This window comes from Mizuhopecten yessoensis, unplaced genomic scaffold, assembly GCF_002113885.1.
Source record: "Mizuhopecten yessoensis strain PY_sf001 unplaced genomic scaffold, ASM211388v2 scaffold29, whole genome shotgun sequence".
Taxonomy (NCBI): domain Eukaryota; kingdom Metazoa; phylum Mollusca; class Bivalvia; order Pectinida; family Pectinidae; genus Mizuhopecten; species Mizuhopecten yessoensis.
In genome coordinates, this window is record NW_018403342.1 from 427,215 (window position 1) to 552,412 (window position 125,198).

The 125,198-nt window shown below is 34.7% G+C and overlaps 2 protein-coding genes across 3 annotated transcripts; one reads left to right on the forward strand and one right to left on the reverse strand.

Annotated features, from left to right (window-relative positions):
- Positions 1-11,874: 11,874 nt before the first annotated feature.
- Positions 11,875-14,429, reverse strand: LOC110456419 (filaggrin-like). Its single transcript, XM_021507563.1, has 3 exons — positions 14,414-14,429; positions 12,913-13,414; positions 11,875-12,688 (listed from the first exon to the last, which is right to left on the reverse strand). Exons 1-3 carry the CDS (start codon positions 14,427-14,429, stop codon positions 11,875-11,877), a joined length of 1,332 nt encoding a protein of 443 aa, XP_021363238.1.
- A 13,947-nt stretch (positions 14,430-28,376) lies between these two features.
- On the forward strand, positions 28,377-121,338 carry LOC110443254. Of its 2 annotated transcripts, XM_021487767.1 has the most exons (84): positions 28,377-29,254; positions 39,546-39,834; positions 43,065-43,177; positions 46,295-46,362; positions 47,463-47,695; positions 49,439-49,636; positions 49,979-66,412; positions 68,718-68,867; positions 69,397-69,558; positions 70,255-70,416; positions 70,965-71,126; positions 71,715-71,876; positions 72,719-72,880; positions 73,367-73,528; positions 74,274-74,429; positions 74,869-75,030; positions 75,831-75,989; positions 76,638-76,799; positions 77,627-77,788; positions 78,073-78,234; positions 78,980-79,138; positions 79,408-79,572; positions 79,817-79,978; positions 80,282-80,443; positions 80,897-81,052; positions 81,731-81,895; positions 82,445-82,603; positions 82,975-83,136; positions 84,316-84,477; positions 84,888-85,043; positions 85,968-86,129; positions 86,476-86,637; positions 86,907-87,068; positions 87,213-87,377; positions 87,928-88,089; positions 88,663-88,824; positions 89,739-89,894; positions 90,256-90,417; positions 91,868-92,029; positions 93,039-93,200; positions 93,412-93,573; positions 94,083-94,244; positions 94,516-94,677; positions 95,211-95,372; positions 95,708-95,869; positions 96,453-96,614; positions 97,365-97,526; positions 97,906-98,067; positions 98,331-98,492; positions 98,804-98,965; positions 99,395-99,556; positions 99,938-100,096; positions 100,786-100,947; positions 101,164-101,325; positions 101,905-102,066; positions 102,552-102,713; positions 103,124-103,285; positions 103,453-103,614; positions 103,877-104,038; positions 104,262-104,423; positions 105,210-105,371; positions 106,104-106,265; positions 106,900-107,058; positions 107,699-107,860; positions 108,913-109,074; positions 109,761-109,919; positions 110,216-110,374; positions 110,904-111,065; positions 111,292-111,453; positions 111,953-112,114; positions 112,635-112,796; positions 112,995-113,156; positions 113,548-113,709; positions 114,212-114,373; positions 114,867-115,025; positions 115,438-115,599; positions 116,250-116,411; positions 116,692-116,853; positions 117,208-117,369; positions 118,303-118,338; positions 118,766-119,074; positions 119,215-119,529; positions 119,908-120,072; positions 120,612-121,338. In XM_021487767.1, the coding sequence occupies exons 1-84, from the start codon at positions 28,424-28,426 to the stop codon at positions 120,809-120,811; spliced, it is 30,804 nt and encodes a 10,267-aa protein (XP_021343442.1). In that variant the 5' UTR covers positions 28,377-28,423; the 3' UTR covers positions 120,812-121,338. The 2 variants fall into 2 exon arrangements, with proteins under 2 accessions (XP_021343442.1, XP_021344187.1); XM_021488512.1 differs by lacking the exons at positions 49,439-49,636; positions 49,979-66,412.
- Positions 121,339-125,198: the final 3,860 nt, after the last annotated feature.

Sequence of the window (125,198 nt, forward strand, 5' to 3'; positions counted from 1 at the left end):
AGAAATATACACGTTCATGCCCACTGATGAAGGAAGGGAGAATCCACGCTCGATATGATCAATTTGGTGCAAAACCCCCCAGCAAAGCCTCGAGTTTTATCTTTAGTGGAGTGTCCTTCTCCTAAACCTCAGGGCATAAAAGTGGCTTACATTATTATTATTATATAGTATTTTGTGTTCTTGAATAAGTGTTTTGGAAAATTTGATTTCAATTATTGCCCCTGATTTGATTTTTTTTTTAAATACAGAAAATACCACAATAACTATTCGTTCAGGTTATCTATTATACACCTGGATGATATCATATCAAAGTTGTTACCTTTCCATCTTTTGGTAAATGCAAACCCTCATATTTATTAAGAAAGTACAACACGATACTACATAGAAGGTGTTAACACACCATAATCAGAACTCGAGTTCTATAAACTAGGAAAATGTGAATGAAACAAATACACGGAGGCCATTAAAAAAGAACAAAAAAAACATAAGACCATGTGTACGGCAAGGGTTAGCGTCTTCTGCTTCACAAACAACACCCAACATGTAGAGTTATAGTCAAATTGAAGTAATATCACGTCCGTACTTCGAAAACCGGGTGGTGACAACCAAACCATAAGGCTCACCAACTGAGCTTAATAAAAAGAATGATTCAAATTTGATTCAAAATAAGTACAGAAGCATGGGTCAAAACTCGCCTGAGAAGAATTGAATTCAAAATACTTTTCGCAACAGTTTTTGAACAGTACCTGCTATCAGCGTTAACATGAAGGGGTGGCATTTAGTGTGTTTGGCCATTTTTTCTTTTCTTGCTGATGCAGAAATATACACTGTAGTACTATGGTTTGTTTAAAATATTACATTCTCTCAGCAGCTAATGATATATCATAACCAGAAATACGAAGACAGGAAGCACCTCTCAATTGTTTGTTTGTATATGCAGAAAGCTTAACATATTGATCATTTTACTGTGCCATATGTATCTCATCCATTAAGAACTAACCAGTGCTAATAACGGCCAAAAGAATGAGCAATCCTACATGTAGTACACGTTCTTCAGAATCATATTACAAGGTTCCTAAACAACCGTTTATATTTTGTCTACAAGAGAGATTTATATAGTATGAAAAGGCAAAGCCTTAAAAGAGCGAAGCTTTTGTTGATCTCTGATATATACTGATTCAGAATGAGATAAAACTGCTTTCAGAATGAGGCAAGATACAATTTGTTTAAAGTCGGCTAGTCGAGGCATATCATAAAACATAAACCCTAATGAGATTAAGACTGACATAACAATAGGGGAGATCGGGGCAAATTCTACAAATTTTAATTAAAGTCCGTTCTGGGAAGTATGGCAGCACGTCCGTTTTTGATCATTATTGAATTTTCCCCGTCGGATGATCTGATGGCCGAACAGTGCCCGCAATAATATAAGTCCGGACAGGCACTCTGGTAGGTTCGGCTTAATTGGAATTAGCTTAATTATACCGTTATAAAGCATGCAATGTCAGATTTTACCGCCAATTTTACGTCTTTTTATGTGTTACAAATGGCCGAACTTGCGACGGTATCATTGGCCGAAACTGTCCATGCCCAAATTGATATTTTAATAAATTCTCATTGACAGCAATATGGTAGTTAGTGTTTGGCTTTGCTTTTATGTATATCATTTGAATTTTTCAGTTTGTTACACGTTTGATCGTAAAAAATAGCAATTCTGTTTACAGAAAGTTCGCATAACTAGAAGCGAGATCATGATTTTCTTTTACCTTCTCAAAAGTAATTTCTCCTGTTTAGTAATTTTACATTAGAGTTTTCCTCGACTTTTTTCGTGTGAATGCCAAGGCAACTAAGCTACTAAGCATATTTATATCTTTAAAGTTGTAAATATTAGGTTAAAAAACAAAAATATCAGGGGTGGCCGAACTTGCCCCGGTCTCCCGTATGTAGATTTTTTGTATCGTTGATGATTGGTAAAAATGTAGTCACAATATGATTTTTGCATTAATGACGCCATTTTTAAAGCTAAAGTAGATATTTGTTCTTGTGCGTAACGTATATGATGGGTCGGGTGGCGCAATGGACAGCGCGCTCGTCTTCACCAAGATGGCCGGATTCAATCCCGGTTATATGACCGACCACGCGGGGTTTCTCCGGATACTCCGGCTTCCTCCCAAACTAAGAATTAAATACTATGCGTGCTTTCGTCAGGTCACAAATAGTATGATTGAAATACTGTGGGGGAAAAAACTGTTTGGTAATTGCTATAGAATAAAGTGCATATTACATATTTGACGATAAGTCTATAAAAGATAATGTATAGAGATGTTAGTAAAAAAAAAAATGAAGTTAAAAAAAGAAAACATTGTAATACTTTGATGTAACTGAGATTGTCGTTATATCGATATTTAGAATTCCTGTTCCATCCTTAAACACCGAATTGGGTTTCAAATTTTGTAACTGTCACTGAGGTTAGACAGGTAATGATGCCAAATAAAATTAAACAGTTTCTGTTTGTAACTAGTTATAAATCGGCATGCGTTGTGAAAAAGTAATACGTTGCTGAAAAAGGGCGTTGAACTCGGGTTCGTTGTCTGGACAATTATTGCTGATTTCGACATAAATCAAGAATCCATTGTTTCTTTTATGAGTGGTGATGTATACATAAATTATGTAAAGACTATAACAAGACTTTCAAAAATGTTAATTATTTCGTTCATATTCTCAACAAAGGGAAATCAAAAGCTGATGAAATTTCAGACGATGAAAAATAAATGTACACGTTAACCTATTGGTTTAACGCGGCTCTTTTTGAAAATATCTCCCGGTAGAAATATTAACAGATCCTGGCTGATGACAAAAAGAATCTTCAGAAAACATCCACGTTTTTACTTTTTGTATCTGTGGCAAAAACTGAAACTTAAAAGTCATGAAGCACCGACAAATAGATAAATGCAACAGCCATCAATTCTAAGATTTTCCTGTTATTTTTCATCCTTCCGGAAACAACCGATGAAGGCCGATGGAGTGTGATGTGCTTGTGATGTCATAGAATAAATAATATCTAAACGACGTTTCATGCCGGCTTGTATCAAAATTTATGTGATAGATTGTTGTTCACTCAGAATGTACATTAGTTTTTATCTAAATAAACAAGTAATAAAACATGAGTATTGATTTCACTATATAAAGATGTTCATGCATGAGATAAAACACAATTGTCTTTGATTCAAGGATAGACTTCCGGTTTCCCCACTGGACGTCTACTTCCGGACGAAAAAAAATGAAGGCAAGGTGTAGAAAGGGAAAGCAACTCTATTTACGCACGCATGTGTTACCATTAAAGAGCTTCGCTCGGGCGCCGAAGGCGCCCGAGAGCTACGCTCTTATAAACTAGTATTTCATGTTAGAAAAATCAAAAGAAAAAAGTGTAACGCCAACAGATGATGGTTCAATGCAATGACTGCCTTAACAGAAACGTCCTACATTTGTAGCTTGGATACTGAAGTTCGACGTTCAATTCAATTACGATGTACTAGTATCACGCTTACCAGTTTGTAATGCCGCCCAATTGATGCGAATCATCAAGGTGAGTGATACATACACCAACGTAAAGGACCTCTGTTTGACTCGGCAAGGGACATAACTTATAGCTCTCCTCGAGTGTGGGGACAGTCAACACCAATGCCGACGTTGAGGTATTGGCAAGTAAGGCTATAGAAACTGATAAAGTAGTGAGAAGGAAAAGAAATAAAAGGATTCGAAGTGTTGTTATGGGTGTAGACAAATATGTTGGTCTTTTTCGACTTCTCAGGTAAAGGGCAAAAATATCAAAAGCCAATAAAATGTTTGAAATTGAAGAGAGTTTAAGAAATAGCCAGAAAAAAATGGGCAATTGTGATTGGAAGCTTGTCTGGGTGCATTGTGTTTGCAAACGATTGATATATATAGCTACATTGTAGTACGTATATACTGTAGGTAGGTGTTGATGGTGCCTCCTTGGAGAGGTTTATATATGTATATAAATGTGATAGTGCCTCCTAACAGAGGTTCATATGTACTGATAGAGCCTCTTGGTGGCGCTCTATTTTCTGTTTAGTATTAACAATAGTGGGGTTTATTATATTAAGTGACATAGATAGATGACAATATCTTTTACATCTCACCATGCTTTCATTTTAAACTGTTGACTTTTACAGTAGTCTATTTAGTAAAGGACTATATTTATCAATGTTTATCAATGGGCATACATCAGTAAATAGCAGCATAGATTCTTGCAACAGCCTGAACGTATGACTTGCGCCGTTTTTTCGCACACAATTTAGACACAATACAAGTTTTAATTCCCGTGTATTAATCTGATTAACAATAATGAAAACGCATGATGAGAGGAACCAATCACGTGAAGGAAATGGCACGTTATCTATAAGGTATCCCCAATGGCATTAATGACAATGGGATGCAATGTATAGACGGAAATCTTTACTCATGAAGTTCTTTGAAAAGGAGTATGAATATTACTTTCTCACACAAATCTTGCGTGGTCATCTTATTCTTATTGACCGTGAAAACCTTAAATATGGTAACTGTATACAAGGTTTTTTTTACATCTTATTTGATACAGTAATATTCTATATATAACTAAAATGGCGTTTTTATTATGTGAACACGTCTACGAACGCGTCCACTAATTAAGAACACGTTATTGTTCATGTGTCGTGAAATTACTATGGGAATCTACCAATTAATTTCAGACAAAGTTAAACGTGGTCAGTGATAAAATACCTGATACTTAATACCCCTGCTTATATTATTCATGTCTCTCAAGGCAACATCTACATAACACTCTAATTAAGCTCAGGAATCCTATACCATACCATGGTCTACGTCTCGGTGAAAGTTAAGGTATCCGGTGTTAACAATCGAACGAACCGATCGTCGGCGATAGTGAGCATGGTTATCTAGGTACAAAGGTTAGTTGCCTACAGCGCAGTAACATTCTTTCTATATTTTTTATTTTAGTAAAACCTCATTATACTGCCGGCCCGCTGTCTAGAAAATATGGCGATATAAAGGGGTTCAGCAATATAATGATAGTAACATAATTATATAGTAGTTCTTAAGAAAAGGAGAAAACGGGACCTTTCTAAATGATTGCGGTAAATGAGATAGCAAATGAAGGAGTGGCATTATACCGATGTTTTGCTGTGTTTGTATTCTACTACAGGAAATGGACATCGTGTTGTCTTACTAAAAGGCGCGTGCTGAATGACGAACTCTACTTTCACCAAAAACCGCCAAGGTTCGATTCCCGATCGAATATGAAAACGTATTGGGCCACAATGATTTCATAGGATAAATATTTATGTATTGATCAACAAGAGTGATCCATTCGAGATGAAAAAATCTAGTTTCAAAATTATTTATTTCATTTATTTGTTTTATTAATTTATTTATTTTAGCTGTTATTTATTATAAGATGATTACAGATTAAAGAAGAAAATGTATCATGATCAGCTGTTCATGATACATTTTCTTGTTTAATCTGTATTATGTAATATGTTGTACAATGTATATTGTGTATGATGTTTGATTTGGATTCTACAGGTATTTTGTTTTTTAAAATAACGTTACCTAGACAACCTGCGTTGTGTATTGTTGTTTATCTGTGCGGTTCCTGTTCACAAGATAGCCGTACTATCGGAATGTGAATATGTGTAAATATATAAGCTAATTAAGACGCAATATTAAATTGATGACCAGTAAGACAATGAGCTGTACTGTATAAGTAATCGAACTAGAGTTTTACAATCGATCATTTACCTTGTACTGTTCTTGCACCGTCTTTATACGCTCTACAATACAGAGCACCATGTAATCGTTACACGGCTAGTGAAATGAAATTGGGATTTGTGATACAATTATTTGAACATCAAACGAATTCAGAATCGAGTTAGGTATGTCTATGGTACAACCGCATCTAAGCCGTATCGACACTCTATCGCCTGCACACACTTCATACTCTTGAACTGCACCCAAATACTTTACGTCAAGATAATAACTTTTTAAAAATTGAAAAACCAATTTCACGTATATTGTTTTTAATATACAAGGAGGAAGCAACCTTGCAGCTATAACTCACGTAAAAGTGTTATCAGGGACTCGCGCGAGAAAATCCAATCCGGCAGATTTAATCATGGCCGCCACATGGGAGAAAGAGAGCTCCATCTTGCTTTACCCGATGCACTCATGTCACCTAACGATATGACAGACTGACAGTTTCTCAATTCGTTATCCCCAAGACATATCGTCATGTCATCGAGGTAAGTATGTGATTACAGTCCAACGCTATTCATTTCCATGGTAGAAGTACACGACCACCGACATGGGAAACTTACATCGGTAATCTATTGGATGGAGCCAATGTCTCCACGGATTGTATTTACTGCGGATTTACTCCTTTACAGACAGGACCGCAGAGTAAAGTTACTTGATAATATCGAATGGGTTCAACGTATCATGTACCATTATAAACTTGATGTGAACCCTATGTGAACTCATTTAAGTTGTTTGTGTTTATGTTATATGAAATTCCATTAAGAATTCATGGATAATTTGAAATGTCGAACAGGTACATCGTTTGTAAATTGCATACCGTCATTAGCTACTTAAGGGCACGAGATGATATTATAAAGCCCTTGAGGTTCTGTCACTAATTATACCTAAATAAGAATTTATATATTATAGGGAACTGCTACTTAACCTCCATCCATACTGATTAACATTCCTTATTACAAGCCACTCCTGTATGGCTGAGTACAGTGTATATAAAAAGCAAGCATTCACACTAGTAAACATGTAAACGGAACTAAAATTGAGCTGTCAAACTGCCCAGAAAACAGAATCTCATTCAGGGTTTTTTTTTTTTTCCACACCTGCTGAGTATTAACATATTTAATGCGACGAACAGTTAAGGTCATTGACTCATAAACAAAGCAGTACGGTGCAAGAACACGACGAGTAGTAACCAGGAAAATGGTTGCCATGCTTTTCGGAAATTCTTGTAATTTCACGAATTACTGAAATGAAAATTACAGTTCATACATTAACAAATTTATATCAAAGCGAATGAATAAGCAATAAATTTGAGAAATGAAAGTTATACATGGATATATATACATGTAGTTAAAAATCATGAAAAGGTGTTTCATTCCGGAGCAAACAATTATAAACCAAGTCGACGATTAGATCCAGCCCTGTTAGTGTGAGGAAACCGAAGAAGCCTGCTGTATGTCACTCTGATAGTAAGAGACGACTACCTAACATTTGAAGCTATTGGGTATCCTGACAAGAACGATAAAAGAACCGTGATCAGGTTATGGGTCTCTTATTTCTTAACCCTTAATTCTACTTCCTCAATGTACAATGTATCTAGCTCTAGGGCCGGGTCCGTTTTTGTTTATAGTGATACAAACAGTTGAACCGGTTAGACCAGAGTTGTTCGTTTATGAAATAAGGTCGTAACCAGTAATGTGATGCTGCTTTCAGGCGAGCCTGGACTAAGCCTGGACTAAGCCTTGCAAGGCTTACACAAACGTTTGCAGGTCCTCCAGGATTTACATGTATACCCGAAAATTCAACATTTATAAACGGACGTACCGGTTGTTCCGCATACACGATCAGGCCCCATGTTTCTAACAGTGACCATCACATAAGATTGAACGAATATATTAAAAAGAACATCATGCCAGAATGTCCAAGGTCTTTGCTATTAACATCCTATGTAATACACGGGTACGGTATAACTTGTTCCAGTTTTTACTATTCCTATGCGATTTTGATGATAAGTGAATAATACAGACACTTATGTGTATTTTATTAATTCGATATCTGCGTTCATGTTTTTTTTATGGTCACGGAAAGTGAAAACATTTAAGCCGTACGCCTCACGCTGGTGTTATTTCGTTCGCAAGACATTTCAACTATATAATGCATAACAAAAAACCGGTTAAAGGGAAATAAATCCTACACTGGTATGACATTCAGACAAGTTAAAAACGAACGGATCACGCGGAGGGAGAATCCATTTTGGGTGTAAAAGGAGTTTTCCAAAAGAAATATTATCAATCTTTCAAACAGTACTAAGTATTCTTTTGTCCATCAGCTAGAAATGCGTTTTTTGATGCAAGAAAATTAGATGGATCGGTGTTCGACTTCTAGAGCTTTCCTCCATTGTCGCATATACTATTATCAGGGTGGTATTATTAACCGAAACTTGATCCGAACCCCTGGAAGGTGTACCTTAGTTCAGGTCCAAATATAACTATAACAAATACGCAGGTCCCTGTGGAACACATATCCATAACGCTATGTAAAACATCAGAAAGTTAAAGTATGTTTGTGTATGTTATTCAAATTGAACTCTCCTTAAATGCGTTTTCAACGTACAAAAACAAATATATCGGAACATTTAAGAAGAATTCATCTTTTGAAACTAGGTGAGTATAACATGCATATGTACAATGTATAACGTTATAATCTAGATTACAACGTGTTTGATCCATTGGAATTTTTTGAAAGTCGCCGATACATTGGTAAAGTGTCGAGCTATTTTACACAACATACGTAGAGTATGTCTCGAGGATGCATTTTCGTATATTTTCGTAAAAACAACAACATATTAGTTGCTCAATCCTAGGGATAAGTTTTGGTTGTCTACCCAGGACCCTGGTTAGACATAAAAAAACAACTCACCAGTCGATTGCTCTGTCACATCCTCAAGATGGGAATTAAATATATAAGTAAGATTAAAGAGAGATAACTCCAATGTGTCCCAAGTCAACAGATACTATAAGTCATGCAGGCATTAAATCATGTGTACTGTACCTTGTACGGTGTGAAATGTGCTCGGAATTACGAGACAGTCAATAACTAAATCAAAAACTTGAACAAACCACTTCTCAGTTAATGTATACGTCAGGAATGTAATTTGAACGTGGCCAAGGAAACAAGACGTCTCTGTTTAATTAGAGAATGGTAAATGTCGCAGGAAAGTTTTGTAATCATTGTTGAAGAAAAAGGTCAAGGTCATGGGAAAATTCCTGTTATACTATTTATAGAGAACGGTCAAGGTCATATTGATATTCCAGTAAACCCTCATACTATTTTTTTCTGTATGCATACGCATAAAGAACGGAGAAGGAAAATATCGTATTTCATATATGTCATTGTCATTTCGTCTGTGTGATATATGACAAAAAGGAAAAGTTCACGAAATTCTTCTTTGCCATCATTTTAGAAGACGAAAAAAATAACGATGTTGGAGCCCCCGTGTTATTCGCCTCCTTGCTCTGGTTGTGATGCACTAAAATAACTGGTCAGAATTATACAATCTGTATCAAATCACGACGCACGTTTTATACACGTCAAAATCCGAATCAAGCAGTTTAAAGTGTGATACGCTGTTTTTGTGTATTTTTTTGCGCATCTATTTTCAAATCCAATGGTCGCCTGTAATTGCGTTGTTTCGACATTTACATTAAAAAAAACCAACACACACACACACACACACACACACAATTATATGTTTACCTGCTCCGTCCAGGTAAATAAGTATATAGTCATACTAGTGCAAATAAATACAGGTATATGATACCAGACCCGAGCTATGTCTGAAACTATTAATTTCATTATTATAGCATTCTCTAAAGAATTTTCCATAAATGGTGATATCTACTGAATTTGAGTTTTTCTTTGTTTATAGTAAAACATCTGCAACGGATTATACGTTTCAAATGATAAAATATTATTAAAAATAGTCGGAAGTAATATATTGTAGCTTCATACTAATGCACATACACTTTTATTTACACTGTAATTAGTTTCATCCCCTTGATATATGCTCACAGTGACTTTTATACCATATTAACTAATTTTTAAACATTACAGTAGTAGGAAACGAACGTTCGTAAACACTATATTAACAGCTTCTCAAGGATCCGTTTTGGCATTAACGACTTTACATGCAATTAGCTTGTGTCGTGTTGGTTTTTTATTGTTATTTTAGGCCAGATGTCCGCCCTTACTGATGATACTTTTCCTTTCCGTTGTAAACATTAATCAAAGAGAGTTGTGGTAATACATGTAGTAACAGGGCGACATGATATTACCAAGTTAGTATATTTCCACATCGATCTAAAACTGAAAACGATAATAGCTTTGCTCTCTTACCTATGAAACATGTACTTCGTTGTTGTAAGTAGGATAATATTAATCATGAGACACCTTCACTACATTGCTCTGTACACAGACAAGCTTTTTAGGGGCTCCGTGCACAACGAAAGACTAGCTTATATTGGTTGAAATAATAATCATGCAAAAAATATACCAAATGTTTCCTTCATGTACCTCATCAACATACAACAAAACACAACCTGACCTACAAGTTCACACAAGACGTCGGTTAGAACTGGTGCGACATCAAACCGAAAAGCATCCCCGATATCCAGGGGTTACGTTCATTTCACTCCCTACACCCCTGGTATATGTCATAGCAAAGTTGAAGGCAAGCGGCTAGCTATTTGATTGGTCCCAGGTAAAAACAACAACCTGACCAATCACTAGGTTGATACATGTCCTTCGCAGATTACAGAGAAGCGATGTCCGACTTCAAAGCCAGTAAGTTTGACCATTACGCGACCGCAAGTTTATTTTGAAGTACATCAAAGGATCAAACTAGTCCTCTTGTCTCATCCACAAGGAGACGCACACTGAGCCTATACCTTTGCTATGACATATTCCAGGGGTACAGATAGCGAAAGTGAACGTAACCCCTGGATATCGAGGATGACCGAAAAGATAAATATATTGAACCCAATTACAATCCAGAAGGAAACTAGATACTCTGGGTAAGCGTTTCCTGTACCTCACATGCCACACCTCAAGTTATCTTACGACAAATCATAAGGCTTAGAATGCGTAAACATTATGGTAGACATTTAAATTATTAATCGGCGTAATATGGACCCATTCGGGCAGAATTCGGGTGGCTAAGAAGCTTATTGGTCTACAGTACGCATGCATCGAAAATATCCTTATAATTAGAATAAGTTGATGAGCAATTATGATATGTAAACTCCATAAGCCTCGAAGGTTCAAGTATACGTTTTCAATTTGTGTGTCTCAGAATTTCTCGAACGTACTCAACAAAAAAAAAAATATGAGCCGTTAAGTCTTTGAAACGTTTTTTACATATGTCCTTTTACTAGCCAGTACAACTGTTTAAGCTTAACAGAAAGATAAAGCTTGAATGTTTATTACATTGTTAATACGTAGCGGAAATCATAAAGTCGAAAGATTTCAACGTCAAAGTGATTTTTAAAACATTTATTAAATATGAGTTTTAAAATTTCTAAAAACCTGCCAACAGAAATATCTGCGTTAATTTGTCATAATTTTAACAAGACTGGTTACAACCGTGTCTTTGTAATTAATAGAATTCTGCTGCTTGCACACGCTCCCCAGGTGTTCTGTGGTGTCATGAAGAGGTACAATGTAATATTAATAAGTGCTTGTCAACCACAGTGTTATCCACCTGGTAGACTGTCGAGACATTAACGCTACACTTCACAACGTAGGTCTGGGCATGCCATACGATATTACAGGATCTGTGTCGACACCATCCCTGTCTGCTGACGCTGTGTTCGTCCCTGTCTGTTGACGCTGTGTTCGTCCCTGTGTGCTGACGCTGTGTTCGTCCCTGTGTGCTGACGCTGTGTTCGTCCCTGTCTGCTGACGCTGTGTTCGTCCCTGTCTCCTGACGCTGTGATCGTCTCCTGACGCTGTGTTCGTCCCTGTCTGTTGACGCTGTGTTCGTCCCTATCTGCTGACGCTGTGTTCGTCCCTGTCTGCTGACGCTGTGTTCGTTCCTGTCTGTTGACGCTGTGTTCGTCCCTGTCTGCTGACGCTGTGTTCGTCACTGTCTGCTGACGCTGTGTCCGTCAATGTCTGCTGACGCTGTGTCCGTTCCTGTCTGCTGACGCTATGTTCGTCCCTGTCTGCTGACGCTATGCTCGCCCCTGTCTGCTGACGCTGTGTTCGTCTCTGTCTGCTGACCCTGTGTTCGTCACTGTCTGCTGACGCTGTGTCCGTCCAGGTCTGTTGACGCTGTGCCTGTCCCTGTCTGCTGACGCTGTTTCCGTCCAGGTCTGTTGACGCTGTGTCCGTCTCTGTCTTCTGACGCTGTGTCCGTCCCTGTCTGCTGACGCTGTGTTCGTCACTGTATGCTGACGCTGTGTCTGTCCCTGTCTGTTGACGCTGTGGCCGTCCCTGTCTGCTGACGCTGTGTTCGTCTCTGTCTGCTGACGCTGTATTCGTCCCTGTCTGCTGACGCTGTGTTCGTCCCTGTCTGCTGACGCTGTGTTCGTCACTGTCTGCTGACGCTGTGCCCGCTGCTGACGCTATGTTCGTCCCTCGTCCCTGTCTGTTGACGCTGTGTTCGTCACTCTGTCTGCTAACGCTGATTCCATCCTGTCTGCCGACGCTATGATCGTCACTGTCTGCTAACGCTGTGCCCGTCCCTGTCTGCTGACGCTGTGTTCGTCCCTGTCTGCTGACGCTATGTTCGTCCCTGTCTGCTGACGCTATGTTCGTCCCTGTCTGCTGACGCTGTGTTCGTCTCTGTCTGCTGACGCTGTGTTCGTCAATGTCTGCTTACGCTGTGTTCGTCCCTGTCTGCTGACGCTGTGTCCGTCCAGGTCTGTTGACGCTGTGCCCGTCCCTGTCTGCTGACGCTGTTTCCGTCCCTGTCTGTTGACGCTGTGTCCGTCTCTGTCTTCTGACGCTGTGTTCGTCCCTATCTGCTGACGCTATGTTCGTCCCTGTCTGCTGACGCTGTGTGCGTCTCTGTCTGCTGACGCTGTGTTCGTCATTGTCTGCTGACGCTGTGCTCGTCCCTGTCTGCTGACGCTGTGTCCGTCCAGGTCTGTTGACGCTGTGCCCGTCCCTGTCTGCTGACGCTGTTTCCGTCCAGGTCTGTTGACGCTGTGTCCGTCTCTGTCTGCTGACGCTGTGTTCGTCTCTGTCTGCTGACGCTGTGTTCGTACCTGTCTGCTGACGCTGTGTTCGTCACTGTCTGCTGACGCTGTGCCCGTCTCTGTCTGCTGACGCTGTGTCCGTTCCTGTCTGTTGACGCTGTGTTCGTCACTCTGTCTGCTAACGCTGAGTCCATCCTGTCTGCCGACGCTATGATCGTCACTGTCTGCTGACGCTGTGCCCGTCCCTGTGTGCTGACGTTGTGTTCGTCCCTGTTTGCTGACGCTGTGTTCGTTCCTGTCTGCTGACGCTATGTTCGTCTCTGGCTGCTGACTCTGTGTTCGTCCCTGTCTGTTGACGCTGTGTTCGTCCCTGTCTGCTGACGCTGTGTTCGTCAATGTCTGCTGACGCTGTGTTCGTCACTGTCTGCTGACGCTGAGTCCTTTCTGTCTGCTGACGCTGTATCCGTCCCCGTCTGCTGACGCTGTGCCCGTCCCTGTCTGCTGACTCTGTGTTCGTCACTTTCTGCTGACGCTGAGTCTGTCCCTGTCTGCTGACGCTGTATCCGTCCCTGTCTGCTGACGCTGTGCCCGTCCCTGTCTGCTGACGATGTGTTCGTCCCTGTCTGCTGACGCTGTGTCCGTCCCTGTCTGCTGACGCTGTGATATGTTTTCTTTAACGTTTTATCAAATATAAACTATCTCATTTGCTTCTCGTTTAATGTCTTTATTCATTTGTCAAATTTATAAATCTATAAATCGTTCTTAGTCCGCAAGGATTTACTATTGTTACATGTATAATATATACAATGAAGATATAAATTTATCTTATCTTACATGTTTGAGATTTTTAATTCACCCACACCTGCCGGTGAGGGGAAAGAACATGTCTGCTGTTTTCCACTGCAATTTGTTAAAGGTGACTAATATAAGGCCCCTGCAGATTTGGTGTCTTTAATCTTTGTCTTCTGCTGAGGCGACATTGAGGAGACCAAAGTTGATCTGCTGCCCCCCATTGCAACATTTAGGATCTTTATATTATATCTCTATTTCCTAAAGGCTTTTTGTTTCCTAATGCCTTCCTTGACAAAATCTCACGTTTGGCCTTAGCGGTGATTGAGGCAATGTTTAAAGGCAGCAATGGATGAAGTCATTGCGCTCTGTCTCCTGGCCGGGACATACCAATGTCCTTAAGAATGGTAGATGCTATTCCTTGCGTAACGCTCAGCATTAAGGGTGATCGCAATGACTGGTTCACCCGTTGTCAGTATAATGTACCAGGTGGAATACTATGCTGAGAACCTTCGGCATAGTATTTCAGTGAGGTTGAACTACAAAGCCGGCATCAGATCTGCGCTATTACAAGGAGACATACACCAACATACCCTGCTCCCAAAACATACTGTCACATGCATGCACACTTTACACAATAGAGGCACGTCCTTAAATGACCTTGGCTGTTTATAAGACGTGCAATCTTAAAACATGAAACCAAATCTACTTAATCACTGAAAGAAATGATAAATAAAACCATGCAGGTCCTGTTCACTACATTTACTAGTGCACGTGACCTGCATGTTTATTATCCCTGATACAGTAGTTTCCTTTGTAGCATAGTGTTGTCATCGTTTGTTTGCGTCGTGGCCTATTGTTGTTTTTCTTGTGTGTTTGCATCTCTGTTTATTGTTTTTGTTGTGCGTTGACACTGTGGTAATGCATAACTACTTTGTCATAGTGTTAACGTTTTGGTGTTTTCCATTAATGAATATGTTTGTTTATATTATGTCGTTAGATTTGTTTCTGTTATATATAAATATTGTTAAGCTAAATAAATTAAGTGCGTATCTCGTTTTACTTATTTGTGTTTTCCATTAAAACAAGCTCGTGGGGTTGCTACGTGTGGTGCAGGGAACACACTGTCTTCTAGAGCACCAGGTTTATTTACCTCCTGGTCAGCTGATATCAGGGTAGGAACGCCTGGTCAGCTGATATCGGAGTTCATTACATACTTACTAATAAATACAGCTCTGACCCATATCAGCCCCCGCCATATCACACTAAAAAAACGTATCAGCCCTCTCTATATCAGCCCCCAAAACCCGTATCAGCCCTCTATATATCCGCCCCAAAAACCCGTAAAACACCCCTTTTGGAACACTCTAATTTTTCACATCTTTCAAAAGAAAAATAGATCATAAGGCCCTCGGGCTGATATTGGAGTCACGGGTTGATACTGGGTGTGATTGTGAAAAAAGCATGTAATATTCTCTATATAAACCTCTGGTCAGCAGTTGTCGGAAGAAACCATTTAGAATTTAGTATGTCAAAGCAGATTAAACATCTCCTCTACCATATGACCATTTTTCCATATAGGTCGAACAAAACGTACCACAATGTTGCAACTTCATATCTAAGGCGTCCGAAATAACCTTAAATACATTAAATGTTTAACTAAAGCTAATATTTTGAGCCAATTACATGCATATATCTTTGAACTGTTGACCCATTGTGTTTAAGTTATATATATATATTCTCACGATATCTGCCCTTACGATGTGAAGATTGTATGCAGTAATGAGTGTACACCGTTGGCACGTTTGTGACACAACTGCGGTTTGGATATCAACCTGACAATATACAGGCGTGGTGCAGACTCGCTGTTTTGTACTCTGAACTATGAACAACTTGGTTGATGTCACAGTAATATATCAGCACGATAAATAGGCGTGGCTCATACATGTAGCACGTCTCCAGGTAGACATACGTAATCATCTGTGCAGTGAGTGTGATAATTACATTATAATGCCCTTAAAGTGATCGCGTGGTTAAACAATATGCTATATTATATTTTCTCTCAGGTTTCTGTGTGTCCCTCCTGTTTACTGCGACTGACTTTGACGACAAACTTTGTCCCTCTGGTTTGATAATACGAACCCTTTTTTTCGTCATACGTAGAAATACATTTACATCATATTGAAAGCTTATTAAACGAGATAGGAGCAAGTCAGCTGGCAATATATTATGATATTGGTTATGTGATTAATAAAATGTCAGGAAACACAATTTTCTTTACAAAGAAGACGTATTCATTATGAATAATATTCATTTATCGATTTTCAACATTATTTTAATTCAACTGGATTTCATAAATTGTTAATGTTCTTTGAAGCTTTCAAATGTATTTTTTAAAATCCGTATTTTTGTTTACGCATCTCTTTATAAGTTATAAGGACATAATTGTTTTTTGTTTTATTTTAAGTATATCATGTCAAGCGAACTAAGGAAAAGTTTAATGAAGCATCATATAGGTTGTTATACTGAATATCGCCGTACAACATAGCATCGATTTTGACGTCATAATAGTAACACTCGCGGGATACCATGCGGATGGAAGTTTAAAGCAACAATATTTGAAGCCAAAATGGAACAAAAATATATCGATTTATAACATTTATAAAGTTTAAATTCATAAGGAGTTTTTTTTAAATTGTAAGTGTTTGTGATACTTTTTTATCTTTCTTTTATCATTCATGAGGTCATAACAATATTGGCTTTCTGGACATATTCCATGAATCGCGCTAGCGATTTATTTTAAATATATCCAGAAATCCAATGCTGTTACATGTATTACCTCATAAATGTTGAAAAAATAAATTTATATTTTTAAGCGCTTTAAATATTCGAATGCAAACAAAAATCCTAGCAACAGCATGATAACAAAACAAACAAATTATAGTTACTTTTTCCTTTAATTTGCAGAATTTAAACAAGTTGTTTATTATCATCGTATTCTTTACACACATTATTTAAGCATTAAAATCATGTTTGACATTAATTCATATTAGCATACCAAAACTACATCGAGAGCTGTTCCACGGCGGACGTCAACCAAATACGTCATGTGCTTTGTCATTTTAGTATATAAATACGTAGTGATGAGGTCACACGTGATATGCAAAAATATTTACATATCTCCCTTCTTCAGTTTAGTAAACTCTTACTGCGTATACATTAGTGTTTACGCAATGACAAAGGCTCGGTGGATTGATATCTGTTTTTATGATGGCGCCGTTCACGCTTCAGTGCGATAACTGTTCGATGACAGCCATTGTTTGGTTCCTATTTGAGATCCATTATGTTTGATTATGCAACAAAGGGGTGCTGGCAAACTTCTTATTCCATGGCTGACATTACAAATTCTTTGACGCTTAAGCAAACAATGGTCGCTTCCTTTAACGACGTTCGACCGCGTCACTATCAGAACAATGTGCCAATGGGTGTACATATCGACCGTTATAGATGAATAAATATGTTCGAAGTGCTACTAACATTACTTAATTAATCATTCACCAGCGATGAAAAGAAGAAAATAGTGTTATTCAATGCGTATTTTTCAAATTTACCAATATATCGATGTAGATTTACTAGAACTATATATATATTATCCTAGCAACGACGGCTAACGTAGTTACCATTGTAGCAACCCGCTTCGTATTTTTTTCTTTGTATAGCACTTAAACATTATTTATGGTTTAAATATAAGGATTGACCTGTAATTTGACGGCTAACGCGCACCATAGAATATGTTCGTTGCCAACTTAGTTCATACTACCGTATACGTACACGCCGTCAAAATGCAGATCAATCCTTAAATGAATGTCATTTGCGTCAATGGGTCAACCCATACAGAATGTAATAATTAGATTTTGAACAGATATTTGTTGAATAAAACGTGACTTCAGTCATATCGCCCACTGCTTTAATGTTCGAGAATTTAGAGCGAATTGTAAGAATAATGTTATGTCACAAAAAAAACCACTAGGCAGACAGTGTAGTAATCTTCTTATCATTCTTACTTTCAAGCAAAGGGTACATACCGTATACGTATCAGACTAATTTGCATACTTTTTCGAAAATTATATTGGAGGTTGTTACCTCACTTTGATCAAGATCTATTGGTAAAACATTGGTATTCCCATTATACTAGTATAGGAAAAGTTGATGTTGCCACTTTTAACAAACGTTATAAATGTATTACTTAGTTTGCCATCAAATGTGAATTTATACAAACAAAACTGAATTTTGTTTTCTTTATTATCTTACTCATACCATTGTTTTTAGTACTTTTATTATAACTCATATCATTTTTTTCGCTACTATGATTATCTTACTCTTATAATGTTTTCGATACTTTTATTATCTAACGCCTATCATTTTTTCGCCACTGTAATGATCTTAGTCATATATTCAGTACTTTAAACATCTTGCATATATCATTGTTGAATTCTAATTATAACATAGTTAGACGTGAATGCAGTTAGTATAAACCATATTTTATTTCGTAAATTTGCAATTACAATATATAGGACATTTAATTATTACAAACATGAAATAGGATCCAGAAACAACTTATTAAACTTATATCAATCTGTTTCCTTAGCAGAAATAATAATGGATAACAGAGACTTGGAGTAGAAGAAAGAGGAGAATAAATAGGAAGAGAAGAAAGAACAGCATTTACCAATGAACAAAACGTTAACCTATGTAAATGTCACTGATGTCATAACGGATATATAAGAGTGGAATGATGTTCAGTAAAAATACTGAAAAACATGCTGTACACAACTGAAAATTCATTGTTGTACATTAAGCATAATCTGCAATGCAAATAAGTCAAAGGAGATGACGGTAAATGCACATTATATTTTGTTCATAGCTCATTGCTGAGTCAGCGCTCAGTTTTCATAGCCGTTACATGTCTGCTGTCGTGATGACGTAGACAGTTTACGATGACGTGTATATTATATTCATAATCACACATGATTTGTGCGTTTCTATGGTGACAGATGTTATCTATGTACATCTCTATAACATTCAAATGGGCATTAAGATGTCTGTAAATGATTAATGTTAGCATAATTTATGTCTGTTGAATATAAAGCATTATAATATTATTAGATAGTATGGCTGATACAATCTTAAGGGTTACTGTCCAACTGCCGTCAAAATAAATTCTTTTCTAGCATATAAATCCCTAACAAATCGTCGTAAAGAAATATTTGTTATTCTTAATATTATGTGATTATCTTTATCGCTTTAACAAGCTTTAACAAAACAGTTGTTAAAAAAGTGATTAACAAAAGAATTTTCTAACTAAATAGTTGTATAATTTTAATTAGTTATGGTTGATCATTTGTGATTCGATGGAGTGTATATATTTTGTTTATACAGCAAATGTTGCACTAAATCTATGCCACGTACTACTGTAAAATAATAAGTGTATGCTATCAGTTTATTTGGTACATACGATGATAGTCTAGGCATTTGGCAGTCGACCTAATATTTGCGATAGTTTATGGTCGTGTATCGGTAGTGGGTGGAAGCAGGTTATACCTTCTTTATTTTTGATTTACCTATCCTCAGTTTCTGTTCTCTATTCTTGTAAGCTTTAAAATCGTTATTTTCATGGTGAATTAATGAAGATTTTTTTTACGTTCAATATTACCTTTGACATTAATTCAGAAAGTCTTTAATAAAAACGAGGTGAACATGACTAGGAATAAACCCTGAAAGGTTTATACACGCGGACAATGTAACCAATCATTATCTGGACGCAATAACACAACAAAAGCTGAGGTGATATTAAAACAGTTGATCAGTGGTGTTTACACAACATATGACACCCGTCTTGAGAGCTCCTGTCAAGGCATGTCACAGTTTCCGACAATCTAATGTATCTGTAGTTATGATGTACAATCGGCTCCAGTGTTAAATGATAAATGAGTTAGGCTGGTGTTTGTGGAACATCTTCAGCGTTGAAGAATGCTTTTATTACAGAAAGAAGCCGCAGAGTAAATGTATAATTTGTTCAAATGGAGGTGATCCTCTTGCAGAAGAATACCCATAGAATGTACATGTACCTGCTGTAATCAAAGGCAATGTATGTAAGAGGCGACTAATGAGTGAACCTCAAACAGAATAGGGGGTTTGCTTTTGTGCCCTCTTCTTCGGCACACTTGAGCGACCAAAATAGATCTGCTGTACCCATGGCGATATTTTGGATCTTGATATTCCTCTCTGCTTCTAACTACGTTTTATTGCCTTGTATCTTGCTTGACAATACCTAATGTTTGGCTTCTGTGTTGAACAAAATTGGTTCTGTCCCATGCCGGGACATAGCAAAGTCGTTAAAATGGTAGTTGTTATTCCCTGCTTAACGTTCAGCAACAACGGTAATGACAACAAGTGGTTCACTCGTTGTCAGTAGAGTGTCTAATTGGGCGGATGGAAAGCTGTGCTGAGTGCTTTCGGCATGGTATTTCAGTTAGATAGCACTATACATTCGGCATCAGATCCGCGCTCTCACAAGGAGGCAAATACACAAGCATACCATGACTCCGCATGCATGCATCATAATTCACACTGACGCACGTGCTGAGATGACCTTATATGTTGATAGGACTTATACATATTTGTATGTATATTTTCCTAGAACTTCTACTCTACCATTGCATGTTAACCTCACCTCCAATACTTACATAAAGATAAGAGAAGCGTGAACTTTAGGCCTGTTCTTGTTAAACTGTTTGTGCTTTGGAGTTTGACATGTGTGGGACATGCAAACATTTATTTTTCATGTACGTTTTTTGGAGCTGATTGTTTCATTTCGCTGCTGACATTAAAAGTGCATAGTCACTCGTTTTGGAAGTATAATTTTCTGATAAAGTGAAAGTGAACGAAACATCATCATATCGTTAATACACAAGGACCGCAGTAATCATAAGCAATATACTATTCCCTCTTATAGTCTTAAGTATATATTGTTTTTTTAAAAAGTATTTATAAAATAAGAAGTGTCAATATTAATTCCTGGCATACTATTAAAATGGGAATAACCGTGTTTAACATGGAGAGGCCCCCCAAAAAAGAGTAAGAACAATCTGCAATTTGTGTTTTTGTTTTTCATTCCATACGTGAATGCAAGAATAGTCTGCTGGTATGAATACGGCATGTACCCTTTACTTGAATATGTAAATAACACAAGGATATGTCATTATGTTGTGTAGGATTGTCCTCGGATTCAACCGTTCGTATTGAACACAACTAACAACTCAGTAATGGCCGCTTCACATATCGTTTATTCACTAGTGCACATGCTCAATACATATAAGTGATATTACGTCACAGATCAATATGCACAGGGGCTTGATGTAATTATATAACAATAATAAAACACTACATGTTGCACCCGTCTTGATCATGCTAATTATAATAGTAATAAAGCCGTTCTTCTTCGGAATACAGCCTTTTCAGGATCTTCAGGATAATTTAGTTGGAATATAGCGATTTGATTGTTTTTATTACAAATTCATTTCGAAAAATGTGGTGAATTTTAAGTATGGCCAGTTTCTAAACTTGGTGTAGAATTAAGTGTGTCACTTCTGATGAAATTTCCTTTGTAAAATTGCAAGAAACTAAGTCACGTTTTACATTTAGAAAGAAAAGGTACGGAGACTACGTCCTTGTTATATTAAAAAACAATAATATATATCCTTGCTATATATTACTGATATGGTGCAAGGAATTCTTTGTATCCAATATAAGGGTCTGGTGCTCTACTTGAGTGTATCGACGATGAAGTATTTATTTCTTCTCAATTTCGTGTGTAGGTAAATATTAAAATGTATTAGCACACAATTACCGAAAATGATTGTAACACAAACTTTACCTATAGGATAACGTGTGTCAAGGTTTCACAATGGAAGTGAAAATGAAAGTAATCCAATTGCTTATCATTCACATCGTTATATATATATTTGTTGTTTGCTTGCAATTTTATACCAAACTTGAAGTATACAGAACTGAACCAAACATATCATTGAAGTGAACACAAAACCTTATTTTAAACTTAGATTCGATGAAATAGTACAAAATGCAAACAAAGGAAAGATTAATATACAGACACGTGAAAATAACAATGAAAAAAGGACCAGGTGTTCTGAAAGTGAAATAACCCTTTACCGGAACAACTTGATACATTTACAGTTATAAAGATTAAGACTAATTACCGTCCTAGTATACAATGATGTGAAATCTCCAAATGAAGGTTACATGTTGCTTTATGTAGACATTTCTTCTTTGTTTAGTCTTATTACATGCACGTGCAATATTATGATAATCACAACTATTTTTACTGCGTGATAGTTTTTTAATGTCGCCCATGTCATGCAAATAGCAATAGCATTACGTAAATCCAGGGTGTTGCCTCGTAGTTCACGTGACAGAAGTGTATACGTCATCGTCTGATTGACAGTATGCAAATATATAGCAGTAACCACTGTCAAAAAGATGTGTTACTTACATTTGTTTTACGTTCATTAATAAAATCTATTTAATCATAAAACTACTATATTGATATATATACTAATCTGTTTGGATACATATGTATTGTAAAAAGTCCACTCATTTTCCAGAAGACTAGCGTATAAGGTACGTTATGGTTGGTGAAATTAAGTGGCAGTTATAAACATCATCTTGGTGTTTTTTTTCTTTCCGTGACAAATTTGGCTTCTAAAATATAATATTCCTGATCATATTAACAACAACACACCAAACATCACATACTTTCTGTCATACTTATATAAATGTACGAATGCAATGTAATGTAATAAGAAAACAATCAATAATTGTTTTAAACACATACAGATACATTGTATATACGGTACTCATTAAACTTGCAGTATACATCTTTTCGTATATTTACACATATAGGTTATTGATGTTTCTTTTATAACAAAGTTTTACTGAATTTACATTCTACCTTCACATGAAGTTAAAAGAAATGATTTAATAACGAATATAATTTAATTCTCTTTCACAACGCTGTCATCTACTCCGCAACCAACACACATTGACTGAACCTTACTGAAGCAACATTCTATGTAGATATATTAACCTCCCCTACCGAATTGATTTAATGTACATTAACACACGTACATTGTAGTTCACTTCTCTAATCATAAATGCTTATTAACATACCGGTGTCTACCGTAACCGCACTGCTGTCATGTAGGTAAGAATAAAGTGTTAGTTTTGTATAATTTATACTGTCACTTTGGTGCAAAGTCGTTAAAAATACCCTCATTAGTATAATACACTTAACATGAAGTTATTACTGACAATGCGTAAATAAATTTATTATCATCTGATCCCACAAATTAATATCTATTTTGCGTTTGGATATATTTCCCAGGTGATTTAGCCCGAGAGAAATACATCTACTCGCTAAACATACGAGTGCAAACTAAGACACCTGATAAACGCATAAAAGGATTGACGCTCATTTTGCTGGCATATGCTGTAGAACGATACCTCGATTCAAAGAAACTTGAAATTTCACTTGTTGCTACAGCTGTATCCAACAATTCCGGCAGGCCACACATATCTCCGCTGCCGCTTATTAGTGATCGCGTGACAAATGATACTACCAAAAATGTGGAAAAGAATGAAATACGTAAATCATGTACTATAAATAACCTTGCTTGCCTAAAATAATATTTATAAACTAAAATTTCTGTTTTAATATCTAAACTTGTATTTAATTGATGGTTTAGCAGGCTCATGTAAATACCGTTCTGATATCAATCATTTCTAACCTTCAGATATCATATATGTACATTGTATGCATATGTGACATTCACTTTCTCTATGATTGATATAGTATCAAAAACATATGTAACGTTTTAATATTCTCCACGTTTTATGTTTATATTTCACTTCTTAATCGCTAGCATTCGTGACTGGAATAACAACCACAAACTATAAATTTTACATTGAATCATATAATATAGCCATTTTATGTTTTTGCCCAATCAAAGAGTGTTAAACATATGTGTTTTTTTAACAGAAAATATATCATCATGTTGAGACACTGACAGTAAAGTAGACATGTATCGCAGCATCAACAAACGTAGATGAAACCATCACTCAAAGTTGATAAGATAAAACAAAAAATGGAGAAAGCGTCAACACAAAGACATGACAAACCCCACAGACCATTTAAATTATACCGTATACATGTGCAATAGGTGTCAGAATGACGTTAACCTGACATGTTCATCATTCAATATTTCATATCTGTACTTTCAGAAACCATTTCGGTTTTCTATCCATTTTTTACAGCTGGAAACACGCCTATTAATTGCCATCGATACTTCAAATAATTACCGCATTGATGACTGAATACTTGTTTTGTTTACATTTATTATGTAGGTCTTTCAGTTTTTTTCTGTTTTATGAAGATGAATTAAAGCAAAAAGTCAGAATTGTTATTCGGATTTTGTTTACAAGGAGAGGCAATGACAGATATCATTTTGATATTGTTATTGGAAATTTAATCTATGATCGATCTAGTTGTTTCTACAACAAGTGCTACATGTAGTGTGTGTTATACTTAATAAAGTGTTTGATGGATCTTGAGGAGGAATGGGGATAGACTGCCCTATATAAATGTCGTAAATAATGTTTACATCATAATTACCCAATTCATCATTTTCAGAATAAGATCAGGAAACGAATTCTTTATTTTTTAAAAAAACTAGCTATGGTTGTCTACCATCAGGCCTTGTTTTTGCGACTTTGTACCTTTTATAATTACCTGTTGCAACAACCATTTTTGTGACTAGATGCTGCTGTTGCTGCACCATGTGTATATAATATAAGTATATATAAGTAAATTCATTGCTGTCTCATAGCATAATGAATAATTGTATTGATCAATCAAAGCGACCTGCTTTTATGTCAGAACACGAGTCCTACATACAAAGAAGACAAAACTGTACCCACACATCAGGTTAAAGTAACAAAAATAATGCAAAAAACCGTACATGAGGTATTACGATTTTTCGACAATTAACAACAGAAAGTTGGGAGGGGAGGGGGTTTAGATTATCAACACATTACTTTAATACATAGGGCTATTCCCATTTGAACCATTGCTTAATCCGACAAAATAGACAAGTTAAAATGTGATGAAAAGGTGAAATAAACAATACTAATATATCTGGTGATACTATAACATTTTTCTATCTATTTTCACCTTTAATTGAATATCGTTACAGGTTTGCAAAAATATCTCAAACATTTATTTAATTTCATAATTCCTGCATTGTTGTTTCATTGGCACGAAAACGATTCTCGCTTTACGGACGTGGCATCACTTTGGTTGGACCTAAATTTGCATGTTTGGTCAATAAACCAGGAGATACTTACCCTTCCTGAACACCAGGTTCTGTTTACTTTTAGTTGTTTACAGCCTTCGTCATATGTGTATTTGTCATAACTCTATCGACTTTGAGGTATTCTTTTGAGTTTATTTACATGATGCAAATCTATACCAGGTAACTTTAAAATCCAGCAAAAACAATAGCGGGAGCCCAAATCACAAGGAAAACACATTTTGAGCCTCTACAAAATACTGGCGGCAATCAAATGTGTTTCTGAGAATCAAAAGATTCCTGCGCCACACATGCCATGATGCATTCGTCATTACAAGGAAAGGAAGCAAACAAAATAAACTCGAACACCCATGGTACTCATTTTCTGTTTACAAAGAACGAATATGTTTTATAAACTTATATACTTCAATCCTACAGGCCGGGGACCAAGACAAGATTACACCTACTGTTTACCCGCTGCATGTACATGTTTCGTTAGAGGCGACGAACACGCTGCATAATTTGGGATTTGCTTTTTCGCCCTCTTCTTTGGCATACAAAAGCAACCATAAATGAATATCTCTATAGTTCTCTCTTCTTCTAACTGCTTATTCGCAAAGGCGAGGAAGACAAAATATCCTGTCCCCTTACCAGGAATACCTTAGTAGTTATAAATGGTAACTGTTATTTCCATGCTAACGACTGGTTCACCCGTTGCCAGTATAATGTGACCTGGCGGAATGCTGTGCTGGGTGCCTTTTGGCATGATATTCCAGTGAGATAGCACTATTAAGTCGGCATCAGATCCGCGCTATCGCAATGAGGTAAACACACCAACATACCCTGTTTCTGGCACACATACACACATGCACGCATATGCAAGACACATCGAGGCACGTCCTTTAATGACCTTATCTGTTAATAGGACGTTAATTCCTATTAAATCAATCCAGTTACACTTACTTACGTTCTCTGCTACCCTCAAATCGAAGGCAAGCAGTGAGAGATTTAATTCGTTTAAGCTAAACAAATCTGTCTAATCAATGGGCTTATATCTATCCTTTGAAGATTACAGGTTAGCGACGTCCGACTTCAAAGTCAAAACATTTTACAGAAACATTCCCGCGTTATCAAATTAGTCTACTTGTATCAACCACAGATAGTGCGTACAAGGCTTTCAGTGTTTTCATGACATATTCCTGGGGTGAAGAGGATGTAAGTGAGCATAATCACTGGAGTATCGAGGAATGTTTATGTATTTGTTTGTTAAGTGGTTTGTGTCATCACAACATGATCCAGTTGTTCAATGGGTGATTTGTTTCACCAAACTCTAATTATTTAGTCAATATTCTCGGTCAAAACTCGTTATTTTTACATGCATCTTTTAATTAAAGGATTTGCTATCTGGTAAGTTCAAACTTAGTTAATGATTGTATTAACTGGGCCCTGGTTACGAAGAACCTATCAACAACCGATAGACACACTAAGTAACTACTTCCTATTGCCATCTCACTGAAATGTTAGAACATTGACGCGGTAGTGTGATATTCCTTCCGGCCTCATTACAGGAGTGTCTACAGAGAAACGTCTTGAAAAAGACTATGTATTAGAGATAAAAGATGACAGAGATCTGACATGTCAAAGTAGGGGAAGCAAATCAAAACCTGTCTCTTAGGTGTCCAATAAGACAAAGCCAAAACGACAGAGAACCCGAGATTAATTACCTCTCGCAATCATATAAAGGAGTACAGCAGGCACATTCTTTTCAACGTTGATTGTCCTTGTGTCGTATGCTCAGTTGAGATAATGATTGTCTCATCAATAGACATTTTAACGTCGTCGACTGGAATCAATCATATAATAGCGTAGGAGGATTGGAGGATTAGCCATGCCCTTAAATCGACTATAAATAACATTTTATGTTTGACAAGAATACTGAAAGACGATTTTGAGTCTCTGTTATCTTATACTTTATTCACTTTAAATGTCATACTTCATTCTGTATTTTTTTATTTTCAAAATAAGTTTATATAAAGGGTTGATATGTGTATGTATCAGTTATATAAACACATTCCTACTGATATGAATTGAAATTAATCAGTAGTCTAAAACTTGAAGATCGTAAATGCAGAGATTTTACGCACCTGCCCCTCTGTTTCTACAGTAGTTAAAACAATTCAGATTTCCAACAGTTTTGCCCCTAGCATTACCGATTAGCCCTAATGGACGAAACAGCTGTATGATTCAGTGTTATTCAATTTTTGGCATACTGTATATATTACCAAATTACATAGGTACATCACGTGTATATGTAACGTTCATCTGTCCAGCTTTAATCGTTATTGACCTACATATTTCCTATGTTTGACAGATAAGTTAATGGTGACCCAGTTACAGTAGCACATTAGCTGCATATACTTACTTTTCTACTGGACTGAGATTTTGTGTAAGGGTTTTGTGAATCGTTTCTTCAGTTTTGAAGTCTTCATAGTTCCTGGCGTTTTTATAATGACTTTTTCTTAGTAGACCCTATATATATATAACCATGAAGCCTTCATCAAGTCACAGAGTACACTTTTAGTGGTCACACTTAAGTATATAATACTACAGGACGAATACATTAACATAGACATGTTATTATTCAAATTCATATGTTTGTTTACGTCAATCAAACTATCCCCTCATTCTCGACCTCGTGGAGGTATTTCAGTGGTACAAATAAATAAAATGGAAAATGTTGACATCGCAGTTGATGAATAACACCACATTTTTTTTATTAACGAATATGCATATTTGGAAGAAGTGCCGTTACGAACCAGGCCTGGGTATTGTATACATCTGTTACTTGTCTGCTGTTTAGTCGTGTCTTTAAAAGATTCATTCTGAAGTAAAATTCAAGTTTTATTATTCATGGTTTGCAATAAATTTATTTCTGAATCTTCGTTATAGAACACAGTCAGCCGGGCTCACCAAATTTTGTAGATATTATACTTATATTCACCTGTAGCCAGATATAGTTTCTCAAGCGTGACTGTTTAGGCACAGCCTAGTCAAATTCGTCCAGGCGTAGCGTAAGCTCAAACTTCAACCAAGAACTAAATACGGACATATGAGCTTACGTTAGGAAACAAAATGCAGTGCAGATAGTCAGTTCCGGAGTTTTGTGTTTTCGTTGTAGAGATGGGTGATCAAAAGAAACAACCCTTCAAAGTTTTCGGCACTGGTCAAGAAAAGGAGTTTAAGGAAAATTGGAGGAATTGGATAAATCGAAAAATTTCGTCGGAAAAAAGTGACACAACAAAACCCAAATGGATTAAAATGTTAATGTCGCACAATGAGGACGAAAGTAAACGTAAAAAAAGTGAAACGGAAGAAAACCTTGAAATAGAGGAGGAATTCCAAAAACCCGAGGAAGTCGGTGCATCTAATTTTCCTATAACGCCAGCTGGACTAGAAATTGAGCAACCTGTTGTCGCAGAGATCCATCATCACACGGATCAGCCTCCAGAACCATATATACCCGAGGAGGAAGAAAACAATGACTCACTTGACAATGATTATTTTAATCTTTATTATCCTTACCCGCCAAAACATCCGAACAAAGGATCAAATGACTTTGACAACAATGCCTTTATGCCGGACGATGAGGACGTGAAATCCATTAATAACTCTATTCCAGGATCACTTATCGAAGGCAATCCTTTGAGTGACAACATCGATGATAGTAGGAGGTCATCCTGGAGTGAACAGAACTTCGAGGATAATGCACACCCGGAGAAACATCAATGGACAAAAGTGCTTGATCTGCGAATGTTGGAGCATTATGATGATGGAGATACGAAATCCAATGTGGAGTCTTCGACACCAAATAATAAAAACTGGACCAAACAGTTGGAATTAAAGGATGTTGTCTCAGCGTTAGCACAGGACCAGGAGTTCGATTTCGATGATGGAAAGGAATATCCACCTTTCGGAAACAAGAACGATTCGTTCAATAAGGATTTTTTCAAGGTTGGTACATGTAGATACAGATCAATTAAAATCTGTCTATAAACGTGTTAAATGTTCATCAAATAAGATTATCTAAAATTCTCTCATTTTCAAGAGAAACATAGATTACCTCAGTAAATATCATTTCCATAACTTTATAGAATATAAGGGTATAGATCCGTTATTTTTTGTATTTCATAGTATTGATGAAGTAATTGAAGTAATTGAAGAGATATTATCAGAGCTATAATTATAATCGATTATCTAACGCAGTTATGTTTTTTCACGTATTCATATATTTATTCAAAATTTTAGATACGAATCAATTAAAATCATCATAATTTTGTTGTTAAATAATAGTATTATTATTACTAAAATCACTACGTATCATCACTTGAAAATGAAATATTAAAACTTAAATTTTTATGAATAATTCCTAGTGTCAGTTGCCAGTTGTAAACTGAAAACCCTGTGACATTTCACACCTGAAAATACATAATTTAGATTATATTAGGTGCTTGCAATAAACAAATTATTCTATTGCTTAAAACAGGTCTAACGGATTAATTGAGCTACACAAAATATACCATGTCAAAAAAACCATTTGAATGTCTCCTGTGTGACCATAAACACCAAACGAAAGACCCCCACTTACAAATAAGTCTTATAATTGTTTATAATGTGTCGCGTTGTGTAATACAATGTCACCATTAATGGCGTTTTAATTGTATTTATATATGCTAGTTATTACCACTTGATTTCCTTAAATGCTTTACCAGTGTACCATCGTAAAATTAATGTCATTGTACGCACGTTGGACAGGTCACTGCTATAGAGTAGTGTAGCAATCAAATCAACGCAATCGTGATTACTGTAAGATAACATTTTAAGTTACATTTCATTGTAATCTGTTCAAAAGCCCAATGATATTAATTTACGAGCTTTTCTCAAATAGATATATCATTTGCATCATCTACTACAAAGGGAGAAATACATTAACATATTTGGTTCGTCACAGCTCAGTCGAACATTTCTTATGATGAACTAGATGAATGATTTTTTTTTTTTATTTAAGATGAGTTTTATCATTTTGCTAACTTTAAGTTCAATTAGTCACGAAGCTGCATATTAATCAAACACGTATTACTTTAAATACGCATATATTACTTTGAAATTTACATTTTCATGGCATTGCCACTGTATAGTCTATTTGGAAGCTGTGTCGTTGATGGGACTTTAAATACCATGCTCCACGAGACATAGTGCTTAGCAAAAACAACACCGACCTGAAGGCATATTTGTATTTCAAACATTTGTAACGAACCCCTATGCTCTGTCGCAAGATCACACGCTTCAAACGCTATCAGTATCATGCGTCTATCAGTCACGGTTTCCTCAGTTTCTGACAACATGTTAAATAACGAGGTTGTTTTAGAATCTGCCGACTGTAGTCAGGTTCCCATACAATCAACAAACTAATTCACGCCTGGATTCTTCACAAATTCGAATTTTTCTCTCTGCTCATTCAATTTCCAACAATAACTCCCTCGCGGAGGGCAAGGTCAGATTAGGCTGTTCACTGTATTTATCCTAACCATATAGACATATCATACGCAATTGTATTGTGTTTGTTAACATTTCAAAGTACTTCTTTGTTTGCCAATCAGCACGTGACAACACGCTGTTACAACTATTGAACAAATTGGTGTGGACTGTCGATAAGGCGGGAATGTTAAATTTTAAATATATCTTTTAAGTTAAGAACGAACATAAAAGGCAGAGAAAACGAAAATATAAGTATTAAACTGTTTTTGTAGGGTATGTATGATGTTTGCTTGCAACGCTGTGTCATTCAAATAGATCATGAATACCATACAAAAATAGTTCAATGCTTAAATAGATCTTATTGATATTACTTCATGCATATTATAAATAAATAACAACCCTATTGCTAATAATATTGATATTTGTGTCTTGTAAACATGCAAGGTTCTTCTTCGTATTCTTTTTCTTCTTCTTTTACTGCTACTTATTATACTCCTTCTGCCACTACTACTTCTTCTTCTACTATTACTACTTTTTATATAGCTACTAATACTACTACTACTTTTACTTCTGTTACTTCTACTACTACTACTTTTACGACTACCACCAAAATCTTCTTCGTCTTCTTCTTTTTGGTATAATTCGAATAAGTGTTCCTTCGCAACGGTACATGTTGATTAATGTTTGGAAACTCATATCATAATCGATTATATGTTTGTTTGTTTTTTGGGGGTTTTTTTTTTCAAATATTTTATTTCCCCCCGCCAAATATTATATTCATATATAATACTGATAAGTTTATACAGATATATATAAATAAATTGATACGAACTGCCAGGGTTGGGGAGCCCTGGAGTCAGTCCCCTAAACAATATGGTGTCCTCACACAGGAGAGCTCTCATTCATTTTTCTCTGTTAATTTTATCTAAATTCAAATATTTCGATTTCATAACATTTTTTCATCAATATAACATTCAGAAATTTGATTGGGAAATAAAACATTTGTACATTTCACACACAGCACACACATCCAGACGTGTTTACATATACATCAGTATCATAATCACTAAAGATAAACAAAACACTTATACACACACATATACATACGTACATAACATACACTCCTACGACCTACAAACGTACATACATACATGCATACACATGCACGTACATACACACTAACATCAGCAAGTCTGCATGCACTAACATACGTACACATGCATGTAAATATAAACATACATGCCCATTATTGCATGTATCCATATAAGCACCAGAAAACATGCACTCTACTGACCCGTATTGTATTTGATTTTGGAGAGAGAAATATCAATCAACAAAAAGACAAATTGTAGTAAACAAAAGAATCCCAAATAAATCCTTCCATTCCATCCATCTTTGATCAAATGTTTCATTGTATAATTTTTTTTACTGATAAAGCTTTCTCAATATTATATCTGAATGCAAGAAACTCATTCAAACCATTTAAACTTAACTTCTGGGGTTTTTCTGGAAACAGTATATATATAATAGTTTGTATACAAAATAATATAGTTAATGGGCATAGGAGCATTTTCAGTAATTCCAAAAAGTATTGTTTCCAACTTAAAATCAATGATTTTCCTTATTCTGATTAATAATCTCTCTTTTAAATCTTGCCATAGCTTTAAGGACTGTGGACATTCCCAGAAAAGATGTTCTGTAGTTTCTATTTGTATTTTACACATATTACAGATATTGTCATTTGACATCCCAATAGTATTTAACTAGTTTTTAATTGGTAGGATACAATTTTGTAATCTGTATTGAAACCATTGCAGTGTTGTGTTTTTTGTAGCTTTAAAGACAATACTATATGAACTTTTCCAATCTATATTTCTGAAAATTCTTTCAATAACCATTTTCTTTCAGCTGTATTTACTAATTTAATTTTACTATTTAATATGTCATTCATGTCTTTACAACCTTTTTTTTCTTTATGATAATATAAATATGACTTGGTATGAAGGGCCTCTCCAAAGTTGTTTCAGCAGTTAAGTTATCATTTAATTGTTTACAACATTGCCTAATAGACTGGCATATACTATGATAAATCAAGAAATTTCTAGTTTCTATAGTTTATATTGTATTCCAGTTTAAAATTTATAATAGTTAAAAAAACATTGTTTTGCTCTAATAGATCACGAACATTTTTAACACCCCGATCAAACCATTTTCGGACAACAAAATATGTTTGCCCATACCAAAAAGTAGGTTATACCAGATTGGGAGTTAAGAACTGCTTAATAGATTTTATTTGTGTTATTTCTGAAACATTTACCGATGCCTATTTGTTCGTTGTAAACAACATTCGGCTTTATGTTTTCACACTTGATGACCTCGACATACTTACTCGTCGTGAACATGTTAATTATTATAATACTACGGGCTAATTATGTATTCTTTTTTTGTATACGACTGAGTCATAATCGCCTGTTTCCGTGTTAGAATGTTTGATTTCGTTTCTTGAAAAGATGTTCTTAAAAATTTGAATGGAAGCTTAATAAGTATCCATTCTCAGCTGAATGCAGAATTTATCAATATATATATCTATAAAATAAATGCCTGTTTGATAATAAAAATAAAATTTGCAGTCAAATTAGTCTATGAATAAACGTAAGTCCTGTTAAAGTGAAATCGAAAAAATTAGAACGAATCCAACAAAATACTGTTGGCGAAAAAAACCCGGAGTTTCCAACAACATTGATTTCTTTCACTACATGTGGAACTCATCTTCCAGTTACTGTTTGATGTATTATCATAGCAGTATACTCCCCTTCCATCAAGAGTTTGATATATCACGTGCAATCGGTTTTTCTCGTCTTAGGGCAACACCTAACCAAGTAAAATGCCCCGATGAACGTTCATTTAATATTCAGATGTCCGTTTTATAAATAAATAAACATGTGCCAGCTTTCAAGAACCTTAACTACTGAAGATGTCATACTGTTAAGTTTGATTATATATTTGCTAGACACCATTCCTTATATTGTCTTGCCATATCGAACACAGGAGTATTTTAAAGAGTAATGGCGGGCATTATTTTAGCGATTTGGATCAGAGTGCCATGACTACAATTAGCTGTGTGTTTCTAATAACAAATATACTACCTGACAGCGACGCGCATATCTAGTGGGTACTCCCTGTAGGAGATTAGTAGACTCTAGAAGCTTACCTAAAATATAAAGTTACAGAGCTGTTTTTGCGTTTGAACTATTCGAATATTACAATAAATTATAGAAGTATCTTTACATTCAAACCACAGAATTCATAAGATTTGATCATCTCCTATTTTCTGACAATAGAAATTAAGAAGCAGACAAAGTTTTCAAAAGAAAGCTTATATGAGCAGTTCATTAGCATTTCATGTCCTTTCATGAATGGAATAATTTTGAATTAGTCTAAATAAATTATGAATGTATTAAAATGCTTTCACACTTAAACAATGTCTAGGATTGTCTACAACACAAAGAATGTGAACGGTATCCTTTAATATAACCTTCAGTAAACATACATACATGTATATGTGTATTAAGCTAGGAAAATCTACTCTTGTTTTAATAATTAAGTGAGTTGCATATACACCTCAACAAGTTTCTGAAAAATGAGATTATTTTTGTAGTAGCACATTCTAAATAATTCAAATAAACATAATCAGACTGAATGAAAACTACTAATGAAGCATCTCTGTTGAAATATTCTGCATTCAAATTTAACTTATGAAGAGCATCTAAGCGAATTATTGTTTATCATAATTGCAAATTATATATTCACTTTCAAGGTTGTATTAAATCTATAAAATTGCATCATCAACACGTGTACTAAGAACGATACAGGTGCATCAGTGCTGTTGGCGGGTTTATATGTCATATGGGTTATAGGCAAACATGTAACGATTCAATATTTTATCGCGATGATAACGTTTAAAACACTACATCAAAAGAGGACACTTACTGATTTATCACAGTAAATATGATCTGCCATCAGAAAGCATTTTACATTTTCATCTATATACCCTAGAAGTTAACACTAAATAAAATTATGTAATTTTATTTGAAAACAAACAGCAGTTGTATTGCTAATGTTAATGCCGTGAAAATATACCCTTTTTTAAACGTCCTCAAAATCGGACTCTCACATTCCAACCATCATAACTGGGGGTTTATAAGGTGTACCAGCCTATTGGTTCAAATGTATTAAGCATGATCCATGACTTTCAAAAAAAACAACTATATAGCTATGAGCATAAATAGATATGGTATTTGCAATCGTAAGTTATTGTTGTTATAATATTATTAAATGAAAGCAATATCGTCACTATAAAAAGGCAAACAGTCATGGTTTACAATATTAATCTTATTATAAAAACGGTAAGCTATGCCAAAGATAATACTAGGAAGGTAATACGATGTAGAACGAGTAATATAACGTTACAGGTGCTAGCCTTTCTCTTTATGTATCAGTGTTATGTTTTCTATGTTTTATGTAAAAATGACTAAATGACAGCTGATCCAGCTTTTGTAGCTAGGTTTGATTTGTTTCTATTTTATTGCATATATTTTTTCACTATATATTTGTTTTATAAATCCAAGAAGGTAATACATGTATATTGAATAATGACCATGTACATTATCTTAATTCAAATATAAAGATAATAACGATGTAAACTTTTCATTGTTCACAGAATCACCATGTGACCAAAGTATATGGAAAATTGTGTTGACATATTAATGTTTAATTGAAATCAGAAAAAGCTGTAATTGAATATTATTCCTAGCACAACATGTACATGTGTATGCGTTTTATTTTTTAAAATTAAATATGCACTTGATAAATTGTATTTTTCAATGAACATGAAGTCCCCTAGTGTAGTTACTACATTAAGTAACTGTGATATTTAATTCTAGTTCTCGTGTTGTGGTTTCTCCCGGTAAGTACAATGGTATTTAATTCAGGTGGGACAGTTAATGTATTCAGTATTAGCTACAAAATTAAATAAATGTCAAAGGGACTGTCAGAAATATGATGAAGAAAGCGGGCCTCTCTAGTGTAGTGTTAAAGGTTAGGTCATCCTATACTCTTCAATGGAGTAGCTTTGTACTGTATGAAAGCACATAAATATTTGTACTCTTGTACATCAAATAAATACTAGCTTGTACTTGGATTATTTCTAAGCGCTATTACCATTATCTTCATATTAATATTCAAACCTACCGAAGCCTGTCCAAAGTCGGACTACATGTTTGCGGAAACATCCAAATGTATGATTAACGTAAGTCAAACACACGTGATTTATTATTATTTATTTATTTATCAAATATGGAGGTTGATATTTGTCATGCAAATTAATTGATGTCATCGCTTAATTGTATTAAAGTATTTGATACCTTAATCAAGAATACAATTTGTACATGCAACAAACGAAGTTGTGTTCCATTACAAAATCGTAAAATGCAACAACTAACATTAAGATGGCCTCTGGTTAAAAGAAAGGTTTCTTAATGTTACATTTCAGTGACATTTAATGACATTTTGCAGGACTGTCCTTGGCCTCCCATCTACTCTTCCTTCCCCTTCTGTCTCTCTCTTGTCACTGCCTGAAAGGGACCTACTGTAATCGGGTGAAATGCTCTACCGTATACGTATGACATTTCAGTGTGCCAGCAGTGAATCTCTTTCTTAAGTTGCCCCATCATCAGCGGATTTCGTTGTCTATAAAACTATTGATGACATAAAGACCTCAAAAAGGGTGTCATAAAAATCATATATTGAAATCATCCGTTCAGACAGGTTTATATTAACCAGAAACAAAATATCCCGCGTCCTCCTAGAAATGTCAACATAATATGAATTATATTAACTCTGATAAAAGGATGGACTATGGTATCCAACCATAATGTGTGGTATTAAGCGGAATAAATTACTATACTGTCAACGTGCGATGCAATAAATTACATATCAGCCTATTAATATTTTAATTTTCGCATCATGTAGATGCATTTGTAAACTATTTACGACATATATTGTCCCATATTTCTTTGAACGGTAAGTCACCTGTTAATTGTTATGGTTTATCCAGATGATTTAGTATATGCTGAATAATGTTAAACATTTACACTTTTACTTACTAGGTAGAACATTCTATCATTTATACAACCGTTTTTGTCATTACTTTGATTAGACTTAAGATATCACGTGATTAGGCACAATGATACTTCGCAATCGCTCGACTTGGGCATTTTTTTGTGGTTGAAGGTGGTGGGGGTTATGTAATGGCGCCTAATGCCGATCAAACAATTAGTCTGTTCATCAAAATTACAGAGACAATATCGAAAAGGAGTATTAAAATGATAATACTTCATGTAAGGTAGGAACTTTTTCATCAAAAGTTTTGGTAATGTACTGATATAATTATATTTTGCTGGTATTGCATTGACTAAAGTGAGTGATTTTGAATATCCCCAATACCTTCCAACTTTATAATTCACAGCTTCAGTATTTAACAACAATAAAAATCACGGCTTCTGTTCTTTGTTGTTTTCCTAACGAAGGGTTACTACATGTACCTAATTGCATGTGTATATGTCCTACGGTTTCCATACACAGCGTCTGACTCCAGCTGTGTAGCTGTTTCCTCAATATTTTCAATTTGAGACTTTCTACATATCACTTTTATATGTTTGTTATTTTCTACTTTCGGATTTGTTCTAATCCTCGATTTTGTTCTGGATATATGCGTCATATGTATAATGTATTAATAACGTATGGTATTCTACTTAAGCTGCTTCATTCTCGTTGCAGTTTATTTTCAGGGTTGTCATGTAATCTTGAAAACCATAGTATTTATTTCTATATTTATTGTTTTGGTTGTTTGGTTGCTTGTTACCAACGTACTTTTCTTGATTTTATAGTAGATATGGCGGGTGCCAAATGTAGTCTAGAATATGCTAATGTCCCGGAACATCTGGTTACGTTTCCCGCCTTTTGTGTGGATGGAGTTATGATTTTATTTTTTCCGTTTTGGTGTCTTATCTATTGCACATAATTACACATAATTACAAGTTGCTGAAACTAAGGATATTTTGCATTCATGACGTGTTGCATTAAAATATCAACATATCACATTTATCATTTAACGTCGTCACATTTGACACATTTTACAGATAAATATCTTGTTTATACCTGTTACAATTATACGATATTGTTTTAATTCTGACATTAATTTGTCAAACGCTGTGCCAATCAAATTTATGTCCATTGAAACAGACTACATGCTACACAAGATATAATTAATGTCTGTAAAAGGCAATGGCCAAATCTGTATCTGCCACAGTAACGCCCGGGGACGTGATGGTGTGTGCTGTAGAGACTTGCAATACGCGTGCATCACAGATTATATTATATAAATACTGACATCATGATAAATATTTAATTAATGAATAAAGTGTTATTGTTGATTTATTGTGCGAGAAATTGCAGTTTTACAAAAGAGTCATGACGCGATTTGCACAAACATCTAAACAATTTTCTTTTGTATCCTTTGAATCCTCAAACACTCAGTAGATTTACAAATGTGGCCCTGGCAAATTAACTTGATTATTGCAGTCATGGTTGTTTTTACCTGAAGTATTTTTAATTGAGATTATGATTCCCTACGTCTTATTGCATTCTTCTAAACACACATTCAACTGTTGTTAAAGATTTACAAAACAGGTGGAGACACAACTCGTAATAACTGTCATTAACAAATTACTGATCGGTTATATTCACGATTTCACAATAAAAGCAGTCAATCTTTGTTTTTTGCTTTAATATGAAAAGTTACAATGCAAATACATTGAGCTTGATGGTAACACAAACTTAGAATAGTCTGTCTAAACGCCAAGTAATGCGTCATTGATGAAAAATTATCTAGTACTGTTTTTGCCCATTATACAACTGCACTATTTTTTGTTTATAGCAAGCTCAGATTCCCTTTCAAAGCCTGATTTTTAAGAACAATCCTATGATTAACAAGTAATTCTGTGTTGTAAGATTTAAATCACTATAACATAACTTCAATTTAAGGGGAGATATTGTATGGTGATCAAGGAAAAATATAATTGAAATAAACAAGGCAAAATGTTGCTTTCACTGAATATTTTTCACATTCTAAATTCGATTTGTGTTGAAATACATTAGCGCATATCATATTATTTAAAATGGTTCCAATAAGTAACAACATACATATATAGTTCAAATATGTAAACGTAAATTACATTTTTGATTTAATGACATCATGATGGGTAAAGACGTTATCAAGACAGGAGATGTATTCTCTCCTATTCATAGCATAAGCAAAAATGTAACCTATATTATTCAATATGAACTATACATGGTGGGCTACAATAATTTGATCAAATTTTAGATATTCTGCACCTTGAAAAATTGCAAAAGTATATATTGCATTCATATTTATATCACGGGCATTATGAGTAGAAACGGAATAACTTAGTCATTATCAGTAAATTTTGAGCTATCGGTTAAACATTACTTACCATTAGATGCTCTGTGGTTGACATTTGTAATCACGTGTTCTACATGTAGTTACATTGTACACATAGTGTATAACTTATAGAAACTATGAATTTAATACAATACGGATAGTTCTTATTCTGCATAAACGCAAATTCGGCGCCGTATGGAATTACAAATTCCGGTTTGAATAACCTTTTTTTATTTTTTATTACAGCCTGCACTAAGGAACACTTACATACCGACATGGGGGAAAGGTTATGGAATGGGACTTATGGGTGTGTTTGAGGAGGATTTGTCAAAATCTTCTGACAAGGATAAAACTGATTGGGACTCAAGTGGTAGTTACGGAAAGCGTTCCTCCTTTGGATCAACTGCATCGACCAAGTCGGTGGACAAAACCTTGCGAAGGAGGAACACTATTGTGGTGATATTGATGGGAATCGCTGTATTAGCTGCGCTGTCTGTCATTGTTGGGATCGCCCTGTACTTCGCCTATCACAAAGGTACTTTGTCTCATTGTATTATATTCTGTATTTAGATATTAAACTTACCTAGTATTTTTCACCATAGGGTGGTATAAAGCATGTAATATGGGTTACCTAGAGACGTTTCCTTCTGTCCTCTGCTAAACAATAATAGGTCTACGTCAACCCATCACCATCACTATTTATTCCCCCTCCCTTTCTACCATTACGATATTAGCGTTGTGTGCCACGTGTCCCTGTATATATAATTAAGATCAATCTTTAAGATGAAACAGATCAATACATTTAATTTAATTTAAAAGCTTTTAACCATATGGGAGTAATTGTCGTAATTGTTTTGTCGATTTATCAAAATTAAATTGAAATAACCTCTACTAAATCATTAAGAAAATCATGAACTCTTAAGAATAATTTTCTAACCTCAAAAAATATACAAAATTACGAAAACCAAAATTTAAGTGGTACATTTGACCAGTTTACACCCAACCCCCTGGGATGTATGAACATACGTCACCTACCATCTCTTAACCTACTGATCCTTTTATTTACCTACCACTTGGTCCTTTATAGCCTTATTATCATACGACAAAACATTTTGAACGGTTTACTACTTAAGCTGTGTGTGGTTTCATTGTAAATTATACCAGCATGTCGTTCTAAATTCCTTCACATCCAGGTGTCTGCGGTATCTATGACCTTAGTCTGCATGCCTTATGTCACATTTGCAAATTTGAAATTACTGCAGGTGGCATCATCCTCATAAGAACATTTCAAAACTATAAACTATGTTCTCCCAAGTTCTGTCGACTATACATTTGCAAAAGGCCTCCGCTTTGTAAAATGACATACAAACGGGTTTTTAAAGGTATATGTTACAGCAAGGCATATCCTATACGCTTATGTAACATCGGCATGTGCAAGGGAAACGATTGATCCTATTTCAACTCCAACGACCCAAGTGGAGTATAAAATGGTTCGGGGGGTAAATGTACATGTAACGGTATCTTTGCTATATTATTCAAGTGAGGTGGAACTATAAATGATAACCCTGGAAGCACGGTCCCACTACAAACAAAACACAATACATCTCTAGCACACACTCAGACATACACACACTGGGACATATTAGCCATGTGGCATAGTACTAGTGGTTAGCGCCTGATATGACAGATCCTGCGAATACCTAAAAAATGTATTGATTCATATATATGTTTATTGTTATGATTGTATGAATATAATAATTGACCTTTATTAATGAAAATCCGCTTAGAATCTTTGGCCTTCCATATCATCGCAGATAATTTATTGGAAACGAATGTATTTTTGTGTATTAGGTAACAGCAGAAAATAATAACTCAAAGTTATGAATTATGTTCACACTATTCTGATACAGATACCTTACGTTAATATTTGTCATTCACACTAGTCTGACTTCATTTTAAAATAATTAGTAAATACACAGGTAAAGCGAATCCCTGTGAAAATGTGGTCAAACTAAAGCTTTGTGCAAGTCATAGAGACTAGGTTTCAGGCTGAGATGAAAGTTATGTCCCCAAAACCTGGGAAACAGTAAAGTTGTTTTGTGATTTACCGCAGTACAGTTACTTAGTGCATGCTCTCTCGTGAATGTAGAAGTACTATTGATAAGAGCAAATCCGAAATGTCTATAGGTAATTTAACAAATGCAAGTTTACATTCGAAATGACATTGTGGATACGTGTTGGTAGTCATTTTAACCAAAGAACTGTAAAAATGAGCACATTCTATCCCCAAATCTTAAGAGACAGACGAAACAATCATCAGCATCTACCACCTTTGTTGCGTGAACATATCTATGGTAAGTTTTGTTTGGTTAATGATATTAACCTTATTAAACTATTATACTATTGCTGTCTCATCGATAGACTGAGAGACAAACCTGCAGTGTTCGTACAAATTACAACGGATAGTATGCATACTCATAACACGATTTCTCACCCGGGTGAAATTTTGTGCAGGGGTGAAAAAACGTGTTGCAAACGCAGCAATTTTAGCACGAGTTCTCACTCAAGGAAGAGGTCGTTTCGGGGTTAGAAATCGTGGCGAAGCAAATCTGTCCTACCAGCTTAACTGTTTGAACCAGTCCAATAGTCCAGACCTCACGACTGACAGGTCCAGGTTCGGTCGCCAAACATTATCTTAACTGCCAAGCCATATTGAGTTATTTTAGATGCTCCTTAATTTCCGAGAAACCCAGAGAAAAAAACAAGATGATTTTAACTTTCAATGTGACGATGTGATACATAAATTAGCTATCTATTTGAGTTCGTTTCTAAACTATTTTTAATAAAATAGGTTAGGTTAGGTGTATTCATTAAGGCAAAAATAAGATGTCAGCTGTCTGATAACGCGCACGTACCGCGTTAGGGCTTTGTGATCCTTCTTTACCTATGTGTTTTGTATGTCACAGTCCCGTCACATACAGTTATATTCCCATGTCAGGTTCACCAATCTTAATCATCAGTTCTGGAGCCACAGCTGAGGTGGCCAGCTCAAGCTATGTTTAGGTTACGTCTTAAACGAGAAAAAGACATCTTAGAATTTACATAATCGTTTGGTGTCACTTGCGGTGAAAAATGTTTGCTTTCATTTTACATAAATGACAAGAATCACAGCCATGAATGTCGTGATATTATATAAATGACCATTTAGAATTTTTGCTGGAAATGTGACTAATACCTTCGTATATTCTAGATTTTTTTTTCATTTTTTTGCCTGTCGATTTTCTGATAACTAGGAACTGCATGATACAACACGTTTTTAGTTCATTTATTAACACGTACACATGTTAATTTAATGCAATAATCAGTATGAAATTCATATAAATCTCAGTATTGTCATTTATATTCTTTTATTTGGATATATAACAGTCTCTTTATAAAAATACCATTTGATGCCCTGATTATAAAATGATCATGTCATGATTATTCTTACAAATCCATGCAAACCGGGACTATCCATCCTTCTGTTTAGTTTGTTAATTTCTTTTGTAATTTGATATTGTCATATATTGTTTTTTATATTTTAAGCTTACTTTTGTATACTGCTATACGCTATGTTACAGATACAGGCCTAAATCAAGAGTTAAAAGTTACATATGTCGGTAACACTAATTTATTTTTGTTTTGTTTATATACTACAAACGTTATCATAACTCTTACTTTCGTGAATATAGGTTATTTTTGTACTTAAATTTGTTTATTTTTTAGCAATCCTACGAGCCCATATCACCCTCACAATCGACAATCGAAATTTCACAAGTCTGATGAAGGACAGGAAAACCGAAGAGTTTGCGTCCATTGGTGAACCAATGTGCGATGAGGTGATTATATTGTATATGTACATTTCTACAGGGATCGTATTTAGTAGATTAATGCAACATGACGAATGTTAAACACTTCAGGAAAGTCTGAAACTATTTTTCATATGTAAACTTAGTTTACGATTGCGTTAAATTTAAGATCTTTGATGTTCTCGTATTGTATGTATAAAGTGGGCAGATTAATTACTACTACGAACATTTCTCAGCTAACCTGCACCGCAAAAGCAGTCAATGTTGTGGTACGTTTGTACGTATGCTTCACCTTTACTTGACAAAATACTTTTATAATGGTATAAAGGGAATACTTATACGTTAATTGATAACAAATTTGGTTCTACTGGACGTTACCTATGTGAAGAAGTAGACACGTCTTTTTCTCTTAGGTTTGATGTTAAGTATACAAGGATGTCGCCAAAGGGGACGTGTGGTACTTTTACGTCTCTCGATTAAATTACAATGTGTTTTATGGGCCAACGGCTCAGATAAAATACCTATGTATAGTAATGCTAAAACAGTGAGTTTCAGAACCAAAACGTGTGTGTGTTAATACATTATATTTTAGCACTGAACCAGCATAAATGTGTTATGTTAATGGCATATGTCGGCATTTAATATAATTTGACACATGTACATATATAAGTCGTCTGTTTTGTATACACTTAATATTGTGAAACAATACACTCGATGTATCATAAGAATGCTCTGCTAACTATCCAGGATTTTTTCTTTATACAATATATTTATCCTAAACAACCCGCTGTAATGTACACTGTAAAACATTTGACGAGGCAGCACACGCGGTTCAGGAAACTACCATGCATCCGGAGAGCATAGTCGTTGATTGGGGTTCAAGATAGATATCGTTTTTGTCCTGCGTCTTTGATATCAGAAATGTCCTTGTGGATTGCCACTTGCAGACATTTGTATATCTTATTATCTATTATTTTTTTATTTGATTCAAGTCTGACCCTTACCTCACAATTAGAGTTTCAGGTTACAATAGTTAAAATATTATCACTACTTCACAAATCAAGATCCGACCACCGATCTTATAACGTATAGTTTGATTTCTTGCCTCATTTTATTCGACTTGATGTCTACCTTACAAAAACGGATGTTTACCCGTTTCATCATGATATTGAGTCTGTCACCCTCATAAAATACTGTCGGTTCCCCTATTCTACAAAACAAAGTCTGATCCCTCCCAAGTCAATGTCTGACCCCTGCCTCACAATATGAGCTCTGGTATACTACCCTGAAACGAACTCTGACTCCCATCTATCTAAAATATTAGGATGATCTATTTTCCTAACTACAACGGCCGGACATTTTACTCGATACAATTCAGTCTGACACTCTATCATGTAAAATGTACTTTGGCCTAAAAGATCAAAACCCACTTGCGGATGACTTACAACACCTGGATTGACCTCCTACCTCACAATCAAGATGAAAATACATAAGATATATACAACAATATGGTCAGATCCCCAACCTAAACAATCACACACTGACCCGCTACATTAACATTACAAAACATGGTTTGACATTAGTCTCACAAAATACAATCTCTGACCCTACCTCGTAAAACAAGTTTGACATCAAACATCATATAAACTTATCAGAAACCCTTTCGGACTAAGTAATGTCTAACGGGACACTGTCCTCATGGCCTAATCTATTGCGTTTCCTCTGTTGTGGTTGGACCACCTCGACACATTTCATTATTATGTACATGCCTTTGGCCTTATATCAGTTACCGAAAATAATTACCATAGTAATGGTTTATTTAAAATTACAATTTGTGAATTATTTTGTTATTAAAGGGCAGAGGTCAAGTTGACAGGTCACCCGTTTAACATACATATCAACATTATATGATTGATAGTGGATCTACTAGGTCAGATAGTATTTATTGTTGACAAGGCTTTCAAATGCTAGGTTAATTATTTGTAATTTGTCCCATTGTCAAACAATGATGAATAGAGAAAGGGTCATTACTTCAATGTAATAAAGACTTGAGAACCATGTACACAGTTCCCTTTTCAGTTCATTAATTGCCGTAGTGTTCTTTGTATTTTTCTCTGTGCCTTTTGTTATGGCAGATATACATGTATTACTGGTGTAATCAACCAAAAGTGATAGCTTATAATGTCTGTAGAATACTAATTGGTCATTTATGAAACCTAATCGTTTGGTGTTATAAAATAAGGCCTACATGATTATATTCATTTCTGAACTTTTGCAACAAATAATTCCATCTTTTACATAAGATAACAATATCATCATTTTACAAATATAATAAACTGTGCAGACAAATTCGTTATATGTTTCTTTAACTTACAAATCTAGCAACATGTTTACTTGTTTGGTAATATGTACTATCCCACCAGTACACATGAACAACATATATATCACAGGGTCAGTATAAAATTACAAAATATACCACAGTGTCAAAACAATGGGAAAAAATATATATCACAGTGAAAACACATAAGTACAGTGTATATTCCAAGGGGTCAACACTCTGAACTCGTGGTAAAAGGCGATGCATCCTTTATTCAAAATGATATCAACATTTGTACTCTCAACAATACACACACACACATACACTGTAGTTGCTCATCGTTTGCGTAATTATTCTTTAAACGTACAGGTGCAGACGAATTTAAATATCAGGTGAAGAATTATCTTTAATTTACATTTACACTGTGACAAATATCGAAAGTGATATTTGCACAGTGTGACAATAACACTTGTTGGCAAGCGTGACTTCATTAGAATATGGCGCTAGTTATCACGCTTCTGATTCCCGCCCTTTTTTAGTGGATTACTTTTTCATGTTTTATGCATTAAAATGTAACTAATAGAAAATTAAATGGTGTCTTCAGTAATTGCAAATATATTTCACGAGTGTGGCTAATATTTTGATATTTTTCTCTCGTGTGAATATCAAAATATTAGCAACACTCGTGAAATGTATTTGTTATTACTGAAGACACCATTAAATATCTTCTATATATATGTGGAGAGTTAATATCTGAGAAAGTGAATATGCATTGATATAATAAAAATATGTAAATGTAGTTAAATCACCCTCTCTGATTTATTTTTCAGATGGAGAATTATTTTCTGTACAGTGAATTTTCCCATTTCTACTTGACATGTCATATCATCAAAATGAGGTAAGAATTATATTAACTATGAATCATCTGTAAATTATCATATATAGTCAATCGATGTTTAATCAATCAAATTCATGTCAGTTAAAATAAAAGAGTTTCTCTATTACAAATACAATTTATACTGCTAATAAAAAAAGTTTTTAACTTTTTTAACTTTACATATCATACACGTACCTTTGTCTAGTAAACATTCACTGTGGTTTAAGTTTTTAAAATGAGTTATTTATGAATCGGGGTTTATATTTATTTTGATTAGTTTATTATACATACAAATACAATATACCTGCTTCTTTAACGAAATGATAATCTCCAAAATAGCTCGTTTGAAGTGCCAGTATCATTGTATTCGGTAAAACTTTGAAATAAATATAATTAAGCTTTGCATCTTCATTTGTACCTATTGGTATTTTTTTTACTTTGCAAACGTTTGCAGTGTGGATATATTTGCGTTGTCAAAGATATTTCAATTTATACAATGTGTTTATTGTAAATCAATAAATTACCAATTGCATCCTATGATGATTTAATAAGATAGAAATAAGTGAAACTCAATTTTTACAGTATTTTCTAAAAAAAAAGTTATCAAAGCGGGAATAACTAGAGTCTATAAGATCAACGCAATAAGCAGAGACATTGTTTTCCTGTATAATCAATGATGTTTTAAGTTTTAACCTATTTTTAACTTTGCTATTTATTAGATTTACGTATTCTTACGCAAAAGTTTCCTTTTTTCAATTGTTTGTATTATCTGATGCCATGAAATCGCTTTGGCTTTAGTTTGATTATGTTTAACACTTTAAAGTTTAGCAGTTTAAATCATTTCCGTGCTCAACTGAATTTATCATGTCATAATTTGACCGATTTGGAAATTTACTTCTTGAGTATTTGAATCTAATATTAATTTGACATAGCTGCTGTCACATTTTGGAGCATAACTTCCACAAATATACAACATATTATTTGCTATGGCAAAATTCTTTGAAAAGGTGTTTATATGATATTAAACTGTTCACTAACAAACTCGAATTAATTCCCGGATAAGTTACAGATAACCCATATCGACATTTTAATGAAAAATCATCAATTAAATTATCTTTTAGCGATGATTCCGGAAAGGTTGGATTATATTTCACATTGGATTTTGTGGATAATACCCACACCCGTGACCCTAAACATATTGAGGATCTAATACTAAGAAAGGCTGATCGCTTAGTGCGGGAATCAAAACTGTTTCTCGTTATTCGTGATTTCCTCGTGTACGTTAAAAGTATGGATATATGGGTAGAAACCATACCGGTAACTGGCGATATCAATCACCCGAAACGTCCTAAAGGTAAGTTCTATACCGTTTCATCTTTTCTCAGCACTGCTATATATATATGAACTGCATATTCATGCATTGCACATCGTTTGTATTATGTACGGGTCGTTACCAACCCTAAATTGTGAATTAACACAACATTGAAAAAACTGTATATTCCGCTGAATCACTATATTAGACCAGTATTATTCCACATCCTGATGTTAATTGCTTTTAGTCATAGTAACATTAGAACTTCTTATAATTACATTTAGAATATCCATAACTTAACAACTTAATAAAATTCATTGTATGTACCAAATTGCTTTGTTCGAATGAATTAACAAAATCCAATATAGTTATTTCTTGTTGTGAATTTGTGTAAGGTCGCGTTATATACGTATGTTGGTTTTGAGCTTGAATAAAAAATAACGTTTTGACACATGGATTTGTATTAACTATAATGCAAACGTCCTTTTACTAAAACATTTCGCAGCAACTGCATCAACACACAACCTTAATACCGCACTTACCGTTCAATGTTAATTTGTACATGTTTCACAAAAGCGTTATTTGACGGGAAAATATTTGTGACGCTTCCGCTTATAGAACAAGTGTTTTTGATAATTGTCCTTATTTGTTCACTATATGTATACTAAAATTGTTTTTGTTACTTTGTATTAATAAATTTGCAACGTCACTTCCTCTTCAGAGGAGAGGAAAATTGTGGTGGAAAGTGCTAAAAATAAGGGTTCTTCGTTGGAACTGTACCCGTCTATGTCTATGTCTGATTCGTCAATTCGTTCACGTGATGTTCTACGTCATACGTCGTATCCTATGGTTCACAGTGTATCGCGCTTGCTCACAGAGCTTTCTGTCAGCACCCCACGATTGAACAGCGGCCTGCACACACGTCTCATCACGCCCACCAGCTCCAAACTCTTCCTGATTACAACTACGGCTGCGTTTGTAGGCTCTACGATGTCGTCACGAGGCTTTAAGGTAGATCCTACTTCAGCCGAGGCATTTTCCCGGTCCACAGTTGATGATAATACTTTGCAACGGGAGGCCACAACCACAATCAAACCTTTTGAAAGACTAAATACTTCACCGGTCAATAAGATCACTCCAAAACCATTTTTTGATGACTGGGCTTGGCTCCTGAACAAACTGGCCACAAAGCTTAACAAAAAGTCTATTGAACAGTCTTTGGATGAAGAATCTTCTCTAGGTATGCTGCCCTCCTGTGCGCAATTAGATGTGTTCAGGAATTAGAAATAGAACTATGCACTTAGAAGAGTTATTGCTAATATAATTGTTCACTTAGAATTAGTTAAAATGTAGATTTTATTTCAAGAGCACCATGTACATGTACCAATATAATTACATGAAAATGCATGTTTAAAGCATGCCAGCATTTGTATTGATTAACATTATTTGTTTTTCACAATCTAACATCTGTACTTTTAATTATTGGTTGTTGTTCACAACTTACGGCGACTGATTTAGGAAATCATTTGGGAACATATATCTGGATACAGGAAGGTGTTTTGATATTTTGTTTAGTTTGAGACCAGATAGAATGCAAAAAGCAGGTTCAAGTATTTAATATAGTGGAATGCGAAATAATACCTTGTTCATGGTATGAAAACTCCTAGTGCATCTGCTCTGCATGAAAGGTTAACATATACGTAACTGATTTGAATGCCCTAAGTCAGCCACCGTGTTTTACAGTTAAACGACGTTGAACATCTGACTAATTTTTCTTTTTCACAGATTCATCATGGACAAAATCAAATATAATCGACATAACACCAACACCTACTCTTTACAAAACTAATGTTGAAACTGCAAAGCAATCTAACTCACTGTACACTGACAAAGTTGACGTGATTGGTCACGCATCTCTGTATGTAGGCGCACAACAAAATATCCCTTTACTTCAGTCTGGTACTAATAATCCGAATACAAAAGGTAGGTATTGCTTTACAAGGTTAGTTGAACTAACATCGCACCTTAAAACTTAATTAGACAACAAAACATCTATTACGATATTGAATATGCTTGATCACATACTGTTTGAATAATGGAAATAAAGTTGAATACGTGTTACACAGCATTGGGGAAATCCCTACAATGTCTTTTAAAACAAATATTCCCACATTCAATGTTGATAACGGAAAAAAATGATGAACATCTTAACAGCGATTCCATAAATGCAATAACAGTCTTACAGCACTATTACTACGTGTTCATTTCCTTACAGTGATTCATGTTGAAACTGTCATTAAACAATGCATTACGTCCTATTGACAGAACGAAACAACGCAAAGGTAAGGGCATATAAAACTGATAACAAACATCAAGGAAATCAGCAGGTCATCAATGATGGCGACACATTTGACAATAATCCGTCCAGTGGAAGCACTGATGTTTTGGATGCATTTAAACTTTGGAATGGACAAGATTTTTCGGGATATGCTGAACACAAATCTATACATCACAATTCGAAGAATTATTCTCATATTTCTGGAAAGGACATTAGAAATGATTCTCACAAAGATTCGTCAGTTTTGGATGTTGACAGTTTGAAATCAGTAGAGATTTCTCAATCAGTAACGGCCGTTGATTACGGGAAAGGGAACAGAGTAACGGACACTCATACACGGACTTCACAATCAAAATATGACATTATTATCCCATCAAAATCACTGATCATTAGTTCCGTTAACCAGGATAATAACTTTGGCTTCAAGTCTGTAACGTCAGTTCTTCCAGATCCATCCCCTAGTGTCACTGTCTCGAAGGATACATTATTTTCATCCGGGGATTCATATCATTTGAATCTTAAGTCATCACTCTCACATTTTGTGTCACTGAAACCTTCAACTTCTCCTGGAAATACCCAGCCACTGCCGCCGCCACCAGCATTCAAAGATACTTCAATGCCATCACTACGTATTGAACGAGTTCATACATTTGACATTCATATTTTACCATCGCAACTAATAACTGGACGACCAATCGACAGCACTTTGGAGCAAATAGACGGTGGTCCAATAAACAACATACATGGTCGTGTTGTGAACAACCAAGACAATGACAGAGACAGCGCTTGGTCAGAAGCGCATCATCAGAATCGCGATGAAACCAATACTAATTATAATGATGTTTCAAAGCACTTAAACGACAATGCAACTGACAGATATAACAATAACAGTACAACTACGAGAAATAAAGAGGGACGGGATTCAGATGGAGCTACGAATATTTCGGGTAAATTTGAGGTCTCTCATGATGACAGTAAAATAAATGATACTGACACTGAACACTTTAATTCGAATCCAGATCGATTAATAAATACTTCCTCTTCAGATAGGCAGGCAAGTGGATTTGTAATTTCAAATAAAAGAGCAGGTGGTTCCAACGCTAGTCATTCAAATGTGCTAGATAGCGTGTCACATCCAAACGGTTTAGAAGGTAGTTTAAATATTTCACATGAAGTAACAGGCGATTCTAACAGTTCATATGGACTAGCAAATAGTTTCAAACATTCAAATGTAGGTGGTAGCTCTAACCATTCAGATGGTTCGTATGGATTAACAGATATTCCAGAGCAAAGAAACAGTTCAGATGGTCAAGAACGTACTTCCAAACACTCAGCAAAACTAGCTGGTAAATCTAACCATCCAGATGTTTCAGATAGTCGCGTAAGTGGTTTGAGCAGCTCGGACAGACGTGAAGGTAGTTCTAAACATGTTGGTGGATCATCGGCAGATTCCAGCAATTTAAGTCGATCAAATGGATTTACACTAAACGCTAAGAATTCAGATGCTGCAAATAGAATATCTGATAGTACTTACCATCCAAATAGTTTAGATGGACAAGCACATACTTCCAATCACGCAGACGGAATAACGGGTAATTCTAACCATTTAGATGAACCGGCTGTAAAATCAAATCCAGATATTTCAGATGGAAAAGATGGTAGTTTTAACCATACTGATGGACTAGCTGGTAGATCGTCTTATTTACACGGACCTGTTGGTAATTCCGACTATTCAAGTGGTCTAGGTGGCAGACTTCATCATTCAAATGGTTCTGGAGAACAAGATATCAGTTCTAAACATATAGATGGCTTAACTGGTAGGTCTTATCACTCAGCTGGTCTAGGCGGTAGTACTGACCACCCATATGGTTCTGATGCAATATCAGGAAGCTCAGACAAATCAGCTGGACAAACTGGTAGTTCCAAGCTTTCAGATGAACTTGCAAGTAGTTCTTATCTCTCTGATGAGCTAAATGTCAAATCTAGCAATTCCGATAGACAAAATATTAGTGTTATCAATCCCAACCGGACAGATGGTAGTTCTGTCCATCCAGATAATCCAGACGGACAAGGAAATATTGCTAACAAATCAGATGGACAAGTTGGTAATCTCAAACATTCACATAGACTATCGGGATTTTCCAACTCGGATGGCTCTGAAGGACTAGCTAGCCAAACTAAACATCTGGATGGTGCAGATAGACTACCTGGCAGCATAAACAAAACAGATGGTTTAGATATAATGGCTAGAAGAACTAAAACTCAAGATGGTTCAGATGGAATAGAAGGTAGTTTTAACCACTCTGATGGACAAGCTGGTATTTTTGACAAATCCAATGGGCTGGAAAGTACTTCAAATGGTGCAAATAAACAAACAGACAGTTTTAAACATTCTGCATTACTTGCAGGAGGTTATAAACAACCAGATGGACCAGCGAGTAGTTCTTACCATTCTGATAGACCAAGTCATTTTGGTCATTTAAACGATTCTGATGGGCTAGCAAGTAGTTATAACCACTCCGATAGACTAGCTGGTAGTTCTTCAAATGCAGATATACTTACAAGAAGTTCTACGTATCTTGATAGTTCAAACAGACCACCAGATGACCCTTCTCATGCTGATGGTTCAGCTGGTCTAGGAGGCAGTTCCAACACTCCGGACGCTATAAATAGGACAGCAGGTCGTTCTGAGCATCATTCAGATGGTTTGAATGTACGAACAAGTGGTGTAAACAATTTCGATAAATCAAATCATTCAGGTGAACTAGCTGGTACAGATCACTCTCCAGCAATCTCGGAAATAACAGGTAGCACAAACTATTCAAATGGTTTAAGTGGCGGAGGGGATAGTTCTAATCATTCAGATGTACTAGAAGGTAGTTATAAACTTTCAGGTGATTTTGATGGGCAATATGGTAAGCCAAATTATTCAGATAGATTAAAAGGACGTGGTAGTAGTTTTACTCATTCAGATGGTATAACTAATAGTTATAATCATTCAAAGGCAACCAGGGCAGGAGTGGGTAGTTTGAATCATTCAGATGTACAAGAGGGTGGACATAAAGCTTTAAAAGATTCAGATTGGCTACCTAGTGACTCCAATTATTCCGATGGATCAAATGGTCGTGTGAGTAGTTTTAATCTTTTAGACGGACAAGCAGATGGTTATAAAATTTCAGAGGACTCAAAGGGAGTTGCCGGTAGCTCAAACAATTCGCGTGTCTCAGATGAACATGCAAGTAGTTCCGATCATAAAATTGGTTTAGATCGGCTAGCGGATAGTTTCAATGATTCAAACGGACAAGCAGTCACATCTGAATACCTAGATCGTTCCAATGAACATGGAAGTAATTCCACGCATTCTGGTGATTTAGATATACAAGCAAACAGTTCTACTTTCCCAGGTGGCTCAGGTGGACCAACAGGTAGTTTCAGCAACCCGATTGATTCAGACGGACTTACTGGTAGTTCCGACAAAATAAATGGTTCAATTGGATTTGCAAGTAATTTAAATCTCCCAGATAACTCAGATAGAAGAGCTGATAGTTCCAAGCATTTAGCTGGCGATTCAGTTAATTTAGATGGACTAGTTAATAATTTCAAATATTCTGATGCTCAAGCTGGAAGTTCTCCCTATAGAGATGGAGGTACAGGAAAAGCTGCACATTCTGATGGTTCAGAAAGTCCGAAGCATTCCGATTTGTTAACAACCAGTTCTAAGCTGCCTGATAGTTCAAATAGATCAGATGGTACATTAATTCAATTAGGTAGTTCTGATGGACGAGCAGGTAGTTCTGTACCTCGACATGGATTAACAGGAATCGCTATGCCGTCTGATGACTCATATGGACACGCTGGTAAATCAAACCTCTCCGTTTACTCGCATGGACCAAAGGATAGTATAACACTACCAGATGGAGTAGGCTCTACTAATGCTGATAGTACAGATAGACAAGAAATAAGTTCTAAGAATCAAGATGGTGAAGCAGCTAGTTCAAACCATCCAGATATTTCAGATGGACTTGCAGCTCGTTCTAATTATTCTTACGGTTTAGATGGACAAGCAGTTAGTTCTAATCATTCAGATAACCCAAAACGACTAATAAATAGTTCGGAACAATCAGATGGTATAGCAGATAGCTTTATACATACAGACGGTAACAACGAAACTGATGGAATCATCCATGGAAATAGTAGGAGGAAACCTATTCCGCGGGCGTCTGAACATGGGCCCGCTGATGCTGTTGATCCTTTTCTGAACAGCTCAATTAATGACATTTTTAACAGCACAATTGCTGGCAATGACACACAACAAAACATCATGCAAAATAGTGGTAACAGAGTGGAAACAAATGCAAATGAAACCAGCAAAGATGCTGTAATAGACGTGTCAAATAATAATAGTTCACCGTTTTCTGATGGTGAATTCAGAAATAGTTCCAAGCAGTTAAATATAACTGAAAACGACAAACGTCGGGATGGCAAAGACGGCCACAACTATAATCCAGATGGTAGCAGACATGGCACTCTAGTCGATGGTTTTGAACAAGCATTTAATGGAAATGTGTTAGCCAATGTTCAGAGAAACAAAAATGGGAGTTTACATCAGCAACTTGCAGCAAATTACATCGAAAGAATGTCCAATGTATCAACGGATACTCCTCCAGAGATTTTTTATGATAAAGGGAAGAATAAAGAAAATGATGAAACTTCGTTGCTAAACGACTCTTTGACCACAATGACAACCACCAGTGGATTGGATGATGACAGTTTTCTTACAAAAGGTGGTTATTTGAAAAATGTTGGAGATGACATCGGAAGAGATGAGAGTAAAATTGATCCTGGTGGGAATATTAAGGGTGATGTGACGAATGTAACTGAAAATGATTATAACGTTCATAACGGTACAAATCAACAAAAGACAGATAATGTAAAACGTTTAGAACTTCATAAGAAAAATTATGATTTTCAAGTGGGTGGTGATAGTGCAATAAATATAAGAAATGCCACAAATTCGACTGATCAAACATTCAGTGAAACCAGCGATGAACTTGGTAAAATAACAAAATATTCAAATGGAACAATCAGATACAATGGTTCAACTGCCGGGGAATTCGATATAAATGATGTTCAAACGTCATCTGCTGAATACACAGGGGACCGAAAATCAATCGCGGAGAAAACATTTCACAACACCAACATAACGTTAGGTATTAGTGAGAATGAACAATCTAATACATATAATGGGTCAAATGGTGGTTCTGACGCTGCAAAGTATAACCAGACAGCTGATGCAACTAACACTGAAAATAGACACGAAAGCACTACACAATTATCACACATAAACCATGGTTTTGGTACCAAAGAAACAAGGAGTGAATTGAATGGGTCAGGAAAGACGTCTGATAATGTAAATGAAAGCCTGCTTAATAACGGAACTATCTTTGGAAACAATAATAGCACATCAAGTGATGATATGAACAGTAATCAACAAAAAACAAATGAAACTACAAGCAGCGTGGCCTCAAACGATAAACATGCTGGGAAAGGAGGAACAGGCTACTCAGGAAATCAGAACAACACATTTGCTCATAAAAAAGGTCTAGGAAAAGAAGGCGTCAATGTCAACATCACAATAAATGAATCTGACAGACACAGTAGTATTGGCCCAGGTGCAAATGACAAAATGAATGATACATCTATATTAGATAATAAAACAAATAATAAGAAATTTGGAAATGACAGCGATATGGTAACTGGTAATGTATATTCATTAGATGGTGTCAGTGGAGCCAACTCTGATACTAAAATATCAGGCAATGCTGATGTTAGTGAAAGTTACAATGCTGGTGATAATCGTAAAGATCAAACGATAAACAGTGGAATGTTTAATGAAGATACAAGAAATACATCCTCAGATGGAATGTCTACGAAATTAAATGATGAAATTTACAAAAATGTGGAAATGCCTAAATCAATAGGCAGTAATGAAACAAATATTGAAACATCCGGGGACAAGAGAAAAGATAATCTAAAGGACGACAGTAATACGCTAACCGACAGCACATCAGTGTCAAAAAAAGTGTTTACTGCAAGTGATGTTATGCATGGAACTGATAGAACTAAGAGTGGTGGACTGGGTTCGTCTAATACATCAAGCTCACCATCAGAAAACGAAACGAATAACAAGCAACCTCCTTATGACTCTACTTCAAAGAATAGCTATGGAAGGACCGATGCCACTGTAAACGGACTTAGAAATGTTAGCACGGGAATGAGACCCGCTAGTCTAAATGAGTTTGGGCTCCATAACACTGACGCTTTACATTATAATGGCTCATCAACAAGAGGGCAAACAACATCAGACAGTGAGCAGTTCCGTCAAGATCAGAAATTAGGTACGGATAGGAAACAAAACAGAACAATGACTGGACAAGATGTTTCAAATCCTAACAGAACTAATAGCATAACTAGCGATAGTACCATTCTAGAAACTAATTTGCAAAATGGTGATTTTCAAGGAGCTGGTGATAGAGCAAGCAATTCCAGAAATGACACACAATTTTCCGATCAATCATTTAGTGTAATCAGCGAAGAACTTGGTAAAAAAACAAAATATCCAAATGGAACAGTAGGATACAATGGTTCAACTACCGGAGAACTCGATATAAACGGTGGTCTAACGTCATCTGCTGGATACACAGGGGACCCTAAATCAAACGCGGACAAAACATTCCACAACACCAACATAACGTTAGGTACTAGTGAGTATGAACAATCTAATACATATAATGGGTCAAATGGTGGTTCTGACGCTGCAAAGTATAACCAGACAGCTGATGCAACTAACACTGAAAATAGACACGAAAGCACTACACAATTATCACACATAAACCATGGTTTTGGTACCAAAGAAACAAGGAGTGAATTGAATGGGTCAGGAAAGACGTCTGATAATGTAAATGAAAGCCTGCTTAATAACGGAACTACCTTTCGAAATAATGATAACACATCAAGTGATGATATGAACAGAAATCAACAAAAAACAAATGAAACTAAAAGCAGAGTGGCCTCAAACGATAAACTTGCTGGGAAAGGAGGGACAGGCTACTCAGGAAATCAGAACAACACATTTGCTCATAAAAAAGGTCTAGGAAAAGAAGGCGTCAATGTCAACATCACAATAAATGAATCTGACAGACACAGTAGTATTGGCCCAGGTGCAAATGACAAAATGAACGATACATCTATATTAGATGATAAAACAAATAATAAGAAATTTGGAAATGACAGCGATATGGTAACTGGTAATGTATATTCATTAGATGGTGTCAGTGGAGCCAACACTGATACTAAAATATCAGGCAATGCTGATGTTAGTGAACGTTACAATGCTGGTGGTAATCGTAAAGACCAAACGATAAACAGTGGTATGTTTAATGAAGATACAAGAAATACATCCTCAGGTGGAATGTCAACGAAATTAGATGACGAACCTCATCAAAATGTGGAAATGCCTAAATCAATACGCAGTAATGAAACAAATATTGAAATATCCAGGGACAACAGAAAAGGTCTTCTGACGGACGACAGTAATACGCTAACCGACAGAACATCAGTGTCAAAAAAAGAGTTCACTTCAAGCGATGTTATGCATGGAACTGATAGAACTAAGAGTGGTGGACTGGGTTCGTCCGATACATCGAGCCCACAATCAGAAAACGAAACGAATAACAAGCAACCTCCTTATGACTCTACTTCAAAGAATAGCTATGGAAGGACCGATGACACTGTAAACGGACTAAGAAATGTTAGCACGGGAATGAGAAACGCTAGTCTAAATGAGTTTGGGCTACACAACACTGATGCTTTACATTATAATGACTCATCAACAAGGAAGCAAACAACATCAGACAATGAGCAGTTCCGTCAGGATAAGAGATTAGTTACGGGTCGGAAACAAAACAGACCAATGACTAGACAAAATGGTTCAGATTCTAATACTAACAAAACTCGTGACAGTACAATTGCATCTTTTGCTGCTGAAAATGAAAACGCAGGAAACGGGTCAGATAGAACATACAACAAAAATGCATTGAATCCTGAACAAACTGACAAAACTGATAAACTAAACCAAGTTGAACAATACAAATCAACTGATGAGTCTGGTAGATCAGGTTTGCAGGAAACAGTGAGTACGTCTACAGAATCAACTAACGAAATAACCAGTGCCGAGGAGGAGAACAAGTATACAGAAAATACACAAAACGACACTAGCTTTTCATTAACAGACACTGACAGATTTGTTGGCGGACGTGAAAACATGACAAATGTAAGAAGTGGCGACGGCTTTGGACGCACTGCTGATGATAATTCGCGGGGAAATGCTGCTTTTGATAAGGCGAGTGGTAAAGACAAGAAAACCTTAAGAAACAAAAAAGAGCAGTTCAATAATTTAATTACTGATCAGACGAGTGTTTCTAAGACGAACATTACAAAAACATTAGAATCTCAAAGAGTTGATGGTCGACCAGGCAATATAGGGAATGATACTAATTCTACCAATCAAAAACAAGGTGATGATGGTAACACTGGTAACCGCGCATTTTACCCAAATGGAAGTTTGGAACACAATTCCACCACTACCGGGCGGTTCGATACAAAGGGTAACCATGGAAACGAAAATATCGGTGGCGCATTGGAGCAGGTATTTGCTAACAGCACTGATTTGAAAATGGATTCGAACACAGACTATACAGGAGGACTCGATTCAAATACAAACGATGGATTTATCAAAAGTGGTACTGGTGGACCCGACAATGCAACTGATGGTTCAGATTCGAATGGTAAAAACATCGGTGTCATCGATAACACATTGGGTAACAATGAACAATATCAGAATGGGACGGTTCGGTACAATAATACCAGCATTATTGATGTGGTTCACGCAAACCATGACCAGAACAAAACTAAAGGACACAATGATTTCAGAAATAAAGAAAGCCCATTAAATAACCTAAACCTAACCTTTGATAATAGTGAGTATGCAGAATCATTTACACAATCATTAATTAATCCTAATGCTTCAACTGGTGGTAGTACAGTTAGGGACAATAACATGACAGCTGACGTCACTAACATCAAACATAATGATGAAAACATTATAGCTTCATCAGTTTCTAGTAATGGACTCAATGATAACCAGATTTTTTCAGAAAGTAGTTCCATTGATTCAAAGAGTAACCTTACAAAAAACGCGACTGGTTACACAGAAATGATGAATATAATAGTTGGGAGTAAGGGTGAATTTGAGACTGATCGAAAAGCGGTAGGTTCAGATGACAAACTGCCTACTAAATGGTCATCATTATCAGATATTGAATTGAATAGTAACAAAAATTGGAATGACACTAATTTGAGAAAAGTTGATGGCAATACCGTCAATGATATAAATAAATTAAGCAACGGCTCCAAGGGAGTAGATAGTGGTCAATTAAGCGAGGTCCGACTTGATAATAATAGTACAAAAAGACAATTTAAACCATCCATGGGCAATGTCCTGTCAATAGGAGTTACACAAATAGATGAAGTTCGTATCCCTAACGGAACAACACCAACTAAATCAGATTCTAACAACTCAAAGTTTGGAGGAATCGACAGTGAAAAAGTATTATCGCTTAACCAATCTGATACTGGGTATGTAACTGATAGTAATGTTTCTCAGAAAGATAATTCCGGTTTGCAAGGAATGTTTAATTCGATCGAAGATGCATACGAAATAAAGGACGTCGGAAGAAAGAAGAAGAAAGAAGAAGAGAGTATGTTGTTCAAAGCGACAAATGATACCTCGGTTAACACTGGCGAATATGCTGACGTAATGCTGCCTAGAATTGATAATAGGTCAAACGCTGCACGTGACATCGGCCTTATTAACACTGGTTTTCCTTCTGGTGAAAATGCATATGGTGATATGGAAAGAGATATAGAAAAAGAACATATCAGTAATGTTATAGATCATATACAAACTAACGATACTGAGCTGATCATGAATTCGAACAAAGACCATGAATATGGATCGGACACAAATGGAAACAAAAGATATATGTATAAGGTAAGTGGAGGACCTGACATTACGACTGACCCTTCACATTCGATAGGTCATCATATTGCTGTTACAACGACAATTGGCAATAATGAACCATATCAGAATGGTACAGTTCGATACAATGGTAGCGTAAACATGGGTGTGTTTCATACAAAAGATGATCAAGACCAATCTTATGTACGTAATGATTTCAGAAATAAAGACAGCTCTTTTCAAATCCTAAATTTAACGTCTGATAAAAGTGAGTATGACCATTTATATACGCGTAATGCTTCAAGAGGTGAAAGTGATGCATGGAACGGTAGCATGACAGCAGACGTCAATAAAACAATAGATGGTTATGAAAATAATAGAGATTCATCACATGCAAAAAAAGACAACAAACATTTAAAACAGATTATTTCAGATAGTAGTTCAAATGATTTGCAAAACATACCCAACGAAAAAGCAACTGCCATTATGACCAAGGGCAAATACATGTTTGGAACTAAGAGTAAGTTGAAATTCAAACAATCCGGTGTCGACTCGTCCAGTAAAGAAAATGGTTCAGACACCGATGCAAAAGATGCAAGTAGTTCTAAATATTGGAAAGGAAAAAACACTGGCGGATTCCTTGCTGAACATGACACAACAGAAGACATACTCTTCAGTAAATATGAATTGAGCAATGGAAATGGCTCTCTACCAGAAAACATCAACCCATCAACTGATGACCAAAAAGGGTCATTGGAAACATATCAAGGACATTCGAACACAACTGGCGAAAACGACATGCCAAATAGCACACTTGATAGATTGGATGTGTATGGGTCGAAGAATAACACATCAAGTAATGTATCGATGATTTATCATAACAACGCGGATAACACCGGTTTAATATCCGATCTGAGTCATCAGCAAGGTGTACATGCTACTCCTTTAAGGAATGGTAAGGGAGACTCAGTGGATACTGTAAGTAGTGCTGACGATCACACTACAGGATTAGCGAGCGAAGATACCCAGATTGGAATCACCGGGGTTAATGCAGATAGGGATGCTAAAAGAGGTCATGCGAGGGGGAACGATCACCAAAACATCGAATACACGATGAACGATGTTGATAGTGTAAGCACAAAGTCTTCAACGAATAATTCGAATAGATTTAACGCAAGTGCAACTCATGGAGGTCTTCATGGAGCTGACGATGAACTAGTCAGTGTATTAATTGGCACAAAGGTAATCCAACAAATCCCCGGTAATGTCAGAGGCACATCTGATAAAAGTGAATTACATCCAAATGAACCGTTAAGATATGATGATACCAGTCATACAAATAAGAGCATAAAAGGATCTGCAGCCGTCATAAACAGTGCTATTTCTGACAACAGCAATACGGGACTAGCTAGCAATAATATCAACAATGACACATCTAATCAAACCGGAGTGACATCAATCACTACAAACAAAACAGACACATATGATCAAACCGGTGAGACATCAATCAATATTGATCAAACCGGAGTGACATCAATCAGTAAAAACAAAACAGAGTCATCGGATCAAACCGGAGTGACATCAGTCAATACAAACAAAACAGACACATCTGATCAAACCGGAGTGACATCAATAAATAAAAACAAAACAGACATATCTGATCAAACCGGAGTGACATCAATCAATACAAACAAAACAGAGTCATCGGATAAAACCGGAGTGACATCAGTCAATACAAACAAAACAGACACATCTGATCAAACCGGAGTGACATCATCTGATAAAACCGGTGTGACATTAATCAATACAAACAAAACAGAAACATTTGATCAAATCGGAATGACATCAGTCAATACAAACAAAGCAGACAAATCTGATCAAACCGGAGTGCCATCAGTCAATACAAACAAAACAGACACATCTGCTCAAACCGGAGTGCCATCAATCAATACAAACAAAACAGACACATCTGATCAAATCGGTATGACATCAGTCAATACAAACAAACTAGACACATCTCATCAAACCGTAATGCCATCAATCAATGAAAACAAAACAGGCACATCTGAACAAACCGGAGTGCAATCAATCAATACAAACAAAACAGACACATCTGAACAAACCGGAGTGTCATCAATCAATACAAACAAAACAGATACATCTGATCAAAACGGAGTGCCATCAATCAATGAAAACAAAACAGACACATCTGATCAAACAAGAGTGTCATCAATCAATGCAGATAAAACAAACACATCTGACCAAACCGGAGTGACATCAATCATTACAAACAAAACAGACAGAGCTGACCAAACCGGTGTGACATCAATCAATACAAACAAAACAGACACATCTTACCAAACCGGAGTGACATCAATCAATACAAACAAAAAGGATAGATCTGATCGAACCAGAGTGACATCATCTGATCAATTCGGTATGACATCAGTCAATACAAACAAAACAGACACATCTGATCAAACCGGCATGACATCAATCAATACAAACAAAACAGACACATCTGACCAAACCGGTGTGACATCAATCAATACAAACAAAACAGATACATCTGATCAAACCAAATTGACATCAATCAATACAAATAAAACGGAAAGATCTGATCGAACCAGAATGACACCATCTGATCAAACAGGTATGACATCAGTCTATACAAACAAAACAGAGTCATTTGATCAAACCGGAATGACATCAATCAGTAAAAACAAAACAGACACATCTGATCAAACCGGAGTGTCATCAATCAATGCAAACGAAACAGAGTCATTTGATCAAACCGGAGTGACATCAATCAATGCTGATAAAACAGACACATCTGAACAAACCGGAGTGGCATCAATCAATACAAACAAAACAGACACATCTGATCAAACCGGAGGGCCATCAATCAATGCAAACGAAACAGAGTCATTTGATCAAACCGGAATGACATCAATCAATGCTGATAAAACAGACACATCTGAACAAACCGGAGTGGCATCAATCAATACAAACAAAACAGACACATATGATCAAACCGGAGGGCCATCAGTCAATACAAACAAAACAGACACATATGTTAAAACCGGAGTGCCATCAATCATAGCAAACAAAACAGAGTCATCTGATCAAACCGCAGTGACATCAATCAATATTGATCAAACCGGAGTGCCATCAATCAAATCAAACAAAACAGACACATCTGATCAAACCAGAGTGCCATCAATCAATACAAACAAAACAGACACATCTGATCAAACCAGTGTGCCATCATTCAATGCAAACAAAACAGAGTCATCTGATCAAACCGCAGTGACATCAATCAATATTGATCAAACCAGAGTGCCATCAATCAATGCAAACAAAACAGACACATCTGAACAAACCGGAGTGGCATCAATCAATACAAACAAAACAGACAAATCTGATCAAACCGGAGTGCCAGCAATCAATGTAAACAAAACAGACACATCTGATCAAACCAGAGTGACATCAATCAATACAAACAAAACAGACAAATTTGTTAAAACCGGTATTATATCAATCAATACAAACAAAACAGACACATCTGATAAAACCGGAGTGCCATCAATCAATACAAACAAAACAGACACAAATGATCAAACCGGGGTGACATCAATCAGTAAAAACGAAACAGAGTCATCTGATCAAAACGAAGTGCCATCAATCAATACAAACAAAACAGACAGATCTGATCAAACCGGAGTGCCATCAGTCAATACAAACAACACAGAGTCATCTGATCAAACCAGAGGGACATCAATCAATACAAACAAAACAGACACATCTGATCAAACCGGAGTGACATCAATCAATAAAAACAAAACAGACAGATCTGATCAAACCGGAGTGTCATCAATCAATACAAACAAAACAGACACATTTGATCAAACGAGAGAGACATCAATCAATGCAAACAAAACAGAGTCATCTGATCAAACCGGAGTGACATCAATTTATACAAACAAAACAGAGTCATCTAATCAAACCGTAGTGCCATTAGTCAATACAAACAAAACAGACAAATCTGATCAAACCGGAGCTACATCAATCAATGCAAACAAAGAAGATGCATTTGATCAAATCGGTATTACATCAGTCAATACAAACAAAACTGGCACATCTGATCAAACCGGAGTGACATCAATCAATACAAACAAAACGGACAGATATGATCGAACTAGAGTGACATCATTTGATCAAACCGGCATGCCATCAGCCAATACAATCAAAACGGACACATCTGATAAAACCGGTGTGATGTCAAACAGTACTAACAAAACAGAGATATATGATCAAACCGGTGTGACATCAATCAATACAGACAAAACTGACACATCCGATCAAACTGGTATGACATCAAACAATACCAACAACACTGGCACATCTGAAAAAACAGTTGTGACACCAATAAACACAAGCGAGGACTATAAACCCGAGCATCAAAACAAACTACCGTATTATCAGCACGAAACAACTAATATTATTAATGAAACTTACAATATTAAAGGTTTCGGTAAAAGTATCAAATATAAATTAAATGAGCTAACTTCAGCAAGTAATGCTCCGGAAGTCACGACATATGTTAACAAAACTAAAATCACCAGTAACAAAAATGATTCAAAGCCATTAACTGTTAAGGAATCTGAGGTTGATAATGCTGTATCAACAACGGACACTTTTGTATCGAGAACAGCATTTAGACAAAACGACCAGCCAAAAGAACACGATGGTGTCAATGCGACAAGAACACGAAAACATGGATCAGAGCAATTGTCAAGTCTTCAGAATGTGTCTACAAATGATTCTGTTAATAGCATGGATGGACTAAAAAAAGATTATGAGAAATCTCAATCAGAGAACAGTAAGAAATATGATAGAACATACACACATGGTCAAGGTATACGTCTAGAAGGCATTAATGTGAATGTTCATGACGTAAACATATCCGATGCTTTGATACAGTCATTGGAACGTGGAAACAATTTACCAGGTATGCTTCCTACTATAACATTAGTTAAAGAAGTACCTACTACCACTCGTAAACCAGGTACAGGCACAGTAGATACTAAGCAAAACTTTGCGACAAGTGTCGTCGGAGAAAAAAGCTCAATAGATAAATTGTATAATAAAGAAAGTACAACAGGCAACTTGATAAAGACTGGAAGTGAGATACTTCTTGAAACTACACCAAGTATTATAATGGACACCACAGATAAATCCAGCAACCGAGGAACCACTGCAAATGTAATGGAATCCGCCACAAATTTGACTGATCCCAAAATGTCGACAACTGATAATTTCAATAATATATTTAGAGATGACAGGAAAACAATTTCAAAAGATAACTTCAAGGGACGCAAACCCTCAAGGAATGTAACATCTGATAATTTATTTGGACATAATGAGGTTTCAAATACTCAATGGAATAGTGATACAAGAGATGGATCTGGAAGCTTGCATACATCTATAGAAAACAAAACAGAAAATGAAAATATGATTTATGATGACAGTGTTGATGGTTTTGGTATGAATTTAACGCGAGCAGATGCGGAACAAAATGAGACTCAAAATCAACTTTTCGATTTACGAAATGTTCATTTTAAATCCTCGAGTGATCGTTTTGTACTTACAAACCAACCAGTGGAATCAAATGATATACCTTACGATGGTCAGAATATTTCACTCACTTCGGTTGCAACACATTTAAAGGATAACAGCTATCAATCCACACATATTACAATTGGAACACATCCTAAAGTCGGCGGGCATTCGTTTGGAGCTGATATTGGACCTGATTATGTTTTCAACTCAACCAACATAGACTTGAATGTATTGGACAATAATGGTACTAGTACAATAAACACAAGGTTCAGAAATGCCGTAAAAGTAGAAAATGATACTGAAGAAGACATTACGATGAACAGAGCGATGTTAAGTGGTTTTGACTTGAACAAACAGTTAAACGATACCATGGAAGTATTATTGGGAACTACTCTGACCTCACCTGAAGTGCAGACCATGGGCCAGAACGAACATATCAATATTAGTTCTGATACTCTTGATGCTGGCAATGTCACAGTCGAAAGCATTGTTAACCGCACTGAACCTTGGAACTATATAAACAATGGAACTAATGACGTAAATATAACGGCTTCCCTTGATGGAAATGGTACTGACAAGGAGAAGTTTACGTTAAATGACGTAAATGTAGATGTTATCATAACTACTGACATACCTACACTTTCCCCGGAGCAGTTGGCGGACCCGAATATTACGGCTTCTTCATATAGTACAACTACCGATCCAATTTCGAACTTCAGTAGTAAGTAAACGAGGTCAAAGATAAAGATGTGTTTATACTTTTAACAAATATGCTTCTTAGGTGTTCTTAACATTTTACAATAAAACAAGGCGAAGAAACAAATCCATTATTATCTTAACAGCAACACAAAATACCACAGTAGTAATGTATTTGTTTTCTTTTAAATACAAAAATAATATTGCTAATATCAAACTTTTTACACCATACGATGAATGTGTTTTTTGCAACATATATTTTCTAAATTACTGCGAATTACTTGTATAACGTGATTTCCCCGGTAGGAAACTTCTAAAAACAGGCAAGAAAAATTGACAAAATGCCTCAAATATCGTCTAATATTGACAAAGTGATGCATCGATATGTAAGCAATGGCACTTAGGTATAAGCGGATAGAATTTCATAATAAGATATTGATAAATATCAAATAACCCGCTTAGTTGTGGTTCACATCAAATGCAATGGTGGTGAAAATGCATTAATATACATGTTTATTAATTGATCAGGAAAAGAAAAAAAAACTATTTGCTTTTTAAGAATATAACCTATCATATGTAACTAATTAATGTATACGATAGAAAACTAATACACATAAGCAGATACTAATGCCAGTTTCTAATACAAATTGATTCTAACAATTACATTAAGCATTTATTAATAGAGGTCATCATATCTTTAATCCCAATTATATATTCATTAAGTTATAAATGCTACTAAACCATAAGGTAAACATCACAGTAACAAAACAAACTAACTGATCAATGCTACTAAATCATGATGCAAACATCACTGGAACCGAAAAAAACTTAACAATTTTGAATTTAATGGTCCATTATAAGCTAAATATGTATATTACACGTGTTCCAACAACATGCTTAAAGGAGACACTACATCACGATTATCACCAGGATAATAATGGAACCAGAAATCGGACGGAGGAGAGAGCTGTCATGCTTCTTTTTACAGGAATTTTCATTCATATGAGGCTGTATTAATTTTCAATACTTTATCAACGGAAAGTAAGATCTGCAATGAAATCATTGGAAAAAGGATTATAGAAGATGTGTAAATATCAGCAACCCCAATTGATGTCTCCAATCGAAATGCAGGCAGACCTGTTCAAATATCTTTCTGTCAGTACAAAAGTATAAAATAGATCTATTGTACATCCACTATATCTATCTGTTTCACTAAGCAAACAAGCAATACAAAGCACTAGACATCTTACAACATCATGATATCACAACCATCACAAAGTACACACAATTAAGATGTTTTCGCATGGCATCCACATGAAGGTAAGGGTCGGTTAAGCTCGCAGCATTTCTAAAACGTCAGCGACTTTGCTTGGGATAGTAAGCAGAGAGCTTTATATTTGGAATTGTGTGTATGTCAATCAATGAAAATGCATACATTTGCCGTTGTGGGCTTATGATCATATTCGGAAAGGAATGCAGCCGTTCGTGAGCCTGACAGAGGTAGATGGTCTCGCTATGGTTCAACGTGTACAGCTTGGTATACGACTGTTACATGTAAACAGTCATATATGAATGTGTACTGTTTTGTTTTGTATGTCCAAATGTTATCACTTTCTCTTGCAGAAGTCATAAAATAAATAAATAAATATTTTTCTGTTTTTTCGTTTAATTCGTATGTTATCTAAACACTGAATGTCATTAGCTATACACTGTGAACATTTGTTTTATTTGTTTCAGTAAAGTTCGTTTCGATAACCTAACCTTAAATATGTAATGTCTTACATTGTAACATGTATCATGTAGATATCAATGTAATGCGTTATGTTGAATAAATGCTGTTTTAAAATTATAAATATATTTGTTTCTGTAATTTGTGTGTGTTCTGTTTGTAAAAGCGGCTAAGCTATGCTATGTCTTCGTGGCAGAAATACATGTTTGCCCAATATGTTATCCAGAAGTCGTTACTTGGTATATGGTTATAGATATGGTAATTGCATGTCAATTAACTCAATACTAAATATTAAATGTAGATATATCTAAATCCCTTTGACTACTATAACATATTATTGTTCATGTCTTCCCAAATTATATTGTTAATAAGTAGTAACATACATATCATTGAATGTTAATTGTTCCTAAAACAAATAATAGACTAAATTTTTGTAATATTTAGCTAACATACCTGTATTGTTTAAAAATAACCTAATATTTCTGTTATAATGAAATGTTTTTGTTCGTGCGTTCTATTTGATGTTTGTAACTACTCACAAAATGCTACATTTCATCATGAATTAGATTAGACTTCTGATTTGACGATTATCTCATTACAGCTCTAGGCCACAGCAATAGGTGCACACCGGACGACCCTGGATCATGCGCAACCGAAGCCGACCTGAAATGTCTAAAGACAAAACTGACAGATGACTACAGATGCCAGTGTGACGAAATGGAATTCTGGAATAAGGAAAGCTGTAGACCTCGTAAGTATTTATATTTCCCTTAAAATGTAATGTTTCCGTTCATTATCAATAATGTTGTTTGGGAAGAGGATTCACATGTTGTTTTCATTTTCTATGTTTAAGATTTTGTATCAATCGATATAAATATATATATTTAATTTTTGCGATAATTGTATTTTTAAATTAACTTGAAAAATAGCAAAAAAAAATGTTACTCACTATTCAAACTATATACATACCGTAAATTATGAGAGTTGATATACTTAATCCACTAAGTCACGTCTTTACGGAAAATATAGCAATAAATATATTAATGGTTTAGTCAGAGGGAAATGTAAATCTTATAAAATATATAAAGTAAAACTATTGGTTTCATATATTGATCTATAGACAATTTTCTTGTATTATTGATCTAATAGAACTTATTTACTGTATCACATGATACATTGTATGTACAATCATATTATAAGGACAAGTTGAGATTAGTATGATACTTATATTAATTGTTATTATTTACGTTTATAATGTGGCATATTAAAACTGATTATAGGTGCTGCCTTTAAAGAAGAATGTCTTCCTGACTTTTACGAGAGCTGTCAGTACAAACCTGAGTTGAAATGTGTCAAATCTAATAACGCTGATATATATACTTGTCAATGCGGAGAAGACGATAGTGTCTACTGGGACTCTGTTGTCAAAGAATGCAAACCAAGTAAGTAAACAACTGATAGACTAGTGTCTTAATCGTGGTACATGGTAGTAAAAACTTCGCTTGTAATGCATTTACTACCATAACGAAAAATCATAATAAAGATAATATACCTGTCATTGTATAAGCATCAGAATGGTAACTGAGCTGCTTTATTATTTTTAGAAACTATTTCAAATTATTATTATTTTGTGTCAAATGAAGCTTTGAAAACAGAACAGAGGAATGAGCTGTGTGACAAATGTATTAAGATAAGCTACTAATCTAATTCAGCAAAGAAAATAAGCAACAACAAGCAATTATGAAATTAACATCTATCATACAAATACGTATCGGTATTCTTTGCAGTAACTAATGCATTTGAGTTAATTTCGTTCCATATGTTCCTGTATATATGTTGTGGTTATACGCCGGTGGAAAAAAGCACATAAATTGTCATATAAAGCTAAACTAAAAGCTAATTTCACCTCATTGAAATAAAATAAAATAAAATAACTCAATAAGTACTTTTCAGTTGGTGAAATACTACGAACACAGGCCAATCGATGTTTTTATTGCTGAGATAGAATCAAATTCGTTCCTTTCAATGTCTCATGGACTGCAACAAACCTCATAGCTTCCTACACCGTATAATACAGCAGGATACATCAAGCTATGATCCTCCTGTTTCATTTCATATTTGCGTTTATCTTGCTCTAGGACCAAACCATGATGAGCAATGTCAACCAGAACTTCAAAACGTCTGTAATCACCATCATCAACTCAAGTGTCTACCTACGACGGCATCGCATATCCACACGTGTCAATGCGAAAATAGGGATGAAACTTACTGGGATTCCGAATTGTCGCTATGTCGTAAACGTAAGCGATATCGAGCATTTTATTGTATATTTGCGTTATATTAGTATTCATCACTTCGAATTCAATTATTTGGATTGATATTCTTCAGTCAAACCATTGTAGTGCTAAAAACGTTTGAAGTGCTAAACACGTTACTCAAACTCTTTTTACTTTACAAGGTTTCAACCATTTTTGCGGCTATCATCGTTCCTTTCTTTATTTTTGAGGCAACCCTCTGAGCACATAGCTGATAGTTTGCACAAGCATTTTTGTCAACCAATTAAAATACAAAGAGAAATTTGGTTCATCATCAACATTCAATAGGTGTTCCATGCCTTGTAACCAATCAGGCATGTATAGTGTTAAATAGTCCTGCAACCGCATTTCATTTTTTTTAAAATAAACAACTACTATCTTAATCCAAAAAGTTCTGCTGTAGAAAGTATTCTCTTTTTCAACGTTTGAAATCAGGAGTTATTTTACATTTAAATATACCTATTATTTTTATTTAAAACATTCTGCAAAATCTGGTCTTTATTTTAATGAAAATTTATTTTATGATTGGAAAGGGTTCAAATATGGTCAGGAATGCAAAGCCAACGTAACAAACAGTTGCTTGTACAATGCCCATCTGCACTGCCTAGAATCTGAGGTGCCCGGCCAACACGTCTGTAGATGTGAAAATGAAACAACTCATTTTTGGAACTCCAATATAACCGCATGTCAATCACGTACGTATAAAAATATTCATTAATGATTATTTGGTTGAATTATTTTATTTTACTTAAGTTTTTATTTACTTGACTCATATATCGATATAACAACAAATCAATTATTGTATTATTCATTAGTTATTTGATTATTGAAAAGACTGATTCAGTTAAATTAAACAGGTCAAGCAAACAGCTATTGTATAATAATGTTGTTGACAATACGAGAGACAACAGAAATCCCTATCAACAAATAAGTTTTGGGAACAGCAATATGATCAATTATGTACATGGTTGAAAACTGTTTTTCAAAACTAAAAATATATACTTATATGCAAAGACATAACAATCAGTTTACTTGATTTATTTCGCATACATATGAGTAAAGTATTACACAAACAATCATTGCATTACTTCAAACATACACAATAAGTTGAACGTTAGCTAATAACAAAGTCCTGCATTTTTAGTAATATTTAGCAATGAAAACAGCTTCATCATCTAGATTATTGTTAAAATCCATTGAGTCTTTCCTTTAGTGTGTTTTGTTGTTATTGTCGCTTTTCATTGTATCCAGCTTAAAATGATTATCTATAACAATATTTCCAGGCCCAGAACATGGTGGTCCCTGTAACAAGGACTTCATTGACAGCTGTAAGCATAACCAGGAACTGGTGTGTCTTATTTCGGAAACGAACGGTGACTATTCATGTCAATGTGACGATGAGGAAAAGAAATTTTGGAATGCCCCGACGAAACGATGTATAACAAGTAAGTTGTTTCATACATTTATCAGACTTACTGCTTCATACACTCATACAGTATCTAAATTCATTAAATGATATAATGAAAACATTGGCTTCGTGCTATGACATAAAATCATACAAGAGTCAATTACAATCTAGCTAAAATATTGAATTATGTTTAACTTCATTGTTGTTGATGCTGATGCAATAAGTAGTATAAACTATTCTTGTTCCTTTAACGAATTATTCATTTCTGCCGAAATATTTTGGGAATTACTAGAAAATAGTTTTTTAATATGACAGTTGTATATTACAACACATGAATAGCATCTAAAACATTGAAATTATGCAGAGTAGCAACAAGGTATATATACTTATATCCGACCATATATCTGCAAGATAGTAAAGATATTATGTTGATCGCATTGGACCATGGTTGTGCCACATGAAAGACTTTGCCCATAGTTTAAATCAGCTTAGAGGTTTCTGAACAATTGATAGGCAGTTTTATCTTACTGTAACAAGAAGACGAAAAATCAAATATTCTTTGCATTTTCATTTAAAAAGCACAAACATACAAGCTCTTTCTCAGATGTAAAGATAACTATTTTCATCTGTTTTCTTTAATAATGCGAAGGATTTGTATATCATCGTTGTTTGACCCATCAGAAATGAGATTTAGAATGAAAAAGAATCGCAAGTGTGCAGCCTAGAATCTACGTTATTTAGTTTTTTCTTTAATCGACTAGAGTTAATGTGTATTGACGATATGGTACTGTCATTCCATTCCACGTGTTTTACTTGAGTGTGATCTGATATTATAAAATAGTTAGGAGAACAATGAAGAATTTCCTATGATTATTTCAGGACCATCTTTCGGCGAAAATTGCAAGCCTAGTTTTGTCGAGAGTTGTATGTTTCCCTCCGAGTTAAAATGCAAGAAAGTGGCGGGATCGGACAATTTTACATGTGGATGTTCGAATGAGAAGAAAATGTTCTGGAATACTTTGTTTGAAGTGTGTTCTAAGAGTAAGTATACTTAACGCGTTTGCGTAAGAAATTTGTACATAACGGTTAATGTTTACAGTGGACTTATAGACGTGTTGTTGTAAAAGGTGAACAAATGCAAAGCTTACAATCCATTAAACTTGTATCTACGGTTGGTATTGATCCTGAACAAGGGAATTTATATCAAGAAAGACATACTGTATATTTTTCATTATTTTATTTTTGACAGTTAATCAAACCATGTTTAAATATTCAATCCAACGCTATCGATTACCAAGCCGCATGTATATAATGCGCGTACATTGTATAACTATTTTCATCGTTGAGATTAACACTCTCATCTTTTAAATTCGTTTTTTATTACTTATTTTGCGGGTTTTTTTTAATTAATTATCAATGTAATTTCATGTAGTCCAAATTTAATCAAATTTGTTAATAAAACATATTGATCAGAATTAACCCCGGTGGTATTGGTATATGTTTAATCATTGTAACCCTTTTGTTCAGGACCAGAGTATGGAGAAGCCTGTGACGAGGAGTTTCCTGAAAGTTGTCTATATTCATCTGAACTAACTTGTCGATCAAGGACTGGTTTTGGTGAGAGTTACTGTCAGTGTGTTGATGAGTATTCAACCTTTTGGGACCCAACAGCCAGAGTTTGTACACCACGTAAGTAGGAAGTCTATATCGCAGACATTTCACTGTCACCACACCAGTATCACTTGATTTGCAGTGTCACACATGACTAAAGTCGTACTCACCCTGTCTTAGTTGTTCGGTTCCCGATAAGACTGAACGTGACAGGTACAACATGTGTAGCAGGAAACACTCCTCAGGGTCACTTGGTTTATCTGACGTTTTTTGTTTTGTTCCTGATTTCCTAACTTTGATTTGGTTCCTCGTCCATTCCTGTTGCTGTGTTTTTGTATGGACCTTTAAATTATGAGCTTGTCCTTTTGTATTAAAAAAGTGATGTATTTGATTTCTCTCTGTTTCATCTAAGGATAAAGACCATGAAATTATGATATTATGTTTGATGATGACCTTCTCGGTCAAGTGATTGATAAAGAAAGTAGGAAACCGCACAGTATGTAGCCAAAAAGTGTATTACAAGTTATAAGCATAGATAAAATGAACTGTAGGTCATGATATTTTAAGTAGAGTTCGCGATACAATGTCTTTTTCTTTTTCGTTTTTAAAAGATCCATTATGTTCTTTTCCGTTACAGGTAAAGTAGAAAAACGGTATAAGAAATCATAACTGATTTGTTACAACACGCCGTACTTTTGAAATAGCATGGATATGTTCCCGTCTTGAATTCACAGCAATCGTAATGTTTTACCTCATTTGGTTTTAAAGTCACATATTAAGTTTATCGATATGTTTAATCAACTTTTTATTAACTTTTAAACAGGTCCAGAATTCGGAAATGAATGTGAACTAGAAAACAGTTGTAAATTCAAATCACAGTTAAAATGTTTACAATCACCAAACGAAGATGTCAAAACGTGTCAATGTGACAACTCTGCCGAATATTACTGGGACTCGAATGATTCAGTGTGTTCTAAGCGTAAGTATAAATTTGCTTTGCTACTCAGTTGATTGAAGAAATACTAAACAATCATTTAATCACAAAGAAATCCATGGATCACGTTGTATTTAAACTATTAGATTTGGTCCGACATGTTTGTCATTATTAATTACATACTAAGTAAATCAACGTAATACAGTTTTTCTTTCGCACGGTTTTATTTTCATTGTTGATAATCCAGTGCTACTTTAAAACAAATGTTTGCATTTATGTTAATATGTATGAATTCATCGAACGAACGTGAAACAACACCGCTAAAATCACCATGTAAACAGTACCATTAATGTTAAGTCAGAGAAAAAATACTATAAACGTAATATTCCACAATCAGGAATACCACTTTATAATCATAAAGAAGCATTGCAGGTTTTGAAATAAAAAAAACTGTACATTTCCCTATTATACTCATATGTCACAGGATCAAGTTATGGCGGTAGCTGCCAGCCGAATACACCAAACAGTTGTAAGAACGACAATGAACTACTATGCTTACCTACTGAGACCACAGGCTTCTTTTCCTGCCAGTGCCCAGATAATGGGACAAAATATTGGGATTCCAATGTGCTCAAGTGTAAATCAAGTACGTCGTTAACAAATTCGTTGGCTATAGATTACTGAACATACCGTATAAGCTATTTTAGAGGCAATTAATTTGCATGTAATAATCTGTTTTGTTTCAAATTCCTACCAATACGTTTCTATGTGTTATACATATGACGTATTTTGAAAAAAAGCATGTTTGTACTTGCACGAAATCAATGTGTAGATACAAGTTCATTTCGCAATAATTGTATCTTCCAGGACATTTGCAAGGATATTTGGTTGCTATTTAAAAAGCATTGCGACATTATATATCTTTGTATTTTAAGGTCCGACTTTAAGCTGATTACTGATTTTGATTCTGCAGGAATAAGTAGTTTGAAACAAAATCGCAAAGAGATGTGTTCTACACCACTTAAATGATTTTTCAGTTTAAAAATCTAATAATGTGTTTACATTATAGCATATTACATACAAAGAGTCTTCATAATCGCGTCGTCACAGTTATCGTGTCGCCAGTTATTATGATAAATGGCAACTATTCATATGAATGCGTGCTTTCAAATGACACGAAAGCAATATTAAATTGCTATAAAAATGTGTTAGGTTGATCATTATATATGTTCAACGTGACCTTTAAATCAAGATGTTAAATACAGAGCCAGATATACTGACTCACTACCTGTGCACTTTGCTATTTACAATTATAACGCTCATTAATCACAATTACTTCCACTTAAGAGTTTTCTCGTGTTATCTTTGATTGTAAAGAAAGATTGATTGTGCATTTATGAAATGTTTACGTCACGATGGCTTTATAAGAATTTGTTTGTGTTTTAGAAGCAACATTTGGTGATCACTGTGATGATAACTTCACTGAGAGTTGCAGCTACCATGAACATCTCAAATGTTTACCGACAGTGTCTGGTAACACTACCTGTCAATGTGGAAATGAAACACAACTGTACTGGAATCCTGAACTGCAACAGTGTCTCAATAGTAAGTAATTTAACACCACACTTGCTCTATAGAGTGTTATCTTGTTTGGGTATTTTTGTGTTATGCAATGTTATGTTCTATCCATTACAAACGAGATGCTTACCTAAAATGTTTCGTTGCTGTTAAAGGAATTTAGTTTAATCGTTACAAACCTACTTATATATGATCTAAACTTAACACTTTACTTTTTAAAGTTAAATCGTGTGTTGTACCAAAGATAGCATTTTCTAACTCTCATAATTAAAATATTCCCCGTATCAGTTTATCAGAACTGTTTCTCTTCCAGCATAATTTGACAAGACTGAAAATAAATTGTAATAAATTGTGTGCTTTGCTGTTTATATTATTGAAATATTGGGTAATTTAAGCATGATGAACATATTTCAATGGTTTCCCAACCTACAAAAAAGAACCCCGACACCACATAATTTCGACGGGTGACTGACAATTTCATGCTTATGTGGGAAATGTCAAAAAATGAATTAATTTTTAAAATTAAATATCAATATAAAAGCTAACAGTATCAAATCATTATTTAAGGTGAATTACTTATATGTCAGATTAATGTGACATCTTTCTTGTTTTTGTACTTGTGAGACTATTAGAAGAATCTTAACTACAAATAAATGTTTCCTATCGCAACACCAGGACCTGAGTTTGGGCAGAGTTGTGATCCAACATTTGAAGACAGCTGCCAGTATAACCTTTATCTACAGTGTTCAAAGTCAAACCGAACTGGCCTGTTTGCGTGCCAGTGCTCCGATACGGACGCATTATACTGGGATCATACAGTGCACACGTGCAAACCAAGTAAATATACATATGTCCCTAGTATCTGTATAACTTATATCAAAGTTTTATTCCATATAATGAAACTGACATTTATATATATATATATATTTTTAAATGAAGTCATTCAATTTTCGTTATGTTTGTACTTAATATCAATCGTTGTTGTTAAATCCGCTTATTTCAAATAGCCATCCGTAGATTATATTCTTTAAATTTCTAAAACAACTTGCAATTTTATTAAAAGATCTGACAATATTTCCATGCTTAAATCCTTATTTTTTTAATCATATGGTATATTAATACATGTTCATTTGTTTAGAACCAACATTACATTAATTATTTTGAGAAAATTTTCATTCTTTGGAAGAACATATTTTATTTTAACTTTTAAGAAATATTGCGATATAAAACGCACAGTCTTCTGGTAAAACCTACACCATTGATTAGTACATATAACTGTTGCTCAACCTTGTCCCTAAATTGATTATGTTAATATTACGGAATCTAACGGATTTAAGTATTTGATTTAACAAAAGTTTCATTTAAAAGGTTCATTACAGAATATTTTATTGTACTGATCATATGTACAAAAGAAATTGGGCAACAGGCATAACCTATACAAAAAAATAACAGTTTAGACACATCATATAAATGATTATATGTATCTTTAAGTATTAAAATAGGAAATTATTTGTACTTTGAATTTGATTGGAAAATACATATTTCAATTATCACAACTTTTGTAAGAGAGATAATTTAAAGGTCTCAAGAATTTGAAATATCAGGAAGTTATTAAGAAGACACTTTAAATTGAAAAATGATGCTATGTCCTCGTCATATTTTAGGGAAACAGTACGGCGATACTTGTAATCCAGAACTTCCAGACACTTGTCAATATGCATCACAGCTGAATTGTCTGCTATCAAAGGACAATGGTTCATTTACATGTCAATGTACAGATGAGTCAGCGTTATACTGGGAGGTTGATTCGGCCAAGTGTCAGGAGCGTAAGTACTAGTGCACTTTATAAACAGTATTTACAAATAATAATTAAGGTTGTAAAATGCAAATATAGAAAGAAAAAATAATTGTTCAGGAATCGACTCGATTTATTTAAAAATATCATTTACTAACATGCTCAATAAATCATTGTAAAATGAAAAACAAAAGGATAGTATGGTTTTTCTAGTTAATTTTATATACATGACAGAGAGTAATGTCAAGATACTTTACAGTAACGATCTCTATGTATTTCACGTTCTCATTTTTCTACACAAATTTATTGATGAAGGTCCCGGATACAGTAGCTCATGTGATGCCAGGTATAGTGACAGCTGTCAATTAAATTCAGAGCTGGATTGTTTATGGGATGATGAACGCAACGTGTCGATATGCCAGTGCAAGGATGAGTCAGTGACGTTTTGGAGTCCGGAAAACTCGACATGCTATCAGAGTAAGTTGATCACAACTACAAAGTGCAATAGAAATATATTTAAACACAATTAATGGTTCTACGTACCACTGCCAAAAGCAGTAACTACGCATTTTGACACTATCTTTAAGGCATGACTATAGCTTTGAATTTTTTTTATGAAAAGGAACTACACATTGAATTTTTTTTTAAGAAAAATGATAGACATGTAATAAACAGAATAAATTCTACAGCAGTGTTCTAAGTGTAAAACTGCAGCGGGGTTAGAACGAGATTCGAACCCTTGACTTCACTCTCGCTTTAACAAATTGTGCAACCTAGTCAATGGAAGCGCCATGGTCAAACTATCCAAACGGAAGTTAAAGAGAGGTTACTATACATAGCAAAAACACAGTGCAGTTCGACAGAGTTCCTTTACCACGTGTTTTATATGTCTCACAGTAAAGCTACCAGAGTCATACAATTGTCGTATTTAAAAAATGATGTATAACATTCAGTGTGATGTCAATTAACACGTCGCAATTAGTATATCTGAAGTATTATGGTTGGTAACGACTGATTTAACAAATATCATTGATAAGATCATAATGGTATTCAACTTGAGCTCTATAACATAGTATTGTCATAATCTCAGAATTCCTTCCTTTGACGTTGCTGTTCTAAGTTCCGTTTTTGTCATTCTGTAATAATGCCTGTGGTTTAATGTTCTGTAATGCTTAAAATGGTGTACAGTATTTTAAACGACATATTTTTGCGAATATTCTAGGGCCTGCCTATGGAGCAAAATGCCAAACAGAATTCCAAGAAAGTTGTATTTACAATGAGCATCTTGCATGTATACCCGATGAATCAGGACAAAACACATGTCTTTGTAAAGATGAAAACACCTCTTACTGGGATACCGTTCAATCGGAGTGTAAAACACGTAAGTCATGCAAGAGGAAGCAATATATGTTTGCAAACTCATAGTTGTTAAATCTGTTTGTTTTTAAAGAACCCTGATGTAGATTCATACGAATTCCGTAGAAGTAGATAATACAACATCAAACACATCATTTATAAGCGTGTTTGGAGTCTAAGGACTCCATTTATTTGATTGTCAATGTAATCATGTTTACATTTCTTTAATCATATGTCTCATTTATTGCATCATTAATGATTATTTCCTGAAATCATATTTTCATTATTTTTAAGGACCTGAATTTGGGGGCTCCTGCGACCCAGATTTCATCAACAGTTGCAAATACAAAGATGAACTTCAATGTTTGCCATCCGGTTCAGCTGGTAACAATTTCACATGTCGATGTTCGGATGAAGAAAACATGTTCTGGGATTTCACTACAAAAACGTGTAAAACAAGTACGACAATATTGATTTACCCTTGCCTCTTCCTCCTACCCCCTTTTTAATAAAATTGAATGCATGAAAGTGAAGACGAATTTAATACTCATTTAAGATATAATAAACAGGACCCAGAATATGCAGGATATATCGTGTTTAACCCTCGTATCAAAAATGTCAAGGATATAGAGCTTAACATGCGTTTTAAGATCACAATTAATTTAACTTTGAAAATTCTATTTAAACTCTATCTTTTGTACAGGACAAGATTACGGATCTCCTTGTCTTCAAGGAATATCAGGCAGCTGCCAGTTTGAAGATCAGCTCAAGTGTCTAGAAATCGGTAACAGTGGCAACTATTCCTGTCGCTGTGAGCACGAAAACAAAATATTCTGGAACCCTTATATGAAGTCATGTGAATCAAGTAAGTGGTTTTTTTTGTGTCCTTAGCCTTTAAACATTATATTTCCCATCTAGTTTTTTCGTCGTTTTTTGGTGTAAGTCCTTCGGCTTTCTAGTTATAACTTTTAGAGTTATTATTGTCGTATAAACCATGCGAAAACTCAAATATCCCGTCATGTTATTATGTAATGTGCTCAAAAAGAATTACTACTGATTGATAAACTGACTTTTCTGCAAGACTGATATACGTTAGTAATTTTTTTTGTAATGTTTACTTGACTTTTTTTCTTTTTTAAACTTGATCGATTATCCAATTTTTCCTCAGGGCCAAAATATGGACAGCCTTGTCAGTCAGAATTCCCGTCCAGTTGTCAGTTTAATGCTGACCTTCGCTGTTTGAAGATTGGTGGAAGAGGAAACTCAACATGCCAGTGTGCAAACGAAGTGGAGACCTTTTGGAAACCTAAAGAGCAAAAATGCATAAAAAGTACGATTATGTAGCGCAACACCATTTTCAAGATATATTATACAAGGGTGTAAAATAGTATTGTCATACGTAACATAACATGCTGGTTGTTATGGTTCATCTTGATGTTTTTGTTCCTTTTCATGTTTCTATTGTTGCGAGTTTTAAGGCAAAAAGGCGTTTTTCAACCTCTGATTTAAAATGGTAAGTTAATAATCAAAACCATTATTCTTTATCAAAAGGATTCGTCTGGGCAATATTCGCACCTTGTATGACAATAAAAAAATGTTAGATAATCTGATACATGATGTAAAAGCACCGAAGGATTCAGCAGACAAAATAATGTTTTTTTTTATTCTTCTTGCTTTTGATACAATCATGACTAACATTTAATTAAAACTTAAAATATGTTCATCTAAACGTGTTAAACTTTTTCTCTGGTGTGCGTGCTTTATCAATGTTTTATGTATCCAGGGCCGCAATATGGTGCATCCTGCAACAAGAATGGAAGCTGTATGTATAATACACATCTGGAGTGTACACCTTCTGATGTATCAGGGGAACATACATGTCTGTGCATGGACGAAACTATTCTTTATTGGGACAAGGCTGTATCTGAATGCAAGTCAAGTAAGTTCCTGATTGACACATAATGCATCACTGTCATATTATCCGATCATCTCAGCCACTAATTAGGCGTTCTTTTTCTAATTTTGTGACACTTATTTTATATAGGTTACAGGTATAACATTAACATCGATCATTAATTTTGAGAATTTAAATAAAAAAACTTCCTGATCTAAAAATTAATGTTTTCCCTTTTTGGGATATTTGTATATAGCCTCCATAAATTAATAATACGTATCGTCCTTATCCTTTTCATTTTGATGCCAGTATGCATTTTTAATTAACACTACTTTAAAGTAGTTGGATGCTTGGCTCTTTTAATAATATTTCACGATAATATATCAAATTCTATCATTATAACGACTTGTACCAATATCAACACAGAAATATCGATGGTATATTTAATATGTGACTTTTATACAAAAAAATAACAGAAAATAATAATGAATAATAAAAAAGTATATATAAATCAATGAGAAGATATTGTAAATATGTGTTTAAACACAGACGTCAGTCACACTGATTGTCATTAATTACTTTCAAACATAAAAGTAATTGTACCACGCCTTATGATATTGATGAGTAAACAATGTTACGATTGTTCTTAACATGTACTTTAGCACACACCTTAACTTTCCCATGTTGATTACCTATGACGAAAATATGTACTTTTATTTGAAGGGCCTGAATACGGAAATGAGTGTGACGCTGAGAAACCTAACAGCTGTAAGTACCAGTCTGAGCTACAGTGTATACCGGCAAGCAACGAAACAACACAGTCAGTTTGCCAGTGTCCAGATAAACTAACGACATACTGGGATTCTATTGTCAAGAAATGTACCAAACGTATGTATATCTATCTTATTATCTATATTTCGATTTCAACTTAAAGGAGTTTCAGTTTTATAGCACCATTGTAAAATCAGAAAGGTCACAGTTCGACATTTTATAGTTCATTTAAAAAAAACACGTGTTTTTAATTTGTTGTATCGATGCAGTTGTGTTTTCAAGATGGTTATACACATATATGGAATAAAACATTGTTCGAAATAATCTACAGGAACAGTATTCATTATATTCTGTGATAAACCATGCATGCTATAGTAATCGTATACATTGTTTGGCAATGTTCAAAAGACAGTTATGTATAAATATCATAAGACTATATCTCTGTAAAACTTACAATTTTAATTGAAATTATATGTGATATTTCCCTTACGCATAGATTTGGTGGGACTGACACATATATATTATATAGTATACAACGTTTGATATAACGCTCTATCTAGCTAAAATGAGCCATTCTAAAGCGCTTTACAGTACATAGATATACCTAATAATAAATATTCATTATCAATTCTTTTTACTATCAGTTTTAAATTGTATAATGTAAAGGTCTTACCTATGGCGGTGAGTGTGATCCAAAATTCCCTGAGAGCTGTAAATATGGTCAGGAACTTTCATGTCTGCGATCGAATTCGGGAAATTACACGTGCCAATGTGACCATGAGAACAAAACATACTGGGACCCAGATCAAACGACATGCAACTCGCGTGAGTAAACAAGAATTAACCAATCTATTTGACAAAGCTGAACTTCAAGTGAAACCTATTTTTAAAGGTCATTCAAATGGATAATCGTCATTGTAGATAACAAAATTAGAATATCAGACCGTTACACATATTAACAAATAGATAGATAGTATCCAAGGTATATGTGACTGTAGACACAAGTTATGCTCTATTAGACAAATCGTTAGGTTGTTTTAAACATGGTTTATCGAGAAATCGTATCCTAACATTTCATATTTGGTAATTATACAATAACATTATTAAATGTTGGACACAAACTGTTTATGCATCTTAATGTTTAATTTACGAAAGTACTATTAGAGTGCATATTAACCAGCATTTACCACTTGCAGGACCACTATACGGAGAGCAATGTGACTCGGGATTGTCAGACAGCTGTAAACACAACACCCAGTTAAAATGTCTAGTATCCGATATCACCGGAAACAGTACCTGTCAATGCGAACATGAAAATTCTACATTCTGGGATTCGAAGGATACGGAGTGTAAAACACGTAAGATTACTACCTTCCTACATTTATCACTAAGTGGGTACTATATTACCGGCGATTTCATGTTAACATAGAAAGCTATTGAATTAGTCAAGTATCAATATTTTGGTTCATTTTTATTCGCATTCAAAGTGATAAAAATAATTGGATATTTTTGAACTGTATTAATTGCTTTGCTTTATTCAAATTCGAATACATTATTCATGATAAAACAAGAAGCTGTATTTTCAAAATCCATCAAGCATGGCTTGTCGTCTATGAATTGTCCTAAAAACTCGAATATAACGCATTTTACTGAACAACAACACACCTGTTCATCACCAGACACGCCTTTCACTCAATGCCTTCTACCTGTATATCTGAATGACCTTTTCACCTACTTAGCATAAAAGGATTATACATTCTAGCCTGACATGGCTTATGGCCTCAATCGAATCAGATAATGATATTGACAAGAAATTAATGCATATGTAATGTAATGGTGTATCCATCTTTACTGCAATGCATGCACAATGCGATGTCGACACAGTTTTGAAAAAAGGCGAAATATGTCTTATGTTCATGCACATTGCCTTAGATGGTTATATAGTGTCAAACGTTATCAGTGATCGTAAGAGGAGTGTCTGATATGTCATCATCCATCATACTGTCAGCCACGCTGTGTCACAATTATATCTTTTTATAGCTACTGTGTCTGTAGCATATCGTGTACTGTGGAAATTGTCTACAGCTACTACATATGGTAGCAAAGTCAATATTTTAACTTTTGTTTATGCATAACAAACTTAACGTAATCGCTATATATTTAGCATTAACATTGATTAGTTTAAAAGATGTTGAATTCGGGACAATTGTATTAGCGTGAATGGCACGTTAAGGTACTTTCTTCTTCATCACACAAGTATTAATTTTTATCAAAATTACAAAGTAAAAATTAAAGTTCCAAAATGTAAATCTTTCAAACAAATAAATATGTAAATGCTTTTCAAATAAAGCTTATTAACCTTATTTCTTGTAACAAAGTATTGTGCAGCCTTATGGACTTTTTTTGCATATATTAGGGAAGATAGGGAGGTTTCGAAAATCAAGTGTAAAACTATTGTTACATGTAAACTTTAGTTGCTTTATCTAGCTCTCTTAATGACAAATAAAAATAACCTTAGTTATATATTTGTATTCCAGGGCCAGAATATGGTACAGATTGTGACTCGGGATATCCGGACAGCTGCTTGCACAATTCACAATTGTCATGCCTACCGTCAGGACAGAATGGGTCTTACGTCTGTCAGTGTACAAACGAGGGACAACTCTATTGGGATACATCCGAATCTATCTGTAAACAACGTAAGTGTTACTGAACCATCGCGAGATACAAATTTTCATATTAATAAATTGTACATTTAGAAATGCATTAAAAAGACGTATCCAGACGTAAAATGCATGGCTTGCATTGTATATTTACATAAGTGATGTGATGCAAAACTGCGAAAATATGTACATATATGTAGTCGCGAAAGTTGAATGGCTGGACAAACAATGGCGATATGGAAGTCAGTAACATTTCCATAAAAACTTGGATTTGTATCTTTTATATCTTTATGTTATATACGTTAATTTGCACGTCGTACATGTATAGGAGACTGGACTTCATAATGGTATCTTTTGGTGAATGACTGATAATATGAGAACAAATTAGAAATATATGAAAATATTGATGCGTGTAAAAAATGTTATTTTGACATCTCAAATAACAGGTCCACGTTATGGGGATGGATGTGATATCAAGTTTAAGGACAGCTGCGAGATAAACGGAGAGTTAGTATGCACAGTTAACGGAAATGTATCTTCATGCCAGTGCCCGAATGAGACACAAGCTTTCTGGGACAACAATGAATCTAAGTGTAAAATCAGTACGTATAATACAAGATCCTTCTCTATGACTGAAACATGTGCGAACCTAATAACTTTCATGTATCAGGAAAGATGCAGGTAAATTGATAATACAGATTATCAACTTACAAGGTGAATAAAGGTATGTGCAGGAATGAATTATATATAAATATTGACATTTCCACTGCACAGAGCCTAGATGTTTCTACCGGGCCCAATGTATGTTATTTCCGTATAACATACAGTGGGCTATTCTGACGTCGCTATGCTTATGACGTCATAACTGTAACGTTGGAGATTGCACTGCTCCACTGTCAACTAGTGGCTGTTCTCTGTATGGATTTACCCTGACGTTGAAATGTGTTCAGACTAATATTATGTCTTTATTTCTGCGTGAACTGTAAGTTGATTAACATAAAATGTAAATATAAGTATTGGTTGTCATATTTTTGACATGCATTGGTGTCCACCATTCAATATGTAGGTAAAAGCCAATGTATGTTACACACCAATGCATGTCAGAAATATGACAACCAATCCTGAAGTAAATGATATAACGCATTATTATATAGTTAATAATAATCGACTCCTGTGAATGCTTGAATATGTTGTTGATCTCAGAAATATTTGTTATAAAATCAAAATAATTTGCATATCCCTTCCCTTCAAGACAACCATATTGATTTTATTAATATTCTAGATGCCGAAGACACAAAATAACGGTCTGACAATTTGTTTCCTTTAGCAGTAGAAGTTAGGAAAGGGTCATTCTGCCTGACGTCTATCTACTTAACGATTTTGTTTTACCACAAATATATCATAAACCCCTAAAGTATTGCTAATCTATCGTATTACATTGTAAACAGTAATATGTAAATGTTTTCCGAATATCTTACCTTTTCTGACTACTTATTTATCACTGTAATGACGTCTTCAACTTACAGGACCATACTACGGAGGTAAATGTGACTCTAAATACCCTGATAGCTGTTCCTACAACAAACAACTGACATGCCTTCCTTCAGAGACTACCAACACTACTGTGTGCCAGTGTAGGCATGAAGACATAACCTACTGGGATGGATCAGTAAACGAATGTAAACAAAGTGAGTCACGTGACAAATTGTTCATCTACCTCGTCATATCAGTAACTGTATTAATTGATGCCGTTAAATATATATAAATAAGCTTGTAACAAGAGTGAGTTATGTGTCTAATCTTTATCTACCCAATTAGGTTCATAAGCAAGAGTAAAAATCAAGTATTGTGACTTAATTTATAACTACATGTACGCTATTATAAACTTTCCTTTGAATATCATGATTAAGATTTGATATGATGCGTTACTTTACATCGCATCATATTTCAAAACAAAAAAGGTGAAAACACCTATCCTATCATACAAATGTAAGTATATTTATCATGACCACGGCATTCGTTACAATTCAATAGGGCCGCGATACGCTGGAACATGTGACCTCCAACTACCGGAAAGCTGTGTCCACAAATCACATCTGAAGTGTGTTTCACTCAATGGCACAAACACGTCAATGTGCCAGTGTGCTGATGAACTGATGTCTTACTGGGACCCGGTTGTTACTGAATGTAGTGAAAGTAAGTTTCATTTTATTCGATTATTTCAAAACTGGACGCTTTAAGTTAAGTCCTAAACACAATAAGATTTGCCAAATGTGATAAAATGCGAAGTTATAAGAATATACATACATTTTGGCGTATTTAATTAGTGTTATAGAATATATGTTTATTGATTATTTCTTGTGATGAAAAAGAGGCGAAATGTAATTTTTTAATTGGCAATTTACACTTGTTATACCTTCATCAGACTCTTACTTTATCGCTTTGTTTTAAACGCTTTACCCTAGGACCAGTGTATGGTCAGTCCTGTCCTGGTAAATACCCAGACAGCTGTCAGTTCAACTCCCAACAAAAATGTTTACCATCTGGTTCCTTTGGCAACCACACATGTCAGTGCGAGGACGAGGTGGCAACATATTGGGATCAAACCACCTCACTTTGCAGGAAGAGTACGTACATATTTTATAATTAGATATTTCCATTCATTGAACAAAGAATATACTGATAGTATAAACATATATTGTTACTAGTTAAATGTTTTATCGCCTTTTAATAAAATATCACTTTAAACGGCAAATCATGCACTTAAACAGGACCGGACTACGGGGCTGAGTGTGATCCTATGTTCCCCGGAAGCTGTGCACATAACTCTGATTTGTCTTGTGTGACGTCAGCTAATAACAGAAATATATCGATATGTCAGTGCTTGAATGAGACTACAACATACTGGGATTCGGAACAAGCAAGCTGTATAGAACGTGAGTATTATCCTGTAATTCCAATATATACTGAATACATGAGGACATTAATCCAACGAGTGACAATTTATTATAGTTTATAATGAATAAAAGTAAGATACAGTGGAACATTGATATAAATTGAAATCATCCAAATATTTGATCGTTTCTTAATCTTTTTATTAGATGAAAGCAAATAACTAAAAGGTGACGTCATGTCGAGCGATGCTATTACACACTGTCGAAAAATCAATGCTGGGCAGCTTTGAGGCCTATACCAATTATTGGAGAAAAAACATTATCACACATAACTCATGTGTATCAAAGTTAAGGTACCACAATTATGGCCGGTAAAAGCAATAATGAAAATATGAAGGTTATTGGAGAAATATCAATTCGTTTACCACAATGTATGTGTATAAAATTGTATATGAAATATGAAAAAAATAATAAATGATGTCGAACAGATAAAATTTTAATGTATAATTGCTAACCAGTAAGAGTTTAGGATAGTAGATCGATATATACTACATTCACGCGTATTGACAGTTTGTGTACCTTTAACCTACAGGACCGAAGTATGGTTCCAGGTGTTATTCAGACTTACCGGAAAGCTGTATGCATAAGGCTCACCTGACATGTGTATCACACGGACCAGATGGAAATTCCACTTGTCAATGTGAGACTGAGGAAGGCACGTACTGGGATTTCGTCAATCTAAAATGCAAAACAAGTATGTATTTGAATGGTGCACTGGTACCTTGTATTTATGTTATACAAGTATGAGCCCTATAATTCATCATTTCTGTGCTACACATTAAATGCAATTTGTTTTCTTTGTTTTTAATTTCGAGTTCGGATCTCGTCATTGTATGTTTAAGATATATAACATTTCATTGGTCTTTTTACCTTCTACATTACAGTCTGTCTTAAACAAAGTCATCATTTCGCATTGAACAGGAAGCAAAAATACGAAATATTACACGTGCATTAGCAATATATGCAAGAGACGCTTTGAAAATTGATGCGGAGTTCATTTAAAACAGGAACATTATCCTATCAAAAACATTCCTGTAATACACAACATCATGGGCATGCACTTTTAGTCTTATGGTTGCGTATCACATCAAAATTGACACAGCCGACCTTTTCATTTGCTCGAAAGATTAATCATATATTCATTAACTGGTATGGAAACTAGCATTAGTGCAAAGAGGTCTCCTGAATCTGTTGAACGCAAGGTAACATAAATATTTGGTATCGAACAGAAAAGGCATTTAAGATTTGTCACATAACTATTTTTCAGGACCCGGATATGGAAATAATTGTGACAAGGAGCATCTCGACAGCTGTCAATTCAACGATGACTTGAAGTGTTTACCGTCGGATCCATCAGAGAACTATACCTGCAGATGTCTAGACACACAACTGATGTACTGGGATAATGAGGTTCAGCAATGCAAGACACGTAAGATAAACCTCAGAAATTGCAAGAAACGGAAAGTAGAAATTCAAATGTGTTAATTTGTATTCCTTTTATCACATGAATGATTGTTGTTCAAAGAAAGAAATAGCGACAAGTGCAACACGTTTTCATTAATACCTGTTTATTAATCTGTTTACGAAATTATAATCATTGCAATATGCATTGTCTGTAGGTACATGTAGCTAATAAATTTAGGTAATAAAATAATTGTTAGAAATACGAAGGAAGCACATATTCAAATGTGTGTATGTCGGTGCAGAGAGCCAATTAAACTTAATATTTCATTGTGTTACAATATATAAGGTAATTTCGTCTTCTATTGTCTCCTGTATGTAATTAAATGTTAAAATAATTCGAACCAATACCGTAATTGTTCCAAAACGTATGCTGAATTACAGAGAAAGGTTAAAGGTTTATATAAAACCTTTTCTATCGGTACATATTTTCAACGATTGGTGTAATAGAATTTCTATTAAAAGCGTGAATTCTAGCTTTGCACTGATGCTGATGTTTTCGTTTCCAGACCATATCGCTGTTTGTTACACTGCCATAGTGTATTTTGTTTACAGATATTAATATTTTATATCTCCAGGCATCACAAGACATTTGACATTTGTTTCTACACTATCGGCATTTCTTAATAGCTTACACGCTTTTCCATACTTTGTTGCATGATACACTAGAAATCGGACCCTGCTTCATTCTTTATTGCCGACATCACTACTCATTACAGATCATGTTTCTCTACTATATTGGATTACATCACCAGACTTTATAGATCAAGATTCGCCACTACGTTTCAGTTCTCATTATTCTCACAGTATCACTGGACATTTTATGTACAGTTTTTTTACTTATTAAATATAAAATTTCGTGTTTATCTATGTATTTTACAGGACCAGTGTATGGCGGTGAATGCGACCTGGGCTTTCCAGAAAGCTGTAGACATGACGGCCAATTAAAATGCGTCTTATTTCAAAATCTAACAATTTGCCGATGCCAAGATGAAAGGGGGACGTTTTGGAATCCTGTCACGAAGACATGCGACAAAAGTAAGATTTTCATTCATTATTACATGCGCTTATATGTTGTTATAATTTTTGTTTAAAAATAAGTTTGAATTTTTAATAAGTTCAAATTATACATGTAAGAATGTAAGACTGGAAAATATAGGTTTCTTTTTTACAGTACATTGAAATTCAGAAATGAATATCCAATCTGTACATATTGATTTCCAAATCAATACAACCATCGTAAGAGTTTGGTTTTGTGATTGTTTTGCTTTTTTTATTTTGAATAGTGTATCAATCAAATATGCACACCTTTGAATTACGATTTGATTGCATTGTTTTTAATATGGTGAATCATTTATTTTTGTAACTGAACACTCTGTTTGTTTTTCTTTTTTACAAGGACCAAGTTATGGACAAAACTGTCACTCTGATTATCGAGAGAGTTGCCAGCCTGAAGACCAATTAAAATGCTTACCATCCGGGTCCTTTGGTAACTATAGTTGCCAATGCGAGAGTGAAAATGCCACCTTTTGGGATAGTATTCACTTTCAATGCGAAGACAGTAAGTGATGAAACCAAGACACGGGGTTGTGATGTTGATATTTCAAAAATGGGTGACTTACGTGTTTCACGTGAATTTTAACGAGAAAACGTTTTATTGTTTTGGGTGCATACCAATTAACTCACATCCTAAATGTCTACTGATGTATTAATATTGTCTGGTTAACTAACAAAGAGAAAAAAGGATGATGCTTTGAGCTTTATTGAAATGTCATGTCAACTAAAAATTGTCCAGTTGTCAACTAAAATTGTGAACTAATTCAATAACACTTTGTTCACATCATTAAAAATCATTTACATATGTCCATCATAATTAACAAGCAGTGTATTTCATAATGAATTTAATGTTGATGTATTTGTAATGAATTGTATTCAGGGTATACAGCGTGTAAGGTAGCAACGCATGCGCACGAGGGTCACCATTGTGTAATACGTGTTAATATTGATATACACAATTTTGCATGATAAAATAAAAGTATAGTTTCATAATAGTTGCACAGCTTCTCTTAAAATCTATCAACTTAAAATGTTGTAATCAAATTCTTACACCGGTTACTATTATGTCTGAATGTTTTCAATCGAAAACTGTTCGGGTCCTTCAGCCATTATGTTAGAGTAATCGGAAAACAATCATATCGTGTTTTCAAATTGAAACTTTGACGGAAAATACCGAGGATTTCCGATTTCTATTTGCCATGACAGATACCCATAGACAGCACAACATCTTACCTCTGCAAAAAAACGACTGTGTCGACGTTTGGTCAAAACTAATTTTGTAAAAATGCATAATGAACAAGCTAAAAACCAAGGATTATAAAATAATATTCTTTTTCCTTTTGTCAATATAATAGTTCAAATGCATGATATTAGTATTGCTTTATTATTCATAAAACTCAGTTTCTTCCAAACTCTCTAAAAGGTGATTTGGTGAATCATCAAATAAGGATAAATTTAAATGGGGTTTCATATCTTCAAAATGTTAACATATTCCTATCAAACTTTAAATGCATATACATTATTTTAAAACAATCATTGTACATTTCATTACATGCTATCAACTATAAGTTTCTTTTTAGTATTCCTTTTTTGCAATAAAAAGCACGTTCATGCAATGCACTTTCCATAGCTTTCACCCTAAACTGTTATCTTACACGCTGAAAATACTACAATAAGTTCACGGTGTGTGTTGTCGTCATGTTATTGTACATTCATACATCTTTTTTACAGGGCGGAAACCGGATACTAAATTAAATGATAATCCTTACACCAGACGATCTGACATCAGGGACGACGGCGCGCTATGCACTTTCCACGTGATATTGCTCATATGCACTTAAATGCATGCACACATGTTATACACACGCTGATTACAGATAGACTTGCACTCTTCATGTTTTTGGTGTAGAAATTATGCACACTTAGATTAGTGACATGTATCTACTTTATTTCAGGACCGGAATACGGTGATAGCTGTGATAGCAACACCCCGGATAGTTGTAATCACAATTCGTATTTAACATGCGTGTTGTCGGTAGACACAAACACGTCAACATGTCAGTGTACAGACGAATCAAACTCCTTCTGGCATAGCACTACAAATGACTGCAGACAAAGTAAGTATACTATTCATTTCTTTCGGTACCAAACGTCATTGATTAAATACAGGTGTATAAAATAAGTTTATTAAACATTCAGCATCGATGAGCAATACAAAGTTCGCTTATATATCTTGCTCTAGATCTGATATGTTTAAAAAAAGAGCAATCTTGTTGAATTTGGAATATCATGAGTGAAGAAATAAATTGCAGTAAGGAAGGAAATTGAAAGACATATTGTAATAAGAAAATATACTCCAATGATAAAAATTTAGCAAAGCTAATTAGTTTTGTAAAATTAAAAAAATCACAAAGGAATATATTTAGTATTGAAATATAATGCACTGACACATACCAATAAAGAACGAATCAATCACAAAAATAATTTGTAAACGTTCTGATTAAATAGGTGTGAACTAGCATTATCTAGAACATGTTGCAGCAGTATGTGACTTCCTGACAAATAGACATTATTAATGATATGCTCAAATTTCATTTTGAAGTTTAAAGTAACAAATGTTATGCAAAAAATATGCGGAAAATTAAAATAAAATATAATTAGGAAAAAGATCTATCATTCAAAAAGAACAACAATTCCTTAATGATATTGTATGAATCAGATAAAATAATTGTTTAGAATTTATAAGGATACGGTCAATGCGACTAGCAATAAAACCTTATTTTCATTGAATGTAGATGTGTTTTTGATTAAAAATCTTCCAGCTACGTGAAACAAAATTTAATATACTGTACATTGTATTATGGCTGCGTTATGTAAGTTGTAATTCTTATTTAACCCAATAGTGGTGTTGTATATGGCGCCTATATATGTATGTGATTTATGTAACAACCTCAAAACCTCCAAAATGCATGCTTTTAATTTATTGATGAAACAGTCAAACCAAGCGTGTGTGGCATAGCAACATACATTAACAAACCAATATTGTGATAGTATATTGTTATTAACATCAACAATAACACTAATGTTGATGTTAATTGTTCTTCCTTCTTTTTTGCAAATATCAAGGGCCATCGTATGGTGGAGCTTGTGTGATTGATTTCCCTAACAGCTGTGCTTACAAAGACCAACTCGAATGCATATTTTCGACAACGACCAATGAATCTGTTTGCCAGTGTGTCAATGAAAGCCAATTGTTCTGGAATGAAGAAATATCGCAATGTTTGAAAAGTATGCATACATAAAAAAAAACATATTAAATATCTTCATTAATTGTGAAATAATAAAATTATGATTATTTAAGATTAGCTCATGACAATTTTAACTAAAAGATTTGACCGTAAATTTATTTATTTTGATTTAACAAATTAGGTATGTTATCGAAAGCATCAAAAACTTAAGTTGAAACCGTATTAAAATATGCTATGTACATCCCGTACAGGACCAGAGTATGGAGATTCTTGTGATAGTTCAAACGTTGATAGCTGTACCTACAATGCTGAACTAGCCTGTCTCCCTGACCGTGTCACAGGAATGCATTCCTGTCAGTGTTTGAATGAAAATGCGACCTACTGGGACCCTACCAAGTCCGACTGTAAAACAAGTGTGTAGACTCTTTTATTGTAACACTATCACGGCGTTAATATTCCTTTCCAAAAAAGTAACATCCCTGCCTTATCTGCTTATGGAGTGCATATGCCACGATCAATTGCTATTCTACATCATTTTTATACGCACTTCCATCAGGCTATTTTTCAACTGCAGGGGTAGTACGGGGGTATTTGTAACAGGCCATGCTTTGGTTAAAACTTGTTTTTTATCAGTTTACTCTAAATTGCAGTATACATTATATGCCTTTTTTGCAAAGAGAGATAGACATTGTACGAAAAGCGCTTTTCTCTCTACTATTAACACCACACTGTACACTTGTGATCTCGTGTTTCATACTAAATTGAGAGTTAACTGTTTCTCTCCTTTTTTATTGGTGTTCCTCAACTCCTGTTTACGGTATTTTTCAAAACAAAAGGAATGTCCAATAGACTGTAAAATTCAAGCTATACACATATACTTAAGAATGTGAATATATGTCATTATCATATGTTTACATCACAGGACCAGAATTTCAAGGCGGCTGTGATCTTGGATTTCCAAACAGCTGCAAACATAATGATCATCTACAGTGCTTACTCTCCGAAGTAACTGGTGCCCCAACATGTCGTTGTCAAGACGTCGACCTTATATATTGGGATCCCGAATTGTCCATATGTGAAACAAGTAAGCTCAATTGCAATCAACTAGTAAATTGAAAGAGTCGAATAGGAAAAATATTATGATGAACAAAGAATTACAATTATGTTTACTTGAAAATATGATGTTAATCATATGTGAAATACAAAAGAAGAGGTCCATGTGATTCGAAATATGTTTTTGTATTCAAATGAAATTACCATATTCCATTGTACAGGATAAAGGGGGTAAATTTCCAAAAAAAACCAAGATGTGTCCTTTTTAAACCGTATTTTACCTAAATATTGTTAACACACAGGACCAGAATACGGTGAAAATTGTACACCAGAACTAGTCGACAGTTGCATGTACAACGACCAACTGAAATGTGTGCAGAACGGATCATCATTCGATTACGTTTGTCGGTGTAGTGACGAGATCAACCAGTTCTGGGACACTGTTGAACTCAGCTGTAAACAGCGTAAGTTCTTCATAGTTATTATAATAATTAGTTCATTATTTATTTTCAGAAATGATGAGTAGCGTAAACAAGCTTATACAAGCCAAAGCAGTATTTCAAACTGCTAAACGGTTTTTCTTAGGTATTTTCATATAAACTTTGTTGATTTTGTTAGCTAAAAATGTTGAACGATTTTGGTATTCTGGTGCAATTCTTTCAATGAGAAATTAAAATTATGTTTATATTCAGTTATATCCTATTAATTCTTTTTTAAAACATTGAACAAGCAAAATGTAAATTTAAATTCAGTATATGAAGGGAATGTTTTTCAAGTTAATGTCAAATATTTACATGATAACAATTTCTGTACAAAATATTGACGGATGGAAACAGTATAACAAACGGGAATTAACTATTATTATTTCGAATAAATGGTAATTTATGTGTTTAGAAATACAGATATACGTAAACGCCAATCAAATAATAGTTTTGTTTTTTCATTTTTGTCTGTTCTTAATGACGGTGTTCTTGTAAACGTTTTGTATACTGTGCAGGACCAGGGATCAACGGTGTATGTGATAGCAGTTTTCCAATGAGTTGTTTACATAATGCTAACCTGAAATGTCTACTCGAAGTCAACACCAATACACATACCTGCCGCTGTGAAAATGAAGACGGGTTTTACTGGGATACCAACGCAAATATGTGTAAACCTAGTAAGGCGTTGAACAATTTTAGTTTCTTATGTATTATATATTGTAAAGGAATTGCAAGTAATTGTAAATCATCAATTGAACAAAAAACTTCCCAGTTTCAAATTCCTAAATACTGCAAAATATGTTGTTATATATTTAATACAAAACCGATGAAACGTAATGTCAAGAAGGCAAGAAAACTTGTTTTCTGTCAAAGCTTAATATTAAACCAAGTAGAATATTTCAAAAAAAAAGTGGTAAAGAAAAACCTTCAACGAGGCTTCACTCTACTTTGCATGAGAATCGAATGAATTACTTTTTGAATAAAATTTGAATTTTCTTAATCATTTGTGCAGGGTCAGGATACAATCATGTTTGCAATCCAAACATGCAAAACAGTTGCAAGGGGTATATTGGAATGGAGTGTCTTCCCTCAACCTCTCCTGGCAATTTCTCCTGTATGTGCAAGGGTGAAACTGTTATGTTCTGGGACTCGATTGCGTCAGAATGTAAAACAAGTAAGTAAATAATGATTTAATTTAAAGTTATGTTTGATAGAAAATATGTAAACTAAATGCATCACGAAAATATAATGAAACAATCAAAACTCGTCTGTATCCTTCTCCCAATTAGCAAGTATTTGATAATACACTGTATTTGGTATTAACGCGAACCCATTTGTATCAATCTTGATTGATTATACGTTCAGTCAAATCCCCAAGCTCATTTATTTTCAAAGAATATAAATAGTTGATTACATTGTCTACTATTGTTTATGTTAAATTCCATGAAATGCATTGTATATGCTCAAGTTAATGAAAATGTCCTCTATATATTATTTACCTTGATGTATTATTATGCTAATTAATTTCGATAGAAATAATAGTGTTACTTAAGCTCTCTTCAATAATAGAAAATAGACTAACTCCCTGACGTTGTAGTGTTTGGTCTTATAGGAGACTTTAAAATGTTTCACAAACTGTGTAGTCAATGCCATATATCAGTATGAAATGATTAAACATGAATTATGAAAAATGGTGTATTAACAATTTACAGTCTATTTTTTATAATATATCAATATAATTATGATGTATAATATAGGGCCTGAGTTTGGATCGGAATGCCAGCTTGATTTCCCCGACAGCTGTAAGAGTAATACCCATCTGAAGTGTCTATTGGACAGCGTTTCTGGGAGACCTATATGTAGATGTACTGACGAAGGTAGTTTATTCTGGGATGGATCTGCGCAGCAGTGTAAACAAAGTAAGTAAATCAACTCAGACGTTTTTGTGTTTCAACCAACAAAGAAAATACTCCATCACATGTTTGCATTAGCTAATGATACGGTATGTTATTGTCCTCTGTACTGTGTTCCAACTGATCTACAATTCAAAGCGAATAAAATAGCACATCTGCATAACTGTCTCTTCCGTGACGAGGAAATCCTACCTACACGTACACGTATATTTTTACCTGTTACCTACGACACAGAAATAACTACTTAATTGAAGCTGACATTCGGACGCATTTTTAACAAATTGGTAAAGTACTCAAATAATCTTTTTTGATTAATATACTAATCATGATATAGACATGGCTACGTTGCTACCACTACCATACATTTTAAAGTGCGTCATATACTCCTTTTGAATAAATTTATCATTAGGATCTTTTCAATAGTGTGTGAAGTTTTTTTCAAATGATCAGAACACGCATGGCTAAATTCAAGAAGGATGTAAAGACCCTCATTTTTACGTCTGCATTTAAGGCTCTTTTGTGCAGACATCATGCACACACCACTCTGTACATCTAAATATCTATATGCATATGGCGATATACATCGTTTTACCTGATGTAACATGACGATTTGTATGCATTTATTTAAAACTGTAACTATAGAAATACCATTATTCATGTGCTGTAAAGCGCCTGAGAGTAATTTTGCAAAAAATTATAGGTCGCTATACAAATGTTTTATATTTTAATGGTGTTTATGATTCTTATTATTCACAGGGCCCGATTTCGATGGTGCCTGTAAGTCGGAGTTGCCAGAAAGCTGTAAACACAATGACCATCTGAAATGTTTAGAAAATGGAAATGGTAAAAGCGCCACATGTCGGTGTCGGAACGAAAGTCTACTATACTGGGATTCGTCCACCTTCCAGTGTAGACCAAGTAGGTTTACTCGAGCACAGACAAACCGTGCTATTCTTAAGATAATAGAAATGTACTCAAATTGTGTTGAAAAGATAATAACAAGTAAACGTTTCTAACTTTCACATATACATTTTTTTTTTATCTTCCGCTTTAAACACAATAGCAAACGTTACAAAATAAGAAATACATGTTCACTTTGATGTTATTGAAATGCAAATACAGTTGTACAGATGTACCTTATTGTTCGTTTCTTTTACATGATAGCCCATCGATATATTATTATAAAGCATGTGTATGATAGAACAATTTATTTTTATATGAAGGAAACCTGTTCATTCTTCATTTGCAACTATTTAAATACGTTCATTTTGTCATATGAGCAACATTTGATTACTAGGATCTGGATACGAACAATCATGTAACCCGGATCTGCCAAACAGCTGTAAAAGACAGGCTCTGCTGAAATGTCTGCAAGTAGGATCATCAAACGAACACACCTGTCGATGTGAAGATGAAAACATACTGTTTTGGGATTCGTACGACACAATATGCAAAGAAAGTAAGGATTGGTTATAATTGTTAATACAAAGCTCTCTACTCCAACAGCTGTATATAATTCAAGCTAAAATTAGAAAACAAATCCTGATAGTGACTACGACTTAAGTATTTGTTTTCAAAATACTCCGAGTTCCCATATCGTTACGTACTTAAAAACATTCAGCAGAAGACACGAAGACACTATAAAAAGCACAAGTTTTCAACTTCAACTTGAATCATATAGAAATAACTTTTCTTTTGATATATGGTATCTGCTCTGATTAGGACCCAAGTACGGAACCACCTGTGATTCTGGTTTTCCTGGAAGTTGCCAGCCAAAGTCAGAACTCCTATGTTCATCCGGAACCAATGCTGCTGGCTTTAGATGTGAATGTGCTGACGAAAGAACCACCTTTTGGGATCCTCAAATATTACAATGCAAATCAAGTGAGTGCAGTTTGGAAACACATTTTTATCAAATGCAACAATAGATGATTGACATATGCTTGCTTGCTTGATTGATTGATGGTTTTGTTAAAATATGATTCAAATGATTAGAGCATAAACCCTATATAATGATGTGATACAAAAACTACACAAATACACATTTAAAGACATTATTTGAATGTTGGTTAAATAAATATATTATTTATGTAGTAATTAAAAGGTCTCGATTATCATCCACTTATGAAATTTTATCTTTTGTTTCTAACACATATACGAAAAGATTCACATATGGAATCGTTTTTGCCTTACAGGGCCTGAATACGGACATAAATGTGACGCTACCTTTGTGGACAGCTGTAAATATAACTCACATTTAGTTTGTATGCAGTCTGATAAAAGCGGGGACTATTCGTGTATATGTAAAGATGAGGACAACTATTTCTGGGACGAAGATGAATCGGCATGCAAACCACGTAAGAATCAATGTTTGATTTAGTATCTTATTTCTGTAAAAAAAAATGTAATTTTGGAGGTTTTATCTGGAAATCATGTAAAAATGTGTTTGGGGAATAATATATTGAAAACATCATTTTAATCAATATCAGGAGTATTTACAATAAGCGTGTATTTCAGATCACTTGGATATCATCCAGCTACCTCCATGATGTATTGGTTGGCAAAGAAACATCGACGTTCATCTTACACGAAAAGATTATATCGAGTTTAAACATTATGAACAAGACCATCACCAAGGTCCCATTCTATCAGTATCTTTGTTATTGAATATGCTTGAGCAAATATGTGACTAGCTGCGTGTTTACGAGGATGTTTATTTAAGGCACTTTTTTGCTAAATTTAATTAGATAAAGTAGCAATAAAAAAGTAACATATGTCCATTTCAGGACCTTCATATGGAGCACATTGTCAACCTGGATTGTCTGACAGCTGTCTGTATAATGGTCAGCTTACATGTAGCCTTACACAATCATCAGGCAATCACACTTGTCAATGTAAAGACGAGGACATCACCTACTGGGATGCTACAATGCAGACATGTAGTCCAAGTAAGCAGGGGGAAACAACTTATTGTTATAAAATAACTTCGCTCGAAAAGGATATTTATTTGTGATACTATTATGTCTACGACTTGATTATATGCTAGCAGAATACAATGATGTCAGTATATCACCAGGCTGAAAGAGTTATCTCTCTAATGGTGTCATCTGTAAGATCGCTGCGTAAACATGTTCATATCGGTGCTGTTTAACATTCATACAAACGTGCTTTTTTTGGTAGCATTTAATAAAACAAAAGTTGAGTTGTTAATATATGCATATTAATATAAAATGGCCTTAAGCTTTTTTTGTGACAAAGAAAAAAATCATAAAAATAGAATCTTATTAGATTTCATTATTTTACAAATTGCTACATATCTTATTTTGTAGGACCGAAGTATGGCGAAGTCTGCGATTCTAACCTAATTGACAGCTGCTTGTTTAATTCCGATCTCGAATGTATCCAGACAGGCACTGGAGATCACGTGTGCTTGTGTTCAGATGAAAATGTTACGTTTTGGGATCCGTCTACGTCGCAATGCAAACAACGTAAGTACTTAATTAACTTTTAATGTATATTTTTATGTTTTTTTCATACGTCAAGACTTAATATGTGAGAAAGTCCTTCCTAACAAGAAGTTTTTATTTTGGTTTTCTATAATACTTCTTTACTATCATATAAAGGTTGAATATTGTTCATAGAAGGATGGATTTTTATAACAGTTTGAATTAGCTAAGTTAATAATGAAGTCATCGTAAGATTCGATCTTTCTTTACCCAACTCCACACAACTTTTTCTAGTTGATATCCTTTTGGCGAAATTTCTGTAAATATCTAACATAGTTATCTGAGTCATACATATATATTAATTTACCCCTCTTGTCGAATCATCACAGGCAACATACAAATATGAAAATGATGTATTTAAATAATATTTCGACATACAACCAGTATAATTTAAAAAAAAGTAAGTTTGAAGGACTTAGAAGTTTAATAGAGATACAGTTAAAATTCTGCCTTTTTTAATTTTTCAGAATGAATTGGATAGAAAGCGTAGTTAAACAAGATTTCACCTGTGAAATTATCTTGCGAAATTATGGAGAAATTTCAATAAATCGAGTTCATGAGACAAGATGAATACACAGTAATAATCCACTCTACTGGGCCTCATTTATTCATATTGAGTAATCATAGCACTTGTAAAATGTTTAATCAGTCTATGTATTTCAATCATACAGGACCGCATTATGGATCCGGCTGTCACCCAGATCATCCTGAAAGCTGCCTCTTCAATGATCAACTGCAATGTGTGACATTAGAACATGTGAATAAGTCCACGTGTCAATGTGAAAACGAGACCACCTTTTACTGGGACCACACATCAACTGAATGCAAACCACGTGAGTATCTATATACAGTCCTTATTAACAGTGAATTTCGATTTTTTGGAATACCACATACACAATTTAAAATGTTTGTGACGTCAAAACGCAGTTCCTCAAGTGTTTTCTAACCTCTTTTTAACATTTAATCTATGAAACAAGTTTGTCTATTGGTTGCTTTGCTCTGAATACCTATATTTTACATAAGACCATCCCTTGGTTGTTTCTTACCAGGACTTCAATACGGCTCTGACTGCAGTCCAGATTTATTGAATAGCTGTCAGCACAGGTCGGACCTCAAATGTGTGCTCTTAGGTAACACGAGTCGATACACGTGCCAGTGCGCGGACGAAGATGACACCTTTTGGGACGGTGCCACACTTTACTGTTCTCCCCGTAAGTATAAATATATCAGAAATAAGTCAAGATCAAATTTAGAATACAGTTAGAAATAGCGGACGACTTTAGCGTGTCCCAAATAGAATATATTACAGCGAGAGTAAGATAAACTGCTTTTGTACATGTACTAGAAATAATTGACCTTACAGTGGTACTCAGACATTTGTGTTACTTTGGTTCTCACTGTATCCCGAGACCTCGCTATTGCCAAGTATTAACCGGGGCTCTTGTTTTGTCAAGAAATTCTGATCCGTATTTTAAGAAACTCTGACTGCTTTGCATAATTGAACAGGCTATAGATTTTTTTCTTCAACGTTTTCCTATTTTGTAAGACCTGTCACGGCATGAATAAGAATACTTCGGTCTCTATATTTTCATACTGAACGCGTGAGTTGAACGTTATATCTGCTGGCCTAAACTGCAGTCAAAACTGCTTGATATGGACCACTTAGTTATTTTCCATTATTAACTATCACCGCTGACTTGTTCAATATTGGTGATACCTTATGTTTAAGAGTTTTGAATCATTATTACATTTTAATGCTCTAATTATTTATATATTTGTATCATTTACAGGACCACACTATGGGGATCGATGTAATTCCGATTACACTGATAGCTGCAGGCATAACTCAGATTTAAGCTGTTTACCTTCTTCTAATTCTGAAAATTTTACATGTCAGTGTAAAGATGAGAATGACACCTTCTGGAATAAGAAGACGACATCATGTGTTTCAAGTATGTACAAATGTTTATATTTACTTTAACGAAATATTTGTTTTATAAATAAATAAAAGTTTAATTATCAAACATTAATTATAGATATACATTGTATCTAGAAAAACAAATAACGCATTGTTTCGTTTGTCAATGAAAAGAAGTACGCCGTTTAAAAGACATATCAATAACAGCAACGTCGGTACCGCAGAAGTATACTTGCCTTCTCACGAACGCCATCAATTCTTTTTTTCGAATTGAAAATTCTCATTGTACTCTGTATACGATAAATGTAATGTCTAAATTGTAACATGATCAAGATTGTCCAAGGATCTTTGCTTTATCCCTCTTACAGTCTTGACTTTTATCTTACTCAAATAATTTTATTAATCGAAACTGATATTTATGATACATTGTATTTTCATTCCGTATACAATAACATTTCGACATGTTATTCCAATAGTGTATTATATAGTAAAGATATTTTGTATTTGTGTAAATACCAGGACCTAAGTACGGGGATCAATGTAAACCGGACCTACCAAACAGCTGTGTATATAACAATCACCTTCAATGTAAAACGGACGAAACATCCGGCAACTCAACATGTCAGTGTGTAAACGAAACGTCTACGTTCTGGGAATCAAATATTTCGGAATGTTCTGTCAGTAAGTAAAAACATTTCAAGTATATTATCGTGTTGGTTGTGAGTTAGTATGAGAGATATTAGAATATATAATATTATTATAAATCAGCTAGTTTGGATTCTTTTGCAAGCTACAACCTGTGTGAAAATGTAGAATACAAAATCAACTCCAGCGTTTATATATAAGCAAAGTATTAATATTTTATCTTCTGTATAATAAGACCAGAGTTATTTTTACTCTCCTAGTGACTGTGACAGTATTTGTATAGAGTTTTGACGTTCCTAAGAGTCCCATAAAACATATTTCCATATCTGACTGAGCGTATGCAAAAAAACTTTGAATTCTTCATACATTACACTTTATATGTGAAAATAATTTACTCTTTTAAATGTCACAAACTCACGTTTTAATTGTTGCTATGTTTTTTGTAGGACCAGAGAACAGACAACGTTGTGACCCTCAATTTCCGGACAGCTGTCATTTTAATTCGGAACTAAAGTGTTTATATTCGAATGAAAGTGGGCAGCATATCTGTCAATGTTTCAACGAAGTTTCAACGTACTGGATGGACGATAACAGCAGATGCGAAACTAGTAAGACTCGATATTTGTCACCGTGCTTTGCTAATATTGAATTGCTATCGCATTAATAATATTCTGCTATATATTTTCTAAAACTAACGCAAACAACAGTATATGTCAATGTATGTAGAAAGCTGGTTTGTTTCTCCCTAAACTATAATTTTATTTTTTCATTTCAGGACCTGAATATGGAGAAGAATGTCTCTCTGATTATAACAATAGCTGCCACCATAATAGTTTCCTGACGTGTGTAGTATCTGAAACGACAGGGAAAGCATCATGCCAATGTTTTAACGAAACAGCAACATTTTGGGAATCAGCAAAGTCCGAATGTAAACCCAGTAAGTAGATATATGCCATTATCCTTTTAATTTAATCGTGATACATTAATTAGTATGAGAAAAACTGAAAATAACAAATAATTATACGATAATTATTATATTTACTAAGGAACAAAATATCCTTGTGTTAGCGATTTGCGTATATGATATTATAAAGTAACAATAATACCAATTTGGTAATGAGACTTTAGATAAATCATAATAATATTTAAATGTACTCGAAGCGTGGTATTATACAAACTGTCCATTAATCTATTTCCAGGACCGGAATACGGATCACCATGTCAAGCAGAGTTCCCAGACAGCTGTAATCCGCAGGCAGCACTGGAATGTTCACTGTCCAATGAGCGAGACACTCATGTGTGCCAGTGCAAAAATGAGAATATGACATTCTGGAAATCTTCGAAGATGGAATGCGATATTCGTACGTTGTTTTTAATTTCATATCAGAATGCTTATTGCTTACATTTATGTCTTGTTCAGAATCCACACTTTGCTTTAACGAAAAAATGAAATCTTTGAAAGATAATCTACCTGTAACATAATATATTTATGTAACTAGCACTGAACTAAAAATACAACCAAAACGACTAATATCTTTATATTTATGGTACGAATCGCTGATTACCTTTATTATATTCAAACAGGACCTTCGTATGGAAACGATTGTTTACCAGAATATCCAAATAGCTGTGAACACAAATCGGAGTTGCAGTGTCTTTATTTAAACAGTTCTCAAACATATGTGTGCCAATGTGCAGAAGAAGAAACAACGTTTTGGGATCCAACATCTACAATATGTAAATCACGTGAGTGCTTGGTCTTGACATGCTTTATTTCTTTGAGCAGTTCCTTGATATAATTAATGTTTGTGTTTTCTTAGATTTAATTTAACTCCTTATTTAAGCGTTTTTATAGGAATGAAACACAATCAGGAACTCGATTATGATGCATAGGTAAACGTTTCTTCAGAGTGTGGCAGGTATTAATTGTACATAGGATTACGGTCGCCTTCTAGTTTCGAGCTAGAGGGAATTTCCCTTTAGCTCATTGGTAGAGAGTCCGACTAGGAACCTGGAGATCGAGGGTTAGATCCCAGGTGGAAGTACACTATTCTCTTTCCTGTTACAAATGGTGTCCGTGACCCTCCCTGTGGTGACAGGGAGTTAGAACCTGGGTTGTGGTGTTCGAGGGCGAACTCATTTAAAAAGGGAGGAGTACTGTGGCAGGTTTTAATATGGCCTGCTCAGTTGTCCCTCTCGTGGAACCAGTAGTACATTTTTTATCAATTCGAAGTTGTTTTTGGATATTTTGCTCCATATTGAGTGCAGAGAACCTAGTTTCGTGTTCGTTATGTTCTGGTAATTATGATGATTGGTATTCAGTTGGTTTTTTTTGGGTTTTTTTCGGTTCTCGTTGTTACAATTTTATCAACTTGAAGTCCTTAGTTTGTTTGGTAGATAACAATGTGCTATATTCGTTTTCGATATTATGACTTACTAGATTGTATGATAAACGATTTTGTAACAACTGTAAGCATCAATATCATATACATATATTTAACAAGGTCACATATACCTGTATTGTAATTATAGGGTCACAATACGGTGCTTCATGTCAGTTGGACTTCCCGGAGAGCTGCCAACCCCAATCTCAGCTGGAATGTCTATCGTCAGATGGCGCAGATAATTCTACTTGTCAGTGTCGAAACGAAACCGCAACCTACTGGCATCCTGCTATTCAGCAGTGCAAACCTAGTATGTGTATACTATTTTACCCATCTTCAAACATCATCAATATATTCTTAACTGATTGAAGTGGAGCTACGCTAGTAACTAATACATAACTAAATATTCTATATTTATATACATGATTTTGTCATCTTCCTGACATGATGCTCATCTTGGAATTTCAATGTCTAACATCTTCAAATATTTCGCTGTTTCATCATATAGCTCAAATAATGTTACATTGTTTACTTGAAATGATAGTCAAGAAATGAATAAGCTGTTGTAGGCATCTTTCATGAATTTGTAACGTTATAAAGGTTTTTTTGGCATATTTCTTCTTTCCCTGTATTTCGAAACATATTATGAGGGACATTTCTGGTTATTATGTTTTAGATCATTGATTATCTATATTCCTTCCCGTAATTTCGGTGTTCTATTTTTCCTTTTGTTTTGGTATTTCTTCAGTTCCTTTTGCTGTATAAATGTATCATTATTCCCGATTGAGACCTTTTGTATTGTGTAACTTTAACATAATAACCTAATCGGACTATTATATTTTGCTATGGAAGACGCTTCATGTCTTAATTTTGCAAACCGTAGAGTCATATGCTGAGGGCAAAGAGAGACATATACATTGGTACAGTGCAATTGATATAGATTTCATATAATATGTTGCGAGACACTGAGTTGTAAATCAATTCAAGTTTCTACAATGTATTTTGGGCACTGGAACTCTCCCCCCNTCAAAATTTGTTACAGGGCCTCAGTATGGCGATCCTTGTCTTGGTAATCTAATGGAAAGCTGTATACACAATACAGAGCTGAGCTGTCTGTACTCAGAAGACACAGCAGAATATGGATGCAAATGTCACAACGAAACAACGTCATATTGGAATCCAGCGGAACATCAATGCAAAACAAGTAAAGCATTGCTTATGTCTAACTCATTCATTTCATTGGTTCTATAAAAGTACTTTAGAGGTTTCCATTCATATACTTGTGAGAACTGTCAGATGTATTTGTCATTTCAAAGTCCATATATACAGTTCATATGTTTTCACCGGTGGGAAACTGAAAGTCACGAATCAGTCATTATAGCCATTTTTTGATATTTTCCTTAGCTTCAATCAGTTCTTCATTTCTGACCGTTGTCAGAAAGGACGGGTGCCAATTTGAGCCCTATGATGGCTATCACATATCCCTTCTTTTTTATATATACTGATGGTTGTGCCAAAACATATAAATTATCGGTGATAGCAAACAAAAGGCCCAAACTGGCAGCCATCCTTTTGTATAATTTCAACTTAGAGTTATAAAATTACGAGCCACGACGTCACACTAATCCCTCTATCATTTCATGAGAAAAACAACGTATCTCTTTATGAACGATCATGTTTTTATGGTTTTTTTTGTGTTTTCCTGATAAATTTATCGAGAGAAGCATATTGTTGAAACTCGGAGATTATATGTGAGAACATGTTCACAATGACTGTAAATAATTATGAATGGTTTACAATAGGAAGACAATGTAGAATATAAATTGAATGCATTGCAGGACCTGAATATGGTTCAGGTTGTATGCCAGAATTTCCAAGAAGTTGCAAGTTTACAGATCAACTTGAGTGTGTTATATCAGAAGAAGGAAATGCTACCTGTCAGTGTCGCAATGAGACCAGTACATTTTGGAATACGGACTTGCAGATCTGTACGCCGAGTAAGTAAACGCAAAATTTTAGGGCGATGCAGATGTTTGTACAGGATTTGATGTGTCTTTATGATAGGTGGAATTTTCAATAATTCCTGAACATTCCTCCATTTCGCTGGAAATGTTTAGATGAAACATGATCGATTAAACTAGTTGGGTTTTCCAATCTGCGTTTATTTAAAATATCAGGCATTTGCGATTGTGAATTTAGTTGAAACTTCAAAGAAATACGTTGATTGTTGCTTTGTACCACCCCACTACCATGTCACAACCAAGATACGGTAGCGTGCTTTTCCATTTGGTCAAATTAATTCTACAACGTTTCCAAGGAAACAATAAGAAATAAATATAAGGGTAATAGATTTAAAATTAGACGGAAGGTTATGTGATCACGAGACAGTAAAGTACTGTATGAGACTTTATTCTCTGACTTTTTTTCCAATGGGATGATGCATTTTTTATATACAACCTGTGTATCGTGAGAACATAGCAGATGATTTGTTTATCAACGTCCTCTTTTTGTGTGCCATACAATATATGTTTGGGATAAAGTCATGCAAAATTAACCGCGATATGATTTTAAAGTTATCTTCAAATAGAAATATATAGCTATTTTGATGAAGAAAAGTGTTGTACCTTCCATTTGAAGGACCTTCACATGATGGTAACTGCGACAAATCATTCCCAGAGAGCTGTCAACCTGCGAGTCAGTTGCAATGCCTGCCTGCTGAAGAGGGTAATAACTTCAGCTGTCAATGCAGAAACATCTCCGCCGACTTTTGGGAAAATGACAGTCAGACTTGTCAACCACGTGAGTTGCGCAATAGTTTAATGATCTATGACTGCCTTGTCTACTAGTGAATATCACTGGTACATTAAAGAGGTTAGATTTACACTGTTGTCCCACTCATCCGTTTGTAGTATGTTTGTTAGCCTTTTACATCATATCGAAAATATCGATATTGAGAGCAAAAGCATTAAACCTCCTTTTCTTAGCAGCTTACTTCATTTTTTATGTATACGCCCTTCGTATAAAAATGTAAAGCCATATGGCATATTTAAAGGTACTTTTTACCAATGGTTCGGTAGGACAGCTTACACTGCAGGATTTTTCCTTTATAACAGCGAAAATTCCAACGACATTTAAACAGAGGCAATCTCAAGCACAGCAATTTTTATTTCGTTTTTTGCCAGTGAAACATAAAGTGTTACAGTGAAAATTTAGTGGACTAGTAGTGTGAAACAAAGCCCTTTTTATATTTAAACACTAAACCGACTTATTAGAAATCCGGGTTTATTGCGAAAAAATTGGCAATCGGAATGGCTGCGTCACGAAGGCCCTGATGGCCTCCTTTCATGTCGTCTTGTTTTAGTTTCCTTTTCAATATATTATGAAGGGATATGGATCATCTCAGATATAATAAACAGAATATGTTTTGTATCAGAACAAATAAATAATTAACCTTGCTCGTCATTGAATCGGTGCCTCTATAGTCAAAATAAAGGGTCAGTGACAATTTGTTATAGGTTTTGCTTTGCATGATAATTTTTAAAGACCTAAAAGAAAAAAAGTATAATAGAATCCATCCCTGATGTAAGGTATGAATAAGGTAATTTAAACCTAAGGGATAATATATTGAGCATTTGACCCGAGGCCTTACTTATTACCTACAGTAAAATTGTCAACTGTCTGCACAATTCTCATTTGCATAAGAAGCCCGGATCTATCTACCATTCGTGCCTTATAGGATTATCATTATAGATATAACTGTCAACTGCTGTATTTAATTTATTTCCTTTTAAGAAAAGCAATCTCATATTGCAATATTATTGATGTTCTAAATTATGTCATTGTCTTTACAGGGCCATCATATGGTGATGATTGCGACAGGACATACCAAAACAGTTGCGAACACAACAAACAACTTACGTGTAGTAAAGACATGAAATCAGGGAAATATGTGTGTCAGTGCGCAAATGAAAATCACACGTTCTGGCACGATTCAACTTCAACTTGCAATACACGTAAGAATTGTTTTTCAGCACAATTTGTCGTGTAGACAAATTATGATTTTTGAATATATAATGCCTTATAGGTCATGTATGCTCATTTTAATATATATCATCAGCGATGCTTGATGCGGACATGTTGACCTTTGAAACTTTTATATGACACAAACACCTATATAAATATAAACAAGCAATAGCTAAAGAAAAATAATCGGGGGAGGGATGCGACTGAGATAACCCTTATCCTACTCTTAAATGTATATCCAAACTTGAATACTAGGAATATTAAGAATGCGGTCAATAAATCGATAACTAGGTTTATGGAAATCCGTAACAGGCATCGACGAAGTGGTACTTATTAAAGGCAATATATTTATCTAAATCAGTGCAAATTACATACATCCAACAAGTCTCATCATCAGACTAGTATGACATAAATGTTAGATATGTATATAATCAATTGGTCGACAAATATTGGATGGTAACGTGCTCAACATAAACTATATCGATTCAACTAAAAGAAGATTTTATTAAATATTTTGAACATGTCTCGATTGTCACAAGCAATGTACATGCTATATAAATGGGGGAGGGGGGCAAAGAGATGCTTAATAGTTATATTTACTGAAAATGTGCTCATTTTACTTAGTATTTTTTTTGGTTTACTGTATTTGTTTTAAACAATCTTTTCAACTTAATAGGACCAGAATATGGAGACACATGTTTACCCACGTTTCCTGGGAGCTGCATTCACAATGACCAATTGTCGTGTTTACCAACACATGACGGGAATTACACGTGCCAGTGCACGAACGAAACATCAACATACTGGAGTCCAGTTGACGCCAGTTGCAATGCGCGTGAGTGGGCGATTTAAATATAAAGTTATGTAACATGTTTATCTATCCTCAAAAGGTAAACTGAAGCAAACGTTGCAAACAATCTCCTTTTGGTATTGATAAGACTTATGAGATGAAGCCTGTCATTTTGACTGTTGGAAATAGCAAGGAGCGTATATGTAAATACATTTTATCAAAAGTCCATGTTTCGTTCGGTCATCGTTGAATTTTTGAGACAATAAACCTTATAATTACAATTCTGACGAATAACATGCATGATGTTTATGTTATTTTACAAGATTCTTTGTCTATTGCAGGACCTGCATATGGACAGCGATGTGATACCAACCTGACGGATAGCTGTTCACACAACTCTCAGTTGATATGTATTGTTGGTGATGAAGGAATTGGCAGGTGTAACTGTCAGAACGAGACTGCTGACTTCTGGGACGACCGAACAGAAACATGTGACCCACGTTAGTGTTTTTATGTTAATCTGATTATTATATATACGATGTTTGCTTATTTGATTTTTTTCCGAAGATGTATGAAAATTGGTATATAAATATGATAAAAGCAGCGTAAGAACGAGTAGAGCACATGGGGTAGGACATAGCAGTTGAAAACATTTGATTTTTGAGAAAAATACAAAGTCGGTAGTAAATATAAGCATAGGATAAATAAACATGTCTACATTGATTCTGACAATAAATCTTATCTCAGAAAAAAGCTTATTTTCCCCTACAACCATTCTTAAAATGGCAAAAAAAAAATCTATTTTCTAAGTTTGTGCTTTTCAAGCTTAACTATCAATGTGCTTATTGAAATGTCTGTATTTGTGATTGATTCATATCTTGTGAGCGCGTCAATACACTAATGGGCTATATAGTACAAATATGATAAAACGTTAACATTTTAGTCCGCAAAAAGATAGTACGTTGGCTTGCAGTAAAATATCTATAAAAAAATATAAAGCTGATGATGATGATTTCACTCTTGGTACAGGATTCGAATACGACCAGACATGTGAAGTTGGGGAAATGAATAGCTGCGTTTTTTCGTCGGAACTGCAATGCTTGTTATCGTCCCACGGAACTGAGTATACTTGTCAATGTCAAAACGAAACATCAACATTCTGGGATTCATCAATGACGAAATGTAGACCAAGTATGTATATTTCCTCTGCAACATAATAGCACAGATCTGTTAATTTTCACTCATGTTAATGACATGATACTTTGTTTCTGATTTCACATAAAAATATATATTCTCACGATTTTGATTGAAAAGATATTTTAATAAGTCATAAAAGGGTACACCTGTTCAAATGTGTTTAAAAACATAAGTATTATTCATGAATAAATACCTTATATACATTTTTTTTTTTTTGAAGGACCTATTTATGGAGACAACTGTTCCGCCTCATACCCAGATAGCTGCTTGTCAAATTCCCAACTTACTTGTTCACTTTCGTACGAAACTGGAACTCATGTTTGTCAATGTGCTGATGAAAACACAACCTTTTGGGAACCTTCGATAAACTCCTGTAAACAGAGTGAGTAATATTTGTCAATGTAAAATATAAACTGCGATCCCTACTGTGTGCCATCTTGCAGAAACAAATATTGTATCTAAAGCGTTCATAGAAAGAAAGAAAGAAAGAAAGAGATATTTCCAAGCGCATACTTGAATTAATGGTTAATGTGATATTCATTTACAGTAACATTTTCAAACTATTTGGAATAAGGTTGGTGCGGGAAACGCAAATGCAATTTAAAAGTGTACCAAGAACGTTCGACCTATACCCCGGGTCTTGTTTACCTACCTGATGACAGGAAGCGGTCGTTTGGAATGCATGCATGAACTCCTCTTCCCCAAATAAATAGGAGAAGAACGATGCAGATTGGGTTTATTTGTTTTCCTCTGGTATCTCATTAGGTACAAGCCTCATAAATATATGTTATTGATAAGTGATAAGTTCTTCTGACGTCGACACTTCATTGTCCAATATGTAATGTTTATGTTGACTTTTTGTTGCCTGTTTTGCAATTCAGGGCCAAGTTATGGTGACGTGTGCGATGCAAATTTCCCTGACAGTTGCTGGCATAACAGTGATTTAGCATGTATCGACACAGGAAATACTGGGAACCCATTATGCCAGTGTAAAAACGAAACTTCAACCTATTGGGATAGCACGTTATTACAATGTAGATCAAGTAAGTGACTTTTAATAAGTAAATATAGTTATGATCTATTTCCCGTATCAACTAATAATTGAAATTGCTTTTGCGATACATTTCATATGTCATTGGGGATTTCTATTGGATTTTTTACCAATGGAAAACAAAAAGAAAAAACTACGATTTTACGATCAGGTCAAACATGTGCTGACTAGAGAATCGCTTGGGGTAGGGTAATACTGTAAATAAAAAGACCAAATCAGCCGTTCGAGTTATGAGATGCAATCTAATCTCCTCAGTCTTCGATGCATCCAGCAGACCGGATACCTTTTTATTAACAAGGGGTATTCACATAACGTAACTTACTCTAGTTTATCTAAGCAAATTAATACGACCTGATAGGAAGGATATTCGACATGTCGAAGTTTGTCTCAAACTGATTATACTTGATCTAACTTATGATAACATAAATAATTCTGCGATTTAAAAGTAAGGTTATAACCTCAGGCCAACCATGAGTTTATATGCCTCATGATATAAATATTTTCCCTCGTAGGGCCAACATATGGAGGTGCTTGTGACAAAGATATTTCCGGAAACTGTGAGCACAATGACCAACTCCGATGTATTGCTGCTGGATCTACGATGAACTACACGTGTCAGTGTGCCGATGAAACGAAAACTTTCTGGGATCCCAACCTTTCAATCTGTAATAATCGTGAGTGGAATTTGTTGATTAATTTAATATTTCATGAAAATCTTCATTTTTTTTACCGATACATTTTTCAAAAGCTTGTTTTAGCGGGTAATAGAATTCGATAAATAAACAATAATTAATTTTTATTCCTTCCTCAAATGTTTTTGAAAAAAAGGTAAATATTTGTGACCAAATAAGTAAATATAACTAATGTTTTAGGACCTGAATATGGAAATGCATGTCAAGAGGAACTTTCGGACAGTTGTATGCATGAATCTGACCTGGTTTGCCTACCTTCGACTGAGTCTGGGGACTTTATCTGTCAGTGTGGAAACGAAACTCTCACGTTTTGGAATCCTGATCAAAACGCCTGTAACAAACGTGAGTATAAAACTAAATCATTGTCGTGAATACTAACGTTTATGAATAATAAGAAAAGTTTGAGTTTGATGACGACAAATGATCAATGAAAGATTTGCTTCCATTTGCGGTTTTGTTAATGGTTTCAATCTGCTCTCAGTTATCTTTACAAATCTTTTTTTGTAGGGCACTTAAAAGTATTTTCCTTTCTCTTGGTGTCTCCTCAGGAAACTATGTTGTCATTTCGTTTCAAATATAAGTTTGGAATTCGTCCTTGTGTATTGATGATGTAGTGCATTATAATTATTGTATCATAATTATTTTTTTCATGACATTTTTTTTTATAATTCATTTCTTGTATCTATTTATATATTTTACTTTTTATTTATTTATTTACAAAACGTTTAAACAGGCCCAGATTATGGTGATTCGTGCAAATCAGGTCTTAAGGAAAGCTGTTTACACAACTCTCAGCTGAAGTGTATAACGCCTCCAGGATCTTCACTTCCTAAATGTCAATGTGAAAATGAGAAAGAAACTTACTGGGATTTTCAGAGTAGTACCTGCAAAACACGTGCGTATATACCAAGTGCAATTTCATATTAATTTTGCGGTAAAATCAGATATCTGAATGATTTATAAACAATGAAAAACGGACATTTAATATTTGTTAAGCGGAAAAATAAGAAAATGGCACATTCGAGGGATATGTTTAAGCACTTGTTATAAAAAAGAGCGCTATGATAAAAGTAGAAACTAAGAGGAAAAAAGAAGGAAATTGTGCGTTTTACAAATGTTCTCGTTTATCTGAGGTTAAAATGAAAACAGCTAATGATGCAAAAGTGTACACTCTTTTACTACTTACTTAAATACGTAAAAAAAAATGTCGTGCATAAGTCACATCACAGGTAATCTTATTTTCAAACAAATGTAAAGCTGACTTTTTTGGGATGGTATCATAATATGCTCACTTAATCAATTTTTGCTCTTTTGTAAAAACCCGTTAGATAACAGTGTTTGCTTTATTTAATCAAATTGCGACTAAAACTGAAAAGGGACTTGACATACATTTGCAGGACCGGTTTATGGTGACGAATGCGATTCCAAACAAACGGACAGTTGTCGACACAACTCCCAGCTTAAGTGTGTCAAATCTACAACATCCGGGCTCTATCTTTGTCAATGTGCAGATGAAACATCAACATTTTGGGAGAATACGACAGACACGTGTCAAAAACGTAAGATTTATACGTGTTTTAGATCTGAGTCATACATCCATAGTCTTATTGCTTGAGACGTCTGAAAACAGCAAACAATATTAAACTAAAGGAAAATCTTAACGTTGCGAAACGCGTCAGAGCTATTTGATACTATTTTGCTTGTGACATTAATATTTTTGGATATGACGGGAAATAGCAATTCAAAATTCCTTGTCCAAATATTTTTGTTTTCAATTTGTCTGATACAATTTGCTAAAATAAATGTGATTAAATAGAAGCGCAAATTTTGTATTTACTGGAAAATTTTATTTTTAAATGATGACACATTCTCTGTTGTTATATGCTATTGATGATACTATAGATGTTTGTTTCGAAGAATTTAAATTATCTCTAATTATGATAAAAAACCTTTTTCCCGAATGTCCAAATCCTACATTAAATCCTTTTGTTTTATTACAATCGCACAAAAAGTATATATAGATAAATATTTTCACATTTTATATCTTTACAGGACCTGCTTATGGGGCATCATGCAATGAACTGATACCAGATAGTTGTGTGCATGGGTCGGAGCTTGTGTGTGGCGTAACAAGTACTGGTGACTACAAATGTCAATGTAAAGACGAAACATCAACCTTTTGGCAAACGGATACAGTGAAATGCACAAAACGTATGTAATAGTATGACGATAAAGCAATGACTAGTATATTTTCAATCTCTATGTCGTATCTTTCAGTGATATACCTGTACATTCGTACCTATGTGTATTGATTGCAACAAAACTTATGTTCGTGTGAATTCATTTCATAAAATGACAAATATATTTACAGATATTCTTTTTAGAAGTATAATGTTTTAGATATATTTTTAAGACTTGCTGCTTAATGTGTGGCTATTATTGTACCCCCGAAACACGAATTACAAATACATTCACTTACTTTATGAAACATTACTGGAAGTTGATGCTGCTAATTTGCTTCATCAGTTTTTAAAGCATCACCTCGTTATAGTTTTGCACTTCTTATTTTTATGATAACAATATGTTGAACACAAAAAATACCATGAACATCCATTATTTGTAGGTCCTACCTATGGCGGTGCATGCGAGTCCAAATTTCCGGACAGTTGTCAGCATAACTCGGATCTACAATGTTTAAAATCACCAACAACAAATGATTTTACCTGTCAATGTAAAAATGAGACCAATTCATTTTGGGACCCGACCGTATCTAATTGTAAACCACGTACGTAAAATTCTACAAAAAAACATTTGGTCGCACATCAATGCTTGCTGTTTCAAAAGGGGGGATTGTGTTTTCAAAATCCCTTCTTTAAGTTCGAATTCTTTCAATTATATTGCTGGTTTCAATGTTTTTCAGTATTAGAGCATGTCCTTCCGAAATGATGTATAGGTAACACATTATTAGAAAAATATCAGAATCCCAAATGGTACAATGAAGCAGCAGATCACATCGGCTTCGTTTATGTCCCCTCATCAAAAGACACAGAAAAAATGCATGGCGCGTCTAAGGTGCAAAAACATAATCGCCAGCGATATTACTGCCCGAATTACTTGCCAACGACGATGCCACATTGACCCTAAGGTTTCAACATTGAAGAAGAACAGACTTTGAGCCAAAATAAATGCGCCTTATATTTTTGTTAATAAAATACATTGTTTCTATGTATATGCTCAACGGTCCATATCGTAACCAAAACGTAATAGTTATACGCTCCCGTGCCATAAATAAGCCACATCAAAATAAATGGGATTGTTTATAACAGATTATGCTTTAACAGTGCTTTAAGACTCACCGTACATTAAAATAAAAAAGAAGTATTTACATAAATATATTATAGTCATAATGTTCTATTTAATTCCATTTCTCTGTAGGTCCAGATTACGGTGAAAAGTGTCAACCTGGATTCAAAGACAGCTGTGTGCATAACACCAACCTTGAGTGTTCCCCTGCCACACACGGTGGAAACAGCACATGTCATTGTAAAAATGAAAACAGTACTTTCTGGGACTCTGAAGCAAAGGACTGCAAAATCAGTAAGAAGTTATTTTATTTGTATATCTGTGTACAGTGTACTCAAAGTCTAAACAAATTGTCATTACATTTAAAATTAATTGTCCTCAGTGATTTCTGTTCCACACTCCTACACTACTTATTATATAATTATGCTCATGATACATCATTAAACAAAATTAACATCTTGCTATTTATTTCACCATTTTACAATGAATTAAACAAATTGCTTCACTATCAAACAAGGAGAATATCGTAAAACTTAAATAATTATGATTATAATAGAATAAACTGTGTTTCCAGGACCAGAATTCGGTGAAACGTGTCAAGCAGGATTTCGAAGTAGTTGTAACCACAATTCGGAGCTACAGTGTCTCCCATCTAGTACCGGTGCTGGTTCCGTCTGTCGGTGTAGGGACACTGATACACAATTCTGGGACCACATGCATTCCAAGTGTAATCTGAGTAAGTTAGGGACAAAAGCAATACATGTTGATACATCTGGATCTTTTTACTTAGCTAAGTATTCCTTGTATCAGGAATCAAAGTTCTGTGACTGATACATGGTTTTAAGAATATGAACACTTTAACATGGAATAGCGATCGATTTGTAACAAGTTAATACAGTGAGTTTAATTAACTGTTACGTGCAGCATAATTTGGCAAATCAAAAACTATGCTAATAATTATACAGTATATATGATTGATTTCGTTTGATCTATTTGATAAGGTGTCAGCGTTGTTGTATGCTATATGCCTTGCACCATTGACTACCGCTGTGTTACATTTCATATGTACAATGTATGTCTAACTATGAAGGACCTGCATACGGAGCAGACTGTCAGTCCGGTTATCCAGATAGCTGTATGTACACTGATCATTTGAAGTGTCGGGAGACAGGTGGACCTAACAAATATTCATGCCTGTGCGTTGATGAAATTCTATTGTTCTGGGACAACACAACAAACTCCTGTCAAATTCGTGAGTTCTTTACCTTTAGACAGATACTTATTATATTATCATGATATAAGCCACGCTTAATTCCTGGGATCTAAAATATGATATAATTTTGTTTGCTATAATGAAACTAAATCGTACTTGAAACGCTTACGACAGTGATACACAATATTTTACATCCAGTTTCATGATGATAATGTCTTACCTTTTGCTTTGGTGTTTTCTCAGTTTTTGTTGTTGTTTTATATACTATGTCTCAGTTTTATCCAGAATTACGCGTTTTCAATAACCTGTAATACTTTTATTTTACTGAAAATTTAGGCTTATTGCATATTATGTCATATATATATATATAAAGAAAAAACTTCTGTCCTTTAAAAAATAGTTGATTGATTAAATAATCAAGTCTGACACAGGCATAGCCTATAAAAGCCCGCTTCCCGACTTCCTTTGATGTAACAATATTTGAATTATTGAAGAACAAGCATACTTATAATACATACATACATACATACATATAAACATGCATACATACGTATACACATATACATATATACATACATACATACATTCATACATACATACATATATAACATAGCACAGCATAGAACAGCATAGTACATACATACATGGCATTACGCTGTATAGCATAGTATTTCATATATGCAATATACATACATACAAACATGCATAGAGTACTTACAGTACACATACATACATACATTATACATACAACGATTTCCTTTAATAAAATAATGTTTTTAGACATGAGAAAAGGGGCTTTAAGGAAGGTGATTACCTTGCTTTTTGTTTCATAGCTTTTACGAATACAGACATAACTTACCATAGCAATGTGATAACTTTTAATAAAAAAATTGTTAAGAATTTGGCTAAATATCTTAAAAAGACTCCCAAAATGACAGTTATTGTAAACTGGTTTGTTTGTATCTACTACAGGTCCTACTACCACAACGCCACCACCGATTCCGAAAGGTACGTAAACTATTGTTTTTAAGGGAAACTTATTTAACAAGTTTTTATACATCAACGTTTTTTAAAGCATTAACCTTAAATATCCTGATTAATTTGTTAATGCAGCTGAATGTATTTCTATTTCGCTGATTTAGGTTTGAGTGAGGTGTTTTACTTTCAATGATGTCAGACCTAATTCCTAAAATATTGTTTACACAGTTCGATTAAGACTTCCTGTAAAACTGCTAATATAAATACATAATGTTTACCTACATGAACATTGCTTTGATATCATAACTGAAAAGAGAACTATACCAGAGTATATTGTTCATGGCAATGAGATTTGCATGTAAGTAAAATATGCATCATCCATCATGGTTTATACAAAACATCGGTAATTAAAAATAGATATTAATATTTCTAATTAATTTATGTATTTTTTTGACAGCATTATTCTTCAAAGGTGACGAAGGCGTTTTGGGTGATCGACGTGTGACATCCAAATGTTTTATTGAGAATTTCACCGACTGGGAATCCCTCGTCATATCGAGAAATAATACCAACCTGATAACCCTGACGTCATTGAATGGCAAACTACAATCGAACTTCGACAGATTCGTCAAGGCTAAGCCGATGATGAGAGGCAACAAAGCAGGGATCTTTTTTCGGTTTGGTAAACTTGAATGCAAAGATGAAGGCACATACACATGCGCGGTGGATGGAGAATATGCTCAAACAGCCAAAATTGTGGCAAAAAGTACGTAAAACATAACTAAACCAAAAAAAATTAACAGCTAAAGTTTAGTATTATTTTGTATTTAAATATTTGTAACATTGTTATGTATTCTTTTCCTTTATGACTTCGATTGTTATAATAAGTATTTATGTGTTTAATAGCACCCGCTAGAGGAGTTCCGAAACTTTCATTAGATGGAGAAATATTTGGCGAGAGACGAACAGTTTTTACTTGTTCTGGAAATCCAGGATATCCATACGGGAAACTTGGATGGAAAGTTAAATTCAAGGACGAAAACACTTTCAAGGATTTCGTATTTCACAGTAGTAGAAACGTTGTGACAGACAGGGACTGCGTTCGACAAGAAGTTGTAAATACCACTTTTCTATTCACGATGAAGTGGAATGGTGCCAAACTCCGGTGTCAGGCCATGGGTTCGAGACAATATGCTGAAGTCGATATCTGGCTTATATCCGGTATGTTCAACATACACAATAACAATCAGCACAAAATAACAAATTTGAAAGAGAACGTTGATACGAACAGGCAACGTCATAAAATTAATTATTTGACTTATTAAATAGGAAACACATTTGATTTTTTCATCATCAAAGTGATAAAATAAAATATATATTTATACCGGCAATATCGTGAATTCGACAAAATCTTATCATATAAAACATTTTAGAGGTATAGCGTCATTGCTAAAAGGCATAAGAGAGATAATTGGTATAAAAGTATGGATATGAATTATACTGTAGGTTATATCAATCCAGAAATAAACACAATAAAGTCGTTAAGTGTTGAAAATAGATTTATTCCAATTTTTATTTAACCTTGTGTTTTTATTTCAGAAAATATTTGTGACCACGCAGAATTGAATACGAGAATAAAGCATCCGTATACACGAAAGAAGTATATATATTGTTTAGAGGAACGTATCATGAGTGACAATTGTCCTGAGGGTCTTTATTTTGATGAAAGCAGGAGGGAGTGTTTGCTAGAGAATCAATCTGCAGGTATGACTACAAAGTCGTAACTCGGAAATTAATCCTCATTACCATTGTTATGTCAAGAGCGTGATTTTAATTGCAAACATAAATAGGCTGCGCCGCTAGTAGCAATTATTTTATGTTCTTTTTAAAACGTCTGACTTATGAAATTGATGCTGTATATCATGAGTTGTAATATTGATATTGTATATCATAATCTGTGATATTCGCTTGAGCCATTGATGCTATACTGTAAATAACTTGCGGTATTGATACTGCACAATATGACTTGTGGTATTGATACTGTGTTCAATGACACTTTTAGGTGTCTGCTTTTGTGGTTTTCATGCTTTATACAGTATCAACGACTTAGCCATGAAAGATAAAACCGGAACTGCAGACTGCAACAGTTTGAAATAATATTTCCAAAAAATTTAACCCTGAATAATTGGGCTTTAATATTTATTTTCGAATGAGCTATATGTAACACATCCCTGTTGTGCAATTACAATTTGAAGTCCCATTCCTTGTTATTTATTTACATATTCATGATTTATTTATTTCAGATGCCGAGTTATATTCGTGTGCAGGCAAAGCGCCTGGTGTGGCTATACCGGATAAGGTGGACTGTAAAAAGTACTATCTGTGTAGCCATGGCGACAAACATTTACGGGAGTGTCAACATGGCTACTTCTCAATGAATGGACCACCCTATTGTGTAAATAGATATGCGGAATCATTTTGCGGTCAAAACAAAAACATTTAAAGGTTTATATTTGTTAAGTTCAACCATTTTATTTCTCTTAGCACATATATTGTTAATACCGGGGTCGGATCCCGGAGTTATTGTTCATATCAAATATGTATAATTATCAAGCTTTTCATTGTTCACACATTATTTCATACTTATTGTTTAGTAAATTACCTTGACATAACATCTCATCCCGTTTACATTTAATGATAAATTTAAAGCATATTTTGAATTTTTGCTAGGAGTTAGCCGTGACGTATTCTTTATATTGTGTATATTGATCATACTTATTTTTTACTTGATCATTTTCTTCACCTGTGCAATATTTTATGTATTATAATCATTTGTTGTCTTCGGATGAATTTTTGATACTTTTTAATGAAAGTATCTACGTCACTTTTGGTCCATATGCTTTGTTGCTATAACAAACATTGTATGTCAGCTATTCGACATCGTTAATATGCATAGCTTTGCAAATAACTGGGGTTAATTACATGTTCCTACATTCATTTCGAGAAGTTATTAAAATATATATATTTAAACAAAGTGTTTTGCTTTCTATTGTGTTCATTGCAGTCTGAATACATTATTTTAATTAATATACCTTTGTGTACTTTAGAAATATGCAAAGTTGGGACACACGACAAAACAAAGGAATAAGTTCGAATAGCATTTGTTTCAAACGAATGTATAAACATTCACAATTGAATAAGTAGTTGTCTTATTCCGGATTATGGCTTCATGCCACCTGAATATGCTGGACACATCATGTATATCCTTATGTTTTGATTCCTCCTCCCTTACTAGGATTCCATACTATTTTTCATATGACTTAGATGGTTGGTGACCTATTGAAGCTGAATGAGACTTAGGGCTGAGAGACTGAAAATAGGTCAAATGTCAATGATTTTGAAAAAAAATGAAACTTATCAATCCAGATCACTTGTCGTTCCCATCGGTTCCTGTGGATGTGAAAGTTGTTATTTATTTGACAACATTGTGTCACCTCATTAGCAACTGTTTTACGTTCGTGTTGACTTTGACATTCAGTCATGTGTATTGACACTGTGGATGGATTTCTATATTAGATCAAAGCGGAGTCAAACATTCGTTCTTTGTAAAATAAATACCAATGGGAAGTAGTTAACAACGTGTGCATTAAACATATTAATCATAAAATATTGGCTATTTCCGTGCAATATTGCCGTTCATTGAAAACGATTTATCAAATGTACAATAAACATGCAAATGCGTCCTGTACTGTGGGAATCAGGTCATCATACACACTACAGCTTCTACGTTTGTAAACAAAATGGCTAACCTAGTTACCGTAGATACGGTTTGCATTTATGGCGGAGGCAGGACACTGTAAACAAAGTTGTTCCGATGGGGTTTGACACATTTTCTCACATCAACACAAATCAACACAAGAAGATCTCCAGGAACAACACATAAATTCAACAGCTGCATGCTTGAACTCCACTTCAACTTCTCTGAAACACACAATCATTGGCGACCACGTGTAGCCGGTCAACTTCATAAGTATTGCAGTTTCATGGCAGTTTTCAGGGGGGGGGGGTTTCTGACTCAGTGACAGGAAAAAACATTGAGGTTCCTATTCACCAAGAACCACCTCCCAAGTGTGATGACCTTCCACTGGACAGTGCACGCACCGTTGTGTCAAAATATGTGACATCACTTCTATTTTCGTAAACGCTGGTGTTTTTTTAATTGTTTTAGTATACAAACAATCATTATTAATATTGTTATGATAATTATTCAAAAATGTATAGACGAAAAGAAACATAAGTGATTGTTTGTTCATTTAAAAGTTTCTCAGGGCGAAGTTTCTGGAACAGTTTTTGTGGCGCAGTGAGTTCCAAACATATTGCATGTAATGCATTTTTTGTCAGTCGTCGCTATAGAGGAGGCGTATTTATAACAATTATGAAGGGTGTTTCTCAAAATATATAATAAATATAATCTATCACTCGTGTTCAGGTGATATTTTATTAATTAAACTGGTTTATTTATTTAACATAAAATTAATAAACTCGTTTAGTCAATTTAATATTACATTGACACGACTGTCAGATACTCTTTTTGTAACATGATCAATAAGGATTAATTTATAGGAATTGAAGCACTGATACCTATCCAATTATGCAGAGAACGTGAACGTGACACTTTGAGTGATGGTTTTTGTTTTGTACCAACCGGTATGGTCAATTTTTATTGTAAAACAATATGAAGAAATAAATTGAAATATCCGACATTAGTAAATCCTAATATGAAACAAACATTATTGATGGTCATTGAAACAAAATATCGCAGTTTATCATAATTAAAATCATGATTTTTCCTGAAACATCTTGACAACTGCCTTTGGCTAATATCTTTTTAGAAATTAACAAGTCTTTACCGCATCAAATTTAAAAAAAAGCGTAATTATATAGCTAATACTGATTAAGATTTTACCTTCCTATATATTCATGGCGACGGTTATGGCTTTTTTAGAAATTAACAAATCTTTAACACATTAAATTAAAACAAAAACATTTTTTCATAGCTAGTACTGAAAAAGATTTTAACTTCCTATGTGTTCATGGCGACGGTTTTGGCTCATTACTCTTTTCGCATGGTCCAATGAACCATAAACGTGTCGCAATGATTCAATCCGACTGATCTATTGTCAAGCAACAAGTATGACTGAGTGGGCGATTTCTATTGTTTACCTGGATGGGACGAAATTATAAACATATTTTATTGCTCGACTATTCGGCTATTTGACATTTCTACTAACGACTAATTGTATGTACACAGTTTAATAGGGTTAGATTGTACTAGTTTGGTGTTGATCTTTCGTCCACTCCAGTTCTCATAACGTCATAAACATAACGTTAGCCATCAACATTCCCATATCCCCACCAACCCTGTTCGTGTTGTTTGTGTTTACGTGTTGTTTTTTTCTCGCTAAGGTTGTCATGGTTTTGCCATTAAACTCTTCTAAATGGCTGCATCTCATAACGTTTAGCAATATTATAAAGATAGTATCAATCGTAAAAGAAACTTGTACTAAAATAATAGGAACAGTTAAGCTCTCACCTGGAAGGGATTATTCGGTTCACTTCAATGAACGTTTAAATCATGTAGGTATACAACATACGTTACTGTAAACTTATATCCAACCATTTTGATAATGTACACTTCAAAAGTGGAAATAACGGTATGTGGAATTCAAAAGTTCTTTAGACCAATCTTCGACATCCTCTTCTCAAAAATATGTTTTCTAACAACACTTTTGACTTTTCGACCCTTTAGACTGCCATTCTCACACCAAACTGAAGGAAGGCATAGGCTTATTATGAGAGCTTTCCTTTCAGTTAAAGGACTACAGCGATATAAATATCTGGTTGTACAATATTTCGGTAGAACACGACCACATGCTCCTTGCTCACTATAGATCTACAACGAACCACCAAGGATCGATGCCGAAACATGAAGCCCCTGTCTATCAACAACTTCCGGTCGTCTCAAAAGTGTTGACACAGATTTCAGCACCGATATAGTAGCAGCTGATCGTAGGGAGACAAATACTGGTGCATACCGCTGTAATAAACAGCTCCCTGTCTGTACATTATAAACAACAATTATACTTAACAAAGTAATGCAAATGAGAGAAATTAACTATCTAGCTTCCCACAGTAGTCTCATCATATACAGACTTTCTATAATGTTTTTTCCATGACAAAAATAAAAATCAATAGGGATGGAATTGTGAAGCGTATAAAATATCTTTTTATCGTGTTTTATTTATTTTTTCATATATACTACTCACATTTCGTTAGTGATCAACTATATTTTGAAGAGAGAAAAAAATGTTAGAAAGGAATCATATTTTCCTTCCGTGCTGATTTGGGCGAATATGTTAGCCTTCAAACTCGTCCTGTGTTGGAATGTTCAATCAACCATAAAAGCGCGTGCACGCTTTTCCACGTGTAATTCCCTTCAAAAGCTAAGCTAGGCTAGGTAAGGCATTGTTCAAATTGTTACGGAAATCAATTTGATGAATATTCGTTGCGTGTTTTTGTTTTAATATGGCACAAAGACGAACCAGACAACAGTTAAATGACGGTGAAATGAATAGGGGCATCATAATGCTGCAAGCTAGCATGTCTCAACGTCAGGTTGCAGCAGACATTGGGGTGTCTCAAAGTATGGTGGCAAGAATGTGGAATCGTTTTCAAACTAACGGAAACCCTTCCAGACGTCATGCTGGAGGTCGTTCTAGGGCTACAACGCAGCGCCGAGACCGATTTTTGCTCATACAGGCACGGCGTCACATGCTCTCTCTCTCTCTCTCTCTCTCTCTCTCTCTCTCTCTCTCTCTCTCTCTCTCTCT

Excerpts from the sequence above, each read along its gene's own strand:
- LOC110456419 (XM_021507563.1), bottom strand. Across the intron at positions 12,689-12,912 it reads CAGACAATGACGAACACAGC|CGTCAGCAGACAGAGACGAA; the intron begins GTCAGCAGACAG and ends TGACGAACACAG.
- LOC110443254 (XM_021487767.1), top strand. The coding sequence starts at position 28,424 with ATGGGTGATCAAAAGAAACAACCCTTCAAAGTTTTCGGCACTGGTCAA. Across the intron at positions 76,800-77,626 it reads AGTGCACACGTGCAAACCAA|GGAAACAGTACGGCGATACT; the intron begins GTAAATATACAT and ends GTCATATTTTAG. Across the intron at positions 117,370-118,302 it reads AACAAACTCCTGTCAAATTC|GTCCTACTACCACAACGCCA; the intron begins GTGAGTTCTTTA and ends TATCTACTACAG.